Source organism: Prionailurus bengalensis, chromosome B3 (genome assembly GCF_016509475.1).
Source record: "Prionailurus bengalensis isolate Pbe53 chromosome B3, Fcat_Pben_1.1_paternal_pri, whole genome shotgun sequence".
Classification (NCBI taxonomy): Eukaryota; Metazoa; Chordata; class Mammalia; order Carnivora; family Felidae; genus Prionailurus; species Prionailurus bengalensis.
In genome coordinates, this window is record NC_057355.1 from 36,639,315 (window position 1) to 36,783,493 (window position 144,179).

The 144,179-nt window shown below is 43.1% G+C and overlaps 2 protein-coding genes across 2 annotated transcripts; both read right to left on the reverse strand.

Annotated features, from left to right (window-relative positions):
* Positions 1 to 3,618: 3,618 nt before the first annotated feature.
* Positions 3,619 to 38,118, reverse strand: NOX5 (NADPH oxidase 5). The gene is made up of 17 exons (XM_043554047.1): positions 37,928 to 38,118; positions 32,402 to 32,525; positions 30,516 to 30,733; positions 25,645 to 25,905; positions 23,539 to 23,773; positions 21,711 to 21,864; positions 21,348 to 21,526; positions 20,230 to 20,412; positions 18,616 to 18,748; positions 15,243 to 15,379; positions 13,014 to 13,205; positions 10,862 to 10,906; positions 10,337 to 10,461; positions 9,977 to 10,061; positions 9,207 to 9,306; positions 5,430 to 5,596; positions 3,619 to 4,415 (listed from the first exon to the last, which is right to left on the reverse strand). Exons 1-17 carry the CDS (start codon positions 37,975 to 37,977, stop codon positions 4,284 to 4,286), a joined length of 2,520 nt encoding a protein of 839 aa, XP_043409982.1. The 5' UTR covers positions 37,978 to 38,118; the 3' UTR covers positions 3,619 to 4,283.
* Positions 38,119 to 104,880: 66,762 nt separating this feature from the next.
* SPESP1 (sperm equatorial segment protein 1) lies at positions 104,881 to 136,891 on the reverse strand. The gene is made up of 2 exons (XM_043554048.1): positions 136,692 to 136,891; positions 104,881 to 106,083 (listed from the first exon to the last, which is right to left on the reverse strand). Exons 1-2 carry the CDS (start codon positions 136,750 to 136,752, stop codon positions 105,065 to 105,067), a joined length of 1,080 nt encoding a protein of 359 aa, XP_043409983.1. The 5' UTR covers positions 136,753 to 136,891; the 3' UTR covers positions 104,881 to 105,064.
* Positions 136,892 to 144,179: the final 7,288 nt, after the last annotated feature.

The following is a 144,179-nucleotide window of genomic DNA, read 5'->3' on the forward strand; positions in this document are numbered from 1 at the left end:
GCATTGGGCTCTGTGCTGACAGCTCAGAGCCCGGAGCCCGTTTCAGATTCTGTGTCTCCCTCTCTCTGACCCTCCCCTGTTCATGCTCTGTGTCTCCCTGTCTCAAAAATAAATAAAACGTTTTAAAAAAAAAAAAGAATAAAACCTACAGATATTTATCATAGAAACTTCAAACTTTATGGAGGGTAAAAGTTTTTTAAAAAAGATAAAACGTAAATAAAAAAAAGATAAAAAGTAAAAAAAAAAAGATAAAAAGTAAAAAAAATCATAAAAAAAAGAAAATCCTTCCTGTTCCTCATTCCTACTCCCCAAAGCAGATACAAATACATATATATATGTGTGTGTATATATCTATATATTTGTGCATCTTTAAAGAAATATATTTTATGTATACACCAGTATTTAAAAATATTCACATTCATTCTGGGGTGCCTAGCTGGCTCAGGCAGTTGAGCGTCTGACTCCTGATTTTGGCTCAGGTCAAAATCATGACCCCAGGGTCATGGGCTTAGCCCCATGTCGGGCTCAGTGCTGAGTCAGAAGCCTGCTTGAGATTCTCTCTTTCCCTCTGCTCTTCTCCCCTGCTCCAGCTCTCTCTCTCTCAAAATAATTTTTAAAAATATATTCATCCTTACTGTGTCCATTTTATAGATGAGGAAGTGACAGCTCAGAGAGGTCACAGGGCTTATCCAAGGTCACACAGCCGACTGGGACAGAGGCAAATGTGGAAACCAATGTCCTGACTGTGGCGGGCGGAGGCCCTTTCACTGCACGTCTCCAAGGTGTTTGCCCAGAGCCAGTCTCTCCTGGTGTCTCTAATCCCTCCCTAATCTTGACTTTGTGTGCAAGGCTGGTGACACCTCTCAATATTGCCCGTGTCACCGTCCCCTCCCGTGAGCGCCTGTTGGCTCTCGGTGTATTAATAGACTGCACTTGTGCCTCTCGTCCGGGTGGGCCTGTCTAATCGCTTCACGAACGCCTGCCGTCTCTGTCAGAGCTGTCCTCAGTGCAGAGTGGCCTCGTGGAGCCTGACAAAGTGATTCATTCAGTGGGCTTTTGTTTCCCAGACTACAAATGACACTTATATGCAGAGGACCCTTCTTCCCAAGGATAATTCCAGTTCAGTAAGCCCTTGGCCTTGTGGGAGCTGACATGCGGGGTAGGCCTTTTGCCCCTCCCTCTGTGCTAGATTCTGGGGCCACAGGCCTGACCTTGGGGAGCTCACAGGTTGATGGAGGAGGACAGCACACACCTATATATAATCCGCCCTTTACCGCAGTTCGCCTGTGTTCCCTCTGTTCTCTTTGTGTGTGTCTGCCTTAGCCCTCTGAGACCCAGATGTGTCTATGGAGAACAGTCAGCCAGCCATATGGACACATTCGTTTCTTGTTGATAGCAGGATGGCCCCCATCTGGACGTCCGGCAACATCCAGATGGACACGCTACCCATCGATCCTGCCACCTACAGTGATAGAAGGTGGCAGAGCCTCAGGGCCTACAGGCTCTCTCCACTTAGAGATGGAAAAGTGGGAAGCCCAGAACCTGGACAGCAAGGACCAGGAAGGGAGCGCTACGTGGGGGGTGTGGCAGGGGAAGGAGGGTCTGTGTATGCATTCGAGTGTTGGGGTTAGGGGCCGGCAGCTAGGGGAACTCTGATCCTGAAACTGAATTCTCCTGACTTCACAGAAGAACTGCCCAAGTCTGGGTCTGAAGACTGGAGCCCGAGCTTCGGGGTGGGGCGCGGTCTCCCCCGGCCTTTGATTCACTGCCACTCCGGAACCGGTCTCCTTCCCGGCAAACAAAACCTCCGCGATCTCTGATTCTGCAGCGCCCTCCAGTGGGTAACGGGAGTATGTCTGCAGAGAAAGTCTTAGGACTCCACGTGGTAGGTCATTACTGGATTTTAGAATCTATATGCAAGTTCCTTACTGGATTTTAGAATCTATATGCAAGTTCCTCCACCTGCTCCCCACCCTCTGCGTGAGAGAAAATTCTAAAAGGACAGTTGGCTGTTTGTATGGAGGAGTGGAGAAGGGAAAGTCCCATGCGAAACAGACTCTGCTCTGCCAATTTTCCAAATGACTGTGGTCCATTCTTATTGCATCCCCCAGCCCTAAGTCAGCACACCCTCTTAGTTAACTTCTAACTCCAGATAGTGCCTGTTTCCCCCCCAAGCCTTCGCAAGTTTGATGAAACTTGGGGGGGGAAACCCTAAACCAGCAGGGGGAAATGGGTTCCAAGACTGTGCGACCTCAGTGAGATAACGCAACTCCTCCAGATCCGAGTTTCTCCGTGGGAGCTGCGTGTGTACCCCAAGCGTGTTGGAAATTAAACCTGGCCACACGTGGAGGGGCCCCCAACACCAGGTCTCCCAGCTGTGGGGGCTCCCAGCCAGAGAGGGGCTCAGTGAGGCTCCCCTCCTCCCCACCTTCCCTCCCAATGCGGTTGCCTTCCTTCCCTGCAGGTGCTTGGTCCCTCCTCCTCTCCTCCTCTTCCTCTTCCGCCTCCTGCCTCCTGCTTCTGGGGTCAGGCCCCTCACCTCCTGTCTGCCTCAGTCCTCACGGAGCATACTGCCCTCTCCCCCAGTGGGCCCTTCAACTCCTTCAGCCACCATCCCCTTCTCTCGTGGCTGCTTTGTGAAGAGAACTTTTCCCACCCGCTTTGTTTCCTTGTCACCCATGTGATGCCTCCATCGTCCTCTCCCCTCAGCTGCTGCACACCCCCTCCCCATGCCTGTGTCCCAGCTCCCTCCCTGGATGCCCAGACCTTTTATAAGGGGTGTCGTCGTCACGGGTGTCACCCAGCTCCTTTACCTGTTCTCCCTCGGGGTCTTCCGACCCACACGAAAGAAAAGCACTTTCCATGGGAACGTGCCGGACCCCTGGAAGGCAGCTTTGGGGAGGAGGGTTTTAGGCTCTCACGGAAGAGAGAGAACTAGAAGGGCAGGCCGCAACACGGAGGACTCCCAGGAACTGTGGGGTTCACAGGGGCTTGCTGTGCGGGGCAGGTGGAAAACAGCTCAGATCCGAGGGGGTGAGGCCAGCCCACCCTCCCTTGCCCTCAGCCCAGGGCCTCCCTTCCACAAAGTGTCTTCTAGGAGAACTTTGGCATTTGCTGTTTCTGCCAGGTACTCTGGCCACACAGTGACAGAAGGGGCCACGAGAAGATGCCGAGATAAAGAGACGGGCAGGGAGGGAAGACACGTGTCCTGAGTACGGACGGTACGGATGGTGATGTCTCCTCTTACTCTCACAACAACTGTGACCGGGGGCGCCATTTTTCAGATGAAGAATCCGACTCAGAGGGGTTCCCAGGGCTACACCACTGGGCCATGTCTGAACTGAGCTTCTGGGAGCCACCTACCCAGTGTCCAGGCACGCAGCCTTGCCATGTCCCCCGCCCCCCCCCCCCCCAGACTGTCACCTTCCTATTTCTCTAATGACTCCATGCATGGAGAGAAGGGAGAAACTGACATGTGGAACAAGGGAGGGGCACGGAGGGACACACGCAGGGGAGAGGTAGAGAGAGGCAGGGAGAGAAAGGCGGGGGACGGCAAAGGCACACAGATGGGGAGACAGTGACCTAGAGAGAAGTGGAAATAAGCTGCTTATCTCTTCCTAAGGGAATGAATGGATTTGTAATAAAATATGCCTTCCAGGTCTCATCCCCAGAACTTCGCAATCAGAATTTCTGGGAGTGGGGCCCAGGAGTCTGCGTGGAAAGAAAGCTCCTCTGAACAGCAAAGCGTGCTTTGAAGTGCATCCAAAAGACAAGATGCATTGATGGGTGGAGACAGAACGGGGCAGACGGATAATATGCAGTAAAGCAAATACAGCGGCATGTTAACAGAGGAATCCAGCAAGTGGGTAACCCCGTTCACTGTACGATCCGTTTAGCTGTCTGTATGTTTGAAAATTTTCATAAGAAACTGTTGGGATAAAATCCTGAATGACTGTGCTGATTAGGCAGGTCTGGGACCACTTGTTGTAGGGGAAGGCTTCCTCGGAGGACTTTGGGAGGAGCAGTCGCCTGGCAAGCGCCCTCTGCACCCCCCTCCGCGGCACCTTGGGTCTGATCAGTTTCTCAGCAATCCCAGAATGCACAGCGGCCCCCGCGCAGGCCACTGCCCTGTCCCCTGGGTGCTGAAGGAAGTCCATCTGCCCCTGGGCCCTCCTGTGCCGGGTGTGGAGCAGGACTAGGCAGGCCCTCTGAGGCTGGCCCCTGCGGGGCACAGAAGCAATGTGATCAAATCGGCTGGCGGGGTGAGTTTGGCAGAGGTGAGGCTAGAAGTTCTCTTGGAAGAATCTGAAGCTGAAGTGCTCACAATGGCCCTTGAGCACCTTGGCCAGAGCTGGGGAGCCACAGAAGAAGACCTGCACCTTGCCCTTCTTCTCAGCAGCCACTTTCTGGAACACCTGGAGCCCACACGGGGTTAGGAGAGAGGGAGGGAGAGTAGGCCTGTGGACCTGCTCAGGTACCCACCCACCTGGTGCTGACAACATAATGGTGGGGCGGGATGGCCTTCTGTCCCCACGAGGAAATCCAAGGCACAGCCGCGTGGCTTCAGAGCAGAGTCCAACGTGCAGCCATTAATTTAGGGGCCATTTGCTCACCCCCCAGCCTGACCCAGACCCCAGGAAGGGGCTGGGCCGGAACGACCCAGTTCTTCCACTCCCAGAGCGTGCCTGCGGGGAGACTGCAGGGCTGGAGGGCAACCCCAGAGCATGCTGAACCCCGACTGCTCAGACCTCACACTAGTTCTCCCCCGGTCACATGCCTCCATTGAAATGTCTCTTTCCTAAAGTCCAGCTTTTCCCCCAGTGAGGGCCCTTCCCCACCCCACATTCTGCTTAAGGAGGCCACTGCTGAAAGTCCTCTTGGGTGGCCAAGCACCGGCAGCGTCCTGCTCCCTCACTGGGGACAACTGTCTCCAGCACTTTGAAAAGCAGTCCCTTCTGGCACCTCATGCAAACTCTGCACCTGATTGGGAAGTACTCAGCAGGAAAAATCTGAAAACCAATCTGAGAAATCAAATAGAAAGACCGTAAATGTCTGTGCCTTTGGGTCTCAGTCTTTTCCATTTGTACCAGAAACAGTAAGACATGGTGCTACTTCTCCAAGACCCTTGTCTTCTCAGGCCTTCTGAGCCTCCCTTCATAAGGAGTTAGGGCTGGGGGAGGCCTAGGAGGTCATATAGGCTAACGTCTCTGAACAGATGGGGAAAGTGAGGCTAATAACACAAGGTAAGCTAGTGATGGCACCAGAACGTAGGTCCCCTGCCTCCCTTTCTGGCTCTGGGATCCTGGTTGGACTCTGAATGCTGGCCTCATGCTTGGTCCCTAGCTTCCCGGCCCTAATCTCCCAGCCACTGTCTTAGGCTCTCAGCCCCACTGGGCCCTGCAGGCTGTGGGGCCCTCGCTGGCCTTTACCTTCCTCCAGTCAGGCCGCCCAGGCTGGGTGCGTGTCTGGAGGCCCGTGATGGAGTCCTTCTTCTCCTTCTTGGCCAGGAGGTCGAGGGCCATCTGCAGGCCAATGGCCTTCATGTCATTCTTGCCCAGTGCAGAGGTCATGTACATATGCAGCTCCAGGAAGGGGCCTGTGTGGCGGGGGGAGAAGGTGGCACTGAGGAGCTCGCGCCCGTGATGAGGACAGGGTAGGACGCCAGCCCCTAGTCCTGGGGCTTGGATAGAGACCAAGAGTGCTCTGAACTCACACCTTCAGCCCACTGCGCTCGCCCATGACCTCCAAGGGACCAGCGCTTTAGAAAGGAAAGGTGGTCCACTGCTGGAGTGGAGCCTACTCTGTGCATGGCCTACACAAGTGACTGTCCATCCACTCTCTGATGTGCGCCCCACAGCCACCCCAGGAGTAGATGGGGAAATGAATCCCAGGACAGCACAGCACAGCAGTCCTTGGGCTCTGAGCTCATGCCCTTTCCTGCCTCATGGTGTCTGCTTAGTCTGCTTGGGGACACAGGCCAGGCACACCTGGAAATGTAACTGAGAACAAAAGGTCAAGGGTTATATGAGTGGCAAATGCTACTGGTCTACAGGAAATGGATGGGGCAGACTGAGCCGCTTCCTGAGAGGGTTGGGCGGCGGGGGTGGGGGGTGGGGGGTGGTGCTGGGATAAGTCTTGAGAGAGGACCAAGATTCCAAGGTGGGGGGAGGGGATGAATAGAGGGCATCCTAAGAAGGGGGGCCAGGTGAGCCGAGGATGAGAGGTCCGAACAGATGTGGTGTTTGTGGGGTATGATGTGACTGCCTGCCTGGAACACAGGATCCTTGAATGGGAGCAAACGCGAGATGGGACTGGGCACCCACTGAGACCAGAACGTGAAGGGGCTTGAATTCCCAGCCAGCAAAAGGGGGAAGGGAGTGGCTGTTGGAGCAGGGCATGATGGGATGAGAACAGCACCCCAGAAAGGGGAGCCAGAGGACAGGAGGGACAGGGCAGAGTTTGGCCTGGACCTGCCTGGACACTGGTGAGTGCCCACAGCTCAGTGCCTGCAACAGGACAGGTTTGCTGAGACACCGATCCCTTGAGCTCTCAGGGCAACTGGAGATCCCTGGTGGGCACCTCTGGGCTCAAGCACCTTCCTCCGTTCCCCCCGACATGGCGTACAAATGTTCTCATTTCCCAAGAGTGCCACGATGGGGAAAAGGCTGGCGAATGATGCCTTCCACCTGTGCGTTAGTCCAAGCTAATGACAGGCCCCGATTTAGGACCCTGGGTCCACAAGCTGATGATCACTTCATCCTTCTCTCCCAAGACTAAAGGATTCACGCCATGCCGGCTGGCTCTCTACTGTCTTGCGAGATATACCATTAGCCTGCTTTTCCTTTGGCTCAAGGTCTCAGTCACTGTTAAAATGCAAATGGCCCTAGGAGAGATTCCACATTTTATTTCACATATCACTCCGGTTGAGTAGGGCTGGGTGGTGTGGGAGGGAAGAAGATGTACCATAGGGGACGCTCATCTGAGAGAGCCCCGACCCTTCTTCCCCCCTCCCTGAGACTCCCCATCCCCCTGCGAGGGGTAAGGGGGAGTGACACCATGGTGGGAGGGAGAAGAAGGGGCTCTGGAGAATGACCTGACATGGTTTTCATCCTCTCCAAACAGTCGTGTAGGAGACAGTCAGGCTGTTTCTGGGACACTCTCTTAAGGAAAGACTTGAACTATGTGCACACACATATTAATTGCAGCTTTAAATATATATATATATATATATATACACACACATATACATATACATATATACATATACATATATATACATATACATATACATATATATATATATACGCTCCACTAATTATATATATCTATATCTATATCTATATCTATCTATATATATATATAGAATATATATATATAGATATAGATATATATAGTGGAGCATCAGGAATAAATATAGTGTCTAGTAGCCGAAGCATGGCAAACCGTTAACTGGATCATTCGTTATACAGCCATTAAATGCTGCTGTTAGTGGTGACGCTGAAGCTTTTCTTTCCAGGAGGTAACTTTACTGGTGCCGGCACAGCTCACTTGGGTTTGCACCTGAGCCCCGAACGCCATGGGGCGTGGTTTTTTATGTAGTTGCTACTTCTTTGTCTCCCGTATCTGGTAACGTACAAACGCGCAGTCTGATTAAGTGGTCTCAGGTTACAAGGTCATGAGGGATGTCACGTATGCACATAGCCAGCTTGGCCCGAGTTTTCCTTTTTTATCCTCCCAGCAGCCCTATGGGGTAGGCGCTAGTTGTATCCATGTTTTTTTTTGTTTTGTTTTTTGTTTTTCACATGAGAAACATAAGCAAGGCAATACCATGCCCAGGATTCTACAGCGATTACAGGATAGAATAAAAATTAAACCCAAACAGAATGTTCGAAGCCGAAGCTACAGAAACTAAACACGATGAACCACAAATTCTAGGACTCAAACCTTGGTAAATAATTAAAGACGAAATCAGAAGTCGCGGGCTTCAGCTGCCGTTAATGAGAAGCCTTGGAAGAAATGTGAGGTAATAAAGTTGTTGACTCAAGGGGCTTCGAGAACGCAGAGCACCAGGTTGGCTGTTACCCTTTGTTTATACAGATTACGAAGAAGCAAACGGCAAATATTTATATACCAGTAACCAGGAAACTTAAATGAAATCTAAACTCTCCCCCTAGCTCGTCATCATAAAAGTGAGTTTCTAATGAATTAATATACATAAAAGCATTTAGAGCAAAGTCGAGGCTCTATAAATATTTGCTATAATTGTTATTTACAAGAAAGAGCGAAGAGCTTTACTGTAACATTCTAAAGTTTGCCGATTCCATGGCAAACACTGTTGACTTGTGCTTTATGGCTTTGAATATTTGTTGTAGTAAGCTTCGTCTGTTTAAGCATTTCTTATAGAAAACTGCATCTGAGTACTTGAACTTATAAACTGTTTTTCATAGGAATTTGAATTCGCTCATGGCAGCTCTAGGATAATTAAACAGCCAAATAAAATCTGGTTCCACTGACCTCAACCAGTGTAAGAAAAACCCACCAGTTTTCTAAAGTTAGAAACATATCTAAAGGTATTCCTCCTCATGTTAGTTATTCCATAAGGAAAACGAAACCGTCAGGCTTTGCACTGACAGTGCAGAGCCTGCTTGGGATTCTCTTTCTCTCCCTCTCTCTCTGCCCCTACCCCGTTCATGCTCTCTCTTTCTCAAAATAAACAAACAAACATACAAATATATATCTTTTAAAAATATAAGAAAATATATCAGGGGGTCCTTTTTAAATTTTTCTAAATATATTTTTTTAATGTTTATTTTTGAGAGAGAGAGACAGACCGAACGCGAGTGGGGGAGGGGCAGGGAGAGGGAGACACAGAACCTGAAGCAGGCTCCAGGCTCTGAGCTTGAACCCCCGAACCATGAGATCATGACCTGAGCCAAAGTCGGACGCTTAAGGACTGAGCCACCCAGGCGCCCCAGGAGGTCCTTTTTTAAAAGACCGGGTGCATAGCCTGATGGGATTATGAATACATTTTTCTCCTCTTTTTTTGGTTTCACAAATGTTACATTTTAGTCGGGGGGGGGGAGTCATCCTCCCCCATTCTCCCCCATTTTGCATAGAAATGGAATAATCTAGACACGCTCTTAAAAAGACCCTGAGCCTGAACCGCCACCCTGCTGCCACGCTCCTCAGCCCCGTCCTTCCCCTACCCTCTCGTGTCTCCTCGGCCTGGTCCAGCTCCAGTTTGGTCAGCAGGCTCACAAACCACTCGAAAGACCGCTGGTCTCGATTGATCCAGATGAAGTCCACCTAGGGGGAGGGGCCCTTCTGCTCAGAGCTGGTGCTGCCTTGCTCACAGCACGCTCACACCTGTGGTCCCCACTGCGGGACGACCACCTGGGGGTCGGCAAGGCACACGTTATCACCCCCATTTAATGGAGGGGGAAACTGAGGGTTGCAGAGGTAGGAACCTTGCCCAGGTCACAGGGCAGCGTGCGATCAGGACCCAGGTTCCTGACTGCCGGCTCGGGGTTTTCTGTAATGATCTATTTGTTTATAGCAAGCAGGGTTCTGAAATAGGAAGCTTAGGAAGAAGCCAACAGAACATTAGTTAATTATTTTTTAGAAACTCTTTTCAGTGGTCTATAGAAAATAATGAATTTTCAAAAGGCAAACGTTTTCATTTTTAAAACCACCACCAGGCAATGGTAAACACATCATGGCTGTAACTGGATCCCAGGTGCCTGACTTTCGGGCTCCCAGGTCTTTAGTGGGATTCCATCTTCAGGGCCCGCAATGCCTCTCAGAAGTGACAGGGGAAGGCCTGGACGCTCGGGAGGCACCATAGGGACCAGTGGATCCAAGCAGGGGAGAGAGCCATCTGTCCCTTCCCCTCATCTGCAGCAGAGAGCCCACTGTGGTTCAGGGAGGTTTCCGGGACACAGGGCCCAGAGGCCTGCCTGGAGGAGGTGGCGCTCACCTTGTGGAGCTTCATGTCCTCATCCTGGACGTTGTCCATCCAGGAGTGCTGGCAGCTGGGGCAGATGTGCTTCCTCTTCTGGTGCCTGGGGGGAGGTGATGAGGGATTTTGAATTTGGGGTGAGTATAAGACTTCTCAGGACCCCAAAGAACAGTGCAGGGGGCAGGGGAAAAGGGTGGGGTGGCAGGGCCCAGCCTGTGAGGAAGCGGAGGGATGAGAGCCAAAAGAGAGAGGGAGGGGGAGCAGGGGAGGAAAGAGAAACAAGGGTGAAAGGAGAGGAGGGAAGCGCAAGGGGGAGGGAAGAGAGGAGAGAGGAGAGTGTCTCTGGACTCTGTCCTGGGATGCAGCCCACCCGCCCACCTGTACATGATGCTCTGCAGGATGGAAGCGAAGGGGGTGATGCCGATGCCTGCTCCGATGAGCACCGCATGCTCAGAGGCAAAGATCCTGCGGGTGGGGGTTCCGTAAGGGCCGTCGATATAGCACTGTGAACAAACAGGAGGGCATTCGAGGGGAGGGCTGGAGGCACGGGGGAGAGCTGAACCCCAAGGCTTCAGCATCTCCCTTTTACATGCAGGCAGTCACCTCCCGGGCTGGAGCCCAGATCGAAGTGGCTCCCACTGCACTGCCTGGAGCCCAAATCTGGGAGAGCCCTGGAATATTAGAAGGCAGAACTGGTGAGAGTGGGACCCAGCCAGCATCCCTGTGTGCACCTGCAAGGGGACGGGTTCGATCCCCTTCTCTGGATACCGGGAAGTCAGGCCCTGGGGACTTGAGGGACTGGGGTACCCGGGGCCACGGCAAGCCCTCCCTGCAGGCAGAGGCTTCATATTCTCTGGTTGCGGCAGGGATTCTCGGTCATGTCCACCTGCTGGAGCCTCCTACCTTGATGTTGCAAAACAGATGGTTCTCAGAGGACATCTCGGAGACCTGCGATGAGCAGAGAGTTGTGGGTCTCTGGGAGTGGAGGGGTCAGGCGATTCTCAGAGGCATCCTGGCCTCTGCCAGTCTGGGCACCTTCACAAAAGGGGAATTGCTTTTTCTGCCCCGAGCATGGCAGGGAGCATGGAGTGTGCCGGTAACCCGGCTCTTCAGGAAAAGAAAACAACAACACGCTCCTGACTCCGTCTGGAGATTTCTGGTAGACACACTGCCGTCACGGCGGCCACCATAATGACTGTGTCTAAGAACCGGCTCTCAAAGCTCCTGAAAATCTAACAGTTGGCTCTTGTGATCCAATACAGATCAGCTCCAGTGGGTGACTGGAGAACACTCCCTCCCCCTATCTCCAGCCACTACTATACCTTTCACGTCTCCAAACACACCCCCTGGCCTTGACCATTCTTTTCCCTCAGCTGAGAACAACACCCTTCCCTCTTCCCCAGCTGGCAAATTCCTATGCATCTTCCAGAGTCCAGCTCATCTAAAGTAGCTGCTCCTTCTTGAAGTTCTGTCCGGCTTCGCCAGGCAGAAAAGCCAGTGGCTGGCCTGGCTCATGGCTCCACTCTGCCCTTGGGACCCTGTCCTGGGCTTGCTGATGGGAGCCACTGGGGGCAGGGAGGAGGCCTCTTCTGTCTGCTCTGCCTGATTCCTCCAGGCCTGAGCACATGACAGACCGGATTTGGGAGGTCAGCGCACTTCCTCCCACAAGGTGAAGGAAGTAGAACCCCCCCACCCCCCCCCCACCCCAAAACAGGCGATAGGGGCCTGTGATAGTTCCCTGTCTGCTGCTGGAGGGCAGAGTTAGGAGTGACCTTCACAATTACCCAGAGCAATGCCTCACTTGACAGAAAAGGAGCCCAGTCTAAGAGTGGGAACAAGCTCAGGGAACAAGCCTGGGTCTCCCGCTGACCGTCCAGTGCCCGTCACACTACAGCATGCTGCTTCTTTGTCCGGGGGCCACTGAATGCTGTGTCCCGCACGGTGTCAGACTTCAACTACTTGTGTAGGAGGTACCCTGGACAAGAGCTACTCTCCTTTCCGTGGTCTTTAAACCTTCCAATTGCAAGGAGAAAGCCCACATCGCGGTTAGTAATCTTTAACGTGCTATGCTTACCAAGCCCACCTCTTTCTTTTTCTTGTACTAAAGCAAGAAAGAGAAAGAGCATGAGAGAGAGAGAGAGAGAGAGAGAGAGAAGGAGAAAGAGCAGCAGAGTGTGGCTTCAGGCTCAGAGCGTCAGCAGGCAGGAACATCTGGCCAGAATTGATTAAGATCGGCTTTTATTGATTTTACTTTTTTTTTCCTAAATTTTTTTTTCCCTTAATGTTTTTGTTTTTTTGAGAGAGACACAGAGTGTGAGTGGGGAAGGGGCAGAGAGAGGGAGACACAGAATCCGAAGCAGGCTCCAGGCTCTGAGCTGTCAGCACAGAGGCCGTCGCGGGGCTCAAACCCACGAACTGTGAGATCATACCTGAGATGAAGTCGGACGCTCCACCGACTGAGCCACCCAGGCGCTCCTTGATTTTACTTTGAGAGTTACCTTCTGATTATGGCACACGATACTAGTTTACCATTCAAGATAGCAATCTACAGCGTCCTTTTAAATGCAAGCAAGTTTATCGGGACACCTGGGTGGCTCAGTCGGTTAAGCGTCCGACTTCAGCTCAGGTCATGATCTCGCCACTTGTGGGCGCGAGCCCCGCGTCGGGCTCTGTGTTGACAGCTCAGAGCCTGGAGCCTGCTTCGGATTCTGTGTCTCCCTCTCTCTGCCCCTCCCCTGATCACACTCAGTCTCTCTCTCCCTCAAAACTAAATAAACATTAAAAAAAAAATGTTTTTTTAAATACAAGTAAGTTTAAAGTCATGTTGGGGTGTGAGAAGAGAGACCAGGTAGGAAATATTCCCAGTGAGGAGCGAACACGGCAGAAGTTAGGAAGGCAGTGTGCACATGCCTGGCTGCAGGAGCACCACATAATATGCACGGCTTCGTGCGTGTGGCTGCCCTTAAGGACCTCTCTCCTGAGTCCATGGATCCACCACCCCTGGGGACACAAAGGCCGGCTCTCCCGCCTCCAGCCCCAGCTTCCTGAGCCTTACCAGACCCCACTCAGATGTGGTTCTCCGCTGTGCCTGAGCCGATTCCTCTGTCCCTGTGGGCACCGGGTCTGGGTCCCCATGCTGTGGAGTCCCCCTGGGCCTGTACGATGTCAGCTCCACGATGGCATCCTTGCTGGAGGCCACAGCTCCCTGCACCGCGGCTCCGGACTGGACGGGCTGGCACTGAAAACTCTGTTTGGTTTCGAAGTGGAAATGGCTTTATTATTTAAATCATGAAACTAGGGTGCCTGGGTGGCTCAGGTGGTTGAGCATCCAACTCTTGATTTCGGCTCAGGTCATGATCTCGTGGGTTCGTGAGTTCGAGCCCCACGTCAGGCTCTGTGCTGACAGTGTGGAGCCTGCTCGGGATTCTCTTGCCCTCTCTCTCTGCCCCTCCCCTGCTCAAGCTCTTTCTCTCTCTCTCTCAAAATAAATAAACATTTAAAAAAATTTAAATCATGAAATCAATACATGTTAGTTTTTAAAGATTCACATGTTACAGAACTATAAAGAATAAGGTGAAAAAGTACCCTGAATAAAGTGGAATCACTTCTCTAAACACTTTTTTCTATGTCCTTCCAGACTTTTACTCTCTCTCTCTCTTTTACATAAATGAAACATATTGCTTTGTAACCTGCCTTTTCCACTCATTACATCTTGACTAGCTTTCCATGCTAATGCATGTACATTTACATAATCTTTTTTAAGGAACTTCCTATTCCGTGATAAGGGTGATCAGTAATTTATTTAGCTACATCCCTAGTGTTGGACAATTTTGATTATCCCCATTTTCTCATTAGTGTTAATTAACAACCACCATATAGAAGATAACATCTTTCCCATCTCTGTCCCTTTACCCTGATTTATTTTTCTTCATGGCACGTATTATCACCTGACACATTATGTCTGTATTTTGTTTGTTTATTGTCTACCTCTCCCTCTGGAAGGGAAGCAGGCACTGCATCACTGTTGCTTACGGATTTATCTCCAGCATCTAGAATAGTACTTGGAAAACAGGAGGTGCTGTGCTCAATAAATATTTGCTAAATGCAGGAACAAGGTGATTAATGTACTTCCTGTGCAGCTACCCAATTAGCTTTTTAGGACAAATCCCTGAAAATGGAATGGCTGGGCCTGTGGGTACACATATTTAAAATGTTGACACATGTGGCCAGACTGCCTGCCAGAAAGATTATGCCAATCTATTCTATGGCGGTGGTACCTTAAGGTCCTAAAGAAACACAGTCTTTAACGTATCTACCCACAGATTCCTGGTGTGCATGACTCTCCTGGTTTTCAAAGCCAGCTTCCTCCTTCAGAAAGGTTCCCCTGATTAAGAACAGAGAACGTTCTGCTTGTTTCTACTGACCCCTTCATCTCCCAAAGCTTTGCTCTGGGCATCTTTCTAGAGGGCTTCGTGATCTGGCCTGGCAGGATTCCGCCTGGTTTTTCTCCCCTCAGAGTTTAAATTCCACAGGGGCACGACAGGGCTGAGCCAGGCCCGGGGCTGCTTTTCCTTTGACCTTCAGCAGGGGCTTCACCACATTAACATGTCTCCCAACTGAGCCATACAGCCTACTAGGTGTGGGTTTGGGCGCCTTAGCCTCCTTTGTCCATTCTCACTGTCGTCTTGCTGCCCTCCTCCAAAACCTCCCCGAGTCAGTATTCATTCCAGACACTGGCAACTTGTCAGCTTCGTGGGTTCATCAGGGCTCAAAAGATAACAGTGCTGCCGCTGATGCTGCTGACGCTGATGGTGAATGGTCCACGTGGACCGTGTGGTCCCGTTAGCTCAGGGCTTTCCCTACATTCATTCCATCATTGGTCCTTAAAAAGCATCACGTGAGAAAGGGAGGCCAAGGACGGGAACCACCTGCAGTTAGTCCATTGATGACTAAGCTAAAGTTCGAGTAAGCGAAGGGACATACAAGGCCGTGCAGTCACAAGGTGCTGGAGCAGGGACGTGGAGGCGGGGTTTTCCGATCTCAATCTCCCCTCTCTTTCTATTGTCCACCTGGCTTCTAACGGAGGACTTGGGACTCGGGAGGTCCTGGGGCGGGTGGGCTGTTGGATCACACTGTCCACAGTTGCCTCGCCCCCTGTGCTGCCTTCCAGCCAGTGTATACAGCCGTTGCTCAATGATTGATGTTCACCATTGAGAACATCAGCAACTCGGTCCCCACTGGGTTTGACTCCACAGTGGACCCTTCCTCCCCTGAAGCAACCTACCTGGGGCTTCCTCTGGCTCCTTCTCATCCTCAAACTCCTTGACAGCCGTTTGGAGTCCACAGGGTCTGATGTCTTGAAGGACTCAAACAGCCTGTTTGTCCACTGCCCTTGGGACCGGACGTGTAGCCAGATGGTGTCTGAGCAAGAGACAGGGCAGGGGGAGAGGGGGTCAGCGCTGGCCTCCAGCAGGGAGCAGGCCCGTCTCACCTGAGGGACTGGGGCTGGGCATCTACTGCTCAAGCTCCAGACTGAATGTCCTTCTGCGGGCCCAAACTAGCAGTCCCAGCCCTGGGACTTGGAAATCTCATCTCTCTGGTGCAGATATTGTAGTCTTCGTCCATGAAGTCAACTTAAGCCGTCTGCTCTGCCAAGACCAGGGTCAGAGCGGCCCTGAGCACACTAGAAGCTCCATGGGGGAGGGGGCCCTGCCTCCTCCATCAGGCCAGGGTCTCACCAAGGTGGCGACCACTCCCTCCCACATTCAACCAGGTGCTTGTCAACGGCTCTGCACACAGTAGGTGTTCAGCCTGTGGCACGAACAATGGCTTTCATTGTGCCCAGTACCTGGGATGTAGCTTCTCTGCTGAGGGGTGACTGGCAGAAAGGTGGTGTGGGTGGCCACCCCTCTGCTGAAGGGTATCAGAGAGAATCCACAACATTTGAACAAGGAGGCCCCCCCCGAGAGATCTCCTGCTCAGGCATTCTTACCCTTTAAACAATTTCTTTAAACCATGGGGGCGCCTGGGTGGCTCAGTGGGTTAAGCGTCCGATTTAATTTCAGCTCAGGTCATGATCTCACTGTTCATGAGTTTGAGCCCCACATCAGGCTCTGTGCTGACCCTGCAGAGACTGCTTGGGATTCTCTCTCTCTCTCCCTCTCTCTCTTGCTTGCACTTTCTCTGTCTCTCTCAAAATAAAGAAATAAACTTAAAAAACATTTTAAACCATGGACTCTCTTGGCAGTCCTGTGAATACAACGGAGAGACTCCTTCTCAGAGAAAGGTTTTTTAAATACACAAAGTCACACACATGGAAATCACAAATGAAACAGCATGTATTTGTTTGCAAAAAAACCCAAAAAACCAAAAAACAAGCACACCCCCCCCAAATGTGTGATTGAAGAATACGTCTGCTTCTTTGCCAACACAGGACTATGAGGTCCCGCCAGAATTGCGTGGCTACGGAAACCTGACGTCGTTGATGAGCATAAAGGATATCCCGAGGTGCCGGCAACCATGACAATGCGATCTCAAAGAACCTTGTGATTTTTATTTTGAAAGAGTCACAGGTATTGTTAATGCTTCTGTGGCTGGCTGTGGGCATTCACAATCGAAGAAGATGCTAAGGTTCAGTTAATTCTCCGAGGCTTCCTCTCCCTTGATCCTACAAGTGCCAGGGGGGCTGGGCTGTGCCTTGTTTACACAACACACTCTGAGGCGCCCCACACAGTGAGTGCATGTGTCGGGGGAGGTGGGGGGCCTCCCTAAACGCTGGGAGAATGCAATCAGTTACTACTGGCGACCTGAATCCACCCCTGATTTCTGTGAGCCAGCTCCGTAAACCAACTCGGAGTATGTACCAGCCCTCATACGGACTCACTCAGCCCACCACAGGAGGCTCAGGGCCCGAGAGACAGGCAGGTCCCAAGCAAACGTCCTGAAGAAACCCCATTCGAGAATCGGCCAAGTCAATGGCACATCCATCTAGTGTATGTGGTCATTTTAATCATACTGGTATCACTATACTGGAATACTATGCAGCCATGCAAAGGGAAGTTCTTATTTATTTTTTTTTGTATTTTTAAAAATGGTTATTTATTTATTAGAAAAAATTTTTAACGTTTATTCATTTTTGAGAGACAGAGAAACAGAGCACAAGCCAGGGAGGGGTAGAAAGAGAGGGAGACACAGAATCCAAAGCAGGCTCCAGGCTCTGAGCCCGATGCAGGGCTTGAACTCACGGACCGTGAGATCATGACCTGAGCTGAAACTGGACACTCAACCGATTGGCCCACCCAGGCGCCCCTTGGAAAGTTTTTTTTTTTCTTTTTTAAAGAACTGACATGCAAAGACTTTTATGACATACTGCTCACAGAGAAAAGGCGGGCTGCAAAACAGTGTGAAGAATGTGACCCCGCGTAGGCAAAACCATCCCCACATCTATAGAACTACGTGGGTATATAAAGACAGATCTGGAAGACTGTTCACCAGAAGACTGACAAGGGCTTTCTCTGGATGGAATTGTTTGAGGGATTTTAATTTTCTTCTGTGCATATTCCTATACAGTTTGAATTTTCTGAGAGCAGATCTCTTTTGGAGAAACAGAACAGGAAAGAAAAATAGGAAGAAAAGAACCTTCCCCCTCCTGCCTCCGCCCCCACCTTTGCCCCGTTGTACATCCAAGCCACCACTCAGGTGACTCCGGGGCAGGTGGTACGTAGCCTCACATGAGGAACCCTTGCCTTGGGTCTGAACTGTGGGGGCTGGGCCACGGGTCCTGTTGGGCCGGCGCTGGGAGGCATCCTAAATGGAACTAAAGTTTTTAATAGGGATGGGTCAGAGGACACAGGCAACCAGGACCCTTCATTCCTCATGAAGCCGAGCAAGGGTCAGGCAAGGCATTCGCTGCCAGAATTACCACTTAAGGTGGAAAGGCCGATCTTTGGCCTAGGAAGAGGGCACAGGTCTGGGTGCCGGCTCAACAACAGTCCAGGACCAGAAGGATGGCACGCACATGGGTGGAGGCCAGAGGTCCACTGGGTGAAGGGAGGATCAGCTGAGCAGTTCCACGGGTGTGCTGGTGACCCAGAGAGAGATGGGAGTGGTCCAGGGATGGGGAAGAAGGATTGGAGGGATTCTGCTGCCTTGGGGCTCCACAGAGATGGGGGAAGCCTGGCTTCCTGCCACAGCGCCCTTGAGAACTCCCTGGCTCCTCTGAGTTCACTCCTCCTCTGCCTCAGACCCCTGCGGGCTCCCAAGTGCTGGCACCAACCATCCCCATTCAGAGTCCCCCTCGGCCCCACCCGGGCTCTAGCCAGCTTTGCCAGCCACCTTGTCTGCCTTCCACCTCTTCTCTGACCCTCTCTCCTGCCTCCCCGCCCTGTCCTTCCCTTCTTCCCTCCCCGCCCCACCCTCGATGTAGCGCCAACTACATTAAATTGCCCTGTGTTCCCAGCTTTCCATGCTGTTCCTCACGTCTTTTGCTCTGTCTCCTCCCTCATCTCCTTCTCTGTCTAGTAAGCTTCCTGGAGCTTTTGGAGGTCGACTTTGTGGCCCTGGCCTTGCTGACGTCCGGGTTCCCAGTTCCCAGCCCGCACCTGGCACCAGGCAGAACTCGGTAAATGCCTGCCGAGCGAGCAGCGGGGCTGGCGTACCTTTCTGCTCCGGCGCGCTGCTGATGGTGAACGGGTGCCACTCGTAACGCGCAATGGTGGGGACGTTCAGATACAGGTAGTCGCCCGGCCTATAGTGGAACAGAGGGGGCCGCTTGATGAGCAGATGGGTGACCTGGGAAGAGAGGAAGATCGGGGTCATGCGTGCAGGCCCAGGGGCCCCCGGGCAAGAGGGCAGAGGCTGGGTCATCCTCCTCCGTCACACACCAGGCCAGCCCTGGACGTGAGACCCTCCGGCCTGTGAGTGGGGCTTGGCCTGTGGCACCTCTGCCAGCCAGGGGGTAGGTGATGATCAGAGAAAGGGACAGTAGGGTTTGATCCTGGTTTGATCCCACTTCTTATGGGGTGAACACTGCTGGCAGTGGCCTTTCTCGGTGAAGCCCCCTGACTGCTGTAGCCCGTTTCTTGCAACTGCTGTAGTATTTGGCTGGCATCCAACCACTAATGGGCATCTCCCCCAGGAGAACAATATCCCCCTGGACAACAGCTTCTGTTTATTGGGCACCCACAGCATGTGAGACCCGCGCGAGGCACTTAAAAGTGTCATCTCTGGTCCTCACGGCAGTTCTCTGAGACGGATGCCATTCTTTCTCCGCTTTATAGATGAGACGCTAAGGCTCAGAATGGTTAAGGAGTTTGTTCAAGGCCACCAGCTAGGAAACCATGGGATCCGCAGCTAATCACGGCGGAGGCTGTCCAGAGCTGAGCCACCCAGAACTGCCCTCCCTTTCTCCATAAATGGCCCGGTCACTCAGCCACCCAGGAGATGTCCTAGGCTCCTTCCTCTCCCCGCCCCCAAATGCAGCCGGTTACCTCTTGAGTCTTTCTGTGATATGCCACCCCTTTCCCATCCCACAGCCACTGCCCCTGTTTAGGGTCAAGGCCCTCATGAGCTCTCGTCTGCATATTGTGCAACAGCCCCCAAATGGTCCTCACTGGACCGTCTTCCACAGAGCCACTGCAGAAATCTAGCTGGAAAATAAACTGGCTTACTACCGCCGCCCCCCCCCATCAGGCGTTCCACCAGGCCCCGCCCACCCCTCTCCCTGGCACCTTGGCTGTAGCTGTGCTAAATTACCCATAGTCCCCAAGGACAGCACCCCTACCACAACTCGGTGCCTTTGCTCAGCCCGTTCCTTCCCCCAGGAGTACCCTTCCTTATCTTGTCTACGCAACAAACTCCTGCTCATGTCTCAAAACCCCGATGGGGCATCTCCTTCCGCATTCTGAAGCTTTCTCTGACCTCTCAAAGATAGTTTCCTACCTCCTGACACTCTGCTCTCACCCATACAGGCCTGCACTGTAACTAAAGGGCAAAGCAGGACAGTGCCCAAGCCGTCTTTGTGACCTGGCACAGGGCCTGGCAGTTTGCAGGCTCTTAAGACTGATCTTTCATGGTATCCTGCCTACCTGTCACGCCGCTTCCTAAAATGTCCCTCCTGAAGGCTAGACCAGATCCCACACTTTGCTTGTCTCCTCTGCTGTGCAGGGGCCATAGCTACGCTATTCCCCGCTTCCTTGCGGGTCTAGCAGGGTACCCAGCTGCTGCACCCTACCATCCGCAACGCCCCTAGGCACCTCAGGCCCCCTTCACACCTTGGAGGGAAGGAGATTGACTTCCACGATGCACAGGGCTGCCATGCGGGACACTGCTAGCCCGATGGCCTTCTCCAGGAAGAACAAGATGCCAGGGACCAGAAGCCACTTCCAGAAGCTGGGCCCGTGCACAATGAGCAGGATCCACATGGGGAGGTAGGACAGATGAGTCCAATAGAACACCTGCGAGGGTGAGGAGGGAGGGGGCAGTAAGCTTCCAGAGCTCAAGTCCTGGGGTGGAACAGGGAAGCCCCCAGAGCCTTGGTCATGCACTGCTCTCCTGGGGACAGGGGCTGGGGCTGGGAAGCTTTGGGGCTTATTTACTCTGGGCAGTTGGCCCAGGGATCGTATAAGGGTTCCTGGAGCTCACACCAAACATCCGAAACCTCTGCCTGGGGATGTTCTGGGCAGAGTGGAGTGCCCCCAAAGGGCTCATGAGCATCACGGTCCCCATCACATTGACCCTTTCTCAGGGGGACATGAAGACAGCCATTTCCTGAGCATGGAGAAGAAAAGAGCAGAGCACCGAGCTGGAATGCCTGCTCTACTACTGGCTGTGGGAGCGTGGGCTAGGAAATTACTTGTCTGAGCATCAGATTCCTTGTGGGTCAAGCGAAGATGCAGATTCCGACTTCAAAGGATTGCTGCTGGTGCTCTCTCTCTGTCTACCTGATGTGGTTTGGTTTTGGGCTCCAAACCAAATCTGTGACCTCCTGCGCAGAACTAACGCTCCTCCGCTGGAGCATCGACGTGCCAGGTGTATACTTAGCGGCTTCACATATAGTATCCCATTTAATTCCTAACATAAATTCATAGGTAGAGAATTATAGGGCCATTTTATAGATGGGGAAGCTGAGTGAGCCTGTGTGCCTTCCCCTTCCTAGCTTAATCCCATTAGGGCAGGGGGCATGCCAGCAAACAGGCAGAATCTTCCAGAGCAAAACATTTTTCGCTTTGCAGACATGAACTGCAGCCCAGGGGAAGAACCCAAGTCGCGGGCACATAACATGCAGAGCAGCCTGGGCACTTCCTGGGCTCTGGAGTAAGTGAGAGGGGACACGGCATGAAACGAAGTTGGGAGGCCAGCCTGGGAGAGCAAAGGGGCAAGGGCCTGGCACCTCAAAGTGGCCGCTCCTTCGGATGCAGGAGCTGGAGCAGACAAACATAAGGAGCAGCAACAGCAGCAACGCCACTCCGGTCGGGGAGGCGGAGCCACGGACCCAGCCAATGCCGGGCCTCGTGGTGAGCAGCAGTTCCCAAAACCGGAAGGGGCTGGCCCCGGACTGAGCCTGGAGCGCTGGAGACAAGCACAAGACAAGCTGTTCCCTCTCCACCTTTCCCTTGGGGTCCCCACCCTTCCCCATCAGGCACCCACCCAGGCAGAGACCCCTTCTCCACCCACCGGGCATGCAGGGCACACAGGGCTGATAATGAGTGGTTTGTGGGTGGCCCACCGGGCTCCCGGCCCCCAGGCGACTCACCGAAGTTCGCAACGTGGGCCACGGTGTGCACAAGGGAGAGCCCAACCACCACCCAGCCCATGAGCTGGTGGAACTGGATGTTCTGGTCCAGCGGCAGGACCTGAGCCAGCCACGTGGCCCGCAGCCAAGTAAGGCAGCGTCTGAGCATCAGCACCTGGCCGGGCAAAGTGGCGGAGAGCCTCAGCTGGTGCTCTTTTCCCCGGCAGCCAACTCCCAGCCTCTTTCTGAGCTGTGTTTCCTGCACCGGCCGCTTCCCCCATCTCCCCTGTCCCCAAGACTTCACTGCCCCCCTAGGTCCACAGCTGGGGTGTCCAAAGCAGCCTCTCCAGAGTTGGGGCAGGAACAGAAAATGTTGCAGAATGACTGCTGGTATTACTTTGATCTAAACGCAGGAGGAGTACATAAGCTTTTTGGTAATATTTAACATCTGTGTTGACATGGTGCCCTCATTTAGTCTTTACGTCAGACGTCACATGTTATGTCTAGTTCTCAAGGTGTCCTGGAGGAGAAAGACTGGCTTTTCCAAGGGGCTTTTGACAAGGGCTCCCTCCTTGCTCATTTGCTTTCAATGTACGTGTGCCCAGATATGTGGACTTGTAGATTACATTGTCTGATTCTAACAAAGCTAAAGTACCTCTCACAGAAAGGACAAGTAGCTTAAAAAGATTCCCTGCAGAGAAAGTGCTAATTGAAAGCAATGTTAATTATGCAAGAGCAAGTGACCAAGAAAATAAGTCATGGGTCTCCAACTCCCACACATAGCCAGTTCTGAGGATAAAAATAAAACCCACGGGGCACCTGGGTGGCTCAGTTGGTGGAGCAACCGACTCTTGATTTCAGCTCAGGTCATGAGCTCAACTGTTCAGTTGGTGGGTTCGAGTGCCGAGTCGGGCTCTGCACTGGCAGCATAGAGCCTGCTTGGGATTCTCTCTCTTCTTCTCTTTCTGCCCCTCCCCTGCTCACACTCTCTCTCAAAATAAACATTAAAAAAAAAAACCCACATAAGAAGCTGATATTATCAAGAAGAGTATTTGAACTAAAGCTGTACATCCCTGATCATTAAGGATAACTCTTGCCATATAGTGTGCCGTAAGTCTAATAGCTAATGATAATAGGGTATGCACATAATTACAAGTAAATGAGCATGAATTGGGTTATTGGAAGGGATTTTTGTTTTAATTGTTGGAGCAGAATCGAAACCACTTGGAGACCTCACTCCCTAGCCCAGAGTATCGTATTCTGACTCATTAGCCTGGCATTCAAGGGCTCTTACAGCGTGCTCTCTGCTTGGAGCCCTGCACAAGAGCCAGCCCCACCTCCTCCAGGGTCCACCATAAGGCTATTGTGAATATCAAACGGAAAGTGCTTAGCCCGGTGACTGTACAGAGTAAGTGCACAAAAATGCCAGCTGTGTTGGGCACCTGGGTGGCTCAGCCGGTTTGTGAGTTTGCCCCCCGCCCCCTCCCTTAGCGTGTCAGTCTCTGTGCTGACAGCTCAGAGCCTAGAGCCTGCTTCGGATTCTGCGTCTCCATCTCTCTATGTCCCCTACCCCGCTCACGCTCTCTCTCTCTCCCTCTCGAGAACAAACTTAAAAAAAAAAATTTTTTTTTTAATAAAATAAAAACGCCAGCTGTGTTTTACGTGCTGCGTGACTATGGACACGTCACTGCCCCTCTCTGGGCCTCATGTCCACCGCGTATCGCCCCAGCTGACGTCTGAGGTGCCATCCTGCCTTGAGGCACCCCAGGTGTCCACCTGTCGGTCTATGAGGAACATACATCATCAGTTCTCCCGCCCGCTTCCCTGCCCTGGGATGGGGGAGTGTTACCACGATGAAGCTGCAGTCAAAGTTGAGGCACTGGCCGCAGCCCTTGGCCACCATGACGCTGGCGCCCAGGGCCCGGTGCGCGCAGGCCGCCAGAGTGAAGAGCAGCACGTGGAGGCCCGCGTAGGCGGCCAGGCAGAGCAGGTGGCTGCGGTGGTTGTGCCAGTAGGCGGAGGTCAGAGGGCGAGGACGGCGACTGCGCGGCCGGGCGGCAGGGGGCGTCAGCCAGTGGGCGGCGCTGTGGGAAAGGGGCTCGGCTCAGGGGGACTCCGCCAGGCGGGCTGCGGCGGGCACCACCGAGGTCGGAACCTAGAGATCCCCCCCCCACCCCCCGACCCTTGTAACCCGCCAAGTCTCTGGAGCCTCGTGGCAAGTGGGCCGGTTTCCCTTGACACCAGGAAACAGAGAGGTCAAGCGACTTGCTCACAGTCACACAGTTAGGTGAAGCCGAGATGGAACTCCCATCTGTCCGATGCCGCATCCACCATGGCTATTTTCAATACCTCCCTTACTTGCCAATTGAGGGGGGGGGAGGCAATCGAAAAGGATGGAAGAATCTGAGACGTGTTGTGGTGAATAACCCACAAGTAAGTTAATACACGAAAAGAATGAATTACAAACCCGGCACTTTTCAGAGCTCGGAGTCAAACTTGGTGTGTTGTTACACCACGTCTATTTTATTTCCTCCGCAGCCCTTACCAATTTAGTACTTCCCTAGTTTATGCATTTGTTTATTGGTATCAATTACATATAAATTAACGGTGCCTGCTCCATCAAGCTGAATAAATGACTGCCTTTGCTAATTATTTGTGTGACCCCAGGTAAGTTACTTCAGGTGAGGTAAATAACTTCCTTTGGGGCGTTGCTATAAAATGCACTGGTATATTTGTATAAATGCCCAGCCCACAGTAGGTGCTTAATACTGTGAGGTTGATTCTGAAAAGATTGTAGAAAACGGAGGCAAGACCATAGCTGCCCCGCAGTACGAGACCTTTGTCCCCTATGAAAAAGAGGGCAAAGGCCGGACTTGGAGGGGCTAGGCAGAATGCAGCTGGGCGGGGTTGGGCGAGGGTGGGGCGGGCCGGGACTAGGCAGGGTGCGGAGTGGTGGGGCTGCGCAGGGTGCGGCGAGGTGGGACTGGAGCATGGTGGGGCTGGGGCTGGGCTGGGCAGGACGGGCCTGGGGCGGGGCGGGGAAGGGGACGGGCAGGACTGGAGAGGGCCACGGGTGGGGCGGGCCTAGGGCGGGCCTAGGGCGGATTGGGGTGGAGCTGGGCGGGGCTGGAGCTGGGCGGGGCTGGAGCTGGTCACCGGTAGGACGGGCCTGGGCGGGGTAGGGCGTGGTGGGGCTGGGCCTGGGCGGGGCTGAAGCTCGTCACCGGTAGGACGGGTCTGAGCGGGGTCTGGCGGGGCGGAGCGGGGCCGGAGTGAGGCTAAGGAGCGGCTGGAGTGGGGTTGGGGGGGGCTGGGCGGGGCCAGAGCGGGCTGCCGATGGGGCGGACCTAGGCAGGGTAGGGCGTGGCGTGGCGTGCCTGAAGGGGGTGTCACCGGTGGGACGGGCCTGGGCGGGGCTAGGGAGGGGCTGGGCGGGGCTAGAGCGGGCCACCGGTGGGGCGGGCCTAGGAGAGGGCGGGGTGGGGCTGGATTGGGGTGGAGCAGGGCTGGGCGGGGCTGGGCGGGGCAGCGGGGGGGGGGGTCACCGGTGGGACGGGCCTGGGCGGGGTAGGGCGTGGTGGGGCCGGGCCTGGGCGGGGCTGAAGCGCGTCACCGGTAGGACGGGTCTGGGCGGGGTCGGGAGTGGCGGGGCCGGAGCGGGGCTAGGGAGCGGCTGGAGTGGGGCTGGGCGGGGCTTGGCGGGGCCAGAGCAGGCTACCGGTGGGGCGGGCCTAGGCAGGGTAGGGCGTGACGGGGCGGGGCTGGAGCGGGCCTAGGTAGGGTAGGGCGTGGCGGGGCGGGGCTGGGGTGGGCCTGGGGCGGGGCTGGAGCAGGACTGAGCCGGGCTGGCCGAGCTGGGGGCGGAGCTGAGGGATTCCCGGGGGCTCGGGCCCCTCTGCGCACCTGAAGGGTAACCCCTACGCGGGCAGTGCCCACGCTGGAGACAGGGCCGCACCTGATGGTCAGGTTTTCCATGACCCCGGGGAAGCGCTGCAGCTCGTTCCGGAGCTCGTCGAAGGTGATGGCGCCGTTGTTGTCCTTGTCGGCCGACTCGAAGAGCGCCAGCGTCAGCTGGTCCAGCTTCTCGTCTGGCAGCGAGATGGCGCTCTCGCGCATGCACGATTGCAGCACGGTGCGCAGCTCATCCGCGTCGATGGAGCCGCTGCCTGTCCCAAGTGGGGATGAAGACGAGTGGGGGCCCGCCCGGGACCCCACTCTGTACCCGCAGACTCCCCTTCCCATACACAGCCAGTGCATCGAGTGGCGAACGTTCCCTAATCGTCCACCTCCAGTTTTCTGCGAACCAACTCCCTTTCGGGGTATAGACCAGGCAATCAAAAAATACACACTATCACCCTCCTCTCAGAAACCTTCTATGGCTCCCTACTGCCCAGTTCAGGACAAATAAACTCCTCTTAGCCTCAGTGCATGTCTTTCTCGAGAATCTGCAGCCTCCTAAGTACTGAGCTTCCAAGACCATCTGCACAGAAGATGCACTTGCTTGCTTAATTTGTAAGGATTACTCTGCTTAGAGTATTAATTATCCGGAAGCAAACTGTACGTGGGGTGGTGGTGAGGGAAAGTTCCCTGTTGCTCTCTCACTTGAAGCAGACCTTCCTCTTCCATGTTGTCCTGAGAGGCCACAGCTGGGCACTCAAGTCCAGCCACATGACTTTACATGAATATGGGTGACTGAGAGTGTGATGGGAAAAAGAAGCCAAATCTCTCCGCCGTGATGAGAATTAGAGGCATATTTTTTTCTGTGTGTATTTCCATTCTTCATGAGCAGCGGGCCTGTGATTAATGAGTTCTAGGCCTGTTGGGATGTAGACACACTTGAGGTAGCTTTGGATTTCTGCCCCTTACTAACTGCTGGGGGGCTGTAAGTCCTTCTGAGTGGTGAAACTTACTTTGCTCATCTATAAAATGGGGATCATAATTCCTCCCTTTCAGAACTGGTTCAAGGATGATAGATCATTATATAGCACTTACTGCAGTATCTGGAAAAAAGTAGTTGCATATAAATGGAAAGTCTTTACTGGTATTGTGATCGTCAGGAAGACCCAAAGCCAAAGTCTCAAATCACATGCCAGGGCAGAGTCTAAAGTACCCCTCTCCAGTCACACTCCTGTCCTCGGCTTTCCTAGTCAAGAGCCACCATGCAACAGGTTTCTAACCACATCTGGAGCTCCAGTCCCTCCCCTGTCCCCTTCACACCCTGTCATCCATCCAACTTTATTCTCTCCTTGGCTAATTTCAAATCTAGGGTCCTCCTTCATAATTATTCTCAGACACACGTTCTTCTTCCTTGTCCCGCTGTCCTTCTATTCCAATGACCTAAAAATATCCCATCTCTGAGGGAATCTAGCCACCTGCTCTCTCCCTTCCTGCACCAGGGCAGCTAATAGGACACTCCTGAAGAAAAGCACCCAAGAGGGCAGGAAGCTTTATCCCCAGCCAGAACAAGGCCTTCAACTTGCCCTGCAACCCTCTCCTGCTTCTCTAGTGTAGTCACTCTCCTGCTGTCTGCAAGGACCACTTCTCACTTCCATGGCCATCCAGTCTCTCGCTGGATCTCAGAGAAAGCAGAAGCCACCGGAAGGGAATGCCCTCTAGTTCCTGCCAAAAAACTGCAAATCTCCTTTCACCTGCCCTGCCCTGCCTTCCTCCCCGCCACTGCCTGCTAGGAGAACGTGAGTGTGCCACTCCTCCCGTCACAAACCGACCTCTCCATCTGAGGTCATCGGTAAACCTCAGGAGCGAGCAAAGCTTGATGCTCAGACAGTGAGGACTGTCCCATGGAGACTGAGTGGGGTCTGAGGAAGATGTTCAGGAAGTGGGTATGGCCAACTGCCCACATACTAGGGGAAGCGTCAGGATACCCTTGGAACATCATAGAATATGCCCTGGACCCAGAGAGTCAAGACCATTCCATCTTGACTCATGGGATACAGACAAAGCCATTCTCTCAGAGGGAAGATGATAGCAACAGGATGTTATATATCCTATTGGGGAATGGGTTCCAGGAATGAGGTCTGGCTAGATTGAGTCAGGTGCAGCGAGGAGCTAGAGAAACCCCATAGGCCAGAGGGCCCTGCCCAGCAGCAGGCCCGCACCTAGGTTGAGCTTTTCAGGATGCAAATCCAGCCCAGTGACTTCCCTGCTCAACACTCTTCAATGACTCCCCGTTGCTAATTGTACTGAGACTCCAAACCTTGGCCACCAAGGCCCGCACAGTCTGGCCTCCCCAACCATCCCAGTCTCACTGGGTGCCTCTTTCTCACTGCAGAATCCCTTCCTCTGATGATTCCAGGCCTTCAGAGATGCTTGCTGCCACGGAGTTGCCAAAGGTTTAAGTGTATTTTTTTTTCAAGTTTATTTATTTATTTTCGAGAGAGACAGAGAAGACAAGCAGGGGAGGGGCAGAGAGAGAGAGAGAGAGAGAGAGAGAGAGAGAGAGAGAAAGAATCCCAAGCAGGCGCCTCAGAGTTGCCAAAGATTTAAAAGCAGGATGTTCATGGGGGCGGCTCAATCGGTTGAGCATCTGATGCTTGATTTTGGCTCCGGTCATGATCTCACAGTTTAAGTTTCAGTCCCACATCTGTCTCTGCGCTGACAGCATGGAGCCTGCTTGGGATTCTCTCTCTTCCCCTCTCTCTCTGCCCCTTCCCTGCTGGTGTTCTCTCTCTCTCAAAAATAAATAAATAAATATTTTTTTAAAAAGTGGCGGGAAGGGGGAGACAAATTGTCCATTTTGGTAATGGAGTTTGAGTAAACAGTAACACATAGTGGCTGACACCTATAAAGGGTGTATCCTGTGCTGGGCACTGTTGTGAGTTTACACAAGTTAACTAATTTAATCCTATCAACCTCATGAATATATACTGTTATTATAACCATTATTCTCATGTGATAGGTAAAAAAAAACCTGAAGCACAAAGAAGTTAAGTATCTTGCCCAAGGCTCACCATAATAATAATTATTATTTTTTAAATGTTTATTTATGTTTGAGAGAGAGAGATCAGCGCGAGCAGGGGAGGGGCAGAAAGAGGGGGACAGAGGACTTGAAGCAGGCTCCGTGCCGACCGTAGAGAACCTGTTGTGGCGTCTGAACCCACGAACCGTGAGATCATGACCTGAGCCGAGGTCGATTGCTTAACCGACTGAGCCACCCAGGCGCCCCCACCATGATTATTAATAAGCGATGGAGCTGATTTTGAACTTAGGCAGCCTGACCTCCGAGTCAGAGATCTTAACTCCTAGACTCTGCTGCATGGGACCCAGTTATCAATATATACATACAGTGGAATATGATGTGGCCACAGGAAGTAATGCTGTAACCACACTAAGTTACCACTTAGTAGCCAGGGTGGCTACAATTAGAAAAACAACAACAACAACAACAACAACAACAACAGAATGTAACGAGTGTGGGCAAGATGTGAACAAACTGGAGCCCTCGTGCATGGCTGGTGGGAACGTCATGCGTGCGTTACAACCTCTGTGGAAGACTACGGCGTTCCTCAAAAGACTAAAAATAGAACTACCATCTCATCCAGCAATTCTACTTCTGGGTCTATGCCCAAAAGGATGGAAAGCAGGGTCTCGAAGACCTATACCTGTATTCATAAGAGCATCACTCACAATAGCCGAGAGGTGGAAGAAACCCAAGGGTCCGCTGATGGATGTATAAACAAAACATGGTCTATCCATACAATGAAATATTGTCCAGCCTTAGAAAAGAATTAAGTCCTGTCACATAGTACAACATGGGTGAACCTTGAAGACATTATGCCTAGTGACATAAGCCAGTCACAGAAGGGCAAGTATTCTATGATTCCACTCATATGAAATACCCTAGAATAGTCAAATTCTTACAGACAGACAGTAAAAGTGGTTGCCAGGAGCTGGGGAGGGAGGAATAGAAGCTAGTGAGTGTTTAATGGGTATAGAGTTTGGGATGATGAAAAAGTTGTGAAGATGGGTGGTGGTAATGATCGTTCAACAAGGTGAATGCACTTAATGCTGTGGACCTGACATTTAAAAAATGGTGAAAGTGGGGGCGCCTGGGTGGCTCAGTCAGTTAAGCGTCAGACTTGGGCTCAGGTCATGATCTCACAGATCGTGGGTTCAAGCCCCGCGTTTGGGCTATGTGCTGACAGCTGGGAGCCTGGAGCCTGCTTTGGATTCTGTGTCTCTCTCTCTGCCCCTCCCCCCTTGCACTCTGTCTCTCTCCCTCTCTCTCTCTCAAAAATAAATAAAAACATTTTTAAAATGGTGAAAGTGGTAAATTTAATGTTATACATATTCTGCTACAGTAAAAATGATGTTACAAAGCAATACAGTCTTGCATAAACAAGTGTTTATATTGTTTAGTAAGAAAAGGCAGTATGCATAGTATAATCCCATTTTTTAATTTAAAAAATGTGTGTGTGTGTGTGTGTGTGTGTGTGTGTGTGTGTGTGTGTGAGAGTGAAAGAGATCAAGTAGAAAGCAGTAGAGAAAAATGTTATGGGTGATTTTTGCTTTCTTCTTAAAACCATTCTGTATCATCTAAAATGTTCACAGTGGACTTAACGTTCTTATTACAATATGGAAAAAGCAATAAAGCAATTTCTTTTTTCAAACATAGAAAAGAACAAAAGAAAGTTCTGGATTCTGGTGAGTTGAATCAAAGGCATTGGTCTCCTGGGCTAGAATGGCCCCTTCTCGCCACCTTCCACAAAAGGGAAGCAGAGATCACACAGAGAGACGGGTCGGGGTCACGCGGAGGGAGACAGCCATCAGCCTGGCCTGGAGAAAACAGTCCTGTTCTGCCCCAGAGACGCTGAGATGGGTCGATTCCTTTTGTCCCCTCCCACTGAGGCCACCCCCGCCCCCCAAGAGCCCTTACCGTCAACGTCGTACACCTGGAAGAGGAATTTGAGTTTGTCCATGGGGTTGCCGTGGATGAGCAGGGTCAGCGCCTCCAGCAGCTCCTGGAGCGTGATGGTGCCACTTCCATCGGAGTCAAACAGGGCGAAGAATCTCTCGGCAAAGAAAGACTGTGGCCAGAGAAGGACGGGAAAAGGCACAGCGTGGACTCGGGGCCTGCGCTTTGAGGTCGCGCGGTGTGCGCGCGCGCATGCGCCCTGGGGTGGTGGGATTCCGGCAGGACTCCGTCCGGTGCGTGGGGTGTGATCGCAGGGTGTGATCTGTCCGCTTGGCCACACTAGGGGGCGGTGTCCATGGCCCATCCTGCCTGCCTAGAGCAAGTTCGGACTCCCGGTGGAAGAACTATTCAGATCCCTGCAGGGAGGATGGACTTGTGTCTGGGCCTCAGGCCCTCTGCCGGCACGGCAGCCTGGTCATTTGTATGGACTGTCTGTCTCCTACCTGCCATCGCCCCCATCAGCCTTGCAGTTCAGACCCCTCAACCTGCAAAAAGGGTCAGACAGAAGGTCCCCTGCAGGCTCCTCCCAGGTCCTGTCTCATCCCCTTGGGGTGAACACGAGGGATGAGTGAAGATCGTGGGTTCAAGACCAGGAAGGTCTTGGAGGATGGTGCTTGAACACGTGTGTCTTTCCTGTACTAACTGTTTAAGCTGCCGGTAGCCTACACTTCAGGCTTGTTCTTAAGCGCCAATTCACTCACTCCATTCATTCATTCATTCATTCATTCATTCATTCATTCATTCGGCAGCCATGTCCCACACAACTCCTGCCTGCCGGGCCTGGTGATAGACACTCAACACAGAAATTAAGACACGCTGGGTCAGAGCCCCAGATATACCAAGCGCAGACGCTCCCCTCGGGGCAGGGGGAGGGGTTCATAGGGTTCAGGTCTCACCTAAAGGGACCGTGAGGAGTTTACAAGCGCCAAGTGGGGGCCAAAGTCGGCTGTAGACAGTCAGCCCTGCCTTGGCTCTCCTCTTTCTTCCTTAGAGCACTGGGTAAGACCTTAATCAGTCTCCACCATCTTGAATGGTCTTTATCTTAAGGTATTTTGCAGCCTCCTGTTGAGAGTGTAATGTTCTGCCAGGCAGGTCTTTTTTTTCCTTCCCCATGTTCACTATATAGAAGGAGGCATGGCATTTAGAGCTCTTAGCAGCATCCCTGCTACCAGCAAGTGAGGGGCCCTCTGGTCCAAACGGGGACATGTAGATGGTCCCTGGCCCGCCCCTATCAAGGACACAGGCCACCACCAGATGCCAGCCCACAAAACAGGTGGGGAGAGGTTGACATTTGTCGGCTCACTCCCCCTGTCTCTCTGTGGATGTCTCCCCAGTCTGCCCGGCATGCAGGCTGTTCCACGGATGGGCAGAGACCCTATCAACTGGGAGAGGACCGGGGACAGTGTGGGTGTCTCACGGATACAAACCATTGGAAAACATTATTTCTTGGAAGGAGGCTTACGTACACGATAGCATCAACTCTGCCCGTGAGGCCGGTGGAAAATATGAGGCCAAAAATACTTCTTAAGATTTGGCAAGCTGCTGATACCCAACTTCACATGTTGTTTTGAAGACCCCAGGAGGCCATGGCTACCAAAGGGACGGACGGGCATCGGTAGCAGAGACAGAAACGTCCTCCGATCCTGCTTAGAGGTGGGGTCTTGAGCCCCGAGGACGCCCGGGGAGCGATCTTTCCCTCCTTGTGACGTACTGTGTCCCTGAGAGCCGGATGGCTCTTCCTTTATGAACGCGGGGCCCTACTTCGGGAGCGGACACTTGCCTCTTTCACATTCAAGGCTGTTTTGAATTCTTGCAGGTTGATCTCCCGGTCTTCTCCCGCAATGGTCTCAAACTGGTGTGTCACCCACTGAAGCCACTTGGCGTCCTCCTCGGCACTCATGGTGCTTGAGACAAAGGAGACAGGTTTATGGGCTTGGGGTGGCCAAGGGCTCCGGGTGGTTCCAGGCCCTGTGCCTTCTTCTAACGAGGGCCTCGGGCCTTCCATGGGCTGGATCAGCCTCCCCAGGACTGCTGAGTCCCTGTCTCTCCCTTCCATCTGGCATCAGCCAGCCTGGGCTCGTGTCTCCTTAGGTTTTGGAATGATAGGGTCCCAGTGAGATGGAGTCCAGATTGTGGGCATAAGGTCAGAGAGTGGCACACTCTGGGAATGCCATTAACATGGTGACAATCCTCCCCCACCTCACATTAACACAGCTCTTTAGTGTTTTCCAAATACCTCCCACCCACCACTTCATTTGGTCTCTGTCACCATCTGGTGGGTCACGACATTTTATAAGGAGGAAATAGATTCCGAGCAGTTGAGTACTTTAGCAAAATTTATTCGGCCAGTGAGAGAGAGAGAGAGAGAGAGAGAGAGGGAAAGTGAGCGCTCAAATCCAAGGCTGGCGTGTTTTCCATCATGCTCCAGAGCCTCCACCCTTTGCTTGAACACTTCTAGTACACGCCATGCCAGGACTCAGGCCTCGGGTCTTGACTCTCTGGGTCCAGGGCATATTCTATGATGTTCCCTAGGGTATCAGTGGGCAGACATCCTCCCAGATGAGCTAGCTATACAATGACCTGAACAGAGGTTAGTGATAAATGAGGACACCACTTTCTGTGGCATCAGAATCCGACAAACCAGAATTGAGACTGTGACTGAGGATATATAACATCCTGTTGCTATCAACTTCCCTCTGAGAGAATGGCTTTGTCTGTATCCCATGAGTTCAATATAACCTTAAATGATTTAGCTACAATTGATCCTCATCATTTGCAGATTCCGTATTTGTGAATTCGCCTATCTGTTACACTTTACCTGTGACCCCTAAATCAATGCTTGTGGCATTTTTGCAGACATTGTGGACTTGAGCAGAACAGTGATAAACTTGAGCTGCCCAATGTACACGTTCCCAGCTGGAGTTGAACAAAGTGATGCTCTGCCTTCTTGTTTCTTGTTTCAGCTCTCATATTATGAACAAGTGTCCTTCTCATGATCTACTGAGTGCTGCAAGGGTTGGATTTTTGTGCTTTTTGTTGGTGATCTTGCTTTGTGTGTGTGTGTGTGTGTGTGTGTGTGTGAGAGAGAGAGAGAGAGAGAGGTCTCAAGTGAGCAAGGGCGGAGAGAGAGAGACAGAGACAGACAGAGAGAGAGAAGTGGGGCTCACCCAACGTGGGGATTGTGTTCACCAGAAGCAGGGTTCGTGCTCACCTGAAGCGTGGGCTCAAGTTCACCTGATGTCAGACTTGAACTCACAAACCGTGAGATCATGACCTGAGCCGAAGTCAGATGCTTAACTCGCTAAGCCACCCAGGTGCCCCATTTTTTTCATTCTTAAAAAAAATTGGGGGGATGCGTGGGTGGCTCAGTCGGTTGAGCATCTGACTTTAGCTCAGGTCATGATCTCCCAGTTTGTGAGTTCAAGCTCCGTGTCGGGCTCTGTGCTGACCACTCAGAGCCTGGAGCCTGCTTTGGATTCTGTGTCTCATTCTCTCTCTGCCCCTCACCCACTTGTGCTCTATCTCTCAAAAATAAATAAATGTACAAAAAAATTAAAAAAACATTTTTTTTTGGATGCCTGGGTGGCTCAGCCGATTAAGTGTCTGACTTTGGCTCAAGTAATGATCTCAAGGTTCATGGGTTCGAGCCCTGCATCGGGCTCTGGGCTGACAGCTCAGAGCCTGGAACCTGCTTCGGATTCTGTGTTTCCCTCTGTCTCTCTGCCCCTCCCCTATTCGTGCTCTCCCTCTCTCTCAAAAATAAATAAATTAAAATTAAAAAAAATAATACTAAAAAAAATTTTTAGGGGCACCTGGATGGCTCAGTCAGTTAAGTGTCTGACTTCGGCTCAGGTTATGATCTCACGGTTTGTGGGTTCGAGCCCAGAGTGGGGCTCTGTGCTGACAGCTTGGAGCCTGAAGCCTGCTTCAGATTCTGTGTCTCCCTTTCTCTGTCTCTGCCCCTACTCTGCTTGTGCATGCGCGCTCTCTCTCTCAAAAATAAATGAACATAAAAAAATTCTTAATTTTTTTTTTCTTACAGGGGACACACAATGTTACATTAGTTTTCAGGTGTCTAATGTATCTCTACATGCTATGCTGTGCTCACAGCGAGTGTTAACTACCATCTGTCCATCTGTCACCATGTAACATGATTACAATGTCATTGAATACATTCCCTGAGTTGCACCAGGGATTTTGCTCTTTAAAATGGCCCCAAGAGTGATGCTGAAATGCTGGCTAGCACTCCTCAGCACAAAAAGGCTGTGATATGCCTTATGGAAAAAATATGTGTATTAAGTAAGCTTTGTTCAGACATGAGTTTTAGCACTGTGGACTGTGAGTTCTACATTAACAAATCAACAACTTATATTCTTTTTTTTTTTTTTTTTTTTTACATTTTATTTATTTTTGAGAGAGAGTGAGCACAAATGGGGGAGGGGCAGAGCGAAAGGAAGACACAGAATCTGAAGCAGGCTTCAGGCTCTGAGCTGTCAGCACTGAGCTGGACGTGGGGCTCAAACTCACAAACCGTGAGATCATGACCTGAGCCGAAGTTGGATGCTTAACCGACTGAGCCACTCAGGCGCCCCTCAACAACTTACATTCTTAAAGGAGGCTTTAACCACAGGCACACATAAAACAGGGTTATATATTCAGGGGTGCCTGGCTGGCTCAGTTGGTAGAGTGTATGACTTTTTTTTTCCTAAGTTTTATTTATTTATTTTTTGAGAGAGAGAGAGAGAGAGAGAGAGCAGAGGAGGGGCAGAGAGAGAGGGGGGCAGAGGCAGAGGGTCTGAAGCAGACTCCAGGCTCTGAGCTGTCAGCACAGAGCCTGACACGGGGCTTGAACCCATGAATCATGTCCCATGTGGGGCTCGAACTCACGAACCATAAGATCATGATCTGAGCCGAAGTCAGACACTTAACCGACTGAGCTACCCAGGCACCCTGGAGTGTGTGACTCTTGATCTGGGGGTCATGAGTTTGAGCTCCACATTGGGTGTAGAGATTATAAATAAGTAAACTTAAAAAAAAAAAAAACAAACCCAAGGCTATACATTGATTTTTTGACAAAAACGTTGCACCCAGATGTTAGCAAGGACTTAACCCTGTATTTTCCCTAGGAGCAATGGCTCAGAATTCCCTAATTCATTGTTTTCAATGACTTTATAGGACACAACTGCCATGAATAATGAGAATCAACTGTATTTATATATTAAATTTAAAAATAAACAAGCTAACTTTCACTTAAGGAATTGGGAAAAAATAAAATACACACACACAATAAATAGAAGGATTGGCTATTAAGTAGAAAGTCTGAAATTCAGGAACTAGAAAACTGAATAAAGTCAAAATAATAAATTTATTTTGATTAGGGCAATGATTTCACAGATGTATCCCTATGCTAAAAGCTCATCAAACTGTTCGCTTTAACTATGCGGTTTGTGTTTTGTCAATTACGCTTCAACTCAGTGAAAAAAGAAGTTGGGTCTTGGAAAAGCCTGAATAGAAAAACACGATTAAAGAAAAAAAAAGTGAAAGAAATACATTAATATTGAGAAGGACAATAAAAATGGAGGTGCTACAGAAATGGAAGAGTATTGTGTGTAGATTTTTGGTGAGCTCAGGGAAATGAATCGATTTCAAGAAGTAACAACCTGAACAAACCAAAAATCATTCAAGAAAGGAGAAAGGCAGTGAAATGTTAACCCTTTACAATAATATCAGGCCCAGCTTGTTGTTACAGCTGAGTCCTATCCAATCTTCAAAGAATAAGTCCAATGCCAAATCATCTCAGACGGTAAAAAATAACGGTGAGACTCCCAATTTACTTTACAAAGCCACCATTACCCAATCCCGATGAAGATAGCATACAAAAAAGCAAGCAAGCAAGCAAGCAAGATAGATGGATAGATAGAAAATTCTAGACAAATGTAACTTGTAGAGATGCAAAACTCCAACTAAAATACAACCAAGCTAAACCCTGGGGTTTACTTAAAAATAATAGGGGCGCCTGGGTGGCTCAGTCCGTTGAGCATCCAACTTCAGCTCAGGTCATGACCTCACAGTTCGTAGGTTCGAGCCCCACTTCGGGCTCTGTGCTGACAGCTCAGAGCCTGGAGCCTGATTCAGTTTCTATATCTCCCTCTCTCTCTCTCTGCCCCTCCCCTTCTCACACTCTGTCAATCTCTCTCTCAAAAAAATAAATAAACATTAAAAAAAATTAAAAAAAATAATCCACCTTTATCACGAAGGACTTTTCCCAGAAATACAAGGATAGTTAGTTCACTGTTAAGTAATCTATGAAGTGCCCTCTGCTGGCCAGTAGTGCAGTATGGGAGGAGTAGTGATTCCCAAACTGTGATACATGCCTGTCAGAAACAGGGAGGGCTTTGCTAAGATGCCCATTCTGACTCACCAACTTTGGCGCGGAGGGGCTGGGAATCCGCACATGTAACCAAGCACCCTGGAAGTTTGCGACCCACAGTGAGTGGTCTAGGCTCACCCCGGGAGAACTGCTGCCCTGAAGGTTAAAGCCCCACTTACTTCACCTCTTGGGACCTAGAGGAAGGCATTCCACAGAGCAGAGAGAATTCTGGAAAACAGGCTGCATTGCATGCAGGTGCTAACCAGGGAGGGTGGGAATGGGTTTCTGATGTTCACCACCCCCTTCTCAGAAATATGAGTGTTTTGGGCCTGCAGAATGAGAAGAAATTCTGGGAGGCTGGTGGAGAAGAGGCTGGAACAGCTGGCAGGAAGGAAGGAGGGAGGGCATGGGGGAGAAAAGAAGGAGACAGAAGTCCTCGACAACGAGCGAGGAATCCGGATTTCACAGCTCCAGGGGAACAGTATGCTCACCAGAGGCCAGAATTTTCCTCAGGAGACCAGGATTTTGGGTCCGGGCTTGCTTGGCCCTAACTGAATAATAGCTGGCCCCACGCACTCTAGTTTCCTCATCTGTAAAATGTGACAAGCATTCTTCCAACAAGAGCTGCCGCGGGGATCACACGAGGTGCCATTTGGGAAAGTGCAACTGGCAAACACTGTACAAATGCCAGATATCGTCGTTAGAGTGACGATGCCGATGCCTGATTTTACAGATGTGAAAACAGGCCCAGAGAGGTCTGGTGACTTGCCCAAGATTGCACAGCTTGCTAGTGACCAGGCAAGACCAGGCTCGGGTCTCCTCACTTCTGTCCCGGGCAGACAGTCATCCTTTGTAGCTCACCCCATCTCCAAAGGCAAAGAACCCTTGCCTTTCCCTTGTCGCTGGCATGGAAAGCTAGACAAATGAGCCACTTACCCTCTGCAACTTTCAAGGTCTGGTTGGGCTGGGTCTCCCGGTGTGCTCATCCTTTCTCCTGTTTTCTAGACCACAGGTCCCAGAGAGGCTGTGGTCTGTATGGCAGCCTGCATCGAGGAACCCACAGTTCACTTCTCCCCAGCTCCTCCTCTTCCTGAGTCTTCTAAAGCCCTGCTCACACCCCCAGCCCCTCGGTCACCCACGTGCTGGCCACTGGCCAACTTGCTCCTGAGAAATTCCAACAAGGAGCCTATTGCGAGGGTGGGGCAAGGATTTATCTGGAAAGATGTTGGCTGTCTTCCATCTGGCCCGATATCTTGCATTTCCCCTCCCTCAAGGAGATCAATAGGTAGGAGATCTAGAAATGCACCATGCAATAATAATAATAATAAATCACCAATAAGTCAGAGTAGGCTCTGCTCAACACCTAATGAGCCAACTGAGACTTCATTGATCCCAATAGCATTGATTACCAACAGAAATGTTGAAGTACTCACTCTGAGCCATGCAGTGTGCTAAGGACTATATACACAGCATTCAGGTAAATATATAACACAGTCCTGTCTGGTGGGCATTATCATCATTAAGCAACTGAAGAGGAAAGTGGGGCTCTGAGATGTGAAATAACATGTCCAGATGGCGTGGCAGGCAGGCATTCAACCATGGTAGGCTAACTCCGGAGACTGTGTTTTTATTTTAATGTTTATTTATTTTTGAGGGAGGGGAGAGGGAGAGGGGCAGAGAGACAGAGACACAGAATCCGAACCAGGCTCCAGGCTCTGAGCAGTCAGCATAGAGCCCAACACAGGGCTCCAACTCTTGAGCTGTGAGATCGTGGACCTGAGCCGAGGTTGGAAGCTGAACCTTCTGAGCCCCCAGGCGCCCGTGGAGACTGTATTTAACTACCCAGGGAGCAAAGCTCAGTCCCAAAGTACTGAGTAAAAACATACTGGAACAGTCCTGTGAATAGGTTGCCAGTTCAAGGGACCTGGGGAGGGAGGGAGGTCTGTGAGCTCTATTTGCTAAAAACCTAAGAGAGATTATACAAACACAAAGCCATGCCGCAACTAAAATTTGAAGTGCTTTTTACTTTTTGTCCTTCCTGCCTGGCAAGAGATCAGCTGAGGCTGAACATCTGTGGCAGATTAGGACCCCTGACTGGTGATTTTAGAGGTCTCTGGTTTGTTTTTTTTTTAATTTTTTTTTTCAACGTTTATTTATTTTTGGGACAGAGAGAGACAGAGCATGAACGGGGGAGGGGCAGAGAGAGAGGGAGACACAGAATCGGAAACAGGCTCCAGACTCTGAGCCATCAGCCCCAGAGCCTGACGCGGGGCTCGAACTCACGGACCGCGAGATCGTGACCTGGCTGAAGTCGGACGCTTAACCGACTGCACCACCCAGGCGCCCCTAGAGGTCTCTGGTTAATTTCCAAAATGAGGGCAATAATAATTGTTTGGTTTATTTATTGTGAGAGACAGAGAGCAGGAGAGGGGCAGAGAGAGAAAGGGGAGGGAGAATCCCCATCAGGCTCCGCGTTGGCAGTGGACGCTCGGCTAGAACTCACGAACTAGGAGATCATGAGGGGGAAATCAAGAGGCGGACACTTAACCAACTGAGCCACCTAGGTGCCCCAAGGAATGTGTAGTTTAAGTTAAATCTCCTTACAGTTTGCAGCCCGTTGATAGACACCTGAAACATACAGAACGTGACCTTCCTCCAAGAACTCATGGCTGCCTTAGTGCCTTAATATTTATGTTTGATATTATTAAAGACTAAAAGTAACTTTAGTTATTTAACAGCAGCTAGCTTCTCAAGATCCTGAAAGCCCTGCTTCCAAATTCCTTAGAGACTTATGCTCTCTCTAACCCCCCCAATTAAAAAGTATATAATCAGTCACTCCTCACAATCCCAGCACGGCTCCTTCTGCCCATGGGTCCTGTCCTTGTGCCATAATAAAATCACCTTTTTGCACCAAAAACATCTCAAGAATTCTTTCTTAGCCATTCTTTCATGAACCCCAAACTTCCAAATTTCATAATTTCCATCACCATGATCTTGGTTTAGGCTTCATGTGCTTTCCTTCGGCTCAGGATCAGAAAGACCTTCAAGGTCGTAGAACTTAACCAACCTTTTTTTTAGCTTAAGTCTCTCTTCCATCCTTCCCCAACCACACCTGGTGGTCGTCAGCCCTGACTTTGCACACCCCCAGTCACAGGGGGATCACTTGCTTGGGAAGCAGCAAATGGGGGGCTATTTTGAGTATTCAAATAGTGTTCTTCTGTTCTAGAGTGAAGAGAGAAATAGAAACTTCCATTAAGTGACTTTAGAAACTATGTGTAGGAAATGGAAAATTCTTTTGAAGAAATAGGCAAAGCAGTTAGTATGAATTATGCTTTCGGGTGGTAACCAGTTAGGGAAGAAAAGGAGGACTAAGAAGAGGTGAGACAGAGCTGCCCCTGTCCTGGAGTCACTGTGATTACCTGTGTATGATTCTCTGTCTGCTCTCGCTGCACTGTGAGCTCCTAAAGGCAAGGACTCTGGCTCATTAATTTTGAATTTTTTTAATGTTTATTTATTTGTGAAACAGAGACAGAGCATGAACGGGGGAGGGACTGAGAGAGAAGGAGACACAGAATCCAAAGCAGGCTCCGGGCTCTGAGCTGTCAGCACGGAGCCTGACATGGGGCTCGAACCCACAACCCGTGAGATCATGACCTGAGCCGAAGTCAGATGTTTAACCGACTGGGTCACCCAGGCGCCCCTTTGGCTCATTAATTTTGAATCCCAGGAAACTAGCACAGTGCCCAACACATGGTGGGCACTCCAGGTGTATTTGTGGAATGAATAAACCTGCCTCAATTTGACAAGTGTTTATGGAATACCATGTGCCATGCACCGTCTGGGTCTACAGAGATGAGTAAAAGAATCCAGCACGGTAAAGGCAGATACAGAAGGGCCAAGAAGAGAGTATCAGGAGGACTCCCCAGTGGAAGTGACTGGCCTGAGATGGGTTTTAGAGTATGAATAGGAGTTTGCCAGCTGGAGAACAAAAAGGACATTCCGAGCAGCTGGAAGATCGAACACAGAGGCACGAAGACAGAAATGCATACTGTGTTCAGGAAGCCAGAGGCAGTGCAGGTATAACTGAACAGCGACATGGGGAAGGATGAGCCTGAAAACGGACCCAGAGCCAGGAGCAGGAGTCAGATCAGGAAGGGTCTTGTACGAGGCAAGCTAAAGAGCTAGGACCCTACCCTGGGATGTGGGGTGCCAGTAAAAAATATAACACAATGGAGCAATGTGATCCGATACTTGCCAACGTTCTGACACATAAAAGTCTAATTTATATCCTAGTATCTGGGCAAAATGCAAATTTTTAAAGGGATGATAATAAACATTGTGAAATGTATTTTTAAACATGCTTTCCTTTTTACAAACATTTGGGGAGGATAGACTTTTTTCCCTGGTTACGTTTTTGCAGGATCACAAAAATGATAAACATTAATTATAGAAAAAAAAATACATAAAAGCGAGCACACACACACAGATTTAAAAAAAATCACCGTAAGCCCACCCACCCAGGTAAAGTCTCTGCTACAATGAAGGGTTCCTTTCTAGTCACATTCAGAAGATAGCCCAACATGGGATTCAGAGTGGACTAGTTTCTGAGGAACCCATTTGTATGAGCTGGTTTGCCTTTTGAAAGGTGAAATGGAATGGGATGGCCTAGGACATGGGGTTTTACCCCATGGGGTTTTACAATGGAGCTGGGAGGCCATTAAGGAGGTGGGCCTGCACACTTCACCAGGTAGACCGTGAACTTCTGAACCGGGCCAAACCACAAATATTCTAAGGATCCAGCCTGAACACCTGCAACTTGCTACACAAAGAGACTTTGCTTAGCGATAGCCCTAGCAACCAATTAGATCCAGCCAACACTGGTTTTCTGCCACCAACAGAAATTCTTTGTAAACAACTTATACAAGCATTCCCTTTTGTCTTTAAAAGCCCTTGACTTGGGTTCCCTGGGAGGGCACCCTTTGGGTCACTGCCTACCTCTGTTTCCCTGAATTGCAATTCTGAGAGCACAAATATATGCTTTTGTTTTATTTTATTATTTATTTTAGCGAGTTGGCTCAAATATTTTGTTTGGTATTTTATTTTAGCGCAGCCTCTTTTCTGAGCCGACAACCTTGTGGGAAAGGCTTGGGGTGGCACCTGGGAAGAGGAGGAGGAAAGCATGGGTCTGTTCTACCCTTGACCTCTGGTCTGAGCTCTCGGAAAGCAGAGATGCTCTTCCTGCTTTTGCAGGGAATGCAGGTGGCCCGGGTACGGTGTGGGCTCAGGGAGTCTTGAAGTTTCAGAGGACCTCAGTGGCTGAGCAGTGGAGAGATGTCCTCAAATGGCTGGCTGGTGGTGGACAGCTCCGGGAGCATCAGGGTGGCAGGGATTTGAGCAGGCTGGCTTGTGAGCATAAGCGACAGCAAAGGCCCATGGGAGAAACCCCTGGGGGAAGTTGGAAGTCGAGTAGGGAGGCCAAGATCCACAGTGAGAAAAAGGTGGGCATGAAAGCTAATGTGAGTTCCTTCACACCCGCAAGCTGGGGTCAGAAAAGTCAGAAGATGCAACTTGGGGCTCCTGGTTAAGGTGGCCCGAACTCCGCCCCTGGAGGACCCCTCGTCTATACCACACACAAAGCAATGACAGATAAAATACTTTAAAAAATGTAAAAGACCGGCTGCTCTCAAAAATAGGATAAATATCCCTGTCGGCCAGAGATGAAACAGAAACACACAATGGCTGTAAAATGGAATCTCTTGTCTCGCTCGCCTCTGGGAGCAGAGGCTTCTAAGAACTCTGCTCCTGGGGTAGGATGCGAGTCTCCCGACTGATGGATCAGGGCTGAAAATAGCTGTGACCAACCATTGCCTGGGATTGACTTATTTTGTACTTGGGAGAAAAAGAGTTGACATTGTCTCCTCACCCAGACCTGGACAGGCCAATGCCTGTTTGGTGACTGCACTCCCAGTGTCCTCAGATCTCCATGGATGGGAGCTCTGGGCCACCAAGGTAAAACCAGTATTGAATTGGGGAGGAGGGGAAAGCAGAAAGCTGGATGGAAGCAACAGTGAAACGTCTAGAGGAAGACTGAGCATGAACACACACACACACACACACACACACACACACACACACACCACTCAAGATGAGCCAACAAGCTAGGATTCCAAAAGTCCCCAAAAGAATGAATGCTAAGAAGACAGCCAATCAAACCAATAACAGGGAGAATTCGTTCTGTAAGTTGTGAAAATCATAGACTTTAAGCCTATGTAGATTCCTTGAAGAGAGAAAAGAAAGAAAAACACCCATTAGAAAAAAGAAATAAAGAAATAAAAAATGGACAGAAGGGAAACCAGTTTCAGCCGGTGTGAAGAAAACCCAGCTAGACATAGGGAGAATGACATGGGTTTTACAATTCAATAAATAGGATAACGTTTTTAAACTAGACCTAGTTGAAGAGGGAATATGCAATCCCTAAGATAGCATGGAATCATTCATTTGTCATACTTCTATAGCTTTTTTTCACTTACCAACATATTCTAAGCATTTCTCATTATTGGCAGATATGAAAGTGTCCAAATGTAAGCTAGTGTTCAATGTCTAGACATTTGATTTTTCCATATATATTCCATTACTGTAAACAAGTTTCTGAGAAATCTTGTGATTAATCTTTGCCCAAGTTTTCTTTTTTTCTTTTTTTTTTTATGAAATTTATTGACAAATTGGTTTCCATACAACACCCAGTGCTCATCCCAAAAGGTGCCCTCCTCAATACCCATCACCCACCCTCTCCTCCCTCCCACCCCCCATCAACCCTCAGTTTGTTCTCAGTTTTTAACAGTCTCTTATGCTTTGGCTCTCTCCCATTCTAACCTCTTTTTTTTTTTTTTTCCTTCCCCTCCCCCATGGGTTCCTGTTAAGTTTCTCAGGATCCACATAAGAGTGAAACCATATGGTATCTGTCTTTCTCTGTATGGCTTATTTCACTTAGCATCACACTCTCCAGTTCCATCCACGTTGCTACAAAAGGCCATATTTCATTTTTTCTCATTGCCACATAGTACTCCATTGTGTATATAAACCACAATTTCTTTATCCATTCATCAGTTGATGGACATTTAGGCTCTTTCCATAATTTGGCTATTGTTGAGAGTGCTGCTATGAACATTGGGGTACAAGTGGCCCTATGCATCAGTACTCCTGTATCCCTTGGATAAATTCCTAGCAGTGCTATTGCTGGGTCATAGGGTAGGTCTATTTTTAATTTTCTGAGGAACCTCCACACTGCTTTCCAGAGCGGCTGCACCAATTTGCATTCCCACCAACAGTGCAAGAGGGTTCCTGTTTCTCCACATCCTCTCCAGCATCTATAGTCTCCTGATTTGTTCATTTTGGCCACTCTGACTGGCGTGAGGTGACACCTGAGTGTGGTTTTGATTTGTATTTCCCTGATGAGGAGCGACGCTGAACATCTTTTCATGTGCCTGTTGGCCATCCGGATGTCTTCTTTAGAGAAGTGTCTATTCATGTTTTCTGCCCATTTCTTCACTGGGTTATTTGTTTTTCGGGTGTGGAGTTTGGTGAGCTCTTTATAGATTTTGGATACTAGCCCTTTGTCCGATATGTCATTTGCGAATATCTTTTCCCATTCCGTTGGTTGCCTTTTAGTTTTGTTGGTTGATTCCTTTGCTGTGCAGAAGCTTTTTATCTTCATAAGGTCCCAGTAATTCACTTTTGCTTTTAATTCCCTTGCCTTTGGGGATGTGTCGAGTAAGAGATTGCTACGGCTGAGGTCAGAGAGGTCTTTTCCTGCTTTCTCCTCTAAGGTTTTGATGGTTTCCTGTCTCACATTTAGGTCCTTTATCCATTTTGAGTTTATTTTTGTGAATGGTGTGAGAAAGTGGTCTAGTTTCAACCTTCTGCATGTTGCTGTCCAGTTCTCCCAGCACCATTTGTTAAAGAGACTGTCTTTTTTCCATTGGATGTTCTTTCCTGCTTTGTCAAAGATGAGTTGGCCATACGTTTGTGGGTCTAGTTCTGGGGTTTCTATTCTATTCCATTGGTCTATGTGTCTGTTTTTGTGCCATTGCCCAAGTTTTCAATGGTTTCTCTCCATTCCCCAAAAAGGGATTGCTGAGGGTAAAAGGAATAAACTTTACAAAGCCTTTTGATAAAGCCAAAGAGCCAAATTGCTTCCCCCAAACCTTGGGCCAGTTTTCTCTCCCACCTATGTTTTATTTTTTTATTATTAAAAAAATTTTTTTAATGTTTATTTATTTTTGAGAGAGAGAGACAGACTGTGGGCAGGGGAGGGGCAGGAGAGAGGGGCAGAGAGAGAGGGAGACACAGAATCGGAAGCAGGTTCCAGGCTCTGAGCTATCAGCATGGCTCAAACTCACGGACCTCAAGATCATGACCTGAGCCAAGATCATGACCTGAGCCGAAGTCGGATGCTTAGTTGACTGAGCCACCCAGACACCCCTCCCACCCATGTTTTAAGAGAATGCCTACTTCACCAAATACTTGTGAATAATAGGGATTATTCTTTAAAAGACTCATCAACCACTGGGGCGCTTGGGTGGCTCAGTCGGTTAAGCGTCTGACTTTGGCTCAGGTCACGATCTCGCAGTTTGTGAGTTCAAGCCCCTCGTCGGGCTCTGTGCTGACAGCTCAGAGCCTGGAGTCAGTTTCAGATTCTGTGTCTCTGTCTCTTTCTGCCCCTCCTCCACTCATGCTCTGTCTCTTCTGTCTCTCAAAAATAAATAAACTTAAAAATAAAATAAAATACTTGTCAATCAGGCAAAAAAATGATACCTTACAGGTTTTGTTTGCCTTTGTCTGATTACTGAAGAAGTGAAACGTCATCATGGAAGGAAAAGTTGTAAAATACTCTTTTTCTTATCTTTTTCTTTTTTCTCAGATGAATTGGGACATGAGCTTCTTTTTTATAGTCATGTTCCCAACTGGTGGGTTTTTTTGTTTTTTTGGGGTTTTTTTTTGGGAATAAAGTACCTTTTTTTCCCTACTTTTTTTTTTTTTTTTTCCCGAAGGCATGACATGTTTTCATTCTATCCCTATGGCAGATGGCTGATTTTTGGGCCTGATTTTGAGTCTCGAGTCTGTAGCCCATAGATACTTCCCTGCTTGCTGGAGGATGGAGACACTGCTATGGCATTTCCTTCGCCAGGGAAAGTCAGGGAAGGCCGCTGAGATGTGGACAGAGGGCAGGGGAGACCGTGGGTCACTGGCCTGTGCTCCTCTGGGTGGCTAGTCTGCCACCTGTGTCCTGGAGCCCGAATCTCCTTACCCCCTCGAGGTCTCCGGCTATTGCCCAATTTCTCCTTAATAGCAAAACTTCCTGAACGAGTTGCCTATACTCAGTCTCTACTTCCTCATTTCCTTTTTTTTGGAGAGGGTGGGAACCCACTCCAATCAGACTTCTATCCCAAAAGAAGCCTTTCTTAATGAGATTACCAATGAGCTGCCCATGACTATGCCCAGGGGTTATTCTCAGTCCTTAGCAGCCTTCAGTGAAGGTGAGGGCGCCCTTTCCTTTTTGAACCTCGCTCTTCATTTGACTTCCAGGATCTCGTCCTCTCCTGGTGTCCTTTCTAACTCACTGTCTCCTTCTCGGTCTCCTGCTATGGGTACATACTGTCCTTTCATCTGACTTTGAAAGTTGGGCTCAGTCCTCAGACCTCTTTTCTTTTCTCTATAGGTTAGCTTCCTGCTAAGTGCATCTAGCTGTATGGTTTTTAAGTGCCTGCTCCGTGTCTCCACTTAGATGTCAACGTGCATCTCAGACCGAACGCCTCCTAAATTGGACTCGTGGTGTCCTTAACTCTGAGTCACCTGGCGTGAATGATCTCAGTGAATGATCCCCTCTCCATTTTACCTAGCTTTTCTGACGATAAACAACGGAGTATTCATCTACTCTTTTCTTCCACACACCGGACATCCAACCCACAAGCAAATTGCTTCTACATTGGAAATAGATCCAGAATCTGACTGCCTCTCTGCGGCCATCACCCCAGCCAAAGCCACCATCACCGCTCACCTGGACTCTGACAGCCTCATTCACCTCCCTGTTCCACCCCTGTTTTCTACTCAGCCGCCCTGGAGATTCTGTTCAAATGTAAGTTAGATGAAATCACTCCCTTGTTTAAAGCCTTCGCGTGGTTTCTCGTCCTGCAAGGCCCCCCCTGTAGTCCCTCCATGACATGGCCTCATGACCTGGTGCCCTCATCTTGGGCTCTCCCCCTCACTCATTCAACTCCAGCTACACTGGCCTCCTCAGTATTTCTTTCTTTTTTTGTAATGTTTATTTATTTATTTTGAGAGATTTTGAGGAGGGGGGGTGGAGAGAATCCCAAGCAGGCTCCATGTTCAGCACAGAGCCTGATACAAGGTTCTATCTCACAAACCTGAGATCATAACCTGAGCTGAAATCAAGAGTCGGGTACTTACCTGACTGAGCCACCCAGACACCCCCTCAGTATTTCTTGATCATACCAGGCACACTTCTGCCCCAGGGCCTTTGCACTGACTATTCCCTCTACACGGAACACTCTTCTCCCAGACATCTACCTGGCTAACTGCCTCACCTCCTTCAAGCTTTTGCTTCCCTCACACCTTCTCAGTGGAAGTCTACCCAGAGCACCCTATTTTAAAATTGGGTGTCACCTTACCCCAAACTGCTAATTCTCATCGCTCTGCTCTCTTCTTTCCACAGCATGTATTATTTTCTAACATACTATACAAAAATATACTTCCTTATGTTTGTTTTTTGTCTGCCTTCCCCCCAACTAGAATGTAAGCTCCAGGAGGGTGAGGACTTGTCTGTTTTATTAGCAAATGAATCTAGAGACTAGCACAGTACCTGGGCTGTGAGTACCCCGTAGAGGAATCTCCCCACTCCAGCTGACCGTTCCCAATGCCCCACTCTGGTTCTAAGGAGGGTCAGCAGGAACTGAGGGCCACCCAGCTCCAGGCATTAGTAAGGAGAAGTGGCCCTTCCGCCCAGCCTGCTAACTCTCTGCATGGCCCGGAAGAGCCACCTCCTCTCCAGGACTCGGTCTCTCATCTGCTCAATGGAGACTTTTTTTTTTTCCTGTGCTCCCTAAATCAGGACATAGTGTAAGAGTGGGTACGGAAATGCGTATTTTAAAGCCAAAACAAGTTGACCTCATTATGCAACTCACATCTGGGAGAAAGGCTCACAAGGCTCTGTTTACAGACCATTTGCTGAGGGTAAGGCTCCTCCTGGAAGCCTGTCCCCCAGATTGGCACCTCTGGGGTCAAAAAAAAATATATGCAGAAGTTCATTTCCTGCTGCTGTAAGTAGGGTTCATTCCACTGTGACGTGAAATATATATGGTGTATCCTTCCCAACTCCTCCCCTTGCTCTTTCCATGGAAAAACAGGGCAGGTAAGGTCACCTAACACCATTCCAGAAAGTTCTGTTATGATTTTGACTGATATATACAATTTCAGAGGGTATTTCAGAGGGTATGATTTCACCAGCTTTTCTTAGCTCCTTTGTAGGACCTGGAAGGCTGGGACAGGTCTTCCTTCTCTTTATCCCCTGCAGGGCTCGGCCCGCAGGAGCAGCTCCACCAGGGGTTGCTGATTTGGTCCCTGTCGGTCTGTTGGGCCCCTGACTTGCTGTCCCGCAGTTTGAGGAAAACGTGGAAAGAGCAAATACTGCCCCTGGACCGGCAGCTTTTGCAGGGACCCCCGGGATCGTGGGGGGCATTAGCATTAGCAGTCCACGTCTCAGACTGCAACATGCTTGTGCAAACACTTTCCAGGAAGTCCCAATAAGACCCCAGTGGCATAGACACTCTGAGCCTCTGTTTGTCAGACAGACAAACTAAGGGGCAGAGCCCGGACCAGGATGCTCTGAGCCCCGCCAGTCCTGCCCGGGCTTCCTTCCCTCTTGGCAGAGATGTATCCTCGGCTGGGTGCTGAGTGTGCCTTGCTCACTTGCAACGCGGAGCCCTTACAGGAACTGCCTCTCTTCTGGACAAGCCCCTGGGAGCTCTCCGCCCCGCAAACTGCAAACCAGGCTCATCTGTCAAGGCCCGGCCCAACTTTGGCCTCCTGGAGACCCTGACTGCTGTCCCTAGCCCTGAGTGTCCTGTGTTCCTGTAGCCCTTACTGGCTGCACCACAAACTTGGCCTGAACACGTGCTGTCTTGCAACATCTCATACCATTGCTTTGTATGGTAATTTAGTCCTTGGGTCATAATTTCTCTTTGTGTGTGTGTGTGTGTGTGTGTGTGTGTACCTCTTCTCTTCCCCACTAGCCCATCAGCTCTAGAGAGGCGGAAACCATCTCCATTCATTGTTTATTTCACTCATCCATTCCTTCAAGAGGTAAACTGGTGATCAAGGGAGACACGGTTCCTGCCCTCACAGAGCTTTTATTCCCTATTTATTCCTTATATCCCCACACAACTCAATATAATCCAGCTATATAACCAGCAGGCAAGAGTTCATGGGGACAGCCTCTAGCCGGCGAGTTCCAGCACCGTGTGTCCCTTTGGTCTGGTCAAAGCCAAGCAGGAAGGACCACAGAGACAGAGTCTGTGTGGGGCACCTTCTAGGTGACAACCCCAGAAAGGAATTCCTCCTGGGTCCTGCTCCGGGGATACTTTGGGGGCCCACCCATAAAAGGGTCAAAGCCCTCAGGCTCTGAAGAGGCCTTAAGGCTCACCAAGGGAACATTTCTTGGCATAGAGGGGGAAACCGAGGCACCTAGAGGTCTGTAGTCACTCTCCTAGCCCAGTGCTCTTCTCCGAGGATCCCACTGAGGTAGGATTTCCTGCCGAAGAGAAGGACTCGTTTTGCTGCCTGGCAGTTGAGAGCAATTCTGGTGCACAGGAGTGTGTGGGTGGAAAGAGACCCCCCGAAGGCTGAGCTCTCGGTAGTGGGGCTCTGTCCGCTCTGCCCACCGTTCTCCATGCTTGGGAGGATTAGATGAAACGCCTGGCCCAGAACAGACACTCAATTCGTTTTCACTCGTTCAGAAGACCATTTTGATTGTTTTCAACCAACTTCCTGAAAAAGAACCCTAGTTGGTCTTCTTGAAGCAGAAAGAGCTGAGTGCACGTGACCTCAACTGCCGCCCCAGGGGTCTCGGTCCTGATGCTCCAGCTCACCCTACCACCCACACAATGGGCGCTTTGGGTCCACCCCTTGATGTCTGAGGCCAACATGCTCCTTTCCCTATTCCTTGTTTTCTTTGCCTGTTAAAAAGGGGCTGCTCAGCCCTGCCGCCGTGAGGTTGTCAGACTCTGCTGAGATGCCACCACGAATACACTTCTCTGCAGGTGGCACTGGATCATGCTGGCTCCTGTCCCCTGTGGCTTCTCCTCCTGGAGGAGTCTGTTCTCTAGAGAGAGTGGGGCAGGGTTCCAAGGCTGGGTGAGGGCCTCTTCTCCTTGGCCACCCCCACCACCCCCTCCCAGCCGCCTTCAGAAACACACGTGGCCAGAGCTAACAGCTGCTGCCCCCACTGTTCAGCTCAGGTGACAAGTGTGAGGCACACTCCCATCGGTAAAAGAAGGCAATGGGCGGGCAGGGGTTTTTGTGGGGACCCCTTCCCCCTCCTTCCTCCTTGCTTTATGAGCTTGGAGAAGTCTAGAGACTTACAGAAATTATGTCTGCATACAGCCTTGGAGATGACGTATTCCAGTGGCTTCCAAACACTTAATATTAATTTTTAGCTCCTTGGGTCATGTTTTAACTGACCTCAGTAAAAAAAAAAAATGCATACAGATTTTTTTCTATGAAAGATCTAGTACAACCTTTCCTTTCTCGAAGGGGAAGGTGAGGCCCAGCCCGAGGAGTGGGTGTGGCTTCCTAGAGGTAACTCGGGAGTTGATGTGGCTGGGACTAGATCCCTGGTCCCCTAACACAGCATTCTTTCCAGTAGCCTTAACACTGAGGAGGTGCCTGCAAAACTGAGGCTCGTCTCAGCATTGAGAAGGAGGAGGGAGACAGGATGGGGTACTTGCAGCTTACAGGAGAAAAGAATCTTCGGCTAATCCAGGAACTCTGCAGATGTGTATCTTAATCCGGTTCCCTAAGAATTGGTTCTTGGAATAAGGCTAGCAGCTGTAAACTCAGACTTTTTATCGGAAGAAATAAAAATATTATTCTTGCCTTTTGTCGTTAAGAGGTTTTGTTAAGAGCCACTAGGCTTTGGGAAGGCCAGAGGAAGGAAGTGTGGGCTCAGATGTTAGACTTTGGAGAATGTCTATCCCTGGTTCCCACTGTGAGTTGTGGCCTGAGATCTTCACCAAAGCTGACTTGCCTTGACTTCCCCTCTGCCCCCCGCTTCCCCCCTGCCTCATTTCTCTACCTTGCCTTGTCCTTCCTTTTGTCCCTTCTCTTGTGTTCCTTTAACCCTTTAATTTGCACCCATAGGAACCACAGCATGAATGGCAAGGCCTTACTCTAAGGCAATGGCCCAGCCTGTGCCCAGAATGCTGGTTCCACAAGAGAAGCAATGGAGCATCTGGTGATTTGGGGTATATTGGCATATTACAGGCTCCGTGTTGACCAAACATGTCCTAGCCAATGACAAGAGGGCATTGCCTCTCTCCAGACTCAGAGTTCACCTGAACCTGCTCCTTAAATCCTGGAGATGTGGAAGGGTTGGGGTCTTAACATAGATAGTTAAGGATATCTTAACTAGATAGTTAAGGATATCTTAACATAGGATAGTTAGGGAAGGCTCTAGATAGAGTCAGGCCCTTGGTTTAAGCACCAAACATATGATAGCTCTCCTCCTCATTTCTTTACCTAGTAAACTCTTTTTTTTTTTTAATGTTTATTTATTTTTGAGAGAGAGACAGAGACATTTCGTGAGTCGGGAGGGGCAGGGAGAGGGAGACAAAGAATCGGAAGCAGGCTCCAGGCTCTGAGCTGTCAGCACAGAGCCCGATGCGGGGCTCGAACCCACGAACTGCGAGATCATGACCTGAGCCGAAGTCGGACGCTTCACCAACTGAGCCGCCCAGGTTCCCGTAAAGGTGCTTTTAGATGAGAAACGTTTGTCTTCAGAGAAGGTACACCGTGCAGCACAGAGCACAGAATACAGAGTCCTCCTAAAATAACACTGCTGGCTCACTCACACACTAGTGATACTAGAGGCATCTTTTGAACACTTGGGACCCAGATTGGTGTGAGGATGCTGCTGTCCCAGGGGGGAGGGGGTGTCCAAGCCCCCTGCACACAGGCCAGGCCTATATGTTGTGTCACCAGGAGCAATGGCTGCCATGGAAACTAGAGGCTACAGACCCCCTTTTCAGACTGCTAAATCCTGAGGGGGAGCTTTTGCAAACCCCGGGGAGAGGAGAAAGCAAGGATATGACAATACGGAACTTCTGTTCAACCTTGCTTAAGGAGGGTCCAAATGGGATTTAACTGAGGTGGTCTCAGTTTCCAGGGGTGAGAGCATTCGTGGTGTTATGTTTGTGGACTTGCACACAATGGATGACCACAGAGCCACCTGCACGCACCACCTCGTTCTTTTTAGTGGCTGCAAGCGTCCCATTTCCAGTCCCGTTTCAATGGACTTCCTCGATTTAGACACTCTCAGGAATGTTACATTAGCTGCACCTGGAATGATTTCATTTCTCCATTTACCTAGGCATTTCTGTCGACATATGTTTATGCCTAATATTCCACATATTGCCAGGATTTGTAATCTGCATCTCCCTCCCTCCTAGGCTGACCCCCCCACCCCAAAGGCGACATCTGGAAGGGAAAGCAGTGGCCAAGGGTTAGGAATGGAAGGTAGGGCACAACGACAAAAGGGAGGCCCAGGGAGCTCCTTTGTGGCGACTGAACAGCTCTGTACCTGGATCATGGTGATGAGCACACAAATCTATACACGTGACAACAATACACAGAAGTACGCACACACACATACACACAAAGCTCTGTGGGGTTGTACCAATATCAACTTCTTGGTTTTAATATTACATGGTAGTTTTACTTATGTTTCTACTATTGGGGGAAACTGGGTGAAGGGTACCTGGGACCTTTCTGTGCCGTATTGGCCACTCCCTGGGGATCTAGAATTATTTCAAAAAAAAGTGAACATGACAACAAGGTTGGAGTCTCCTGCATCCAAGTATTCCATTCCTGGTTCTGGTGCAAACCCTGGCACAGAGATGTGCTCAGTAAATATAAGTGGAAGAAGCAAGGGGTGTCTCATTTCTAGGCCTCAGTGTCCCCATCTGGGAAATGAGGCCATGGACTGAATGATCTCCAGTGGCCACACATCCCACACGTTTCCAGTCCCCACATTGCATTCTGTTTGGTCAGCACGTGCTCCTGCCTGTGGAACCAGTCAGCTGACTCTTCTCCTAACTGCTGATCTCCCGTACCGTCACCCCCCTTCCTCTCACTTGCCGGCCCCATAGGCTGATACCCACTAAGTTTCCCAGCAGAACATAATAGTAGTGTGATGAACTCACCAGCCAAATTAAAATGGAAGATGTAGCACTTCTTGAAGAATGATCTTTCTTAAAGTCTCTGATGTGAAGAGCAACAGAAATTTGCCAGCTATGTCTTAGGGTGGCCTGGTTTGCTCGATGGACTGAAAGTATACAACCAAGCGAAAGAATAATGTAATAGTGAAGACAGGGTTCCAAGCTCCAACCTTCCTTCAAATGAGGCTGCCACGGTCTCTGTAGACCAAGCCTCGGGCTTGCTAGGATTTGAGGAGATACTGGCTTATAGTGGATAGTGTTGCTGCTCCACACAGACCCCTTTTCATCATTTCTGTGCCCCTGTTCACATTCTACAGGCACCCTCACCTCTTCTGAGAAAACGGCTGAGGCCAAGAATGCTGGGCTTGGCCTGGGAACCAAAATCTTCCTCCTCTCCCACTGGGTGATGGGCAGGGCAGCATGAGAGCCCAGCTCCCTGGCCCCAGCTTGGGACAGGCGAGTGTCACTTACACTCTGGACTCTCCCTGTGGGATTGGGTGGCACTCAAGAGATAGGTGAGGCCTTTTGTCTGAGGCTGCACTGGCTTGGATTTCCCCTTCCCTGTTCTGCTTCCCAATCAATCCCCTTACAAGTGTTCCCTGGGAGCTTATTAAATGATTTGCTTACAAATTCACATCTCAGTACCCGCTTTTGGGGAATTCATTTGAGCAGTGGTGTCCTCAAACAAGTTCTAGCCATTGAGATTTGTCTCAATGCCACTCCTAAAGGGTGGGTGTCATCATGGAGGGCCCCCCTCTCAGACTGAGGCTTGGTGAGTTCCTCCAAGGGTGCAATCAGGCAAGATGGTTAGAAAAGGAGTTGAGAGAAAATCAACAAGGGAACAGGAGCTTTGAATAACACACTGAATCAGATGGACTCAACAGATAAATTCAGAACATTCCATCCTAATACAACAGAATACATATTCTTTTCAAGTGTACGTGGATCATTCTCCAGAATAGATCACATATTAGGCCACAAAACAGGCCTCAACAAATTCAGAAGATTGAAGTCATACCATGCACCTTTTCTGACCACAACGCTATGAAACTAGAAGTCAACCACAAGAAGAAATCTGGAAAGACAAAATACATAGAGGTTAAATAACATACTACTATTAAACAATGAATGGGTCAACCAGGAACTCCAAGAAGAATTTTAAAAGTACATGTAAACAAAGGAAAATGAAAACACAATGGTCCAAAACCATTGGGATGCTGCAAAAGCAGTCATGAGAAGGAAGTATATAGCAATACATTAAAAAGTATGGACATTTTAACAATATTTGTTTTTGCAATCCTTGAGCATGGAATATCTTTAAATTTCTTTGTGTCATTTTTAATTTCTTTCATTAGTGTTTTATAGTTTTCAGAGTACAGGTCTTTTACTTCTTGGGGCAGATCTATTCCTAGGTATCTTATTGGCTTTGGTGCAATTGTAAATGGGATTGATTCCTGAATTTCACTTTCCTCAAGAAGTAAGAAAAGTCTCAAAAAAAATGCCTAAAATTATACCTAAAGGAGATAAAAAAGAGCAAAAATGAAGCCTAAAACCAGCAGAAGGAAGGAAATAATATAGATTATACCAGGAATAAATGACATAGAAACTAAAAACAACAACAACAAACAAAACAAAAGAAAAACCACAAAATAGTAGAACAGATGGATGGAACTAGGAGCTGGTTCTTTGAAAAAATAAGATTGATAACCTCCTAGCCAGACTCTTCAAAATGAAGACAGAAAGGACCCAAATAAACAAAATCATTAATGAGAGAGAAGAATTAACAACTAACACCACAGAAATACAATTATAAGAGAATATAAGAAAAAGTATATGCCAATAAACTGGACAACCCAGAAGAAATGAATAGGTTCCTAGAAATAGATACATTACCAAAGCTTAGGAGGAAGAAATAGAAAATTTGAACAGGCTGATAACCAGCAAGGAAATTGAATGAGTAATCAAAATCTGCCAACAAACAAAAGTCCACAGCTGGATGGCTTCACAGGTAAATTCTATCAAACATTTAAAGTAGAGTTAATACCTGTTCTCCTCAAACTAAATAGAAAAGGAAGGAAAATTTCCAAAGTTATTGTATGGAGCCAGCATTACGTTGATATCAAAACCAGATAAAGACACAACACAAAAAAGGCCATGTTCTGATGAACATGAACGCAGAAATCCTACACGAAATACTGCCAAACCAAATCCAACAATACATTAAAAAAATAATTTACCACGATCAAGTGGGATTTATTGCTTGGTTCAATATTCACAAATCAATCAATGTGATACACCACATTAATAAAAGAGAGGATAAGAAGCATATGATCCTCTCCGTAGATGCAGAAAACGCATTTAACAAAGTACAACAAGCATTCATGATAAAAACGCTCAACAAAGTAGGAATAGAGGGGACATAACTCAACATAAGAAAGGCCATATATGGGGCGCCTGGGTGGCGCAGTCGGTTAAGCGTCCGACTTCAGCCAGGTCACGATCTCGCGGTCCGTGAGTTCGAGCCCCGCGTCGGGCTCTGGGCTGATGGCTCGGAGCCTGGAGCCTGTTTCCGATTCTGTGTCTCCCTCTCTCTCTCTGCCCCTCCCCCGTTCATGCTCTGTCTCTCTCTGTCCCCAAAATAAATAAAAAACGTTGAAAAAAAAATTTAAAAAAAAAAAGAAAGGCCATATATGGAAAACATACAGATAATATCATCCCCAATGGGGAAAAACTGAGATGTTTCCCTCTACTGTCAGGAAGACAGATAATATCATCCCCAATGGGGAAAAACTGAGATGTTTCCCTCTACTGTCAGGAAGAAGACAGGGATGTCCACTCTCATCATTGTTATTGAACATAGTACTGGAAGTCTGAGCCTCAGCAATCAGACCAGAAAAGAAATAAAAGGCATCCTAATTAGCAAGGAAGAAGTCAAACTTTCCTTATTCACAGATGACATGATACTATATACAGAAAACCCAAAGGATTCCACCAAAAAATTGCTAGAGCTGATACACAAATTCAGTAAAGTCACAGGATATAAAATCAACATATAGAAATCTGTTGCATTTATATACACCAATAACGAAGCAGCAGAAAGTGAAATTCAGGAATCAATTCCATTTACAATTGCACCAAAGCCAATAAGATACCTAGGAATAGATCTGCCCCAAGAAGTAAAAGACCTGTACTCTGAAAACTATAAAACACTAATGAAAGAAATTAAAAATGACACAAAGAAATTAAAAGATATTCCATGCTCAAGGATTGCAAAAACAAATATTGTTAAAATGTCCATACTACCCATAGCAATCTACACATTCAATGCAATCCCTATCAAAATACCAGCAGCATTTTTCACACAGCTAAACAATCCTAAAATTTTTATGAAACCACAAAAGATCCAGAATAGCCAAAGCAATGTTGAAAAAGAAAAGTACACCTACAGGCATCACAATTTCAGACTTCAACTTATATTTCAAAGTTATAGTGATTAAAACAGTATGGTACTGGCACAAAAATAGACACATACATCAATAAAACAGAATAATAGGAAGCCCAGAAAGAAACCTATAATTATATGGTTAATTAACCTTCAACAAAGAAATAAAGACTATCCAATGGGAAAAAGACCATCTCTTCAACAAAATGGTGTCGGGAAAACTGGACAGCCACATGCAAAAGAATGAAACTACACCATTCTTTTTCACCATACACAAAAATAAACTTGAAATGGATTAAAGACTTAAATATTAGATCTGAAAAGAGAAAAATCCTTAAAGAAAGCACAGGCAATGTTTCCGATTCTGTGTCTCCCTCTCTCTCTGCCCCTCGCCCGTTCATGCTCTGTCTCTCTCTGTCCCAAAAATTAATAAATGTTGAAAAAAAAAAAAAGAAAGCACAGGCAATAATTTCTCTGACATTGGCCATAGCAACTTTTTTCTAGATATGTCTCCTGAGGCAAGAGAAACAAATGCAAAAATAAACTAAACAAAAATACTAATTCAAAGGAATACATGCATCCCAATGTTTATAAAGGCATTATAAACAATAGTCAAACTATGGAAAGGGCCCAAGTGTCCATTGACTGATGAATGGATAAAGAAGATGTGGTAGATGCAGACAATGGAATATTACTCAGCCATAAAAAGGAATGAAACTTTGCCATTTGCAACGATTAGGGGTGGAGCTAGAGAATATTATGCTAAGTGAAATAAGACAGAGAAAGACAAATACCACATGATTTCACTCAGATGTGGAATTTAAGAAACAAAACAAAGGCACCTGGGTGGCTTAAGTCGGTTAAGCGTCCGACTTTGGCTCAAGTCATGATCTCGAGGTTCATGAATTCGAGCCCCCTGTTGGGCTCTGGGCGGACAGCTCAGAGCCTGGAGCCTACTTCCGATTCTATGTGTCCCTCTCTGCTTGCCCCTCCCCTGCTCTCTCTCTCTCCCTCTCTCTCAAAAATAAACATTAAATTAAAATTTAATTTAATTTTAAAAAGAAACAAAGCAAATAATCATAGGGGAGGGAGAGAGAGAGGCAAACCAAGAAACAGACTCCTAACCATAGAGAACAAACAGTTACCAGAGGGGAGGTTTTTGGGGGAGGAGTGAAATAGGTGATGGGGATCAAGGCGTGCATTTGTTGGGATGGGCACTGGCTGATGTATGGAAGTGCTGAATCGCTATATTGTACACCTGAAACTAATATCACAGTGTATGTTAACCAACTGGAATTTATTTTTTTTTTCAACGTTTATTTATTTTTGGGACAGAGAGAGACAGAGCATGAACGGGGGAGGGGCAGAGAGAGAGGGAGACACAGAATCGGAAACAGGCTCCAGGCTCCGAGCCATCAGCCCAGAGCCCGACGCGGGGCTCGAACTCACAGACCGCGAGATCGTGACCTGGCTGAAGTCGGACGCTTAACCGACTGCGCCACCCAGGCGCCCCAACCAACTGGAATTTAAATAAAATCTTTAGAAAAAGAAAAAGAAAAGGAGCTGAGGGCAGGGACTGGCTGCAGAGGGAAGGGGGAAAGGTGGCTGTAGCAAAAACTAACATCACGTAACTTGCTGTGGATAACTGCAGCCTAGCGGGAGGCCCAGGAAGAAAAGTTGCAGTCTGCCTCTGGGCCAGTGCAGCCAGTACCAAACACGAAGCTGGGCTATGTTTGTCCTCCACTCTCCCTTATGTTCTCCACTTCCCTCCCTGTAGGCCCCCAGCTCCAGGCACAAACTCTCCAGACTGTATTATTTAAATAGCTCTACTGAGGTATGATTGCACGCAATAAACCACAACTATTTCAGGTGTGCCATTTGAGGTTTTGGCACATGCATATAACCCATAACACCATCATCGCAGTGAACAGCAAGTATACTCATCATCCCCCAAAGTGACTTGCGATCCTCAATCAGTGTCAGAAGGACATAGCAACACGAAGGTGGAAACAGCGAGAATCCAGGGACAAGGGTGCCAAGTGGTGTCCAGATCGCACTGTTCCTGAAGGTGACTTGGCTGTGTTTCTGTCTACCAGCTTCCTTTAGGTGTGTGGACACTCTGACCCTGGCTTTTCAACTTCTCCATCAATCTGTGAACACCCTGATAGCCTAATCAAGTACTGCGGAAGTTACTTATAACATAAAACCTCAACTGACAGATGAAGGATGGGGAATGGATGAAGGGTGGGGAATCTCTGGACAGAGATTTCTAGGCAGGGGTTGACCCAGGGACCTTCAAATCCATCGGTTTCTGTCCTTAAACCTCATGAGCCAATCTCTGCTAACTTCCCATTTTTCTTCGGCAGCCTCCTCACCTCTCAGCCTATGTAGAATTGAAGAGGGTTAGGGCCTTGCTCTGGATTAGGCTTTGGCTTAAGGAAATGTGGCTGGTTTATCTTTCTTTTTTTTTTTTTTAATTTTTTTTTAACGTTTATTTATTTTTGAGACAGAGAGAGACAGAGCATGAACGGGGGAGGGTCAGAGAGAGGGAGACACAGAATCCGAAACAGGCTCCAGGCTCGGAGCTGTCAGCACAGAGCCTGACGCGGGGCTCGAACTCACGGACCGTGAGATCATGACCTGAGCCGAAGTCGGCTGCTTAACCGACTGAGCCACCCAGGTGCCCCTATCTTTCTTTCAGATCACTAAAGCTTTCTCCGTATCAGCAATAAGGTCATTTTGCTTTCTTATCACTCATGTGTTCACTGGAGTGGTGCTTTTAATTTCCTTCAAGAGCTTTTCCTTTGCATTCGCAACTTGGCTAACTGTTTGGCACGAGAGGCCAAGCTTCTGGCTTATCTGTGCCTTCAACATGTCTTCCTTACTAGCTTAGTCCCTTCTAACTTCTGATTTAAAATGAGAGATGTGTGACTCTTGGTTTCACTTGAACACGTAGAGGCCATTGCAGGTCATTAATTGGCCCAATTATGATATTGCTGTGTCCCAAGAAACAGGGAGGCCGGAGAGGGAGAGACACAGAGAAATGGCCGGTCTGAGGAGCAGCAGAGACACATGAGATATGTATCAATTAAGTTTGCCATCTCATATGGGTGTGGTTTGTGGAGCCTCAACAATTACAACGGTAACCCCAAAGATCTCTGATCACAGGTCACCATAGGAGATATAACAATAACAAGGAAAAGGTTCCACGTTTTGCAAGGATTACCAAAATGTGACACAGAGACACAAAGTGAGTGAATGCCACTGGGAGAATGGTGCCTCTACGCTTGCTCGATGCAGAGTTGTCACAAACCTTTAATGTGTAAAAAAAAAAAAAAAAAAAGCAATATTTGCAAAGCATAATAAAGTGGAGTGCAATCAAGTGAAGTGTACCTGTACCTGCAGATTCCCAGAAACGGGAGGCATGCCATGCCTCTCAGGGCCACATGGGTAAGCACCAGCATCAGTGGGGAGGTGGAGGGAAGAGGGGAAGCGGTGGGCAGGAGACTTGTGGTCATTTCCATGGGAAGGATGGGTGAGGCAGGGTGAGCAGGCTCAGGATTGGCTAGTTTGAATACTTTTAGCAGGCTCTGGGACATAGGGGCTGTCTGTCCCTAGTTGTCTGGCACCTGGCCCTGAGGTGAGTAGTTTCCCAAAGTGCAAGAGCCCGAAGAGGAGGGGGTTGGGGGGTGGGGGCTCCAGAGTGGCTGGTTTGCACTGAAAAGTGCTCTCACACTACGGCCGCACCACCTGAATGTGCCCAATCTGTCTGAAAGGTACACTCATATATGTGAGTTATTTGCTGTCTCTAGGAATTAGCTCACCCGGGGAGGGGCAGTTCCTTTAGGGGCGGCAAGGCCCCAGATGTCAAAGATTAAATTTAGAAAATAAGGAGACGTAGAGGCACCCGGGTGGCTCAGTCGGTTAAGCGTCGGACTTCAGCTCAGGTCATGATCTCACGGTTCATGAGTTCGAGCCCCATGTCAGGCTCTGTGCGGACAGCTCAGAGCCTGGAGCCCGGTTCAGATTCTGTGTCTCCTCACCCGCCCCTCACCCGCTCACGCTCTGTCTCTCTCTCCTTTAAAAATAAACAAACATTAAGAAAAAAAGGAAAAGAAGAAGGCATGGGTAATGCACTGATGCATGCCTAATACGTTGTTATCACACTGCTAGGCCATGTGCCACAGGCCTGTAGACATTATCCTGTGCCTTTCCAAACAGCCCTGAGACATCAAGCAATTTATCCAGGCCACAGATCGGTAAGGGACACAGCCAGGACCGGAAAACCGTTTGACCCCAGAGCTCCATGCTATGTTGCGTGCAGGCCCTTGAGTGAGCCCCCTTCCCCTGGTGGGCACCCAGAGGGCCTCTTTGGTCGGCACAGAAGAGTGGCTTTGTCATTGGCTTTCTGTCAGGCCTCAGCGTTTAAGGAGGCTTTAACTTTCATCTGAACTGGCCTCCAGCCTGCACACACGAATCACACCGATGCTTCAGTCCACCCCTTCAGTGGGAGATGCAGTGGGAGATGCACCCCCCAGTCATAAAAGGGTGACATCAAGACGTCTGTGAGACTGGGGAGGCTATCAGGACGGAAAGCCATCACCCAAGAGTCTCAGTGCCCCTTTGTGCATCTGGAAGCCCAGGAGAGGGCTGCGGTTTGAAACAGAGGAGCGGCAAAGGTCACAGAGATGAGGATATGTAGGGGGGGGAGGAGGGAGGGGCCGTAGGCGCATTGAGTGGAACAGATGCATTAAATCGTCCAGGTTGCATTTCCAGATCCTTTCCCCACTGTATCCACCTGAGGAAAAGGTCTGTTTTGGGAGCGCCTGCAGGGCCTAGTTGGTTCAACAACTGACTCTTGGTCATGATCTCACAGTTCATGAGTTTGAGCCCTGTATTCGGCTCTGCCCCTCCCCTGCTCATTCTCTGTCTCTCTCAAAACTAAATAAATAAACTTTAAAAAAAAAAACCTCACTTTTACAAAAGAAAACACAAGGTCTGTTTTGTACCTTCTTCTGGACCTCCTACACGGGCGTCATTGGGCAACAGCAAACTGACCTGATAATGGGCTATATCATTATTTACTAGGGTTTCTTTTGTCTTGGTGGGGCCTTGCCACTATAGCTAAAACCAACATGGCACTTCTTCCATTCTCCCTGTGTATGAGTCTCCCTCCCCCACGTGCTCAGGTGGGATGATGAGGGCCAGCATGGGCTTGCCTGGGCCCGTCTCTTGTCACCACTTACCTGGATAGGGACAGAGCACTTGGGCTCGGGCAAAATCCCTGCTCACACTTGCATCTGTTGAGCAAAATCAATGGAGGAGACTTGGTGCTACATAGGAACTGAAATGACCCCCCTTCTGGCCTCTTGAGCTGTCCCAGACTAGAGCGATCGGGGCTTTTTCAGTTTAGCAGTAAAAGTCCTGTGTCCTGCAAAACCCGTGGCCCCAGGCACACCGGGACAGTTTGTCTCCCTGCTTGGACACTGTTGGTTCCTGCCCCTCAAGCTCTTTCCCAGAGCAGACCTGCTGGAGACCTTTCCAAGGTGTTCCAGGCACAAGCCCTGCCATAGCTCCCTGACTGTTAGCTTTTGGCTCCAGTAGCAGGTTCAATCCTTCAGCAGTTTGGATTAGATCCTACCAACCAAGATCATGCTGATAGAATGCCGTGAGGTCAGGAAGGAAGTCAAATTGAAAGAGGTTGTTTCGAAGGGTGTGATTTTGACTTGAGACAAGAAATATGACAGGATGCCCCGGGAGGTGGGAAACTGCATGCTTTTAATAAAGGAAGACAGATATATAGACTCCCACCCTCAGATGGCAGCTAAGATTAGCAGACAGCTTGTGTGTTCAGGCAGGGGTCCCCGCCCAGGACTGCCAAAGAAGACTTACCAGCAGATAGGGACACTGCTAGAATGAGAGCACCAGAAAGACTCCAGTAGAAAGGTTAAAAGCGGGGTGCCAGTTGGTTAAGTGGCCGACTTCGGCTCAGGTCATGATCTCTCAGTTTGTGACTTCGAGCCCCGCATCGGGCTCTGTGCTGACAGCTCGGAGCCTGGAGCCTGCTTCGGATTCTGTGTCTGCCTTGCTCTCTGCCCCTCCCCTCTCGCACTCTGTCTCTGTCTCTCAAAAAATTAAAAATTTTTTTAATTTAAAAAAATTAAAAAGAAAGCAAAAGAGAAGTTAAAACCGCAGCTAAGGTTTTGCAAGCAAGAGGACAAGGATAAGGGAGGTGGGTCTGGAAGGGAGTCAGGAGCAAGCGAGGAATGCCCAGCCTGGCTTGAGCTGAGGCAAACAGAGGAGAAGGTACAGAGAACACGGAGAAGGCAAAGCCCTGAGTCCTGGGAGAGGAGGTCCCCACGGGGCTGGGGGGCGACTCACGACTCATTTACTGAGAACCAAACCTAACCCAGGCCTTGCCCAGGTACAGAGCGTCACACTCTTTCAAGGCTCAGATTAGCGGCTCAAGCCATGGCCTGCATGGCCTATGTGGATACATGCAAGGCTGCCAGGCTGTCATGGTGGAGCACAGTGTACCTTATCACTGGTGTTGTTTGGAATTGCTCATGCATGATGATAACGAAAAGCGGACCACCTTTTACTTCTAAGGTCACAGGTATTACTATCTGAGGTCACAGCTCCTATTAGGAGCTCTCTCACACAGCACGCTCTGTCCCCGGGTTCTGGTAAGTCTCCTTCTCCTCCCCATTCTGCGCTGAGGGAAATAATGGTGTCCCCGCTGTCACTTGCCCTGGGACGCTGCACTCTTCTTCGTGGTATCCCTGCCCGTACCTTTGTAAAAGTTTCTTTACTAACTCTCCTAAAATCACCTAATTTGAGAGGGCCATCTGATTCCCTGAGTGGTATGGAATGTGGCCCCCAGAAAGCCCCTCAGAATGGGATTCCAGGGTGAGAGTGCTCACATATTTGTGGAGCACAAGGATATATACTCCTTGCTTGGGAGAAGGGGCGAAGCAGACAATCCACAGAGTATAGTGGTATCATAAATGCTCAAATTATCACCTGAGTGCTGAGGTGGAAATCAGAAGTGCTCTCTGGCTACCTTCTCTGGGCCCATCTCTGATTTCAGCCTCAGATACCTCCCTTGTTCTCACCACCCTTTTGCCTCAGGCATTTCCCCTGCGCCAGAAGAAAGTGCTCAGCCTGCATGGAAGGAACACCCAGCTTGGACCTGTCGGAGAGCTGCCCTCCACACTTGGGAGACAGCCGTAAGAGTTAAAAGATGGCCACACTTCCTCTGGGGGGACACGCCTGAGGTATATACGTCATGATTTGTTAGAGGGTCCCCAGAGTGATTAAACCCCGGTTGCTCGCAGAAACACCGGCTCAAAAATACTCTTTGCATTTGCTGTCTTTCTCTTCAAACGCCTTTATCCCTGCTCTCTTGGATCATCTGGCAAATAAACTTCCTGTGTCCACATCTTTGTCCTAAACTCTGCTATCTGGGAGGAGCCAAAGGAACGTAATGGGTGCCAGGAATGGCCCTAGAAAGGAGTCCCCTTGGGATGAGATTCTGGAACTGGGTCATTAAGTCAGATGGCAGCACGCTTCTCATTGCTGGTAGTAAGTGGGGCAGTTGCGCCCCCTGGTATGTTGAAGCTTCAGAACTACTAAGAGTATCCCGTGCGGTGAGTTGGCAGGTGGTTAAAAGAGGGAGGGGAAGTACTACACGCAAAAGCTCTACGCTCGGTGTGAGGCCATCACAGAGGGCCAAGACTAAGGTGAAGCAAGTAAGATGTCTGGGCACAGCATCCAAGGAGGTACATATTCTCAGGGTTGTGCAAGTGCGGGGTTGGCATTTGAGAGTGTTTCCTTGAAATCTGCACTTTAGGTGCCTCCACTTGGTCACCCTCATCCTGGCCTGGCATCCTGGCTCCTGGTTAGAGTGGGGATTTAGGACCCCAGGTGGTCAATTGTTTCTTTGCTCATATTTGTTTCACACTGCTTCCAAAGGCTCCATACACCACCCTCTGGTTATTTCACTGTCCCTGAGTATATTGAGGCAGAGTTTCTTAGTAGCAACTAGTCCTTACGTTGTCTTCCTGACCTGTAGCATTTGGGTCATTATATAGGAAGGGCAAGTGAAAGCTCCTAATTTAGTGCCCCCCCCCAACAACCAAGATGGCAAATCAGTAGAAATAATGAATCTTTATGCATTTGCTGAGTGTCACTCTCAAAAATTTAAAGGATGCTGAGTGGTAATCCCCATCACATCCCCCATTCAATTCACTTTTATGGCCCCTGCAAAAACCAGACAGACTGTGGCATCACGTGATGTACAACCAAAAATTAAGCCAAGTGGTAGCTCTAATTACAGCTGCTGGGCCAGGTGTTACAGGTCTGCTACAACAGACCTAATACTTAGTATGTGACTAATGTTTTGGCAAATGCAGTATTTTCAATCTCCATCAATAAAGAAGAGCAAACGAGGATAATATTTACATGAAAAAGGCAGATGTACGCATTCATTGTCTTGACCCAGAGCTATATTAAACACTCCTGTTCTCTGTCACGAGACAGTCCTCAGGGATTTTGATAATTTTAGCATTTCACAGAATATCGTGCTGGTCCACTGCATTGATAAAACGTCGTGTTAATCCGTTTCAGTAAACAAGAAGTAGGAAGTTCTAGGGAAATGTGCCAGAGGGTAGGAGGTGAACCCTACCAAAATTTGGAAGCCTGTCGTATCAGTGAATAGTCTGGCCATGCCAGTTCATCCTTTCACAATATCAATTTTTTGTACCTCTTTCCCCCGTATCTTTAAGAAAGAGACACAGCACGTGATGGGTCTCTGGATTTTGGAGACAACGTATACTTCATTTGGTATTGCTTCCATTCATTCATCGGGTAACTCAGCAGGTTATCAATTTTGAGTGAGGCTCAGAATAAGAGAGGGCTCTGTTGGCTCTAGGATGTGAACAGCACTGACATTTGGGCCATACGACCCAGCCTATCCAAGGCACTAGAGATAAACAGAGTAGGTAAATACACAATGAGGAGTCTCTGGCAAGCCCTGATAGGAAACCTATGATTCTGACCTATAGGGTTTGGAGCAAAGCCAGGCCTTCCGCAGAAAAACAAAACAAACCAAAATAAACAAAAAAAACTCTTTCTGCTTGGAAAAGAGGTCTTGAGGTGAATCTTAGTAGAGACTGAGCACATAACCAGAGCATATCAAGTGACTGTGAAACACCCGTCATAAGGTGTTTATCATCATATCTACCACCTCAAAAGATGGATAGATATAGCGGTAATCCATTGTCTCGCGGAAATGGCATAATCAGGATTGGGCTCACGTGGGCGTGGAAGGCACAGATAATTCACATGAACAGGAGACCCAAACATCCAAGATTCCCACAGCAACAATACATGAACAGGAGACCCAAACATTCAAGATTCCCGCAGCAACACCTCACCTTGAACCTTGGGGAGGGGTTCCCTACAATCAGATGAAGGAAGGAGAAATAACTCGGATCTGACTCATAGATGGGTTAGCTTGGTATGTTGGTATAAAGCAGGAAGGACTGCCTGCTGCAGCACATCCCCCGTTAGGAGTGTACCCAAAGAAAGTGTAGGTGGTGGGGAATCCTCTCAGTGAGTACAGCTTTGAGAACACAATAGTTTGGGGAGGGAGAAATGACGTAAAGATATACGGGGGTGTCTGCGTAGTGACAAATGGCCTGAAGGGAGAAAGAATGGAGATTAGAAAGAATGGAGAGACAGGTAGATGATCCATATGGGTGGACATGAGTGTGTGGAACTTTGACTCTCAATCAATGCCTACCTGAGAGTATCTCTTCAGAGGAGCACTGCGAAACCCAGTGAAAACGATGATTCATCAAGTGCAGGTAAGCTAGTCTCTGTCTTTGGCTACCTCAGTGCTTGCAAAATGATCCCATGAATGGAACAGCCATAGTGGAAGGAGTAAGGCCATATGTTGGCCCAACAGCATAACCTCCTTTTCACTAAGGCTGATCTAGTTACTGCTACTGCTGACTGCCTGACTGTACAACAACATAGACTGAACCTGAGCAGTCAATGTGGTACCATCTCTTGAAAAAACAAGCAGCTAACTACATCGAACCCCTTCATCATGGAGGGGGAAGTTATTTATTCTTCCTTTTCTTTATGTATGGGGATTTTCTCTTCTGCCCACAGCACTTATGCCAACACTGCCATCTGAGGGCTTACAGAATGCCTGCTCATGGGATCCCTGTTACATCGCCTTGGACTAAGGTACCCATTTTATGGTGAAGGAAGTATGACAATGGGCACATGACCAGAGAACCTCATTGGTCCTAACATATCCCTAGAAGCAACTGAGTTTATTGACTTCGGTGCACTCACCCAAGATTCAGGACTTAATATGATGGCTTAAGCCCTGGGGGGGGGGGTGTGGGGGGTAGCATTAATAGTCTGCTAGATTATCTAAAGGAGGCCTGACCTCAACAGTGGCCAGTACTGTCCTTAGACCTACTCTTCTTTCAGGCCCTTACCCATAGAACAGGGCCACCATACTCCAGAGTGGATTCCAAGGAGTCTTAGACAATTCTAAATCTTAAACTTCTATATATATTTTTTGAGGTAGGAGGACAAATTTAACTTTTCAAAACTTGACTTATAAATGTTTTTGTATTTTAAATATTTAGACAATTGAACAACACTGTAAGCAAACTAGACCTAGCAGACATATTGGACATTGTACCCAACAACAAGAAAATACAGTCTTCTCAAGGGTACATAAAACATAAATCATATGTTAGGCTACAAGAAAGTCTCAATAAATTTTTAAAAATTGAAATGGTTCAAAATATTCTCTCCAGACACAATGGAAAAAAGTAGAAATCAATAACAGAACAAAAACTAGAAAAGTAAGAAATATGTGGAAATTAAACAATACTCTCTAAAACAACCATGGGTCAAATCAAAAATCACAAAGGAAATTAGAAAATACTTAGAGGTGAGTGAAAATGAAACACAAGATATCAAAACTATTGGGTGCAGTAAAAGGGAAATTTATAGCAGTAAATGCCTACATTAAAAAGAAAAAGGGAATTGTCTTGAGATGCCTGGGTGGCTCAGTCAGTTAAGCATCTGGGTCTTGATTTTGATTCAGGTTGTGATCTCATGGTTTGTGGGAATCAGCTCCCATGTTGAGCTCCACACTGAGTGTGGAACCTGATTGGGATTCTGTCTCCCTTTCTTTCTGCCCCTCCCCTGTTCATGCATGCATGTGCTCTCTCTCACTCTCTCTTTCAAAATAAATAAATAAAACTAAAACTAAAACTAAATATCTATATCTATATCTATATATATCTTAAATAAATAACCCACTTCACTCCTTAAGGAGCTAGAAAAAGAAGAGCACATTAACCTGAAACCTAGCAGAAGGAAGGAAATAATAAATATCAGAGTGGAGATAAATAAAATAGAGAATAGGAAAACAAAAGAGAGAATCAATGAAAACTAAATTGGTTTTTTGAAAAGATCAATAAAATTGACAATCTTTAGCTAGAATAACAAAAAAAGAGAATGAGAAGTTTCTTAAAATAACTAAAATCAGAAATGAAAATGAGAACATTACTACCTACTTTGCAGAAATAAAAAGGATTACAAAAGAATACTATGAACTGTTATATGCCAACAAATTAGACCTAGATGACATGGACCAGTTTCTAAAACACAGATACCAAAACTGGCTCAAGAAGGAATAGAAAATCTCAGGGCACCTGGGTGGCTCAGTCAGTTAAGCGATAGGCTCTTGATTTTGGTTCAGATCATGTTCTCATGGTTTGTGAGATCAGCCCCGCATTGGGTCCTGCACTGAAAGCACAGAGCCTGCTTGGGATTCTCTCTCTCCCTCTCTTTCTCTCTGTCAAAATAAATAAATAAACATTAAAAAAAAAAAAAGAAAATCAAGGGGGGAGCCAAGATGGCAGAATAGCATGGGAGTTTTTTGTGTGTCTTGTGTCCATGAAATACAGCCAGACCAACACTAAACCATCCTGCACACCTAGAAAACTGATGTGAGGATTAACACAACAATCTGCACAATCTGAACCACAGAATTCAGCAGGTACGTGGTGCAGAGAGGTGAACTTGGGGAGCAAGAAGCTGCAGTGGGCAGGGAGCCGCTTTTGTGGACAGAGAGAGGACAGAAACAGGACAGAGATGGGGGGGGTGGAGAATATGGGAAAAGCACCCCTCCCCAAAAGCAGCTGGAGAGAAAGTGGAGAATTGGAAACAGCCATAGGGACTAAACTAAAAAGGGAGAAAGGGGAAAGGAGAGGGTTTAAATTCCATTAAGACTGTAAACAAGGGGATCACAAAGTCTGCAACTCTGTAGCTCCATACCTGGCGGTGCTCTGGTGGGAAGGGCAAATTCCCAGGAGCAGAGTGGGGTCCAGGAGGTTCTTGGGCCACATGGGGAGAAGAGGTTCCACTGCTGGAAGGACATTTGGTAGAGACTGTTGAGGCCCTCTGGTCCCAGCAGACCCCAGAGAATGGCCACATTCACTGGTGCTGGAACAAGATCATTAAGGGTGAAGCCTGGTGCCAGATGTGTGTTGTGATTTTCCATAATCCCTGAAATGCTACCGCTACACTATCTTACAAACTTTTTCTGGGGCGGGCTGGCACCTGGCCACAGTCTCAGGGCACCGGCAGCAGCAGAATCCAGCAATCGTTCCTGGGGACAGCTGGCATTCAGCCATTGCTTGGGGAGACCCTCCCACAGAGGGGCGGGATGGGTCAAAGCCGCAGTCCTTCAGAAGTAAGGGGTCGGGAAAACCAGCCGTATCAGAGACAAAACTCGCGAGGGAGGTGCTGCCTGGGGCTTGGTCACGGATAGTGAAAAAGCAGGGAGTGGATGAAAGCTGAAGATAGGACGGGTGCACGATTGCTGATCAGGGAGAACAGAGTTCCGATACTAGAGACTGGGTGATGCCATTTTCACCGCTCACGCGCATGCCCATCCCAGTAAGCTAAGCAGCGCCATCTAGTGGAGAACGGAGCCGTTACACTTAAGCCCCGCCCAACTGGGCCAATCTTGCTCTTCAAGAACACAAGTCTCACTGCCTGCTTAGTTTATGGACTATAAAGTACTTCATAGTCTGACTTCTAGGGGAAAGTGAAGTAATTTCAGTCGTATTTCAATCTGTTAGCAGATCCATCTATTAAAATTTCTTTTTTCTGTTTTTTTCTCTTTTCACTTCTTTTTTCTTGAATACAGAAAGAAAAAATTCAGTTTTATTTTCAATTTTTATTAAAAATATTTTTTTTTAATTTTTTTTTCAACATTTATTTATTTTTGGGACAGAGAGAGACAGAGCATGAACGGGGGAGGGGCAGAGAGAGAGGGAGACACAGAATTGGAAACAGGCTCCAGGCTCTGAGCCATCAGCCCAGAGCCAGATGCGGGGCTCGAACTCACGGACCGCAAGATCATGACCTGGCTGAAGTCGGACGCTTAACCGACTGCGCCACCCAGGCGCCCCTAAAAATATTTTTACTAAAAGTTTTTTTAGAGCAGAATGGATTCTCTGGAGCCAAGCGTAGTCAAGAGGCCCACAGAAGAGGGTAGGAAGGGCGGCGAGGCGGTGCGCGCTACACGGACTGGCGGGAGGGAGCTGGGGCGGAGGGGCAGCCCGCCGTCAAAGCAGAGCCCCTGAGTCTGGCTTGCAAAAGTGGAGGGGCTGGACAGAGTATGTTCGAACAGCAAGCGGGACTTAATATCTGGAAGGTTATAAGTTTACAGCTCTGCTCGGAGAGCGGGAGGGTTGGAGGACAACGGGAGGGAGAGTTGTTGAGCCCCGGACGACAGAGCTCAGCTTGGCAGGGAACAAAGGTGCTTGCCAGCGCCATCTCCCTCGCCCATCCCCCAGCCCAAATCCCAAAGGGAACCAGTTCCTGCCAGGGAACTTGCTTGCACCGCGCAAACACTGAGCGCTGTGCTTCTGCGGATCCATCCCTCTGGCGGTGGGTCTGACTCCCTCCCGGTGCCACAGGGCCCCTCCCGAAGCGGATCACTGAAGGAAAAGTGAGCTGAGCCTACCCCTCCCGCCCCTGTGCACCTTGCCGATCCACCCCAGCTAATACGCCAGATCCCCAGCACCACAAGCCTGGCAGTGTGTGCAAGTAGCCCAGATGGGCCACGCCACCCCACAGTGAATCCCGCCCCTAGGAGAGGGGAAGAGAAGGTACACACCAGTCTGACTGTGGCCCCAATGGTGCGCTGGGGGCAGACATCAGGTCTGACTGTGGCCCCGCCCACCAACGCAAGTTATTCAAGACAGCACAGTGGAAGTGCCCTGCAGTTCCACACCACTCCAGGAACTATCCAAAATGACAACACGGAAGAATTCCCCTGAAAAGAATCTCCAGGAAATAGCGACAGCTACCAAACTGATCAAAAACAATTTAAACAATATAACAGAAAGTGAACTTAGAATAATAGTCATAAAATTAATCGCTGGGCTTGAAAACAGTATAGAGCAGAGAATCTATTGCTACAGAGATCAAGGGACTAAGGAACAGCCAGGAGGAGCTAAAAATGCTATTAATGAGCTGAAAAATAAAATGGAGGTGACCACAGCTCAGATTGAAGAGGCAGAGGAGAGAATAGGTAAACTAGAAGATAAAATTATGGAAAAAGAAGAAGATGAGAAAAAAAGAGATAAAAAAAATCCAGGAGTATGAAGGGAAAATTAGAGAACTAAGTGATGCACTAAAGAGAAATAATCTATGCATAATTGGTATTCCAGAGGAGGAAGAAAGAGGGAAAGGTGCTGAAGGTGTACTTGAAGAAATAATAGCTGAGAACTTCCCTGATCTGGGGAAGGAAAAAAAGCATTGAAATCCAAGAGGCATAGAGAACTCCCTTCAGACGTAACTTGAATCGATCTTCTGCATGACATATCATAGTGAAACTGGCAAAATACACGGATAAAGAGAAAATTCTGAAAGCAGCTAGGGATAAACATGCTCTAACATATAAAGGGAGACCGATAAGACTCATGACGGATCTCTCTACTGAAACTTGGCAGGCCAGAAAGGAATGGCAGGAAATCTTCAATGTGATGAACAGAAAAAATATGCAGCCGAGAATCCTTTATCCAGAAAATCTGTCATTTAGAAAAGAAGGAGAGATAAAGGTCTTCCCAAACAAACAAAAACTGAAGGAATTCTTCACCATTAAACCAGCCCTACAAGAGATCCTAAGGGGGATCCTGTGAGACAAAGTACCAGAGACATGGCTACAAGCATGAAACCTACAGACATCACAATGATTCTAAACCCATATCTTTCTATAATAACACTGAATGTAAATGGACTAAATGCGCCAACCAAAAGATATAGGGTATCAGAATGGATAAAAAAAAAACAAGACCTATCTATTTGCTGTCTACAAGAGACTCATTTTAAACCTGAGGACACCTTCAGATTGAAAGTGAGGGGATGAGGAACTATCTATCACGCTACTGGAAGTCAAAAGAAAGCTGGAGTAGCCATACTTATATCAGACAAACTAGACTTTAAATTAAAGGCTGTAACAAGAGAGGAAGAAGGGCATTATATAATAATTACAGGGTCTATCCATCAGGAAGAGCTAACAATTATAAATGTCTATGCCCTGAATACGGGAACCCCCAAATATATAAAACAATTACTCACAAACATAAGCAACCTTATTGATAAGAATGTGGTAATTGCAGGGGACTTTAATACTCCACTTACAACAATGGATAGATCATTTAGACACACGGTCAATAAAGAAACAAGAGTCCTGAATGATACATTGGACCAGATGGACTTGACAGATATATTTAGAACTCTGCATCCCAAAGCAACAGAATATACTTTCTTCTCAAGTTCACATTGAATATTCTCCAAGATAGATCAAATACTGGGTCACAAAACAGCCCTTCATAAGTATAAAAGAATTGAGATGATACCATGCATACTTTCAGATGACAATGCTATGAAGCTTGAAATCAACCACAGGAAAAAGTCTGGAAAACCTCCAAAAACATGGAGGTTAAAGAACACCCTACTGCAAAATGAATGGGTCAACCAGGCAATTAGAGAAGAAATTAAAAAATATATGGAAACAAACAAAAATGAAAATACAACAATCCAAACGCTTTGGGATGCAGCGAAGGCAGTTCTGAGAGGAAAATACATTGCAATCCAGGCCTATCTCAAGAAACAAGAAAAATCCCAACTACAAAATCCAACAGCACACTTAAAGGAAATAGAAGCAGAACAGCAAAGACACCCCAAACCCAGCAGAAGAAGAGAAATAATAAAGATCAGAGCAGAAATAAACAATATAGAATCTAAAAAAACTGTAGAGCAGATCAATGAAACCAAGAGTTGGTTTCTTGAAAAAATAAACAGAATTGATAAACCTCTAGCCAGGCTTCTCAAAAAGAAAAGGGAGATGACCCAAATAGATAAAATCATGAATGAAAATGGAATTATTACAACCAATCCCTCAGAAATACAAGCAATTATCAGGGAATACTAAGAAAAATTATATGCCAACAAACTGGACAACCTGGAAGAAATGGACAAATTCCTAAACACCCACACACTTCTAAAACTCAATCAGGAGGAAATAGAAAGCTTGAATGGACCCATAACCAGCGAAGAAATTGAATCAGTTATCAAAAACCTCCCAACAAATAAGAGTCCAGGACCAGATGGCTTCCCAGGGGAGTTCTACCAGATGTTTAAAGCAGAGATAATACCTATCCTGCTTAAGCACTTCCAAAAAATAGAAAGGGAAGGAAGACTTCCAGACTATTCTATGAAGCTAAAGTTACTTTGATTCCTAAACCAGACATAGACCCAGCAAAAAAAAAAAAAAAAAAGAGAACTGCGGGCCAATATCCCTGATGAATATGGATGCAAAAATTCTCAATAAGATACTAACAAATTGAATTCATCAGCATATAAAAAGAATTATACACCATGATCAAGTGGGATTCATTCCTGGGATGCATGGCTGGTTCAACATTTGCAAATCAATCAACGTGATACATCACATTAATAAAAGAAAAGATAAGAACCATATGATCCTGTCAATCAATGCAGAAAAAGCATTTGACAAAATTCAGCATCCTTTCTTAATAAAACCCTCGAGAAAGTCAGGATAGAAGGAACATACTTAAACATCATAAAAGCCATTTATGAAAAGCCCACAGCTAACATCATCCTCAATGGGGAAAAACTGAGAGCTTTTTCCCTGAGATCAGGAACATGACAGGGATGTCCATTCTCACTGCTGTTGTTTAACATAGTGTTGGAAGTTCTAGCATCAGCAATCAGACAACAAAAGGAAATCAAAGTCATTAAAATTGGCAAAGATGAAGCTAAACTTTCACTTTTTGCAGATAACATGATATTATACATGGAAAATCCAACAGACTCCACCAAAAGTCTGCTAGAACTGATACATGAATTCAGCAAAGTCGCAGAATACAAAATCAATGTACAGAAATCAGTTGCATTCTTATACACTAATAATGAAGCAATAGAAAGACAAATAAAGAAACTGATCCCATTCACAAGTGCACCAAGAAGCATAAAATACCTAGGAATAAATCTAACCAAAGATGTAAAAGATCTGTATGCTGAAAACTATAGAAAGCTTATGAAGGAAATTGAAAAAGATAGAAAGAAATAGAAAAACATTCCGTGCTCATGGGTTGGAAGAATAAATACTGTCAAAATGTCAATACTACCCAAAGCAATCTACACATTCAATGCAATCCCAATCAAAATTGCACCAGCATTCTTCTCAAAGCTAGAACAAGCAATTCTAAAATTCATATGGAACCACAAAAGGCCCCGAATAGCCAAAGTAATTTTGAAGAAGAAGACCAATGCAGGAGGCATCCGAATCCCAGACTTTAGCCTCTACTACAAAGCTGTCATCATCAAGACAGCATGGTACTGGCACAAAAACAGACACATAGACCAATGGAATAGAATAGAAACCCCAGAACTAGACCCACAAAAGTATGGCCAACTAATCTTTGACAAAGCAGGAAAGAATATCCAATGGAAAAAAAGACACTCTAACAAATGGTGCTGGGAGAACTGGACAGCAACATGCAGAAGGTTGAAACTAGACCACTTTCTCACACCATTCACAAAAATAAACTCAAAACGGATAAAGGACCTGAATGTGAGACAAGAAACCATCAAAATTCTGGAGGAGAAAGCAGGAAAAGACCTCTCTGACCTCAGCTGTAGCAATTTCTTACTTGACACATCCCCAAAGGCAAGGGAATTAAAAGCAAAAATCAACTATTGGGACCTCCTGAAGAAAAAAAAGCTTCTGCACTGCAAAGGAAACAATCAACAAAACTAAAAGGCAACCCACGGAATGGGAAAAGATATCTGCAAATGACATATCAGACAAAGGGCTAGTATCCAAAATCTATAAAGAGCTCACCAAACTCCACACCCGAAAAACAAATAACCCAGTGAAGAAATGGGCAGAAAACATGAATAGACACTTCTCTAAAGAAGACATCCGGATGACCAACAGGCACATGAAAAGATGTTCAGCGTCGCTCCTCATCAGGGAAATACAAATCAAAACCACACTCAGATATCACCTCGCGCCAGTCAGAGTGGCCAAAATGAACAAATCAGGAGACTATAGATGCTGGAGAGGATGTGGAGAAACGGGAACCCTCTTGCACTGTTGGTGGGAATGCAAACTGGTGCAGCCGCTCTGGAAAACAGTGTGGAGTTTCCTCAAAAAATTGAAAATAGACCTACCCTATTACCCAGCAATAGCACTGCTAGGAATTTACCCAAGGGATACAGGAGTACAGATACATAGGGACACTTGTACCCCAATGCTTATAGCAGCACTCTCAACAGTAGCGAAATTATGGAAAGAGCCTAAATGTCCATCAACTGATGAATGGATAAAGAAATTGTGCTTTATATACACAATGGAGTAGTATGTGGCAATGAGAAAGAATGAAATATGGCCTTTTGTAGCAACGTGGATGGAACTGGAGAGTGTGATGCTAAGTGAAATAAGCCATACATAGAAAGACAGATACCATATGTTTTCACTCTTATGTGGATCCTAAGAAACTTAACAGAAACCCATGGGGGAAGGGAAGGAAAAAAAAAAGAGGTTAGAGTGGGGGAGAGCCAAAGCATAAGAGACTCTTAAAAACTGAGACAAACTGAGGGTTGATGGGGGTGGGAGGGAGGGGAGGGTGGGTGATGGGTATTGAAAAGGGCATCTTTTGGATGAGCACTGGGTGCTGTATGGAAACCAATTTGACAATAAATTTCATATATTAAAATAAATAAATAAATAAATAAATAAATAAATAAATAAACATTAAAACAAAAAAAAAATAAAACAAAAGAATTGAAATCAGGGTGTTGAAGGATATCTGCACTGTTGTGTTCACTGTAGCATTATCCACAATAGCTAAGATATGAAAGCAACCTAAAGGTCCATCAATGGATGAATGGATAAAGAAAATATGGTATATACATACCATGGAATATTATTCAGCCTTAAAAAGGAAGGAAATCCTGCCATATGCTGCAACATGGATGGATCTGGAGGATAATATGCAAAGTAAAATAAACCTTGTTGTTATAGAAGGACAAATACTGCATGATTCCATTTGTATGAGGTGTGTAAATAGTCAAACTTATAGAAATAGAGAAGAGAATGGCGGCTTCCAGGATCTGGGGTAGGGGGAGACAAGGAATTACTGCTCAATGAGTAAAAAGTTTCAGTTCTGTAAGATGAATAAGTTTTAGAGATCTTCTGTACAACATTGTGCCTATAGTTAACAACTTAACATTTTGTTGAGAGGCCAGATCTCATGTTAAGTGTTCTTACAACAACAACAACAAAAGTCATCACAACAACAACAACAACAACAACATCTCATAACAATAGCACCCTATAGGGGTTTGAAAGGTAAAAGAAAGAATGGGACAGAGTATCCCAGAATGGGACAGTATTTGCAACTTGTATTACTGAAAAAAGTTTAAATTTGGAATAAAGAAACAAATAATTTTTTTTAAAAATTTTATTATTTTTTTACTTTTGGGTAAATCTTTTCAAATTCTATTTTAATTCCATCATTTTATTTTAGTCTACTTCAGTACTGTATTCACTTTTTCAAATTTTCAAATGATTTCCTTTTTTTCTTTTTTTTCTTTTTCTTTTTTCTCTTTTTCATTTCTTTTTCTTGAATACAGAAAGAAAAAATTCATTTTTATTGTCAGTTTTTATTAAAAATATTTTTCTTTAATTTTTTACTATATTTTTTACTTTCATGTAAGTTTTTTTCAAATTCTATTTTACTTCCATCATCTTACTTTAGTCTACTACAGTGTATTCACTTTTCAAATTTTCAAACGATTCCCTTTTTTTCTTTTTTCTCTTTTTCATTTCTTTTCTTTTTCTTGAATACAGAAAGAGAAAAAAATCATTTTATTTTTAATTTTTATTAAAAATATTTTTCTTTCATTTTTTCTACTATATTCTTTAGTTTTGTGTAAATTTTTTTCAAATTCTTTTTTACTTCCATCATTTCATATTACTCTACTTCAGTGTATTCATTTTTTTCAAATTCTCAAATGATTTCTTCCCCCTCCCCCCTTTTTTTCTCTAATCTATCAAACCACTTTCAACACCCAGACCAAAACACACCTAGGATCTAACAACATTTATTCAATTTTGTGTGTGTGTTTTAGTTTTTTAGTTTTACTTTTTTTAATTTTAATTTTTTTAATTTGAATTTTTTATACCCCATTAATTCCTTTTCTCCCTTTAAAATGGTGAAACCAAGGAATTAACCCCAAAAGAAAGAGCACGAAGAAATGACAGCCAGGGATTTAACCAACACAGATACAAGCAAGATGTCTGAATCAGGATTTAGAATCACGGTAATAAGAATACTAGCTGCAGTTGAAAATAGACTACAATCCCTTTCTGTAGAGATAAAACAAGTCAAAACTAGTCAGGATGAAATAAAAAATAATGTAACTGAGCTGCAATCATGGATGGATGCCACAGCGGCAAGGATGGATAAGGCAGAACAGAGAATCAGTGACATAGAGGACAAACTTATGGAGAATAATGAAGTAGAAAAAAAGAGGGAGATTAAGGCAAAAGGGCACGATTTAAGAATTAGAGAAATCAGTGACTCATTAAAAAGGAACAACATCAGAATCATGGGGGTCCCAGAAGAGGAAGAGAGAGAAATAGGGGTAGAAGGGTTATGTGAGCAAATCATAGCAGAAAACTTTCCTAACCTGGGGAAAGACACAGACATCAAAATCCAGGAAGCACAGAGGAGCCCCATTAGGTTCAACAAAAACCAACCCTCAACAAGGCACATCATAGTCAAATTCACAAAATACTCAGGCAAGGAGGGAATCATGAAAGCAGCAAGGGAAAAAAAGTCCCTAATCTACAAGGGAAAACAGATCAGGTTTGCAGCAGACTTATCCACAGAAACTTGGCAGGCCAGAAAGGAGTGGCAGGATATAGTCAATGTGCTGAATCAGAAAAACATGCAGCCAAGAATTCTTTATCCGGCAAGGCTGTCATTCAAAACAGGAGAGATAAAAAGTTTCCCAGACAAACAAAAAGTAAAGGAGTTTGTGACCACTAAACCAGCCCTGCAAGAAATTTTAAGGGGGACTCTCTGAGGGGAGAAAAGATGAAAATAAATAAAATAAATAAATAAATAGGTAAATAAATACCAAAAGCAACAAAGATTAAAAAGGACCAGAGAACACCACCAGATACTCCAACTCTACAAGCATCATAATGGCAATAAATTCATATCTTTCAGTACTCACTCTAAATGTCAATGGACTCAATGCTCCAATCAAAAGACATAGGGTAACAGAATGGATAAGAAAACAAGACCCATCTATATGCTGTTTACAAGAGACCCACTTTAGACCTAAAGACACCTTCAGATTGAAAGTAAGGGGATGGAGAACCATCTACCATGCTAATGGTCAACAAAAGAAAGCCAGAGTAGCCATACTTATATCAGACCATCTAGGCTTTAAAATAAAGACTGTATCAAGAGATGCAGAAGGGCATTATCATAATCAAGGGGTCTATAGACCAAGAAGACCTGACAATTGTAAACACTTATGTGCCAAATGTGAAAGCACCAAAATATATAAATCAGTTAATCACAAACATCAAGAAACTCATCGATAGTAATACCATAATAGTAGGAGACTTCAACACCCCACTCACAGCAATGGACAGATCATCTAATCAAAAAATCAACAAGGAAACAATGGCTTGAATGACACACTGGACCAGATGGTCTTAACAGATATATTCAGAACATTTCATCCTAAAGCAGCAGAATATACATTCTTCTCCAGTGCACATGGAACATTCTCCAGAATAGACCATATACTGGGACACAAATCAGCCCTCAGCAAGTACAAAAAGATTGAGATCATTCTGTGCATCTTTTCAGACCACAACGCTTATGAAACTTGAAGTCAACCACAAGAAAAAAATTGGAAAGGTAACAAATACTTGGAGACTGAAGAACATCCTACCAAAGAATGAATGGGCTAACTAAGAAGTTAAAGGGGAAATTAAAAAGTATATGGAAGCCAATGAAAATGATAACACCACAACCCAAAACCTCTGGGATGCAGCAAAGGCAGTCATAAGAGGAAAGTATATAGCAATCCCGGCCTTCCTAAAGAAGGAAGAAAGATCTCAGATACATGACCTAACCTTACATCTTAAAGAGCTGGAAAAAGAACAGCAAATAAAACCCAAGATCAGCAGAAGACCAGAAATAATAAAGATTAGAGCAGAAATTAATGCCATCAAAACCAAAACAAACAAACAAACAAACAAACAAACTCATAGTAGAACAGATCAATGCAACCAGAAGCTGGTTCTTTGAAAGAATTAGCAAAATTGATAAACCACGAGATGGTTTGATCAAAAAGAAAAAGTAAAGGACACAAATAAATAAAATCAAGAATGAAAGAGGAGAGATCACAACCAATACAGAAGAAATAAAAACAATAAGAGAATATTATGAGCAATTATACGCCAATAAAATGGGCAACCTGGAAGAAATGGACAAATTCCTAGAAACATATACACTACCAAAACTGAGACAGGAAGGAATAGAAAATTTGAACAGACACATAACCAGTAAGGAAATTGAATTAGTAATCAAAAATATCCCAAAAAACAAGAGCCCAGGGCCAGATGGCTTTCCAGGGGAATTCTACCAAACATTTAAGGAAGAATTAACACCTATTCTCTTGAAACTGTTCCAAAAAATAGAAATGGAAGGAAAGCTTCCAAACTCTTTCTATGAAGTCAGCATTACCCTGATTCCAAAACCAGACAGAGACCCCACTAAAAAGGAGAACTATAGACCAATTTCCCTGATGAACATGGATGCAAAAATCCTCAACAAGATATTAGCCAACTGGATCCAACAATACACTAAAAAAAATTATTCACCACGACCAAGTGGGATTTATACCTAGGATGCAGGGCTGGTTCAATATCCGCAAAACAATTAACGTGATTCATCACATTAATAAAAGAAAGGACAAGAACCATATGATCCTCTCAATAGATGCAGAGAAAGCACTTGACAAAATACAGCATCCTTTCTTGATAAAAACCCTCAAGAAAGTAGGGATAGAAGGAGCATATCTTGAGATCATAAAAGCCATATATGAATGACCCAACGCTAATATCATCCTCAATGGGGAAAAACCGAGAGCTTTCCCCCTAAGGTCAGGAACAAGACAGGGATGTCCACTCTCACCATGTTATTCAACATAGTATTGGAAGTCTTAGCCTCTGCAATCAGAAAACACAAAGAAATAAAAGGCATCCAAATCGGCCAGGAGGAGGTCAAACCTTCACTCTTTGCAGATGACATGATACTCTATATGGAAAATCCAAAAGATTCCATGAAAATACTTCTAGAACTGATTCATGAATTCAGCAAAGTGGCAGGATATAAAATCAATGCACAGAAATCGGTTGCATTCCTATACACCAATGAAGCAACAGAAAGAGAAATCAAGGAATCGATCTCATTTACAATTGCACCAAAACCCATAAAATACCTAGGAATAAATCTAACCAAAGAGGTGAAAAATCTACACACTTAAGACTATAGAAAGGTGATGAAAGAAATTGAAGAAGACACAAAAAAATTGAAAAATATTCCATGTTCCTGGATAGGAAGAACAAATATTGTTAAAATGTCAATACTACCCAAAGCAATCTACATATTCAATGCAATCCTTATCAAAGTAACACCAGCATTCTTCACAGAGCTAGAACAAATAATCCTAAAATTTGTATGGAACCAGAAAAGACCCCGAATAGCCAAATCAATCTTGAAAAAGAAAACCAAAGCAGGAGGCATCACAATTCCAGACTTCAAACTCTACTACAAGGCTGTGATCATCAAGACAGTATGGTAATGGCACAAGAACAGACATTCAGATCAATGGAACAGAATAGAGAACCCAGAAATGGACCCACAAACATATGGCCAACTAATCTTTGACAAAGCAGGAGAGAATATCCAATGGAATAAAGACAGTCTCTTCAGCGAGTGGTGCTGGGAAAACTGGACAGCGACATGCAGAAAAATGAACCTGGACCACTTTCTTACACCGTACACAAAAATAAACTCAAAATGGATGAAAGACCTCAATGTAAGACAGGAAGCCATCAAAATCCTCGAGGAGAAAGCAGGCAAAAACCTCTTTGATCTTGGCCGTAGCAACTTCTTACTCAACGTGTCTCTGGAGGCAAGGGAAACAAAAGCAAAAATGAACTATTGGGACGTCATGAAAACAAAAAGCTTCTGCACAGCAAGGGAAACAATCAGCAAAACTAAAGGGCAATCAACAGAATGGGAGAAGATATTTGCAAATGACATATCAGATAAAGGGTTAGTATCCAAAATCTACAAAGAACTTATCAAACTCAACACCCAGAAAACAAATAATCCAGTGAAGAAATGGGCAAAAGACATGAGTAGACACATCTCCAAAGAAGACATCCAGATGGCCAACCGACACATGAAAAAATGCTCAACTTCACTCATCATCAGGGAAATACCACAGTGAGATACCACCTCACACCTGTCAGAATGGCTGACATTAACAACTCAGGCAACAACAGATGTTGGCGAGGATGCAGAGAAAGAGGATCTCTTTTGCACTGTTGGTGGGAATGCAAGCTGGTGCAGCCACTCTGGAAAACAGTATGGAGGTTCCTCAAAAAACTGATAATAGAACTACCCTAAGACCCAGCAATTGCACTACTAGGTATTTATCCAAGGAATACAGGTGTGCTGTTTCAAAGGGATACATGCACCCCCATTTTATAGCAGCACTATCCACAATAGCCAAAGTATGGAAAGAGCCCAAATGTCCATCAATGGATGAATGGATAAAGAAGATGTGGTATATATATATAATGGAGTATTACTCAGCAATCAAAAAGAATGAAATCTTGCCATTTGCAACTAGGTGGATGGAACTGGAGGGTATTATGCTAAGTGAAATTAGTTAGTCAGACAAAGACAAAAATCATATGACATCACTCCTATGAGGACTTTAAGAGACAAAACAGATGAACATAAGGGAAGGGAAACAAAAATAATATAAAAACAGGGAGGGGGACAAAAGAGACTCATAAATATGGAGAACAAACTGAGGGTTACTGGAGGGGTTGTGGGAGGGGGGATGGGCTAAATGGGTAAGGGGCACTAAGGAATCTACTCCTGAAATCATTGTTGCACTATATGCTAACTAATTTGGATGTAAATTATAAAAAAAATAAAATTAAAAAATCAAAAAAGTAAAAAAAAAGTAAACTCACAAACAATAAAAAAAGAAAAAGAAAATCAATCAGTGTAATATATCACATTAATAGAATAAAGGAAAAAAAACAATGGAATCATCTCGACACAGCAAAAGCATTTGACAAAAATTCAACACCATTTTATGATAAAAAAAAGAAAACAGTGAGAAAACTAGAAATAGAAGGGAACTTTCTCAACATGATAAAGGGCATTTATAAAAAACCCACAATTAGCATCACACTCAGTGGTGAAAGACTGAAAGCTTTCTCTCTAACATCAGGAACTATATAAAGATGCTCACTTTCACTGTTGCTACTCAATATTGTATTGGATGTTCTAGCCAGAGCAATTAGGCAAGAAAATAAAAATAAATGCATTCACAAGGAAAGGAAGAAGTAAACCTTCCATCTCTATTTGTGAACACATGTTTCTATATATAGAAATCCCAAATAATTCACAAGAAAAGCTACTAGAACTAATAAACAAATTCAGGAAAGTTGGAAAGTACAAGATCAACACACACACAAAAAAATCAGTTGTGCTTCTATAGATCAGCAAAGCTGAAAATAATTCTATTTACAATAGCATCAAAAGGATAAAATACCTCGGAATAAATTTAACCAAGGAGGTGAAAGGTTCATACACAGAAAAATATAAAATATTGCTGACAGGCATTAAAGAAGAGCTAAATTTTTAAAAAATTCCTACGTTCATGATATATTGCTATTTTAATATAGCGACACTATCCAAAGAGACCTACAGATTAAATGCAATCCCTATCATCATTCAAACAGCAGTTTCTGTTTTTCTGTTTGTGTTTTTGTTTTTGCAGGAATGGAAAAGCCAATTCTTAAATTCATATGGAATTACAAGGAGCCTTGAATAGGCACAACAATCGTGAAAAAGAAAAACAAATTTGGGGGATTCATACTTCCCAATTTCAAAACTTACTATAAAGTACAGTAACCAAACCAGTGTGGTAATAGCATAGAAATAAACATATAGACCAATGGAATAGAATTGAGAGTCCAAAAATAAACTCATTTATCTATTGTCAGTTGTTTTTGAACACTGAATTTGTGCAAGCCAATTCATTGGGGAAAAAATAGCCTCTTCAAAAATGGTGCTGGGACAACCGGATATTCACATGCAAAAGAATAAAATTGGACTCCTATTCCATACTATATACAAAAATTAACTCAAAATGGATCAATGACTAAATATAAGAGTTAATACTATAAAACACTTCATAAAATATACATGATCATACGTATCTTGAAAAGCAAGGACTAAAGAAAGAATTTTCAAATGAACAAAGAAAAAGAGCTAACACTATAAACTCTTAAAAGAAAACATAGAGTAAATCTTGATGGCTTTGGATTAGGCAATGGATTTTTATTTATTTTTGTTTTTTATTTTTTTATGAATATATTTTTATTGTCAAACTGGCTTACATAGAACACCCAGTGCTCATCCCAACAAGTTAGGCAATGGATTCTTTAAAAGGACACCAAAAGCACAGGCAACAAAAGAAAAAAAAATAGACACATTGGAGTACATCAAAATTAAACCTTTTGTGCATTGAAGGCCACTATCAAGAAAGCAAAAAGAAGGGCACCTGGGTGGCTTAGTCAGTTAAGCATCTGACTCTGGCTCAGGTCATGATCTCACAGCTTCTGAGTTCGAGCCCCACATCAGGCTCTGTGCTCTCAGCTCAGAGCCTGGAGCCTGCTTCAGATTCTGTGTCTCTCTCTCTACCCCTCCCCAACTCATACTCTGTCTCTCTCTGTCTCTCAAAAATGAATAAATGTTAGAAATTTTTTAAAAAAGAAAGCAAAAAGATAACTCATAGAAGAAAATATTTGCAAACCATACATCTGCTAAGGAATGGTATAGCATTCAGAATATATAAAGAACTCTTACAACTCAAAGCAAAACAAATAAACAAACAAACAAAAAAACAGCTCAATCAAAAAATAGGCAAAGGACTTGAACAGTCCTATCTCCAAAGAAGATATATAAATGACCAATATGCCCATAAAGAGATGCTCAACAGGGGTGCCTGGGTGGCTCAGTCAGTTCAGCATCTGCTTCTTGATTTTAGTTCAGGTCATGATTCCAGGGTTGTGAGATCAAGCCCCACATCAAGCTTTGCATTGAGCATGGAGACTGCTTGGGATTCTCTCTCTCTGCCCCTCCCCTGCTTGTGTGCTATCTCTCTCACTCGAAATAAATAAACAAACTTAAAAAAAATAAGTTTCTTTTAATACTTTGCTTAGAGAAATTCATTTGAATAACATTTCTGTCTTTATATTAAAATATCTGATTAATAAAATTTAAATTATTTTGTCATACTGATGTGTATTTTGGAACATTTACTTTTATAAGCAGTTTTATAGTGAAGTTTGTAACAATAATGAAGTTTGTAACAATAAATGCCTACTTTAAGAAATAATGATTCCATATAAATAATGTAACTTTATGCCTCAAGGAATGAGAAAAAGAACAAACAAATCCCAAAGATAGTTGGAAAGAAATAACAGATATTAAAGTGGAAATAAATGAAACAAAGACTAGAAAGACAACAGAAAAGATCAACAAAGCTAACATCAGATTATTTGAAAAGCTATACCTCAACATAATAAAGGTCATATATGACAAGCCCACAGGTAACATCATACTAAATAGTGAAAAGTTTTGTCCCTAAGATCAAGAACGATACAGGGCTGCCCGCTCTCACCACTTTTATTCAGTATAGTGTTAGAAGTCCTAGCCAGAGCAATCAGGCAAGAAAAACTAAATGGAACTAAACTAAACTAAACTAAGCTAAATGGCATCCAAATCAGAGAAGTAAAAGTATGTCTGTTTGCAAATGACATGATCTTCTATATAGAAAACCCTAAAGATTCTACCCTAAAAAACTGTTTGAATAAATGAATTCAGTAAAGTTGCAGGATACAAAATTAATATACAAAAACCTGTTGTATTTCTATACATTAATAACCATTAGAAAGAGAAATTAAAACAATCCCATTTACCATAGCAACAAAAAGAATACAATACTAAGGATAAATGTAAACCAAGGAGGTGAGACATCTGTAATCTGAAAACTAAAGAAACTGATGGAAGAAATTAAAGAAGACACAAATAAATAAAAAATAATTCCATGCTGATAGATTAGAAAAACTAATATTGTTAAGATATCCATACCCCCAGAGCAATATACAGATTTAATGCAGTCCCTATCAAAATTCCAATGGCTTTTTATGGGGCGCCTGGGTGGCGCAGTCGGTTAAGTGTCCGACTTCAGCCAGGTCACGATCTCGCGGCCCGTGAGTTCAAGCCCTGCGTCGGGCTCTGGGCTGATGGCTTGGAGCCTGGAGCCTGTTTCCGATTCTGTGTCTCCCTCTCTCTCTGCCCCTCCCCCATTCATGCTCTGTCTCTCTCTGTCCCAAAAATAAATAAACGTTGAAAAAAAAATTAAAAAAAAATTCCAATGGCCTTTTTTCACAGAAATAGAAGAAATAGGAAAAACAATTCTAAAATTCATATGGAACCACAAAAGACTGTGAATGACCAAAGCAATCTTGACCAAGAGGAGCAAAGCTGGAGGCATCACACTTTCTGATTTCAGACTACATTGCAAAGCTATAGTCATCAAAAAACAGTATTGTACTGGCATAAAAACATACACATACGTCAGTGGAACAGAAGAGGGAACCCAGGAATAATCCATTCATATACAGTCAATTAATTTTCTTTTTTTTAAATTTTTTTTTCAACGTTTATTTATTTTTGGGACAGAGAGAGACAGAGCATGAACGGGGGAGGGGCAGAGAGAGAGGGAGTCACAGAATCGGAAACAGGCTCCAGGCTCTGAGCCATCAGCCCAGAGCCTGACGCGGGGTTCGAACTCACAGACCGCGAGATCGTGACCTGGCTGAAGTCGGACGCTCAACCGACTGCGCCACCCAGGCGCCCCAACAGTCAATTAATTTTCAATACAGATGCCAAAAAACAGTGTCTTCAATAAATGGTGTTGGGAAAACTGAGCATTCACATGCAAAAGATTGGAATTTGAGCCTTATTTTTCACCATACATAAAAATGAACTCAAAATGATTAAAGATCTGAATGTAAGACCTGAAACTGTAAAACTCCTGGGAGAAAACAAAGAAGTAAGTTCCTTAACATCTTGGCAGTGATTTTTGATTTGACAAAAAGTAAAGTCAAGAAAAGCAAAAATAAACAATTGGGACTACATCAAACTAAAAACCTTCTGCACTGCAAAGGAAACCATCAAAAAAATTAAAGGCAATCCATAAAGAGAGAAAATATTTACAAACCACGTGTCTGATAAGTGGTTAATATCCAAAGTATATGAGGAAGTCATATAACTCAATAGCAAAAACAAATAACCTGATTTAAAAATGGGCAACTGGAGTCGCCCTGGGAGGCTCAGTCGATTAAGGAGCCAACTTCAGCTCAGGTCATGATCTCGCAGTTCATCAGTTCAAGCCCCACATCGGGCTCTGTGCTGACAGTTCAGAGTCTGGAGCCTGCTTCAGATCCTGTGTCTCCCTCTCTCTCTGCCCCTCCCCCACTTGTGTTCTGTCTCTGACTCTCAAAAATAAATAAACATTGAAAAACAAAAGGGCAACAGATCTGAACAGACATTTTTCCAAAGAAGACATACAAATGGCCAATAGGTATATGAAAAGATGCTCAACACCACTAATCATCAGGGAAATGCAAATCAAAACCACAGTGAAATATCACTTCACACCTGTTGGATATCTATTAACAAGAAGAAAAGAGAAAAATACTGGTAAGAATATGGAGAAATGGGAACCCCTACACACTATTGGTAAATATAAACTGATACAGCCATTATTAAAAAAAAAAGTATGGGGTACCTGGGTGGCTCAGTCAGTTAAGCATTTGACTGCAGCTCAGGTCATGATCTCATGGTTCATGAGTTCAAGCCTCGTGTCCAGCTCTGAGCTGTCAGCACAGCTTCAGATTCTATGTCTGTCTCTCTCTCTCTTCCCCTCCCCTGCTCATGCTTATGCTCTGTCTCTGTCTCAAAAATAGATAATAAACATTAAAAAAAATGTTAAGGGGGCGCCTGGGTGGCGCAGTCGGTTAAGCGTCCGACTTCAGCCAGGTCACGATCTCGCGGTCCGTGAGTTCGAGCCCCGCGTCAGGCTCTGGGCTGATGGCTCAGAGCCTGGAGCCTGTTTCCGATTCTGTGTCTCCCTCTCTCTCTGCCCCTCCCCCGTTCATGCTCTGTCTCTCTCTGTCCCAAAAATAAATAAAAAACGTTGAAAAAAAAATTAAAAAAAAAAAGTTAAGTAAGGAGGTTCCTCAAGAAATTAAAAATAGAACTAACGTATGATTCAACAATCCCACTCCAGGTTATATATCCAGAGGAAATGAAATCATGATCTTGAAGGGTTTTCTGTACTTCCACATTCATTGCATTGTTCACTATAGCCAAAATATGAAACAACCTAAGTGTCTGTTAGTGGATAAAGAAAGTGTGTGTGTGTGTGTGTGTGTGTGTATGTGTGTGTGTGTGTGTGTGTGTGTGTGTGTGTTTTGGAATAGTATTCAGCCTTAAAAAAGGAAACTGGGGCACCTGGGTGGCTCAGTCAGTGAGCATCTGACTCTTGATTTTGGCTCAGGTCATGATCCCAGGATTGTGGGATCAAGCCCTGTATTGGGCTCCACGCTGAGCATGAAGCCTGCTTAAGATTCTCTCTCTCTCTCTCTCTCTCTCTCTCTCTCTCTCTCTCTCTCACTCCCTGCCTCCCTTTGCCCCCTCCCCACTCATGCCCCACCCCCAAAAAAGAAGGAAACCCTGGCATTTATGACAACATGAATGAATCTTGAGGGCATTATGCTAATTGAATAAACTCGATAGGGAATCACATAAATACACCTGGTATCTTTTCCATGTGTTAGCTAAAAGGAAAAGACAAAATCATAGAAAAAGAGAGTACAATGGTGATTGCCAGAAGATAGGGGACGGAGAAAATGGGGAGAGGTTGTTAAAAAGGTACAAACTTTCCATTATAAGATGAATAAGGTCTGAGGATCTAATGTATAGCATGCTGACTCTATTTGGTAGTACTGTATTGTATAATTGAAATTTGTTAAGAAAGTAGATATTAAGTGTTCTCACCAAAACAATACACAGTAATTATGTGAGGTGATGGATGTGTTAATTAACTTGTGGGAATCCTTTCACAATGTATAATATATCAAATTATCACATTGTATACTTCAAATATATTACCATTTTATTTTTCAGTTATACCTTAACAAAGCCTTATAATAAATACCTTATTATAAATAAATACCTTATTTCTTAAATAAGAAATATGACAAAAAAAATAAGCATAAAATAATTTATAGAAAACAAACTTCCATTTTGTAAAAGAAATGCTAGCAAATTCTTATAGGAAATATTAGCAAAGTCACTAGTGTATTTTTTTCTACAGAATACCCTTCATTGTTTTTATATCATATTTGAATCAGAAATGATCATTTTTCTTCATAGTGTCTATTACAAAGCAAAATGCAAAGTACAGCCCAATAGTTGTCGACTAAATGCTGTTCTTTAAAAAACAATACATTGAGGAGGACACCTGTTGGGATGAGCACTGGGTGTTGTATGGAAACCAATTTGACAATAAATTTCATATTAAAAAAAATAAAAAAATAAAAAACAATAAATATATGTTGTGTTAATTTAATGAAACTTATATATGCTAATTTGTGACCTTATTCTTTGAGAATTAAGACATAATGTAGATTTTTGTCTATCAAACCTCTGACTACGTATTAAAGCTTTCCTAATTGCACATGAAGGCAAACAGGATTGAGCAGTCTGGCAGGAACAAATTCTCGACTGAATTCACAAAGATGTGGTAGGCAGTGAGGGTCAGATACAACTATCTACACGGAATATGTAGTCTATCAGGCAGAACACATGGATGAGAATATAGAACATTGATGTGCTCTCAGTGGTTAACACAGTGTGACTGGGTGCCCTAGAAAGGAGCAGGTGTTTATGGTATAGTGGTTTTCAAACTTTAGCATGCATCAGAATCATTTGGAGGGCTCATTACAACATAGATTTCTAAACTTCATTCCCAGAACCACCGAATTAGAAACTCTGGGTGTGTGGCCCAATAATGTGCATTTCCAACAAGTTCCTAGGCAATGTTCATGCTGCTGGTTTGAGGAGCACAGTCTGACAACCAGTGATGTGGAGGAAAAGAACACTCATGAAGGCAGGAAGCATCAGGTAAGCCTATTAGCGCCAACCCAGTGGGCTGGGATCTGGCAAAATTCTAGCCCCTGAACAGGAATTAGTCTAGAGCAGTACGAAAGGAATGATAGATTACTAAAGTTGGGATTCAGGTACAAGGTTCTGGTTATTAAACCTGGGGTGTGAGGTGGCAATGAAGTCTCAGGAATAAAGAAGAAATAGGGATCTTAGAACTGGTTCACAAGATCAAGGCCAGTGTAATAGTCAAGGTGAGTTGATGCTAAATCCAAAAGTGTTGAGTTATATTATTCCTGCTTAAAGTCAAAGCTGTCCTAGGTTCAAGTCTCAATCTGCAGGAAACACCAAAAGAGATTTTAGTAGAGGGACTCCTGGCTGGTTCAGTCAGTAGAGCATGCGATTCTTGATCTCAGGTCATGAGTTCAAGCCTCATGTTGGATTGAGATTAATCTAAAAAAAAAAAAAACTTAAAATGGATTTTAGTAGGAATTAATAACAGTTTGAAATCAAGTCGAAGTTGGTTTCAATTTAAAATAATATATTCCACCAAAACAAGAACATAAAAAACAGATAAAGCAGTTTCTGACAATGCTTTAATCCAATTTAAATGTTTTCTCAAAGTTGAGTTTCAAGCACTTTGTCAGACTATAGGGGAGATGTTTGAGTTTTCTCAAATCACATTGTACTACATTGGTCCTATATAATAATATTCTTTAAAGCTATAAGTAACACAAAACTACTATTCATTAACACCTCCTATGTACTAGACCCTTCACCTATACTGTCCTTTTTAAACCTTCTAACTCACTCAATCTCAGCAGATATCCTCAATTTATGCATCATTTAAAAAAGGAAGGAAGAGAAAATAAAGAGAAGAAGGAGGGGAAGAAAGCGAAGGAGAAGAGGGAGGAGGAAGAGGAGGAAGGAGGAGGAGGCGGAGGAGGGGAAGGAGAAGAAGAGGAATAAGGAGAAGGAGGAGAAGCAGGAGGAGGAGGAGGACAGGAGGGGTGGGGGAGGAGGAGGGGGAGGAAGGGAGGGAAAACGAGGAAGGGGAGGACAAAGCGGGGAGGAAGAGGAGAACAAAAAGAAGGAGAATAAGAACAACAAGAAGAAAAAGAAACAGCAGCAGCTATAATTTGGAATTCCCTCAATTTTTGCTACCAAATCTATAAGCCTGTCTTATCTGAATCCATTCTTTCTCCACCCCACCCCACCACTGCAATAAAGGAAATGTTCATCTTTCCATCTAAAGTAAAAATGCTGTTGGTATTTTAATAGGGATTACATTGAATGTGTAGATTGCTTTGGGTAGTATGGACATTTTAACAATATTTCTTCTTCCAATCCATGAGCATGGAATGTTCTTCCATTTCTTTATGTCTTCTTCAGTTTCTTTCATAGGTCTTTTATAGTTTTCAGAGTACAGATCTTTCACCTCTCTGGTTAGGTTTATTCCTAAGGTATCTTATCATTTTGGTGCAATTGCAAATGGGATTGATTCCTTAATTTCTTTTTCTGCTGCTTCATTATTGGTGTATAGAAATGCAGCATATTTCTGAATGTTGATTTTGTATCCTGCGACTTTACTGAATTCGTTTATCAGTTCTAGCAGTTTTTTGGTGGAGTCTTTTGGGTTTTCTCTATATAGCATCATGTCTTTTGCTAATAGTGGAAGTTTGGCTTCTTCCTGGCTGATCTGGATGCCTTTTCTTTCTTTTTGTTGTCTGATTGCTGTGGCTAGGACTTCCCCCACTATGTTAAATAACAGTGGTGAGAGTGCACATCCCTGTCTTGTCCCTGACTGTAGAGGAAAGGGGATACGTGCCCCCTGATGTTTATAGCAGTATTCTCTACAATAGCCAAACTATGGAAACAGCCCAAGTGTCCACTGACCGATGAATGGATAAAGAAGATGTGGTGTGTGCATGTGTGCGTGTGTGCGTGTACTATATATATTATTCAGCCATAAAAAGGAATGAAATCTTGCCATTGGCAATGACATGGATGGAGCTACGGTGTATTATGGATGGAGCTAAGTGAAAGAAGTCTGTCAGAGAAAGACAAACACCACATGATTTCACTTGTATGTAGAATTTAAGAAACAAAACAAATGAGCAAAGGGAAAAGAGAGAGGAGAGAGAGAGAGAGAGAGAGAGAGAGAGAGAGAGAGAGAGAGGCAAACCAAGAAACAGACCCTTAACTACAGAGAAAAAACTGATGGTTACCAGAGGGGAGGTGTTTGGGGGATGGGTGAAATAGGTGATGGGGATTAAGGGGAGCACTTGTTGTGATGAGCACCAGGTGTTGTACAGAAGTTCTGAATCAGTATATTGTACACCTGAAACTAATACTACACTGTATGTTAATTAACTAGAATTTAAATAAAAACTTAAAAAAAATAAAAGTAAAAATAAAGTAAAAGTCCTCTACCAATGTTCTGGATCTTATTTGCTCCACTGACTATTCCACTGTCCCACCTGGTCTTCAACTTCTTTTCTATTGGGTCCTCTCATCAGCTTCTAGACATGGTCTAGTCTAGTCTATTTGAAAATAACAAAGAAACTAATATCTTCCTTGGGCTTTACTTTCCCCTCCAGCTATCATCTTTTTCTCTTATTCTAGTCAGTTACATATTTCAAGAGTTGTCTGTATTTTCTGTTTCCATGTTCTTATCTCAACTTATTCTTCCAATGTCTCTACCAAAACAATTTTTTAACTACTTCAGTGGATGATTTCCAATCTTTATCTTGTTTGACTTCTCACTTACAACAGAGTTAACTCTTCCCTCTTTCTTTAAACACTTTTCCTTTGCCTTATATTTGACTACACTTTTCCTGTATGCCCCCTACTTTTCTGACTATTCTTACCCAGTTGCTTTAGGAGCTCCTTTTCCTTTTTTGTCACTTTAAGGCAGAGTTCCTTAAGCCTTAGTTCTAGGCTTTCTTTGTTTCTCTATATACTCCATGAAGAATCTATTTCAATGGCTTAGATTCTCATTTATATGCAGAGAGTTACCAAATCCCTATTTACTGTTACCTCTTAAGCTCTAGACCAATGTTTAAATGGGACAGTCTCATAGGCACCTTAAACTTAATATATTCAAAAATAACATTTCCAAAATCATCTTCCCCACAATAATCCTCACTCTTTTAAATATACTATAATGTATTAATATTTATTGAGCATATAATTACCGGCCAAACATTGTGCTAGGTGCTGGAATTACAGCAATGAACAAAACTCTCATGGCCCCTCTTCTCTCAGGCTTAGTCTAATGAGGGGAGACAAACATTAAACAAAAACTATATACAAATAACTATAAAATTATAATTGTGACAAATGCTACTAAAGAACAAGATACACTAACACCCACCTGGTGGTGCAAGTCAGAAACATAGAAGTTATTCCTGCATCCCTTATTTATCTTGGATATCAAACAATCACCAAGTTCTATTGATTCTTAGTTCCCGAATATCTCTCAAATTCAACTACTTACTTCCATTTCCTTTGTTACCATCCAAGTGTGGGACATAATTGTCTTTATGATTCCTCTAGCATTCTCCTAACTGGCCTCTACTTCCAGTCTTGCTTCCTCTTATCCTTTATCTACACTGCAGCCAACTGGAATGACTTGTTAAAAATGCCTAAAATATTTCAAATATGTTCACTGTCTTTAGGATAAAGTACGAACTCTTAAACACAACTAAAAACCCTGGACATTATATATAAAATAAACATAAGAAGACTTATGTGGAAAAAAAAGGTGGAAAAAAGAAGGTACACTAGCAAGACACCTCTGAATCGAAAAATAACATGGTGGTGTATTCTTCAGACTTTTTTCCCTCATATATCTCAGACGTAGAGCTAAAGAAGCTGACAACCCAGAAACATGAGCAGGCACTGAAACAACAAACCCAACAAAAGCCATTCTCTCTAGCCAAAGGATTAGAAAGGGGCAACCTAGCAACACACAAAACGTTTAGACAGTAATCACCCTATTCCAGCCAAATATTACAGAAAAACTGTGACTGCCAACCCAATCCCCATTCCCACCAGCAAAAGCTAAATATGGACCCTTTCCTCACCAGGGTGTATCAGAGAATGCCCGGTAGGAAACCAGGACTTTCATCCCCAATAGGTGTCCTTAATCTCCCACTTCATGTTAGCGAAGAGTATGTGGATAGGCTGAATTTCCACCGTTATCCAGCAGTAAATGAGTCATCCCTCCTTCTCACCACTAGAATGGTGTCAGAGGAGGCCTAGCAGAGAGTCAGGACTTTCACCACTACCAAGCAGATACAACAATCAATAGATGTCAACACCAAGATAACAGTAATATTAGCATTGTATGACAAAGATGTTAAAGCAGCCACCATAAAAATGCTGCAATGAACATTACAAACACGCTTGATATAAATGAAAAAGGGTATAAAATCTCCCCCGAAGATATAGAGAATTATAAGATATAGAAAGAATTAGAAGATATAAAGAAGTGCCTAGTAGAAATTTTAGAACTGAAAAATAAAATAACTGAAACAAAAAGCTCAGTGGATGGGCTCAACAAAGAACAGAGGGAACAGAGTAAATAAATAACTAAATTTGAAGACAGAATAATAGAAATTACTCAATCTGAATAATAAAGAAAAAATAGACTAAAAAAAAATAAATTATCAGCACTCCAGAGATACATGGTACTATAATAAAAGATCTAGTAGTCCCATCACTGGAGTCCCAGAAGGAAAGAAGATGTTGGGGTTGAAAAAGTACTCAAAGAAATCATAGATAAAACTTTTCCAAATTTGGCAAAAAGCATAAACCTATAAATCGAAGAAGCTGAACAAATTCCAAATAGGATAAATCCAAAGTAATCTACACCAAGACACACTATAGTTAAATATCTGAAAATTGGGGCACCTGGGTGGCTCAGTTGGTTGAGCATCCAACTCTTCATTTCATGATCCCAGGGTTGTGGGATCAAGCCCCACATCTTGCTCTGCACTGAGCAGGTAGCCTGCTTAAGATTCTCTCTCTCTCTCTCTCTCTCTCTCTCTCTCTCTCTCTCCCCTTCTGCTCCTCTCCCCTGCTCATTCTCAGAAATTAATTGATATCTGAAAATTAATGTGAAAAAAAAACCCAGAAAAATCCTCGAAAGCAGTGAGAGAGAAATGACATTTTACCAATAAGAAAAATAATGCAAATGACAATGGGTTTCTCACCAAAACCCATGGAGGCAGAAGGGATTAGTACAACCCTTTTAAAGTGATGAAAAGAAAGAACTATAAACCCAACAGGCTATAATCCAGAAAAAATATCCTTCAGGCATGATAGGAAAATGAAGATATTTGAGACAAGCAAAATATGAAGGTTCATTGGAGGATTCTAGAAAATGTTGAAAGAAGCATTAAAACCAATTTACACAATCATTTCCAGAAAATTGAAGAGAGAGGAACACTTCCTAATTCCTTAAATGAAGCTAATATTACTCTGATACCAAAACTGAAAAGGAAGTACAAAATAGGAAAACTACAGACCAATATTGCTCATTAATATAGGTGCAAAAATCCTTAATAAACACTAGCCTATGAAATTAAGCAATATATATGAAAGAATTAAACACTAAGACTATTTTAGTTTCCTAGGACAGTCATAACAAAGTACCATAAACTAGATGGCTTTAAACAACAGAAATTTACTCTCTCATGGTTTTGGAGGCTAGCATTCCAGAATCAAGGTGTCAGCAAGGCCATTCTCCCTCTGAGACTCTGGGCAGAATCTTGCCTTTCCTCTTCCTTGCTTTTGGTGATGGCCATTGATCCTTGTCCTTCCAATCTATGTCTCTGTCATCACACTGTGTTCTCTGTCTCAGTCTTCATATGGCTTTTTAATCTTCTTATGAGGACACCAGTCATACTGAATAAGAGAACTTGCATTTGGAAATTGTTTCTTAGACATAACATGAAAGCACAAGTAGCAAAAGGAAATGTAAATTGTACTATGTTAAAATTAAAAACTTTTGTGCTTGCTTTCTCCTCTATGATTTTGATGGCTTCCTGTCTTACGTTTAGGTCTTTCATCCATTTTGAGTTTATTTTTGTGTTTGGTGTCAGAAAGTGGTCTAGGTTAATTTTTCTGCATGTCGTTGAGCCCAAACATCCATTGACAAATGAATGGATAAAGAAGATGAGGTATATATATACAATGGAGTACTGCTTGGCGATCAAAAGGAATGAAATCTTTCTATTTGCAACAATGTGGGTGGAACTAGATGGTATTATGCTAAGCTAAATAAGTCAGTCAGAGAAAGACACATATCATATGACTTCACTCATATGTGGAATTTAAGATACAAAACAGATGAACATAAGGGAAGGGAAGCAAAAAGGATATAAAAACAGGGAGAGGGACAAAACATAGGAGACTCTTAAATACAGAGAACAAACTGGGGGTTGCTGGAGGGGCTGTGGGGGAGGTGGGGTAAATAGGTGATGGACATTAAGGAAGACACCTGTTGGGATTAGCACCGGGAGTTATACATAGGGGATAAATCACTGGAATCTACTCCTGAAAACATTATTGCCCTGTGTGCTAACATGGATGTAAATTAAAAACAAACAAACAAACAAACAAACAAACAAACTTTTGTGCTGAAAACAGTACCATTAAGAAAGTGAAAAGACAACTGACAAAATGAGAAAATATTTTCAAATTATATATCTAATTAGGGGTCAGTATCCAGAATATATATAAAGAATTACAACTCGATAATAAAAAAGACAATTAAAAAAATGGCAAAAGGAAGCATGGAAGCTTTTTTTGCATCTCACATCCATGAAATACAGCCAGACCAACATTAAACCATCCTGCACACCTAGAAAACTGACTTGAGGATTAACACAACAATCTGCATAACCTGAACCACAGAACTCAGCAGGTACGCAGCGTGGAGAGGTGAATTGGGGTTGAGAAAAGCCATGGAGGGCAGGGAGCTATTTTTGCTTGGGGAGAGAGGACGGAGATGGGGGGGAGAGTACAGGAAAAGCACATCCCCCCCAAAACAGCTGAGAGAAAGTGGGAAAATGGAAACAGCCACAGGGACTGAACTAAAAAGGGAGAAAGGAGAAAGAAGAGGGTTTAATATCCATTAAGACTCTATAAACAGGGGGAGTGCAGAGTCTGAAACTCTGTAGCTTGATACCTGGCAGTGCTCTGGTGGGAAGGGCGAATCCCCAGGAGCAGAGTGAGGTCTGGGCGGGGGGGGGGGGGTGCGGGGGTCCTTGGGCCACATGGGGAGAAGCAGTTCCACTGTTGGAAGGACATTTGGTAGAGGCTGTGCGGCCATCCCACAGGCAAAGGTCTCAGCAGACCCCAGAGAACAACCACATTCACTGGTGCTGGAATAAGGTTGTTAAGGGTGAAGCCTGGTGCCAGATGTGTGTTGTGATTTTCCATAATCCCTGAAATGCTGCTGCTACACGATCATGTGAACTTTTGCTAGGGTGGGCTGTCACCCAGCTGCAGTCTCTGGGTATCGGCAGCAGCAAGGTCCCGTGAACATTCCTCGGTGTGGCCAGCACTTGGCCTTTGATCGGTGAGACCCTCCTCGAGAATGTCTGAGCGGGTCTGACCTTGGCCACAGCAACTTCTTACTCAACACATCTCTGGAGGCAAGGGAAACAAAAGCAAAAATAAACTATTGGGACCTCATCAAAATAAAAATCTCCTGCACAGTGAAGGAAACAATCAGCAAAACTAAAAGGCAACCAATGGAATTGGAGAAGATATTTGCAAATGATATATCAGATAAAGGTTTAGTATCCAAAATCTATAGAGAACTTATCAAACTCAAGACCCAAAAAACAATCCAGCAAAGAAATGTGCAAAAGACATGAACAGACGCTTCTCCAAAGAAGACATCCAGATGGCCAATCAACACATCAAAAAATGCTCAACATCACTTATCATCAGGGAAATACAAATCAAAACCACAATGAGATACCACCTCACACCTGTCAGAATAGTTAACATTAACAACTCAGGCAACAATAGATGTTGGCGAGGATGCAGAGAAAGAGGATCTCTTTTGCACTGTTGGTGGGAATGCAAGCTGGTGCAGCCACTCTGGAAAACAGTATGGAGTTGCTCAAAAAACTAAAAATAGAACTACCCTACGACCCAGCAATTGCACTACTAGGTATTTATCCAAGGGATACAGGTATACTGTTTCGAAGGGGCACATGCACTCCAATGTTTATAGCAGCACTATCAACAATAGCCAAAGTATGGAAAGAGCCCAAATGTCCATCAATGGATGAATGGATAAAGAAGATGTGGTATACACACACACACACACACACACACACACACACACACACACACACAATGGAGTATTACTCGGCAATCAAAAAGAATGAAATCTTGCCATTCACACCTACGTAGATGGAACTAGAGGGTATTATGCTAAGATAAATTAGCCATTCAGAGAAAGACGAATACCATGACTTTGCTCATATGAGGACTTTAAGATACAAAACAGATGAACATACGAGAAGCAAAAATAATAAACTGGGAGGGGAACAAAACATAAGAGACTCTTCAATATGGAGAACAAACAGAGGGTTACTGAAGGGGTTGTGGGAGGTGGAATGGGCTAAATGGGTAAGGGGCATTAAGGAATCTACTCCTGAAATCATTGTTGCACTAGATGCTAACTTGGATGTAAATTAAAAAAATAAATTAAACTTAAAAAATAGCAAAGGATCCAGATAGACTTTTCTCCAAAGACGATGTACAAATAGCCAACAGACACATGAAAAGGTATGTAACTGCATTGGCCATCAGAGAAGGATGGCTATAATAAAAAAAAGACATTGGTAAGTGTTGGGGAGGATGTGGAGAAACTGAAATCCTCATACATTGCGGGGGTGGGGGGAATGTAAAAAGTGGTTCAGCCCCTTTCAAAAACTGTTTGGCAGTCTCCCAAAGTTACACATAAAGTTACCATATGACCCAGCAATTCTGCTCCTAGGTATACACTCAAGAGAATTTAAAACTTACGTGCACACAAAAGCATGTTCATCTGTAGCAGCACTATTCCTAATAGCCAAAAAGTGGAAACAACCTGAAGTCTATCAACTGAGACATGCATAAACAAAATGCAATATGTTTATAGAATATTCCATTATGTAAGTAATGAAGTGCTGATACAAGCTAGAATATGGGTAAACTTTGAAAACATTGTTAAGTGAAAGCAGCCAGTTACAAACACATGTTGTATGATTACTTCATATGAAGTGTCTGGAATGGGCAAATCCATAGAGACAGAACACAGTTGCCAGGGACTGGGGGAGAGAGGAATGGAGAGATGACTGCTAATGGGTATGGGGGTTTCTCATGGGGGTGTTGAAATATTCTGGAATTAGACAGTTGTGATGGTTGTAAAATTTTACAAATATACTAAATCTATTGAATTGTACATCTTAAAATAAATAGAGGTTAAGTAATGGTGAGGACACCAAATGCTGGTGAGGTTTCAGAGAAACTCATACATTGCTGGCGGTATTATGAAATGGCACAGCCACTCTGGAAAATGGTGGGCAGTTTCTTATAAAACTGAATATGTAACTACCACATATCACAGAAATTTCATTCCTGGGCATTTATCCCAGAGAACTGAAAACTTATGTCCACCCAAAGACCCTGTAAATGAATGTTTACACGAGTTCTGTGATAGCCCAAACCTGGAAATAACCCAGAGGCTGTTAAACAGGTAAATGGTTAAACAAAGTGTGCGGCATGACTCAAGTAAAAGGGAAGGGATTGATAAGGTGCAACAACCCTGATAAATCTCCAGAGAATTAAGCCAAGTGAAAAAAGTCAATCTCAAAAGTATATAATATACTGTATGATTCTACTTATGTAATATTCTTGAAATGATAAAATTATGGAAATGGGGCAGATAATAGTGGTTACCAGTGGTTAGGGGGGTGTGAAAGCAGGAGGGGAGTTGGTGTAGCTATAAAAGGGTAACGTAAGAGATCCTCATGGAATGGTTAATGTATCTTATACCAACATGTTTATCTTGGTTGTGATATTTTACCATCGTGTTTAAAGATATTACCATTGGATGGAATGAGTAAAGAGCTCATTAATTAGATCTCTTCATATTATTTCTTACAACTGCATGTTTATAGTTATCAAAAAATAAAAATTTTAATTAAAAAATAATAGGTCACAACAATGAGAGCACTACACACCTATTACAATGATGAAAACCCAAAACACTGACAACGCCAAATGCTGGTGAGGATGTGGAGCAACAGGAACTCTCATTCATTGCTGGTGGGAATGATAAATGGTACAGCCTCTTTGGAAGACAGTTTCATGGTTTCTACAAACCTAAAAATGCTCTTGTCATACAACCCCACAACACAATTGTGCTCCTTGGTATTAGCTCAAAGGAATTGAAAACTTATGTCCATACAAATACCTGCTTATGGTTATTTATAGCAGCTTTATTCATAATTGCCAAAACTTGGAAGCAGCCAAAATGTCCTTTACTGGTAAGTGGATAAATAGACTATGGTACATCCAGATGATGGAATATTATTCAGAGAGCTATTAAGCCATGAAAAGACACAGAAAAATCTTAAATGTGTATTGTTAAGTGACAGAAGCCAATGTGAAAAAGCTATATACTGTATGAGTCCAACTACGTGATGTTCTAGAAAAGGCAAAACTATGGAAACAGTAAAAAGATCTGTGGTTGCCAGGGGTTGATGGGAGGGAGGGATGAATAGGCAGCACAGAGAGAATTTTTAGGGCAGTGAAACTACTCTTTATGACACTATAATGGTGGAAAAATATCACTATACATTTGGCCAAACTTACAGAATATACCACCAAGGGTGAACCCTAATTTAAAATACAGACTTTGAGTTATAATGATACAACAATGTAGATTTAGCAATTGTAACAAATATACCACTTTAGTGGGGGATGTTGATAATGGGAGAGGCTATACATGTGTGAGTTTATATGGAAAATCCCTGCACTTTCTGCTTAATTTGCCTAAAACTGCTCTAAAAAATAAAGTTCATTATTAAAAAGTAAAACTATTAACACACTAGAATAAAAAAGAGGAATTTTGTAAAATCTCAGAGAGGGAAAGGTGACACAAAACACAAAACATAAAGGCACCCAAAAGAAAAAAAATTATAAATTTGAATTTATAAATATTTTCAATTTATACATGGAAATATCAAAATACAAATAGTAAAGTAGTCAAAACAGCTGTAAAAATCTGACACAAAATTCCAATTCCCTTGTTACACAAAAAGATTGTATGTATCACTAAGGAAAAGCAAACCAGTAGAGAAATAAACATGAGCAAGCCATTTTCAGAAATAAAAAATTTTTTAAAATGCCCAACCTCACTCATAATTAAAGAAATATACATTAAAGCAACAATTAGGTAACACTTTTCATCTATCAGATTGGCCAAAATATAAAAGTTTGCTAACTTTGCATGTTCAAAGATATGAAAAAAAAAAAACTGGCATAATTGAAACTTATGTCTACTTAAAAACCTGCACACAGATGTTTATAGCAGTTTTATTCATAATTGCCAAAACTTGACAGTAACCAAGATGTCTTTCAATAGGTGAATGTATAAACTGTGGTACATCCATACAATGGAATATTAGCACTAAAAGAAAGCTGTTAAGCCACATAAAGACATGGAGGGATTTTAAATGCATATTGTTAAGTGAAGCCAATCTTAAAAGGCTATATTCTATAAGATTCTAACTACATGACATTCCAGAAAAGACAAACATATAGAGGGAGTAAAAATATCAGTTTTACCAGAGTTTGGAGGGATGGGGGAGGAAGAGAGAGGGATGAATAGGTGAAGCACAGGGAATTTTTAGGGCAAACTACTGTGTATGATACTGTAATGGTGGATACATGTTACTATACATTTGTCAAAACCCATAGAATGTACAACACAAAGAGTGAACCTTAATGTAAACTATGGACCTTCAGTTAATAATAATGTATCAATATTTGTTCATCACTTGTAAAAAATGTACCACACTAATATAAGATGTAAATAATACAGGAAACTATGGTAGACTAGAGGGAGGTATGTAGGAACTCTGTATTTTCCCATCAATTTCTCTGTAAGACTACAATTGCTCCAAAAGAATAAAGATCTAATTAAAAAAAACATTTTAATGTCTATTTGTTTTTGAGAGAGAGAGAGAGAGACAGAGTGCAAGTGGGGGAGGGGACAGAGAGAGAGGGAAACACGGAATCGGAAGCAGGCTCCAGGCTCTGAGCTGTCAGGACAGAGCCAGACATGGGGCTCAAACCCACGAACCTGTGAGACTATGACCTGAGCCAAAGTGGGACGCTTTCAAACGACTGAGCCACCCAGGAGCCCCAATAAAGTTCTAATTTTAAAAAACAGGTCACCATTGGAGGATTCTATGAACGAAATTATTTTGAAAACTGTTAAACAAAGAAAGATTTTATGTCTTTCCAATATATCCCAGACCCCTAGGGAATCAAATAATAGGAAGTTTCTCATTACAGACATATTCCAGCTAATAAGGAAGGAATGATACGTCCATTTTGCAACAACTGATCAATAATCTATCTAGATAATGATTATCAAAGGCTGCTCTATAAATATAAAAGCAAACACAACCAGATGGAAGAATACTACACTATCTTGACAAAAAAAGAGGCAAACCTGAGTCTGATAAAGTCTGACAGACTCAACTATCAATTTACAGAAAATACGGAAGACGGGAAAACATACTAAATGGCATCATGGGGATACAATCAGCAAAACCCACAGGTGTAAAACTATAGGTCAAATGACCAATTGCTTTGACAAATAAGTTTCAAGGGGGAAAGATTAAAAGACTTACGAGTCATATCAACCAATCTCAGTGTGTGAACTTTATTTGATCTTGATTCATACAAATTCTAAATTTAAAAATTATTAGTTGAAAATTTGAACATTGACTGGGTATTTGATGATGCTAAAGAATCATTAAATTTGTATGTGTGATGAAATTGTGGTAGTTTTTTTTTTTTAAACGCAAAGAGCTTCACACTGTCATATTTACAAATGAAATGAAAAGTATCTGGGATTTAATTCAACATAAAGTAGGAAAGAGGAGAAAGGGTGGGGGTTTGGGTGAAACAGGACTGGTCGTTAGCAGATCATTGTCGAAACCGGATGACAGTCACATAGGTTTATTATGTTAATCTGCTGAATTTTCACATGTTTGAAATCTTCTAAAGTAAAATTATTTTTTAAAATAAGCAACACACACGCACAAAATAAATAAACAAACAAAAAAATCCAGTGAAGAGTGTTGTTGTGAAACAAAATCCATGTGGTCTTTTGGGTAGGAATTCTTTTTGATCCCTGCTGCTCTCTCAGTCTCCATATCCATGCAATCACCAAATACTGTTGATTCCTACCTCTAAATTAACACTTCTTTCAAACTAGTCCAAGCTAAATTTGGCCTTTGCATAGTGCACTTCTACTTCTGTCTACCTTCAAAACTACAGCCAGAGTGTTTTTTTTTTTTAACACAAATTTGATCATACCTCATCCTTTGCTTAAAGTCCACAAATGCTCCTCACTGATCATAGGATAAGAGCTGACATCGTCAGTACACGCTTTAAAGCCTCACAGGATCTACTCCAACCCCGTGTACCTGACCAGCTCCATCTTGAGATGTTCTGCCTACCTTTCTAACACTCGTTACTTCTTGAACTTGCCACGCTCATCCCCAACTCAGAGCATCACACCTGTTGTTGCCTCTGCTTGGAATGCCTCCTTTCTCCCTACACACACCTTAATCCTTCAGATCTCACCTTAAATGCTACTTTCTCGGGGTAGCTTTCCCATTATTTTGGTCTAGGTGAGGTCAAATTTCTCACAGATTCTTACTGATTGGTCAGAACTGAAATTTAAAAATTATTGAAGTCATTTATTTAACATCTGTCTTTCTCAAAGAGAGAAGGAACTAGGTCTTACTATATCCCCAAAGCCTAGCATTTTGTCCTGCACCTATGTGTAGGAGGTCAATAAGCCTCCAGTAAGCTAAAACTACTGGCTCGGTGAATGAATAAATGAATTTAAATATAATACCGATCAAAGCATGAAAGAGAATTACTTGCCCCATGATCATGATACTACACAATTAACCTTAATTTCATTAGTCATACTCCGAACAAAAGATTTGCAAAGCTTCAATATAAATGTATAGAAACAAACAAAAGGAGGAAGTGAGAATGACTACGTCATAAACCCAAATTACAGTCACTCACTGATATTCCAGAAGTACTTAATAACAAAGAAAAAGGGTTGTATCTTCATATACCATCCACCTTTCAAAGGAGGCAGACATATATACAAATAAAAGTTCTGATTCAAGTTCCAACTTTGCTATTCAGACTGAAAACTCTCAGATTCTCTGAAAGAGTAATAAAGACCATATGTACTAAAATCTTACATTTATATTCAATTATTTAAAACAGGCTACATACAGATTGCACACAGTCTCTTGACTCTCAATAAAACAAGTGAATTTAATCTATTCAAGTAAAATCAAAGCTTAAACATTTTAAAGATGAGATCTTCATAATTTTTTAAGTTAATTAATGAGGAAAAAAAAAACTACGAACTCCTGAACCAAAATTTTATTTTAAATTATTAGGCTTTAGTGCATATGAGAATATTTTAGAACATATGACATGTAGAGATGTTGGCACATTGAACAGTAGAAAATATTTTTATACAACTTGTGAATCACTAATGTGCTTATTTCTTCTGTGAAGTGAATGCATAGTTCGTTTCAATCACTTTTTGTCATGGAATATCAAGTAGGTGCAACATTTTTATATTATTGTTTAATAACTTCCTAATAAGGTTTTGAGTTTCTAGTTGACTTACACATAATATTTTTTTCAATGTATTGAAGACTGTAGTAGCCTTTTCTCTCATCTCTGGTGGAACATATTTAATATCCAAATATTCAGATAATTTAGACCTAGAATTGTACAGCATGTTAATTACAGTTTCAATGTCATCAATTCCACTACTGCTTCGGCCAAGTGGTAAGAACTGGGATCTATACATTTTTTGTAATTTATGTTCTGCTGCTTCTGCTAAAGCAAGGCTTCGTTTTAGGTGCTCTCTAGAGGCTCGAATGTCCTCTCTGTATTCTGGCTTGAGGCTTTCAACAAGAGGTGCCTGTCGCACCTGTGAACTAATATCTGAAATTTTTTTCAAAATGTCTTCATTATTCAAAATCTGTGGGTGTCTTCCAAATGTTACTGTTTCAAGTGTTCCCACTGTATATTCGCCTGAGAGCTGAGGAACGTCTTCTGGTTCTGTGACAGTATCCATGTCAGTGCTCCTACTTAAAGGGGTGACATCTGGACTTGTGGATGATTTAGTAACATTTGGCAATGGCTTTGGCGCCTCAGTGGATCTTACTTCTGAATCTGGCTCTGGCTCTGGCTCTTTAATAATATAAGGTTCATCGGCATGTAAAACAACCGAAACATTATTTGGTTTAATTGACCAGAATGCTGTACTTTCAGTAGATTTTTCCTTCCTTCCTGGCATTGTGAAGCCTCCAGGGGGAGATGCTGTGGTTTCTTCACTGACAGGATTCGTTAAAACATCATTTTTAGTTGAAGTGTCTCCATGTGTAATTATCTCCTTAAATCTTGATAACTTTGGTCCTATAGAATGAGCATTATTTGGAGACTTTGATTTTTCCTCACGACCTGGCTCCCTAGTAGGAACACTTAGTATTAGGTTCTGTAAAACTTCTACATAATGATTTAAGTTTTGTTCTTCATCAGGCGTCACAGTTATACCTTAAGGGGAAAAAAAATCATATGGTAACACTTAGTATTACATATTGACATATTGACAGAATCTACTGACCTAAATTTACTTCATATATTATCACTTAAAAGTTGAGATAAAGAACCAAGAAATAAAGCACTTTTGACTCAGTCAACTCTCACTTATATAAACAAAATTATTTTTTCAGATTGTTAAAACAGATGAACAAGGTTAGTGTAAAAGTTGCGTATTAACACAATTCTTTATATTTTTTCGCTCCTACCTCCCATATAACTTATGATTCTGTAGGCAGTTTATTAAAACAAAATTCCTGATTATAATCTCTAGAAGTGATGTGTTGGAATTGCCTCATACTGGCTCACTAGAGCCAATTATTAAATTTTTAGGAATTTTGTAAGCCAAATATTAAACATAGACACTCTTAAAAATTATTTTAATTTGCAATTAGATAAATTGTATCAGAAATAAAGGTAATAAATATTCAAAATTCATCACTTCTTATTTTTATGTAATTTTACTATTATCTATGGTCTTGAGGTTATTTACATCTTGCATAGCTGTATGGAAGAAATGCTTGTAATAGTGTACTACTCTATATCTCTTTCTATGTCCCTGTTCAGTAATGTCAAATACATAGCTTGAAACCAATGATGGTGGGAGTATTTACATCATATAAATGGGCAAATGCTATAAACCTGGGTTTACTAGTCTCTCCAAAAAATCATTTGTTGAACATTTACCAGTATCCAACTGCCCTCAACCCAGCAAAGCTCTAACTACAGCCTGTGGGTCATATCCACCTGTTTTTGTAAATAAAGTTTTCTTGTAATCCAGCCAGTTTCGTCCATTTGTTTATGTATTATCTATGGCTGCTTTGGGTTGCAACAATAGAATTGAGTAGTTGCAATAGAGACCATATGGTATACAAATACTGAAAATACTTACTATCTGGCCCTTCACAGAAAACGTTTGCCAATTCCTGCTCTAAACCATCAACATTTCACTCTCAACACAAAATGGCAGTTTTTTTTTTTTAAATTCAAGTTAGTTAATATACGGTGTAGTATTAGTTTCAGGAGTAGAACCCAGTGATTCATCACTTACATATAATGCCCGGTGCTCATCCCAACAAGTGCCCTCCTTAATGCCCATCACCCATTTAGCCCATCCCCCCACCCACCTCTCCTCCAGCAACCCTCAGTTTGCTCTCTGTATTTAAGAGTCTTATGGTTTGCCTCCTCTCTGTTTTTATCTTATTTTTCCTTCCCTTCCCCTATGATCATCTGTTTTGTTTCTTAAATTCCACACATGAGTGAAATTACGGTATTTGTCTTTCTCTGACTGACTTATTTCACTTAGTATAATACACTCTAGTTCAAAAATGGCAGTTCTATTTATACTGGTATTTTGCAGCATCTGAGTGGTTGATGAAGCTTCTCATTTCCAACATGGAAAACAAAAAAGATAATTGAATAAGATATTCTGAAATTCTGCTCAACTCCCCTTTTCTTAAAACAGCTTTTAAGTGCTAGGATTTTATACATGTCATTTTGAAATCATTTTGCCACTATCATGGATATAAATGGCTTAATTGAAGAAAGTAAGTCACTTTTTACCAAACTCTCATGCATAACTCATACCTAAACCCTCCCTCTTCAGGCAAAATGAAATAACAAACTTTCTGTTCAGAAGGCACTTCTATTCAGCACTTTGGCAAGCACAAAACAGTAAAAAAAAATAAAAAAAAAAGCTTTACATTTACATGTTTTTCCTCTCTTCCTTAACTCTTCTGTTGCAACTTAGAGAGACCAGATGGATATTTAACCAAAATTGATAGCTTATTTCTCAATTTTAAAAATTTCTTAATAAGAACATTTTAGTGAGGCAGAGACAGTGGAAAGATACCAGACTTGTCTGGAGATCTGACCCTAAAAGTAGATTCTGTGTTTTATGTTATGCTTAGAAAAGCCTTGCATACTTCAAGATCCATACGATGATGATGGGCGAGGAAAAAAAGAGGAGGTAGATTTTGATAATGACCTTGTAATATTTATATATATATTTTAAGTAGGTCCACACCCAGTGTGGAGCCCAACGCAGGGCTTGAACTCACAACCCTGAGATCAAGACCTGAACTGAGATCAGGAGTCTGTCCCTCAGCCAACTGAGCCATCCAGGCGCCCCAAACCTTGTAATAATTTTCTTAAAATCACTGACACAGTATCATACATTTTTGTCTGTGAATTGTGGATTTTTAAAAAGGAACTAGAAGATTAACATACCTAACTCTTGTGAGCTATTGCCTATTTTGTGTCAGTCTCAGCCTACCTATAGTAAGACTACCAGCTAGAAATGCCTGGTGGTACTCACCTGGGCTTGGCCATTGTGGGGTGGGGGCAGCTGTTTCCACAGAAGAGTCCCCTTTCCAAACCAATGTAATCATTGGACTGACCCTTGTGGTTCTTACTATAATTGCAAAACACCCTTCAGCAACAACCATCAGGAAATTTGGGGGGAAAAAAGTTTATTACTTACAAGATCTTGAAATTGCATAGCACACCTGGGGCCACACTGGGGAGGAGGACGGGGTGGACGGGATGGAGAAAGAGAAAGAAAGAGAGGGAATGAGAGAGCACCCTAGAAAGCACCAGAGAGAGGGTGGTAGGGGTGGAGAGTGCAAATGGGCCAGGGGTTCTTTTTTTATTGGGGTCAAATGTGGGGACCCTAGGGTTCACTCTTTATTGAATTTAAAACACAAGACCATGAATTTGAAGCACAGGAAAGGAAAAAAAACAAGTAGCCCAAAAGGTCAGTTATCAAAATCAATTAAGATCTCTAAAATAAATGAACCAGGGTGGCCTGCTGGCAATGTGTTTATTCAAGATAGCAGTCTTTGAAATGGATGGCTCTTTGAAATAGATGCCTCTACAATCAAAGCTTAAGTCTGGCCTTTGCATTACAAAAAAGAAAAATACTACAACTGTCAGGGTTTATACTACATTGATTCTGAGGAAATGGGACCAGAGATGGTCATTAAAGAGGACTAGCCTTCTCCGTATATAGTATCTTACTCTCTAAAAACACACAAGCACACACACCCAATCACTTAATATAGTAAACCAGTAAAACTCACATTTTAAAAGGGAAAATAACTTATTTATGTATTCTTACGGGTATGTAAATCATTGTCCTGAATCTATAGTTTTCCTGGAGGAAAATATTAAAGTAATAAGTAGCCTACTGCAGTGAAAAAATTTTTTTTGATTTTTGTCCTGTGGGTACCACTTTCTAACATCATGACCTTAGATAATTACTTAATTTCTCTGAACATTTACTTAACTATAAAATTAAGATACGGTATCTACCTGGAACCAAACAGATACTTGAAAACACTTTAAAAGTTCTATAAAGATAACTCCTGACATTTCTCAGCTTAAAATATAAATTTAAATCCCTAAAAAAAAAAACATTAAAAATATGTCTTGGATCCTATCTATAAAAAACCTTAGAACCTTTCCCACTAAAGACAGAAACAAGATCAGGATACTAACATTTCCGTTACCACTTAACATTGTGTTGGAGGTTATTAGTAATTAGACAACAAAAATAATTGGAAGCATGAGAATTGGGAAGAAAAAGGTTAAACTATCTTTATGTGTAAACGATATAATAATACTTCCAGACAACACAAAAGAATTCATTGAAAAGCTCCTACAAGGACTAAGAGAATTTAGTAAAGTAGCAAGTTATAAAATCAATCTATGAAAATCGATACACAAATATAAACCAGTTAAAAGATGAGAAAGAAGATGCTATTTTGATAACAAATAATGAAAGAAAATATCTAATCATAAATTAAAAAAAAAAACATGCCCCAAAACTATAGGAGTAATTCTGTTAGGCTGAATATAGGCATGCAGAGGTCAGGTCCTCATCTCTGGAACCTGTAAATGTTACCTTATAAGAAAAAAAGGTCTTTGCAGATATGATTAAGTTAAGGATCTTGACAGGGGATTATCCTAGATTATCTGGGTGAACTCTACATCCAATCACAAATGTTTTTGTAAGAGAGAGACAGAGATCTGATACCCAGAAGAAGAAGAGCGTAATATAGAGGAGGAAGCAGAGAATAGAGTGAAATGGCCATAAAACACAGAATGCTGGCAGCTACCAGAAGCTAGAAGAGCCAATTAAAATCTTATCTCTTGGGGCACCTGAGTGGCTCAGTCAGTTAAGCATCTGACTTCGGCTTAGGTCATGATCTCACGGTTCGTGGGTTCAAGCCCCGCATCGGGCTCTCTGCTGTCAGCTTGGAGCCTGGAGCCTGCTTTGGAGTCTGTGTCTCCCTCTCTCTCTGCCCCTCCCCTGCTAACACTCACTCTCTCTCTCTCTCTCAAAAAGATAAATAAACATTTAAAAAAATCTCTTAGAGCTTGCAGAGGGAACACAGCTCTGCCTTACACCTTGATTTTGGCTCAGTGAAACTGATTTTAGACTTACAGCCTCTAAAACTGTGAGAGAATAAATTTCTGTTATTTTGAGACACCAAGTTCATGGTAATTTGTTATATAGCAGCCACAGAAAACTGATATAGGAATATAATAAAATCTTCTGAAAGACATAATGTAAGCTTTAGCAAATGGAAAGATATACCATGTTCTTAGAAAAAAAGATTCAACATCATAAAGATGCTCAGATGTCATGTTCTCTCTGTTAAGGTATACATTTAATATGCTTCTAACAAAATATCACTATTTCCTGGAGTTAGAAAAATGGATTATAAAGCTCATCTGGAAGGAAAACTGAGCGAGAATAGCCCAAAAAATGGGGGCTAGACCCAACAGACATGAAATTATATTATAAAGCCTCTGTTATAAATCTAGTATAGCACTGCACATGAATATACAGATAAATGGAACAGAACAGAAAAGATAGAAACAGACCCAACTGTATATGGAAAAATAGCTCAAAGTGAGGGAAGCTTTCAATTTATAAACTTATTCTAGCTAATAAATGAAGAAGCCACTTAGAATATGACATTTTGCAATGATTATTAATATCAGTGATTGTTTATACCCCCCCAAAGATACAAAATCAGATATTATCTATTTCCTGATGAAAGAATACAATACCACCGATGAAGCAGTCTTGCAAAAAACAGTCAAACCCTGAATCTAACGATTTTTCTAGGTCTAACTAGCAATATACTGAAAATCCATGGGACAACAAACAAAGGAAGATATAAACTATGCCATAGGGATATAATCAGCAAAATCTAGACTGTGGGAAACTATAGGACATATGATCCCATTTCCTAACAATTACATTGCAAGGAGAAAAACAGAGATGAAAGAAGAATATACATTAAAATGGAATTAAAAGACATATCAATGAATTACATGTATGAATCTTATTTGAATCCCAATTCATCCAAACAAAATTGAAGAGAGAAAATCAGGAAAGTTTGAACATTGGCCACATATCTGATAATACTCAGGAATTATTATCTTTTTAGGTGTGAAACTAACATTGTTATTGTGTTTAAGTACTTATATTTTAGTCTTCATATTGAAATATTTACTAATGAAATTATATGATGTTTGGAATTTGCTTCTAAAAAATTCAAATCTGAGAAGTTAGAGAGAGGGACAAGGAAGATGAGAGGGAAAGGAATATCAATGAAACAAGATTAATTATGGGTTAGTAGTTGAGGCTGGTTATAGATATATGGAGATTTATTATACCATTATTTCTACTTGTGTATATATTTAAATTTCTCCATAATGAATTTTTTTTTTATATATGCTTTGGAAAATTTTCAATTCTGGGTCACTATTCACATACAAATCTAAAATCTGCAGCCCACAAAGGCCTAAGTGCTTTTAAAAAGACATTGCCATTAGATGGTAGGCTGCTAAACACTCCATTTTTAATGATTTAGCTTGTCCCTTCTCAAAGTGGTAAACAGGACACCCAAGTTACTATTAGGTGAAGTAGATTGTCAAAGGACTGGAAAAGGACATCCTTACTGCTAGTGCATTCCTAAAAAAAACTGAAGTACTCATTATCCCTTTACACTATTACTTAGGCAACATTAAAAAGCCTGTTCATGGCTGCTGAACGATACGGCACCCTACTTTCTACCTTGCTTTTCTTCCCTTCTTCATGTACCTTTTGTCTCCATATTGTTCTGTTGTTAAATCCATCCACTCCCACACACTTCCCACCTCCTACTTTTGTCCCCCTAAAAAATCTACATACTTCATAGTGACTTCATAGTTGTACTAATCAGGACTGCTCTTGCAAATCAATTTGATCTTTATACAGATATTTGCAAGCAAGGTAGTAAAAGATAGTCAAGCCTCCAATATCCCTGCAAATGGTTCTGGCCACTATGAAAACCTGCTTTTCCTCTTTCTTCAGAAGTTACGAGAAAGATGAACAAAATTCAAATTCCTACAAAGACCAGACTACTCCGCTAGAAGTTGAGTTTTTATACTTTGGATACTTGTAGTTTACCCTGGCACGCTTTATAATATCCCCCTCTCTCTTTACCAGTTAATGTTCCAGCCAAACAGAGCAATGTCTCCAGGTAATGTTCCAGCTAAACAGAGCAATATCTCCAAATGAGGACAAGTAAGAACCTCTTCCACCTTGAGAAATCATAATGCTGCTTTCCAGTGCCTCTAGTAAGCAGGATGGCTCCCTGCAAAGCAGGTTTACAGTTTAACATGAATCATAGATATGGATGTCACAGCTGTGCTTGAGACTATCTGCACTTCTTTTCTTGAAATAGTACAGGGAGAATGAGTCACATGACAGGAATAATAGGAAACTAAACAAAATGGTAAAACAACTGCAGGGAACAAAAGTGGCACCAAATCTGAAGGGCAAAATTGCAAGACAGTGATTGAAAAGACCGTAATAGCTCTGACTGACTGAGGGAGTACTACGTGCCTGGCACTACACTGAGGGCTCTGAATGTGAGGAATGTTTTTATAAAGAGGAAAAGGAGGATACTGAGAAAGGACAAGTAATTTGCCTAAGATTATATTCAATTTGTAGGTGGGAAGAATGGCATTCAAACAGGCTGCCTTCTTTCAAAGCAGGTACACATAATAACTACACAATGCTGTCATAAAAACATGACACAAGGATGCTGGCAAAGTAGAAGTATGATAATAAAATTATTCTGGAGGAATACAACTTTCTTTTAAAATACACGTAAATATGAAAATACAATCAACACATAAGTAAAATATACAGAATTTTGCTCTACTATCAACTGGACAAAAATACACCCCATTCATATATTAAGATGCACTTGGAAATATTTGAACTGATCCCAAAATTTTTTACTTTTTTTTAATTTTTATTTTGTTCTATTTTTATTTAAATTCCAGCTAGTTGACAGGGTGCTTGGATGGCTCAGTTGGCTGGGAGTCAGACTCTTGATTTCAATTCAGGTCACGATCTCATGGTCATGGGATCAAGCTCAGCATCTGAGCTGGGCATGGAGCCTGCTTGGGTCTCTCTCTCTCTCTCTCTCTCTCTCTCTCTCTCTCTCTCCTACCTCTGCCCCTCCCCTCCTTGAATGTGTCCTCTCCCTCTTTCAATAAATAAATTAATTAATTAATTCCAGTTAGTTACATACAGTATAATATTAGTTTCAGGTGTACAATATAGTGATTCAACACTTCCATAGAATCAATACCTGGTGCTCATCATAACGAGTGTACTCTTTAATCCCCATCACCTATTTCACCCATCCCCTCTCCCCCATCCACCTCCCCTCTGGTAACCATCATTTTGTTTCTGTATGGTTAAGACTCTGTTTCTTGGTTTCCCATTCTCTCTTTTTTCCATTTGCTTGTTTGTTTTGTTTCCAAATTCCACATATGAGCAAAATCATACAGTATCTGTCTTTCTCTGACTTATTTCTCTTAGCATAATACTGTTTAGCTCCATCCATATCAATGCAAATGGCAAGATTTCATTCCTTTTTATGGCTGAACAATATTCCATTGTGGGTATATATATACATATATATATGTATATACATTCTTCTTTATACATCTTCTTTATACATTCATCAGTTGATGGACAGTTGGACTATTTCCATAGTTTGGCTATTGTAGATAATGCTGCTATAAGCATTGAGGTGCATGTATCCCTTTGAATTCATATTTTTATGTTCTTTGGGTAAATACCTAATAGTGCAATTGCTGGATTATATTTTTAACTTTTTGAAGAACCTCCACAGTCTTCCACAGTGGCTGCATCAGTTTGCATTCCCACAATCATGCAAGAGGGTTTTCCTTTCTCCACATCCTCACCAACACCTGTTGTTTCTTGTGTTGATTTTATCCATTCTGACAGGTGTGAGGTGATATCTCATTGTAGTTTTGATTTGCATTTCCCTGGTGATAAGTGATGATGAGCATCTTTTCATGTGTCTGTTGCCCATCTGTATGTCTTCTTTGGAAAAATGTCTAAAACTGATCCAAATTAGATATGTTTTGGTACTACAAAGTATACATAGGAACTGACAGTCAATGACGCAAAAAGGATCCATTCACTTCACACAGAAGCAAAAATAAGTTACTTTTGAGTTTATTTTGAGGAAAATAATAAAATCATGATTTAAACTAAGCAATGAAATATAAAACTTCAATCAACAAATAATATATTCAAAACATACATCCCTTCTCCTAGAATGGCCACTTAAAGAAGGAAGAAGAGAGTATAACGAATAAAAAGCCCATTAGCATGAAAAGTTGCTATAGTTCACTGTTCATAAAAGAAATGCACGTTAAAAACAATCTTTATTTTGCCAGTCAGGGAGATAAAATTTTTTAAAAACAATAAAACCTGGGATTGGCATGTGTATGTATAGTTACTTCCTTAGTAACAAAAGCAACTTCAATACCTCCTTTATGAATCCCAGATCCTTCATCAGTCTCTCTCTAGCACACTGATCTTTTCTTTATAGAATTTAAGATCATCTTAACTATCTAAATTTAATGTCTGTTAACGACTACATATTGAAAACTCTTTGAAAGCTGTGACCATGTCTACTTTGTTCTCTATATCCTGTTATACCCAGAGCCTACAGCCATAGCAGACAGTCAAAAAGCATTTGTCAAATGAATGGTTGAATAAATGAACCAAATTCTGGTAAGTATATAAATTAATTGTACCTCCAGTGATTTATCTTAAAGAAATAATAACAGGTTAAAACAGTTCTATAGAAGAATGCTATAGAGGAAAACTAAACATCATGTTATGTTTAAAATAAATCTGCTGGTCTAAAGACTGTCTTTTGGTTTGTTTTTGTTTGTTTGGTTTTGGTTTTTAGCTAACAGTCCTATTATTATTAGGGAGAAAATCTGGACATTAAAAAAAGTCCTCTTATTTTAGGCAAAGGAGGCACTTTTTTACAACAATAGAAGATACAGCTTTAATTATATTTTTCTAAATTTCTAAGTCTGAAGTTTATCAACAGTATCATAAATATTGTAGTTAAATAGCTACAATTTTCAGAAAGTCCCTGCACTTCCTTAAACTGGCCCTTACTAAATGGCCTAGTATAAATTTAGATCACATAAATTTAACTAAATTTGTTTAAGTTTTATTAATCCCCTTTTAATTCACGTTATCAGTCTCTAAGGTAACACTGAATTAACATAATTTTAAGTAAATTACAATCTTAGGGATTAAAAAATCCCTAAGGGTTACTAAGAATAAAATTCCTTCATAACTTATCTTTTACATAGTTTGAAGTATACAATTCAGTGGTGTTTAGTATATTCACAGTTGTGCAACCATAACCATTAAAACATTTTCATCATCCCCCATATAAGCCCATTCCCCATTTCCCTCAGCCCTAGGCAACCACAAGTTTACTTTCTTTTTCTATGGATTTGCCTATTCTTGGTGTTTAATATAAGTGAAATTATATAATATTCATTCTTTTATGACTGGCTTCTTTCACTTAGCATAATGTTTTCTAGAGTCGCCCATTTGGGAGCACACATCAGTATTTCATTCCTTTTTATGGCCAAATAATATTCCATTGTATGCATATACCACAATTTATGAATTCATCAGTTGCTGCTCATTTGGCTTGTTTCTACTTTTTAGTGACAATGGGTAATGCTGCTATGTTCACATACAAGCTTTTGTGTGGATGTATGTTTTTATTTCTCTTGTACATATGTCTAGGAATGGAATTACTAGGTCATATAGTGATACTATGTTTAAGCTTCGAAGAACTGCCAAAGCAGCTGCATTCCCACCAATGATATATAAGGGGTTCAATTTCTCCAGATCATCCTCTGTTCTTTTGATTATAGCCATCCTTGTGAGTGTTAAGTCATATCCCATTGAGTTTTGACTTATTTTTTTTTAACGGCTAATGATATTGGACATCTTTTCACATGCCTGTTGGCCACCTATATATCTTCTTTGGATAAATCTGTATTCTGATGATATTTTACCCATTTTTTAATTGGGTTGTCTTTTTATTATTGAGTTGTAAGAATTCTTTATATATTCTGGAGACAAGTCCTTTAGCATATATATGGGTTGAAAATATTTTCTCCTACTCTGTTAGTTGTATTTTCATTTTCTTAAGGTTATAGTTTGCAGCACAAAAGTTTTTAATTTTGATGTAGTTCAATTTATCTATTTTGTTGTTGCTCTGAGTTGTCTGCACAGAGCCTGATGTGGGGCTCGAACTCGGGAACAGTGAGATTATGACCTGAGCCAAAGTCGGATGCTTAACAACTGAGCCACCCAGGCACCCCTCCATCTGATAGATTTTTTAACAGAATTCAAGATTATACATATTTATATAAATAGGATCGTAATATATTATTATATTTGATCAACATTTAAATTTTATTGAAATGCCTTTTATACATTGTTAAGTCCTTATTTAATGAAGACACAAAGCCAAGAATCTAAAAAATTGGGTATTTTTCATCTGAAGTGTAAGCAACACGATTTATTGTTCATTTCATCTTCTATGACTAAATGGTACAAATGAAATTTTCAGAGCAAGATTATTAGGCCTAGTGTGTCAGTTCTTGGCTTCTAACATTGTCTTTGGGGATGTTTTCATCCACTCCATTCTTTTTAAGAACCATGAAGGGCAAGGAGAGAAGTTAAAGTAGCCACCAGCAACAACTACTAAACCCATCAAAAAGCAAATAAATGTAAAGAAAAAGCATAATTCTCTATTTTTATTACTTTTTAAATGTTGATTTATTTTTGAAAGAGAGAGTGTGCATGTGAGCTAGGAAGGGGTAAAGAGAGAGGGAGATAGAGAATTCCATGGAGGCTTCACGCCGTCAGCACAGAGACCAATGTGGGGCTTGAACTCACAAACTGTGAGATCAAGACCTGAGCTGAAATCCAGAGTTGAATGCCTAACTGACTGAGCCACCCAGGTGCCCCATAATTCTATGTATTTTAAGCACATTTAAAAGGTCACTTGACTTTGGCATCAAGTTGTCTTTATCCTGTTGTGGTATAGCTATCAGGATCAGTTGAGAGAGCACCTTCATGTGCATGGGCCATCTTAATACATTTCATTAACTTCCGAAACAATATGGTAGTATATCTTCTAATATGTGAATCCTGTTGGTGGGTAGCCTGTGGGGGTGGGTAGTAGCAAAAGAATCATGAGTCTGTCCACAAATATTTTACAGGAAGAAAGTAAGATCTTGTAAAGCATTGATTTGTATTAGTTTTGTGTAAGGAAACACTTTTGCCTGTCTTGGGCACATAAATAAAATTAAATGTAAACAGTATTTTTAAATATCTGAATAAACTTCACCTGAGTAAAATATGAGGTATTAAAAAGTAGTTCTCACACTTTTGAGTTTCATTATGACTCTTAGATTTTTTTTTAACAGTTTTAAACTATCATTTTGTTTTTTTATGCTCAAATAGTCACAACTTAGTCAGTTGGAGCCACTGTAAGCTGTCTCTTGTATCCTTTTGAGGGAACCTCTGAATTTTTAAAGTATCCTTGTTTGTTCTCTGGTAGTTACTGCTGCCTGCCTCCCTCCCATCTTCTACCCCACTCTCATCCTTACCCCTCAAGTCTAGACTTTATTTTCCTAAAGATGAAAATCAGCTATCCTTTCAAGGAATCCTGGTTTATTTTCACGCAAAACAATATTAGAGATAAAAATCTGAGGGCTAGAGGTACATATCAAGACTAACATTAAGAAGTGATATTGTTATCAAGCCATTTTTGTCAACAGAACTAAAAAATATATATGAACATTCATTTTTATTGATCTTTGCCAGCTGAGTTTTAACATTAAGGCACACCAACCTGAATTTTAAACCCCCTATCTAAATTATAATTGCATTCCTTTTTATAATGTAATAAGCCATACAACTATTACTTTTAGCTGGAAATCTTGATTAAAACTGACATAATTATTGGTTCTGTCAATAACAATTTATTAATATTAAAACTTACCATAAAAATACTAATGAATAACAAGGTTAAACATTATAATTGCTTTTGTATAATCGGACTACATTCCACTCCAACTAATGAATGGTTAAATTATCTTGTTTGGGGTTTTGTGTAATTTTAAAAACCGTTTTGTTGTTAAATACACCAATGTCTGATATATTCTCTGTTCTAATTGCTTAATTTTAATGTTTTAACTGACAATTTTTTCTTAGTGCAGCATTACAGTACTAGAGTTTAAAAAAAGCTTGTTCTTTTTTAGTACACTTTATGAGATGGATGAAAAATATAAACAGTTTGAGCTGTCATATTCAAGAATCTTATTTGGTTAACCTAATGACTCATGTAGTTACATGAATAATCTTTCTCTCTACATAAGTTCTTTCTGGAGAAACCCAGTTTTGTAAGTATAAGTAATTTAGAAAGTTCCAGTCACTTAAATTCCTATGCAAGATTTTAAATAATTGCAAGCATTAAAATATAATACTTGTAAACTAGTCTAGGCTGGTAATATTTTATCATTTAGTTCAGGCCTGTGATTTGTGTACCTCATTGTATGTATATTATGTATTTAAAATGTCATGCTTATAACTCTGTTTTGCATTATAGTTACTGGACATTAACACAAAGATAAAACAAAAATATCATTTTTAAAGAACTAGTTTATAAAATTTAATTTTATCAATAGATGCTATTTTCACTGTAATGTAACTAACTGAACACATTCTATAAATCAAGCTATATTTCCTAGTTTCATCATGCCATAAATTTTATTACTTTAAACTGAGACAAAATTAACATAAAATTTCTTAAATTTAAGACTATGGATATGACAGTATAATTCATAAGATTTTTTTCTTCTACCAAAGAGTTAGGAGTGGTTTGGTTCCCTTGTCTCACCTGAGAAACTATGGTTTTTGTGGCCAGAGATATTACAAATTTTTAGAAATTAAAAAATGTGATTTTTTTTTTACCTCTAGTCAGTCATTTTAAACTGCAAATCATGGTTTTAACATGTAAATTAAGTGGCTTCTTTTCTTTTTTTAAAGAAACTGAATAACAAACCCAAGAAAACCTAGTGCCCTATTATCTATGCAAATATATTGTAAATTAATTGAATTTTTAAAATATTTGGAAGTCTCAAGTTCTTACAAATGCACTATCAAGCATCAATTAAAATATCTAATTGTATACATAAAACTTCCAATTGTTAAGAGGTGTAAAAAAACAAATAATTTCTTCTACAATGTCTATTTAAGAGAATGAATATATATGATTATGTTCATAAAAATCCAAAAGGCTACACCTTTATTTGTTTCTGGAGAGATTTCCTAATTGGTAAAGCTAAAATGGTATTATGCATTAACTGTTTTAACTAACAATTTTTTTTCCACAAAAAACTTATACTCAAAAATGAAAAAAAAAAGAAAAAAAGATTCTATCCTTCTAAGAAGTGACAGTATGCCAAAAATTACAATAAAATGTAATGATAATAATAAAATGCTAATATTAAAAATCTTATACAGTAATATACCCAGTTCCTTGAGACTAAAGTTTTAAGAGAGGAAAACCATGGAAACAGCTTGATTTCAGGACGGGTTAAGATGGCAGAGAAGTAAGGGGACCGGGATTTTCCTTGTCCCTCAAACACAGCTGTATTGAGGTCAGATCACTCGGAGCACCTAGGAAATGGATGTGGAGTGACATCAAGATCTCCACAGTTGGAGGGAGACAGCTTGGCAGGATGGAGCCTCTGGAGCTAAAACTTGGAGGTACAAAAGTGAGCGACTTTCTCCAAGCGGAGCTGGAAGCCATTGCCATGCTCCTGGGGAAGAGGGAGCCAGCCCTGGAATGCATAGTGGAGTGTAGCCATCTCAGGGGCGCACCGGGAGAGAACAGTCCTCTTCCCAGAGTACTGTTAAGAAGAGGGTTTACTGCCTCCCCAAGGACAAAACACCCTGCAGGTGCCAGCCAAAGGCCTTTTATCAGCAGGGCAGAGTGGTGCTACTCCAGAACAGGGTCTGCACAGTGCAGGGTCATTTAAGACATCAGATTTTGAATCCCAGTTGAGCTCCTAGAGGCACAGGAGAACTGTGGCACAGGGCAAGCTGACTGCCCTCCATACTCTGTGAGGGCTGCCTGAACGGCATGATTTGCAACACCTGGTCAGAGGAGGAGAGATTGGGTGTCGCCATTTTCCTCCTCAACACCAACATGAAGGGACTTCAGGGAGCAGGACAGTGGGCTCCCAATGGAGGTGATACCAATTTACACCAAACCCTGCCCCTTGGTGCCTGGCAACTGCTTATCTACTGGAGCAAGACTGACCCAACACAAAGTCAGCCTCTCCTCCAGACCAGCACAGCCAACAGACAATTGTTTTTGTTTTTTAATTTTAGTTTATCTTATTATTCTAGATTCTCTCTTTTTTTTTTTCTTTTGGAATCAAGCCCATAGTTCCTGTTTTTTTTTTTTGGTCAATTCTTATTTTATATACATTATAAATATAAATATAAATATATAAATATAATTTTTTTGATCAGGCATTTTTATTCTATTCTTTTTCCACCTTTTCTCTATCTTCTTCTTCTTTATTTTCCTTTCTCTTTCTCTGGATTTAGCCTTACAGTTTTTTGATTCTGTTTGGTCTTCTTTTTTACCCTTTAATTTTTCTTTTTTTATGGGATCAGGCTTCCCTCCACCCCCACTCCACTTTTTTTCCTTTTCTTTTTCCAGGGTTACTTCAACAAACAAATCAAAGCACACCGGGTTGAAGGTTCCAAACATTCCACCACTATAAGCAAGTAAAGAGCTCTGCAGAGGTGGGATAGAGCAGCTGAAACTCAACAACAAATGCATGAAACATACACAAAAAAACACTTCCTGAAGTCCCAGGACCTGGACAGGGTATGAGCACTTTTTAATATAGTAATACTCTCAGGTGCAGGTCACATAACAAGCTTTTAAAAAACACAAAAGAGAGAAACTTAGCCAAAATGACAAAATGGAGGAATTCTCCCCAAAAGAAAATTCAAGAAGAAATCACAGCCAGAGAATTGCTCAAAACATATAAACAATATATCTGAAAAAGAATTTAAGTAATAGTCATAAGACTAACAGCTGGGCTTGAAAAAGCATAGAAGGCACCAGAGAATCCTTGCTATAGACATCAAAGACCGAAGAACTACACCTGATGAATTAAGAAATGTTGCAACTGAGATGCAAAATAAACTAGACACAGTGACAGCAAGGGTGGAAGAAGAAGGGGAAAGAATAGGTGAAATAGAACATAAAATCATGGAAAATGATGAAGCTGAAAACAAGAGGGAAAGGAAATTACTAGATCATGAGAGGAGAATTGGAGAACTAAGTGAATCCATGACACGAAACAATATCCGTATCATAGGAGTTCCAGAAGAAGAGCTAGAGGAAGGGGAAGAGGGTTTGTTTGAACAAATTATAGCTGAGAACTTTCCTAATATGTGGATGGAAATAGGCATTCAAGTCCAAGAGGTACAGAGAACTCCCTTCAAAATAAAAATGAAACAAAAACAAAAACAAAAACCCCACAACATATCATAGTGAAACTGGCAAAATACAAAGATAAAGAGAATTCTGAAAGCAGCTAGGGACAAACAGTCCTTAACCTACAAGGGTAGACACATAAGGGTAGTAGGAGACCTGTCCACTGAAACTTGGCAGGCCACAAGGAAATGGTAGGAAATAATCAATGTGCTGAATAGGAAAAACATGCATCCAAGAATCCTTTATCCAGGAAGGCTGTCATTCAGAATAGAAGGAGAGATAAAGGCTTTCCCAAACAAAAACTAAGGGAGTTCATGACCACTAAGCCAGCCACGCAAGAGATCCCAAAGGGGGACTCTGTGAGTGGAAAGCAGCAAAGACTACAAAGGACCAAAGACATCACCACAAACACAAAACTTACAGGTAACACAATGGCACTAAATCCATATCTTTCAATAATCATTCTGAATGTAAATGGACTAAATGCCCCAATCAGAAGACACGGGGTATCAGAATGGATAAAAAAACAAGATCTGTCAATATGCTGCCTACAAGAGATTAATTTTAGACCTGAGAACAACTGCAGATTGAAAGTGAGGGGATGGGGAACCATCTCATGCTAATGGATGTCAAAGAAAGCCAGAGCAGCCATACTTACATCAGACAAACTAGATTTCAAAACAAAGACTGTAACAAGAGATGAAGAAGGGCATTATATCATAATTAAGGGGTCTATCCATCAAGAAGAGCTAACAATTATAAATATTTATGCCCCCAACTTAAAACACCCAAATATATAAATCAACTGATCACAAACATAAGCAAACTTAGTGATAATAATACTATAATTGTAGGTGACTTTAACACTCCACTTACGTCAATGGACAGATCACCTAGGCAGAAAATCAATAAGGAAATCAACGGCTCTGAATGACACATTGGACCAGATGGACTTAACAGATATATTCAGAACTTTTCATCCTAAAGCAGCAGAATACACATTCTCAAGTGCACATGGAACATTCTCCAAAATAAATCACATACTGGGTCACAAAACAGCCCTCAACAAGTACAAAAAGATTGAGATCATAACTATGCATATTTTCAGATCACAACACTAGGAAACTTGAAATCAGCAACAAGAAAAAAAAAATTGAAAGCCCCCAAGTACTTGAAGGTTAAGAACATCTTATTAAAGAATGAATGGGTTAATCAGGAAATTAAAGAAGAAATTTAAAAACACATGGAAGCAAATGAAAATTAAAACATGACAGTCCAAACACTTTAGGATGCAACAAAGGCAGTCCTAAGAGGAAATACATTGTAATTCAGGCCTATCTCAAGAAGCAAGAAAGGTCCCAAATACACAACCCAACCGTACACCTAAAGGAGCTAGAAAAGCAGCAGCAAATAAAGCCCAAAGCCAGCAGAAGAAGGAAAATAATAAAGAGTAGAACAGAAATACACAAATAGATAAAAAACAAACAGATCAATGAATCTAAGAGCTCATTTTCTGAAAGAATAAACAAAACTGATAACCCCCTAGCCAGACTTCTCAAAAAGAAAAGAGAAACCAAATAGATAAAACCATGAATGAAAGAGGAGAGATCACAACCAACACCACAGAAATACAAACAATTATTAGAGAATACTATGACAAATTATATGCCAACTGGACAATCTGGAAGAAATGGACAAATTCCTAGATACTCACACATTACCAAAACTCAAACGGGAAGAAATAGAAAAATTGAATGGACACATAACCAGCAAAGAAATTGAATCAGTTATCAAAAATCTCCTAACAAATAAGAGTCCTGGGCCAGATGGCTTCCCAGGGGAATTCTATCAACCATTTAAAGCAGAGTTAATACCTATTCTGCTCAAACTATTCCAAAACATTGAAATACAAGGAAAGCTTCCAGACTCATTCTATGAAGCCAGCATTACTTTGATTCCAAAACCAGGCAAAGACCTCTCTAAAAAGAAGAATTACTGGCTAATATCCCTGATGAACATGGATGTAAAAACTTCTCAACAAGATACTAGCAAATCTAATCCAACAGTACTTTAAAAGAGTTATTCACCATGATCAAGTGGGATTCATTACCGGGCTGCAGGGCTGGTTCAATATTCACAAATCAATCATGATACATCACATTAATAGAAGAAAGGATAAGAACCATATGATCCTGTCAACAGATACAGAAAACGCATTTGACAAAATACAGCATCCTTTCTTAAAAAAAAAAAAAGCCCTCAATAAAGTTGGAATAGAAGGAAAATACTTTAACATCATAAAAGCCATTTATGAAAGACTCACAGCTAATATCATCATCAATGGGGAAAAACTGAGAGCTTTACCCCTGAGATCAGAAACACGACAGGGATGTCCACTCTCACCACTGTTGTTTAATATAGTATTAGAAGTCCTAGCCTCAGCAATCAGACAACAAAATGAAATAAAAGGCACCCAAATTGGCAAATAAATCAAATTTCACCTTTTGCAGAAGACATGATACTCTACATGGAAAACCCAAAAGACTCGACAAAAAAACTGCTAGAGCTAATACGCAAATTCAGCAAAGTCACAGGATATAAAATCAATGTACAGAAATCAGTTGCATTTTTATACACCAATAATGAAGCAACAGAAAGAGATATCAAGGAATTGATCCCATTTACGATTGCACCAAAAACCTAGCATAAAACACCTAGGAATAAACCTAACCAAAGAGGTAAAAGATCTGTATGCTGAAACTTATAGAAAGCTTATGAAAGAAATTGAAGACACAAAGAAATTGAGAAACATTCCAAGCTCATGGATTGGAAGAACATTGTTAATAATGTCAATATTACCCAAAGCAATCTACCCAATGCAATCCCTATCAAAATAGCACCAGCATCCTTTAAAGAGCTCAAGAAAACAATCCTAACATTTGTATGCAACCACAAAAGACCCTGAATAGCCAAAGTAATGTTGAAAAAGAAAACCAAAGCTGGAGGCATCACAATCCCACACTTTAACCTATATTACAAAGGTATAATCACCAAGACAGTATGGTATTTGCACAAAAAACAGGCACATAGCTCAACACTATAGAACAGAGAACTCAGAAATGGACCCACAAATATATGGCCAACTAATCTTTGACAAAGCAGGAAAAAGTATCCAATGGAGAAGACAGTCTCTTTAGCAAATGGTGCTGCGAAAACTGGACAGCAACATGCAAAAGAATGAAACTGAACCACTTTCTTACACCATACATAAAAATAAATTCAAAATGTATGAGAGACCTAAATGTGAGACAGGAAACCATCAAAATCCTACAGGAGAAAACAGGCAGCAATCTCCTTGACCTCAGTCACAGCAACTTCTTACTTGACATGTCCCCAGAGGCAAGGGAAATAAAAGCAAAACTGAACTATTGGGACCTCATCAAGACAAAAATCTTCTGCACAGTGAAGGAAAGAATCAACAAAACTGAAGGCAACCAACAGAATGGGAGAAGGTATTTGCAAATGACGTATCAGATAAAGAGTTAGTATCTAAAATCTATAAAGAACTTACCAAACTCAACACCCAAAAAACATAATCCAGTGAAGAAATGGGTGGAGGATATGATAGACACTTTTCCAAAGAAGACATCCAGATGGCAAACAGACACATGAAAAGATGCTCAACATCACTCATCATCAGGGAGATACAAATCAAAACCACGAGACACTACCTCAGAATGCCTAAAATTAACAACACAGAAAACACATGTTGGTGAGGATGTGGAGAAATGGGAACCCTCTTGCACTGTTGGTAGGAATGCAAACTGGTACAGCCACTCTGGAAAACAGCATAGAGGTTCCTCAAAAAATTAAAACTAGAACTACCCTATGACCCAGCAATTACACTACTAGATATTTAGCCAAAGGATACAAAAATGCTGATTTGAAGGGGCACGTACACCCCAACATTTATAGTAGCCCTATCAACAATAGCCAAATTATGGAACGAGCCCAAATGTCCATCAACTGATGAATGCAGTAAGAAAATGTGGTATATGTATATATACAATGGAATACTACTTGGTTATGAAAAAGAATGAAATCTTGCCATTTGCAACAACATGGATGGAACTGGAAGGTATTATGCTAAGTGAAATAAGGCACTCAGAGAAAGACAGGTATCATATGATTTCACTTATACGTGGAATTTGAGAAAGTTAACAGATGAACATAGGGGAAGGGAAAGAAAAATAAGATAAAAACAGAGAGGGAGGCAAACCATAAGAGACTTTTAAATACAGAGAATGAACTGAGGGTTGATAGGGGAATGGGGGTGGATTAAATGGGGAATGGGCATTAAGGAGGGTACTTTTTGGGATGAGCACTGCATGTCATATGTAAGAGATGAATCACAGGGTTCTACTCCTGAAGCCAAGACTATACTGTATGTTAACTAATTTCAGAACAATAATAAAATAAAATAAAATTAAAATAAAATAAAATAAAATAAAATAAAATAAAATAAAATAAAATAAAAATAATTTTTTTTTTTAAAAAAGGAAAAACATGTCACACTGAATCTTGGGCAAAGAGTCAATAGTTTCTAAGCTGAATTAAAAAGGAAAACTAGGGGCGCCTGGGTGGCTCAGTCGGTTGGGCATCCGACTTTGGCTCAGGTCGTGATCTCATGGTTCATGGGTTCAAGCCCTGCATCTGGCTCTGTGCTGACAGCTCAGAGCCTGGAGCCTCCTTAGAATTCTGTGTCTCCCTCTCTCTCTGCCCCTCCCCCACTCAAGCTCTGTCTCTGTGTCTCTCAAAAGTAAATAAACATTAAAAAATTAAAAAAAAAAAAAAAAAAAGGAAAACTAGGGGCGCCTAGGTGGCTCAGTCAGATAAGTGTCTGACTTCGGCTCAGGTCACGATCTCACAGTTCATGGGTTCGAGCCCTACATTGGGTTCTGTGCTGACAGCTCATAGCCTGAAGCCTGCTTCAGATGTGTGTCTCCCTCTCTCTCTGCCCCTCCCCTGCTCATGCTCTCTCTCTCTCAAAAATAAATAAACATTAAAAAAAATTTTTTTAAGGAAAACTAAACCACTCCCACCTCCTTTGGTTAAAAAAAAAAAAAGGAGGAGGAATATAATTTTTAAAAAATATACATGTAATTCACGGGCACCTGGGTGGCTTAGTCAGTTGGGAATCTGATTCTTGATTTCAGCTCAGGTCATGATCTCACCTTGTGGGTTCAAGCCTCATGTCAGGCTCTGTGCTGACAGTGTGGAGCCTGCTTGGGATTCTCTCCTTCTCCCTCTCTCTCTGCCTCTCCTGTGTTCTCTCTCTCTCTCTCTCTCAAAATAAATAAAAATATACATGTAATTCAAATTTGAGAACTTTTATACTTTAAAGGACAAAAAAAATACAGGGCTCTAATAAAAGAAAGTAATTTTAATATCTCTTTGGGGAGTTTCTTAATGCTACAATTTAAAATTCTGGAAGAATATTGGTAAAATGTAGGTCTTTTAAAAAACTTTACTTTTTAAAAAAGTATTTTTTTTATGTGCTTCATTTGTGTGGTGATTGTATTGCTATCACAGAATACAAAACTCAAAAGTAAATAAGGCATATCCAAACCTATGCACAATTTGGATTTCTGCATTTAAGCTAATGTACCTAAACTTTTTGAGAAATGTACTGAAAAACATGAATATAATGTGAATATGCAATTTCACTTAAAATGTGCTACAAACAAAATATCTGGTGTCTTAAAAATTAGTTATAATATTATAAAATCATAATGACCAACAGAATTTTTCCATTAAAATGTTTTATGTATAGATTTTAAGTGTTATAATTCACTGATAATGTTTAACATGAATTGTATTTTATTTTGACATTAACTTGATTATATTTCCTGACATTCTTAATTATGTATGTATAAGCTAACATTTAAATTAATAATATGTATTTCTCTAAAGACTTAGAAGAAAAACATTGAGGTTTGGCATCAAACTGCCTGTAAGTTAAAAGGAATGTTGCTAATAAAGTAATGTGCACTGGTTAACTGCCTATAAAAATAAAAACTTAAAGGAGAATTTAGACAAACTCTCAAAATATTGAATTTATTTACATTCTATCTCAATTATTTAGGTAGAGTATTATGAATCACTAGTCAGATAAAATTCGATCTAAATTTAGATGTCTGATGGTCTATTAAGACTCCTCTCTCCTTTCTAATATCTAGTACTTTCTTTATACACAAACTAGGAAATAATATAAAGAAAAGCACTGAAAACATACTTCCAACATATTTTGACCAAAATTAAAAATAAAATCAGGTTATCACATAATTCCCATGTACGCTCTACTTAGGTATTCTTGCTTATTTGTAAAACACATGGTCTCTTCCACTAAGTCCCAAATAAAATGTTTTAAAACAACGTATCTGGACTTTCACTTCCAAAAAGATAGCATGCACTTTTCCTCTATTCTTCCCACTAAGTAGAGTTAAAAACCCTGGATACCATATACAAAACAAGTAATCTGAAAGGCAGAGAGAAGACAGACTAACTAGGAACTTCAAGACCTAAGGAATATACAGCAGTGAGTTCCCTGGGTTTTCTTTTTGCCACACACACCTCAGACTAGAGACTGGAGAAGCTGGCAACTGAGAAACACCAATGGATGCAGACAAAAAATTTTCCGAGAAAAGACTGCTCTCTATAGCCAAAGGACAAGTAAAACGGTAGCCTAGCAAGACAGAAAGCTTTTAGGCAATAACCATCCTATTCCAGCCAAACACCATAGAAAACCTTATAGCCCTATGGCCAGTAGCAAAGGCTGAGTGGAGAACCCAGACTTTTACCCTCATCAGGCAGGCTTCAGTAAGGTGCTCCAACCTCTCTGCCTTTATCTCATTGAAGTGCTGCTACCAGGTATGAATTAATACCTTCTCTTCCGGTAGAGAAGGCTAAGGAGCAGCTGGGACTTTCATCTTCACCATGTGGTAACAAGGCAACATTCATTTAAATCTATAAATCAGTTAAATTCAGTCAATCTATAACAGAAGATATAAATAAGATCTAGAGTCTTACAACATAATACCAAAAATATCCAGGTTTTAATCAAAAGACACTGGTCACAACAAGAACCAAGAAAATCTCCATTTGAATGAGCAAAGGCAGCAAAAGAAGCCAGCACGAAGATGACACAGATGTTAGAATCATCTGACAGGGATTTAAAAGCAGCTATCATAAAAATGCTTCAACAAGCCATCATGCACATGCTTGACACAAATGAATAATAGAAAGTCTCAGCAAAGAACAAGAAAATCTCAGCAAAGAAACAGAATATATAAAGAAGAACCAAACTGAAAGTTTTGAACTGAAAAACACAAAGACTAAAATGAAAAAAACCTTCATGGATAGGCTCACAACAGAATGGAGGGGACAGAGGAAAGAATCAGTGAACTGGAAGACAGAACAATGGGAAATACCTAATGTGAAAAATAGAAAATGGACTGGAAAAAAAAAAAATGAACAGAGCCTCAGAGACTTGTGAGACTGTAACGAAAAGGCCTAACATTCATGTCATCTAAGTCTTGGAACATTCAAGTCATCCAAGAAGAAAGAGGTTGAGTCGGAAAAAGTAATCAAAGACATATTAATAATAACTGGAAAAAACTCCAAGTTTGGCAAAAGACATGAACTTATAGATTCAAAAAGCTAAGTGAACTTCAAACAAAATAAACCAAAAGAAATCCATGCTAAGACATATGGTCAAACTTCTGAAAACTAAAGACAAAGAAAAAAAAAAGAAAAAACACCTTATCTATAGTGGAAAAACAATCTAAATGACAACTGGAATTCTGATGAGAAACCATGGAGATCAGCAATATTTGTCAAGAGTTAAAAAAAAAAAAAAAACCCAAACTGTCAACCTGGAATTCTCTATCAAGGGAAAATATCCCTCAGGAATGAAAGAATGATCAATACCTCTCAGATGAAGGACAATTGAAAGAAGTTGCTGTCCAAAGACCTACCCTAAAAGAATGGCTAAATGAGGTTTGTTCAATAGAAAGAAACTGATAAAAGAAGGAATCTTGGAACACTGAGAAGGGAGAAAGAACAAAAGGAAGAGCAAAAGCATAAGTAAAAGCCTGAGTAAATGCAACAGTTTCTTTCTCTTGAGTTTTCCAAATTACATTTGACAGCTGAAGCAAAATTTGCAACACTCTGATATGGTTCTCAGTGTATGTAGAGGAAATATTTAATGCAATTAGGCAATTATACTGCAAATGGGAGAGGTAAAGGACATAAAGGGAGGTAAGGTTTTGTTTAAAAGAATTTTTTTTAACATTTATTTACTTTTGAGAGACAGAGCACAAATGGGGGAGGGGCAAAGAGAGAATGAGACACAGAATCCGAAGCAGGCTCCAGGCTCTGAGTTGTCAGCACAGAGCCCAACGTGAGCTCGAACCCACAAACCGTGAGATCAGACCTGAGCTGAAGTCGCATGCTTTAACTGAGCCACCCAGGTGCCCCAGGGAGGTAAGGTTTTGACATTTCATTCAAACTGGTAAAATGTTGATACCAATAGACCGTGATAAGTTATATATGCATAATGTAATACGTAGGTTATACAAAGAAATACACTCAAAAACACCTTAAGTCAGATGGAATTCTAAAAAAAAAAAATCTGTATCTCTCAATATAAGATGGATGCTGACCATGTAATATACAACTTATGTTTTAAAAAACAAAGGCTTTTTTTTTAATTTTAGGGAGAGAGAGAGAGAGAGAGAGAGAGAAAGAGCATACAAATGGGGGAGAGGAGCAGAAGGGGAGAGGAGTAGTGTTGGAGAGGAAAAGTGGTGGGGGGATAGAGAAAGGAAGAGACAATCTTGAGCAGGTGGCATGCTCAGGACAGAGCCCGCTGCAGGGCTCTATCCTACGACCCGGGGATCATGACCTGAATCAAACTCAAGAGTTGGAAGCTCAACTGACTGAGCCACCGAGGTGCCCCTAAAAAACGAAGCCTTTAAAGCCCAAAAATACTGTTAATTTTTAAATGTGTGGTTTGGTATAAGAATACATACCTGGTAAGGTAGTAGTAAAATGTTCCTTATAATTGGGGGAAACTCAGTAAACTTTTTAACTTTCATACAAAGACAAAGAAGTTAAAGTTCAATGGAATACCTCTGGTCCTTGTGCTTTAAGGACTCACATGTTTTTACTTTGCCCATGGCCTGTAACCTCGATAGGGAAACTAGTGATCACACTCAAAATTTAACTAAGAATCATGGATGCCCATTTTTTTAAAGGTTCAAATATAACTAGGATTTTTATTACCACAAGAATGAAAAACGGAATGGTTTTATTGATAAGGAACTCATGTATATAAAGCTTAATATAGACCCAAGCAAGGAATCATGTATAGGTGGACCAGACTCTGGTTGAATGTCCTTAACTTTGGAGAACAATTTCTTTCTATTTTCCATCCATGTCATTAAGTGGGCTCACAAATAGACTTCCCTTATTCTACAGAAGTGCTGCAAATAAGAATTAATATCTGAAATATTTCATCACATAAGAACTGCCAGCTAACACACCAACACCTTCAAATTAAAATGAACTTAAATCACAAAGATGAAGTACTTCCAGCTCAAATCAAAGTTCTAATAACTGTGCTTCATTAGTGGGGTACACTCAAAGAATGGTCACAAAGAGAAACATTCTATCTTGTTATTCATCCAGCAGTTTTCCTATAATTTGTTAATTCACATTTAAATTTTTGCTGACAGGTAAAATGAACAGTTATGTTCCCATGAATTAAGTGTTCCAGTTAAAGAAATATAACTTTAGGGTTGGGGGTGGAGGAAATAGAGAGAGAGTCTGGTAAAAGGGTACAAACTTGCAGTTATAAAACGAGTAAGGCCTGAGGATCTAATGTATAACATATATACACTTGATCTTAGCCAAAAGGCCGAGAAGCGATAATGTATAACATATATAACATGGGGACTATGGTTGATATATACACAAAAAGGTATTTATGTGAGGTGATGCACTAATTAACTCAATAGTGGGAATCCTTTCACAGTATAGACATATATCAAATCATCACATGGTATACTTTAAATATATTAGTTTTCTCGGCTACACCTCAATAAGGCTGGGGGAGAAAAAAGAACTGTAACTTTGGGCTTTGCACTTCTTGGTATTTATGTTCTTGGTTAGTGTCTTCCCATAATGAATATGGGCTTGCCCAATGTGACTATCTTGGCCTATAGAGACATTAGTGAGTCTAACACAGCTTAAGCTTGATAAGAACTTACATACTGGAGTCCTGTAAAACTCCCTTTTAGAAGCAAGCTGCCGTGGTAGAAAGACATTTGGGCTAGACTACTGAAAGATAAGAAATCATGTAGAGAAAGACCTTGGAAGATAAGAAGCCATGTTGGATGTTCTTATCCCACTTGAGCTTCCAGGTGAATACAGCTGAATGACTGACCTCAACTCCACCTTATGAGGCAGAACTGTCCTGCTGAGCCCAGTCAACCCATAGAATCATGAGAAATAATAAATTTGGGGGGTGTTACTTTATTCTGCAACACATAACCAAAAAAGTGTCATATATTTATGTACACACACACATTTTTAAGTAATCCCTACGCCCAACATGGGGCTTGAACTCACAACCCTGACATCAAGAGTTACATATTCTTGGGGCACCTGGGTGGCTCAGTCAGTTGAGTGTCTGACTCGGCTCAGGTCATGATCTCGCTGTCTGTGAGTTTGAGCCCCACATTGGGCTCTGTGCTGACAGCTCAGAGCCTGGAGCCTGCTTCAGATTCTGTCTCCCTCTCTCTCTGCCCCTCCCCCGCTCATGCTCTTTCTCTGTTAAAATAAATAAATGTTAAAAAAAAATTTTTTTTTGAAGAGTCACATATTCTACCAACTGAGCCAGCCAGGCGCCCCAAATTACATTTTTTAAAAGGGATACAAATTTAATTCAGGTAAAAGGTTAAAAATCAGAAAGTTATCCCAGGAGTAATGTTAAATTTTAATTGGAACCAAAACAAACTGATGACTTTGAAATATATCTCTTCTAGTTCTGTTCAATAAAATGATGTAAATAACAATATCACCCCATCATGTAAGTCCGATATGTATCCCAGGTACTTTAGTCTCTAATACTATGTCCTATGTCTCCTCAGAAGGATGGTCGATCCCACTGAAAGAAGGGAAGATAAAAAGTGGTCTTGGGACAACCAGCTAATAAGAGAAAACAAGAAGTCTTTAAAAACACATGAGATCCTACCAAAACAACACAAAAAACAGCTCAAAAGAACAGAAAGACAGGAATTTTTTCTGATAAAACATCGAAGGACAGCCTAATGCAACTACTGTTACGCCTCCCCTCTGGACATTCCATATTAGATAACATGCTCCTCATAAACATTAATGAGGTATGTCACAACATTGCATGTACAGGTTTGAGAGACCCTCCCAGAGCCATAGCCTTGGGCCTTGAAACAGTGTAAAGTGAACTTGCAGCACCAGAACCAAGTGAATTTGATCTTTTGATTGTACTTGAAATAAAAGGAATCTGCTTTTCTTTTGAATTTATTTGCCAATACATTTCAACAATTGTTATTGCTGTTTGCTGCTTTACTACTTCCTTTGCCTTCTGTGGTCTATTAGGACAAAGGCCTTCCTAGGGACAAAGATAGATGCCAAAAAAACTTATATATTTAGCCTTCTTTAAACACCAATCTAGAGAAGCAAGTTAAGAGGTTTTCTGATCCTAGCTTGAAACAATCCTATATCATTAACTCTACTTTTGCTGATCGATCCAAAGAGATAACCAGGGAAAAAAAAACAATTTAATTATAAGATATAAAAAAGAGCCTGCATGGCTCAATTGGTTAGGAGTCTGACTCTTGATTTTGGCTCAGGTCATGTGATCAACGCTCGCGTGGGGCTCCCCGCTGATAGCTGGGAGACTGCTTGGGATTCTTTCTTCTTTTCTCTCTCCCCCTCCCCTGCTCACATGTGTGAGCACACATGACCACTCTCTCTCTCAAAATAAATAAACTTAAAAAAAAAAAAAAAAAAAGAAAAGAGCCCAAAAGCTAGTATTTCACATTCTTGTGTTTGTAGCTTCAGGCTTATGAATATTTGGTGACTTAAAATTATAAAAGGCAAATCGTATAATTTATTTTAATAATATTTAAATATATAACTATAGATACTTTCGAAGTTATAATTTTCTTTTAAAGCAACCAGAACTCTCATTAAGAAGTAAAGCAAGTTATACACCACCAACACATTAAAGGGGTATGATTTTTCAATCTGGTAATATTTAAAACTAAAACTATGGAAAAATCAGAAACAAGAAAATTGAGTGTATATAAATTTAAGTATATGGTACAAAGGTGATGCATGCACCATCAGGAGGTGTATGCATGTGGAAGAATCCAAGCCTCACTCATGTCAAACTGAACTTGGATTAAACTGGTACTAGCTAAACTTGGGTTGGGCACATTAGAAAGGTATGGACAGTTAAAAGAAGTACTGAGGTTTTCAAAAAAATGTAATTACTTAATAAAATACCTATGATATTTGTGTAAGATGACCTCAAAACTGCCTTAGTATTCTTGAAAAAAAAGGCAAAACTGTACTTTTCATTATAAAAATCTATGTGCCTTTTCTTTGGCCTGACAGCATTTTTTATATGACTCTCACCCACAAATGTTGGAATAGTGGCCATATAAAATAGAAAACACAAATTGGATTTAAACCAAACACAAGGATAAGCCTGGTTTCTTTTGGTGTACTTACTCCAAAAAATAAATAAACAGAATTAAAATTACCAAGAGAAAGAGAATGAGAGAGACAGAGAAAGTAGCCATGTAAACGTTGCTCTACATATCCCTTAATCCAATCCTGTGGAAAAGAAGTCAATTACATTTTCCAAGATATCCTCTGTGATCTGTATACATTTTCCTTATGTCTTGTGTCATCTGTATCTTCAACACAATACCACTCCTTTTTCTTTTCATTTCCTGCGAGCTTTACGAAAGCTTAGGGAAGAGGGCACACATACAAAAAAGAACAAGCCATGAAATGATGCAGTTAAGCAGGAGACTGCACTGAGTTAAGGATCCAGCAATCGCAGAGTGTGGTGTGTGACAATATTAATGTCACTTCAATTAAAGTCTCCATACATGTCAGTCAGTTGCGACTTACTGATCTATAGCTACCAGAATGCAATAACTGATGTTAGTTATAATGACCATCAGATATCACGAAAAGATATCATCATCTTCAGTATATTGTTCCTTTATGGCAAAGAAGAACATTTTTACAAAAGATCTTTGTTTAAAATAGCTAACAATCATAAATGCTAGTACTTAAAGGGATGACTTTGGTATATGGCACTTTATCCAGAACTTTTCTCACCAGTATTCATGATTTAGGCTGTGTTGTATTTCACTTCTTAAATCTAATTTTTTACTAAGACCTTTTAACAATTCTGAAATAGAGTTCTTCATAACTGGCATGCTCCTTAGTACTTTTTTCACACCTACCTGTTAAACTTTATTTATTTACTTGGGTAGGTCAACCCCAACGTTAATAAAAGTTACAATGAACTACAGTTAAACTAGATGGATGAGCCTCACAGTTACATCTGGAATATCAGACATGCACTTAAATATTTCAAGGTGTCCCCGTCAACATAGTAGTCTTAGCACGTCTGATCTTGATCTTACTAGTTTTCAGCTATTGGGGAGGGGCAGGAACAAGTCGTAAGTTAGAATTCTGCTCAACGGAGGTTTTGAATCCTGTGCACTGGAGGATCCACTGTTGGGGGGCATAGGGGGACACAGAGTGTCCTAGACAGCCACCACAATCCACCTGCTCTCCGTGTTTTACCACAGGGGTCAAACTTTTTCTGTAAAGGGCCCGAAGTAAACATTTTAGGCTTTGCACGCCATCCCGTCTCTGTGGCAACTACTTAACTCTGCTGTTAAACAATGCGGTAAAGCAGCCATGGACAATTAATAAAGGAATGCGCATGGCTGTGTTCCAATAAAACTTTATTTATCAACAATGCCACTGGAATTTCATAGTTTTCCACAAGTCAGGAGCGAGTATATCTCATATTCACCTTTAAAAACGTAAAAGCCATTCTTGGCCAGCCAACCTTACAAAAACAGGCCCCCTTGGCCCCACGGGCAGCAGTTTGCAGACCCCTGCTTTCTCTCACACGCAGCGACTCTGGCCAACGGGAACGAGATTAATGTCAAGGAACGTGTCCGCCAAGGGTGAGGAGGTCACACCCGCCAGCCCAGTGTGCCCAGCCCGGCGCATCCCGGGTGATGCCTGGGACCCGCTGCATCGCTACCGGCGGCGCGCAGGTCGCGGCGGAGGAAGGAGCGAGTAGGAGAGGGGTACACCTCCACAAAGGAGGCCAGGACCCCGGGCAGTGAGGTGTGGGAAGAGTGCAGGACCGGGTCTCCGGCGGACCCCGGAGCAGGGAGCTTCCCCCAGGACTGTCCCCTGGGTCGCTGCCGCCGCAGGTCGGTCACTCACTCGGAAAGGCAGGCACGGATGAAAGCCATAGCAACAGCACAACTAGGACTAAGGACTTCATGGGCACCGTCCGCAGCACTCCGCCATGCGACGGGAACGTCCTGGGCCACCAGGCCGGGTACCTCAGGGCCGAAAAGAGAGGGTGTCAGCCGCGACAGTCCCTCCTCAGGGCCGTGGGCGCCCTGCAACGGTTGTCCCCAGCGCGCAGGCGCAGCGAGGGCTTGGGGGAGGGGAACGCGAGTGGCCGAGGCCCGCCCCTTCCTGGACCAGCGCGCAGGAGACTGGGCCACAACGTTCTGCCCCGCCCCGCTGCGCATGCTCGCTTTGGTTTCCAAGCTCCGTGGCGGGCGCCGGCTCCGAGTGTCTTGACGCCCGGGCGACTTCTGGAGCTACGAGGCCTGGGATGTGGCAGAGCTCGGCCGGCCGGTGGAAGCTGGGCGTGTGGCGGTGCCTGGAGGGAGCTATGTGATGGAAGACATGGACAAGTAGCCTGGCAGTCGCAGCCGCGTGGAAGTGCTGTAGTGGGGGAAGCACTAGGCACTGTGGGCACAGAGGAGCCCCCCCGCTCCCCAACCCAAAAGGGCGGGGAGGAGGTCCCCCCACGTGAAGACAGCTGGGCGCTCCCACTCCCAGAGAACCGGAAATCGTTCCGTCTGATTGCAGCGACTGGGAGGGAGCAGATGTTGGAAGTGAGAGAGGAGAGCTAGGTAGTCATTAAAGCCACTTTAAGGGGCTTGGGTTTGTTTTGTTCAAAAGACGCCCCCCCCCCCGTTTTTTGTTTTTGTTTTTGTTTTTTTGAAAAGACAAACTATGGAAACAAGCTATGGCGAACAGATGGGTGGGTTGTCTGGGGTTAGGATTGGGGAGAGCGTGACTATAAAAGAGTATGTATGAGAGAAGAGGAGTGATGGAGAGTTGTGGTGGCCTCATTCTATACGTGTGTTAAAATTCTTAGAACTGTTGGGGCGCCTGGGTGGCTCAGTGGGTTAAGAGTCCGACTCTTGGTTTCGGCTCAGGTCATGATCTCACATGTGTGAGTTCGAGCCCCACATAGGGCTTGGTGCCGACAGCGCAGAGCCTGCCTGGGATTCTCTCTCTCTCCCTCTCTCTGTGCCCCTCCCCCACTCACCCCCCCACTCACTCTGTCTCTCTCTCAAGAATAAATAAACAAAACTTAAAATTCTTAGAACTGTACACCACCAAGAGTAAGTTTACCATATGGTAATTTAAAAAATCCATAGGCACCCATTGCTTCAGGAAGCAAAGGGCCTGGGTTTTATTCTGAGGCAATGGGGAAATACTGCAAGGTTCAGAGCTGGGAAAGGTATAATTAGATTTGCATTTCAGAAAGCTCTCCTTGCAATGTCAGGAATGGGTTGGCAGGAAGGAAGCAAGACTGAGAGGCAGGGAGCCAAGTGAGAAGGCTGTTCCAGAAATCCTGGCATGGATTGATAGAGACCTGGACTCATACTGGCAGAGGACATGGGGCCTGTGGACAGAGTTGAGAGACATTTAATTAGAATCGACAAAACTGGGAGATTGTCTGAATGTGAGGACTGAGGGAGGAGATCATGCTCATGTTTCTGGCTGGAGCCCCTGGCATGTGGTGTGAGATGGGGAATACAGGAGTTTGGGAGGGGCGGTGGAGGAAGAGAAGTTTAGTTTCAACATTGTTCTGTTGAGATGGGCTTGGAACTACTACCGGCGGGGCCTGTCCAGTGAGCAGATGGATGCAGGGCCCCAGAGAGAGCTGAGGTGAAGAGGGAGGTGTAGGAGGCGCCAAAATCTAGAAGAGGAGAAGTGTGAGGTTGCCTGAGGAGAGCTTTCAGGGTTGAAGGCCACTGGGCCTAAGTCAGATCCTAGGAAACATGGCAGGCTAGAAAGAGGAGGAGGGACCTGCAAAGAAGACTGAAAGTGGGGAGAGGAAAACCAGGAGAGAATGAAAGCTTCATTGGAGGGGGAGAGTCTAAGGCTGTCACATGCTTCTGAGAACTTCCATTTAGCAACAGGATCCTTGGCAGAAGCAGTTTCAGTGGAGTGGTTTATGCAGAATCCAGACCATGTGAGTTGGGGAATGACCAAGAGCCAAGGAAATAGGGACAGCTAGTACAGACAACTTTTTCAAGGTTGGTGTGGGAGTCTTGGATGTGCTCTACCAGTGTCTTAGCAGCCTTCTAGAATCAAATGATTACAACTACTTGGAAAGCAATTTGGAATATGTAACAACCCTTAACATAATATAAATACTATTTTATACGTTATATAACATACATTCAGAGGGGGATATGTCCTAAGATAGCCGTAATGGATCATTATCTATAATATAATAAAAAAATATAAGAGAATGGTACATTTTGTTTATAAAAGAACATTCTAAAATACTGTTAGAATACTGGGCAACTATTAAAATGGGGTTCATAAAGTATATCTAATTTGGGGGAAATGTTCCCATTGGAGTGGATTATATTTGAGTTATTAACTGAGGTCCCACCCTCCCTGGGCTTCCTTGCCCCACTACCTTTCATTCCACCTTAATGCATGAGCCTCAGTGAAAGACAGCTAGAATCTTGAACAGACAAGTCAAAAGAGGGGCTGGATTTTGTTTTTCAATTCATGATGTGGTTGAAAGTTAAACCACCTTTATAGGAGTGGGTGCTTCGGTGAAAAGTTTTGTTTCTGTTCATCTGTTTTGTTTGTATTTTTATTGGACATGCTTGACTTTGAATATCAAAAGCCAAGGAAACTGAGGACAGGAGAGCATAAACTATAGATTGGGGGTATCACCCCAACACAGACTGTGGTTTGCAGACAGAACCCTCCTGATAGGTTTTGGTGGTTGCAGAGATTTGTTCTCCCAAATTTGAGTGAAAGGCTGTAAGTGAAAGGTTCAAATACGATGTCTGTTAGACCCAGAGTTGGGTTGTTTTTTGCTTTTTTGTGTGTTTATATAAATCCGGTAACACCTTAGCGGCTCTCATGGATCATCCAAATGGACGTGTTGAAGGGCACCTGGATGGCTTAGTTGGAAGAGCGTTCAACTCTTGGTCTTGGGGTTGTGGGTTCAAGCCACATGTTGGCTATAGAGATTACTTAAGTAAATAAGCTTTAAAAAACAAAAAAACCCAAATGGACCTGGTGAAGTAGCCAAAGGATATCCTTACTGTGGAATTTTAGTTACCAAGAATGACTTTTAACTCTGTATACTTTATGATCTATGTACTAACAGGAAAATATCCAAAATAGGGTATTGAGTATCTTTTAAAGTGCAGAAAAATACATATCAATTTATGTGAAATCATAGCACAGTTAAATATTTACATGAATACTCCAGAAATCTTTCTGGAAGAAAACACAGCAAGCTGATAACAGTGCTTGCTTCTAGGAAAAGGAATGAGATTGGGTGGAAAGAAGAGATTTTGAAGGGAGAATTTTTCTCTTTACTCTAATTTTTTCCTTATCCCTTGAATTTTTCCAAACAAGAGTGTATTATATATTAATTTCTCATGTAATTAAAAATGAAAACTTTTTACAAAATCTAGAAGCTTAGAAGAGAAACAGTAGCAAAAGTAATGGATATCTTATGCCTCGTACTTTCTCCTACTGATTCACTGAAATATTTAAAAAAAAATTTTTTTTAACGTTTATTTATTTTTGGGACAGAGAGAGACAGAGCATGAACAGGGGAGGGGCAGAGAGAGAGGGAGACACAGAATTGGAAACAGGCTCCAGACTCTGAGCCATCAGCCCAGAGCCCGACGCGGGGCTCGAACTCAGACCACGAGATTGTGACCTGAGCTGAAGTCAGATGCTTAACCGACTGCACCACCCAGGCGCCCCATGATTCACTGAAATATTTTTAAGGTGACTAATTCACTAACAACAAAACAAAAATAGTATTTTGCCTGTATCTCTGTTTTACCTCTGGACTCTGTGGACTGTTCTGAAACTTAATCACACAGTATTAAGTTAAAATCATTTACTATTATATGATTTTTTTTCTCAGGGATGTATTGTATCTCCGCTTTATCATGATTCTTATGCTTCTCTATCACACACAGCACCTTGTTGGTGCCCATAAAGATATACTAACATAACGGCTCATGCTCTTCCAACCTAAAGGAAGAGACACCAACCTTCCCTCCCTCTGAACTTCCCAGACCTATCAAAATCCACTCGTGTTTCAAGGCTCAAATGCCACGTTTGCTAGGAATCCACCCCTTCCTCAATTAGAATATATTGTATTTTCCCTATCCCATAATTCCACAGTGTTCTATTACAGCCATTTTTCATTGAATTACTGCATTTCATTTTTACAAGTCGACCCTCTTGACTAAAGTCTTTGAGGTCAAAGAAGCAGATCTAAATTATCCCTGCATTGCACCCTCCCCAGCCCAGCCAACGTCCTGCATTCACAGATTGCTCGATAAATGCATGTTTGAGTTCAAAGGAAATCAAAAGGTTGGGACTTTTATGTAGGCTTTTACAGAATCCCAAAAGAAACTAAGAATAGTTACTCAGCTGCAGAGACAACTTCAGGGAGTTCCTCAAGGAGGAACAAGGAGTTCCTCAGCTCTGAAGTGTCTGTGACGCCATTATTTAAGCCCAGGTGAGACAAATGGCACTGGTCTCATCATCTGCTCTTTTCTCCATATACCCCTCCAAGTAATTCTGAACAATAAATTCCTAATTGTGGAATTTCTGTCAAATGGATTGTACCAACTTCCATACCCATCAATAGTATAATGACTTACTAATCCTGGGTGTCATCATCGTTGAAGACCAACCATATTAAATATGGTATCTTGTTCTTTTAATCTGTTTCACTTAGTTTTTCAGTGAGTCAAAGAATTCTGCCTACTCTCCCTCCCTGCCCCCACCTAGAACTTGCCCTATACTTCTTCTAGGGTGCATCTGAAGCCTGCATTTACTTGCTCTGTATTCTTTCACCTGTTGACCCAATGGATTTTTTTAAATGTTTATTTATTTTTGGGAGAGAGAGAGAGCATGAGCTGGGAAGGGGCAGAGAGAGGAGACAGAGCACCTGAAGCAGGCTCCAGGCTCCAAACTGTCAGCACAGAGCTGACGCAGGGCTCCAACTCACGAACTGAGAGATCACGACCTGAGCCAAAGTCAGACACTTAACCGACTGAGCTACCCAGATGCCCCGACCCAATGGATTCGAATTCATAGGCTGTGGTTAGCTAGAGTTATGTTTGTCTCCCTGGAGAATGAAGCATATTTGGGAAGTTCTGCCCCCATCACCGTAAGTCATTTCCCCAATCTTTGCCACTTCCCCCACTATTCTGGAACCAAAGCACAGGGCAGCCTGATCATAGCCCTTGCCTTATGTAATGCCAATGCAGTTTTCAGATCTGAGATCTCAAATGTCACTTCCTAACAGCACTTGGCACTATTCTGGAAGAATAGCTGAAGTTCAATATTTACTAAATGAATCCACCCATCTCCCTACCCAACCATCTACTCCACAGTTCTAAAAATCCTAACACTAAAAATCCTAACAGGAGCACCAGCGACTTTGTCAGAGAAGGACTTCAGCCACCTGGGGGCGGCAGAGCCTCGCCAATGGCTGGCATGGTACTTGCAATTACTTCTGAGCATCACTCCGGCTGGGAGTCTGGGAAGTGGGTTCTGATTTTGTTGTGCTGGAGCATGTTTTGCTCTCGTGTGTTTTGTCTTATTCTCATGCCTTGCACTCTGAACACACCAAATAGCATTTAATAATAGTAAAAATGATTACATAATAATAGCCTTTGTCCTCCAACAGAGATTTTCTTCAGCGCAGGCTGTCTAGAGGGATGTTGCACATCGAGTCTTCCACTAACTGCTGAAGCTACTCCATTTGCACTTACATTAAAGACAGACCTTGCCTGAAATCAATTTGTAAAATGAGACCTGGAAGCACACAGAGGAGGTAGGCTTACTGTTAGGATTTCCCTCTTTCACTAGGCTCTGCACCGCTTGAGGTAGGCAAATGCATTTTTTATTCCCAATACAGGATTCTGAATTGGATCCATGGGATGTATTTATTTTGTTTTAATGTATGAGTGGCAAAGAAATTTTGGAATGTGGATGAGAAGAGCTGGGAAGGGGTTGGAAGTATGTGAACCTAGGAATGTTTTTAGTTCTTTCCAGGGAAACTCTCCCCCTTTCCTTTTAGCTCTACAAAGTCAGTGTGCAAAATCCCATGAAAGTCTTAGAATGTAGTTGGTGACTTACAGAGATGTCAGAACAATGATTTATTGCCCCATGGATCCATCTACTTAGGAGGGTCCTGGAATTCTAAAAGAGTTCTCAATACAAATTAAATTTTAATTCACTTAACTTTTGAAAAATGTTACATGTCCCCACTAAATAGAAAGATTCTGAAGGACAGGGACTGTATCTTTTTGTGTTTGTGTCCCAGGGACTTTTCACAGAATGTACTCTATAAGTATTTGTTGAATAACTTGAAATTTTCTTGGCAAAACCACCAAATAAAATAGAAAGTGACCTTGGGTAAGAAGGACCTTAATCTCTCTGGATCTTATTTTCCTTTTCCTTCAAATAATAACCCTTTGTATTTGAATACTTGCTTTAGTCTAAACCTTACAGACTCTATATTTCCTTTTATACTCAAGTATAACAGAAGGGTAGATTAAATATGTATTAGCATCCCAGCTCCATATATGAGAGAATTGAGACTCAGGCTAAAAGATTTGGTTACCTCGCCACATCCTCATGCACTAAAACTACAAAACACAGGTCTTTGCCTCTAAGTACAGCATGCTTTTCACTGTACTTCTCCGGGTGTACCTGGAGACGGGGCATCTGGGTGGCTCAGTCAGTTGAGCACCTGACTTTGGCTCAGGTCATGAGCTCATAGTTTGTGGTTCAAGCCCCACATTGGGCTCACTGAGTCAGCACAGAGCCCACTTCAGATCCTCTGACTCCCCCTCTCTCTGCCCCTCCCCCACCCATGCTCTCTCTTTCCTCTCTCAAATATAAATAAACATTTAAAAATTTTTAAAAAGATAATTGTACTAGTCAGTCTCCTCAAACTGCTTTTCTGGCCCCAGCAATGGTTCTCAGTCCTCACAGCACAGAGTTAGTACAGAGCTTTTTATTTATTTAAAAAATTTTTATTTAGTTTATTTATTTACTTTGGTGGGAAGGGGCAGAGAGAAAAGGAAAGACAGAATCCCAAACAAGCTCCATACTGTCACCACAGAGCCCAACGTGGGGCTCAAACTCATGAAGCATGAGATCATGACCTGAGCCGAGATCAAGAGTTAGACCCTCAACTGACTGAGCTGTCTAGGTGCCTCAGTACAGAGTTTCTTAAAAATAACCAGTAATCAAGACTTTGTGGTATTGGCAGCAGAGGGATAGACACATAGATCAATGGAATAGAATAGAAAATCCAGAAAGAGACTCAGACATACGTGCCCAAATGATTTTTTACAAAATGCAAAAGTGGGGGTACCTGAG

Bases quoted from the DNA above. Each gene is read 5' to 3' on its own strand.
- NOX5 (XM_043554047.1), bottom strand. From the start codon at position 37,977: ATGAGCACACCGGGAGACCCAGCCCAACCAGACCTTGAAAGTTGCAGA. The intron at 25,906-30,515 runs GTCTCTGGGGCA...CTGCGGGTACAG, and splicing joins AGGAATCGACCCATCTCAGC to AGTGGGGTCCCGGGCGGGCC. The intron at 20,413-21,347 runs GTGCCAGGCCCT...TCACCCTCGCAG, and splicing joins GAAGGAGCGGCCACTTTGAG to GTGTTCTATTGGACTCATCT.
- SPESP1 (XM_043554048.1), bottom strand. From the start codon at position 136,752: ATGAAGTCCTTAGTCCTAGTTGTGCTGTTGCTATGGCTTTCATCCGTG. The intron at 106,084-136,691 runs GTGAGTGACCGA...TTTCCCCTTAAG, and splicing joins ATCCGTGCCTGCCTTTCCGA to GTATAACTGTGACGCCTGAT.